Source organism: Leptosomus discolor, chromosome 17 (genome assembly GCF_034619465.1).
Source record: "Leptosomus discolor isolate bLepDis1 chromosome 17, bLepDis1.hap2, whole genome shotgun sequence".
NCBI lineage: Eukaryota > Metazoa > Chordata > Aves > Leptosomiformes > Leptosomidae > Leptosomus > Leptosomus discolor.
In genome coordinates, this window is record NC_141407.1 from 10,746,142 (window position 1) to 10,890,320 (window position 144,179).

General features: G+C 40.3%; 1 protein-coding gene across 1 annotated transcript; it reads left to right on the plus strand.

Moving 5' to 3' along the window:
* The first annotated feature begins 21,991 nt into the window (after positions 1 to 21,991).
* TSHZ2 (teashirt zinc finger homeobox 2) lies at positions 21,992 to 85,586 on the plus strand. The gene is made up of 2 exons (XM_086474955.1): positions 21,992 to 22,160; positions 82,516 to 85,586. Exons 1-2 carry the CDS (start codon positions 21,992 to 21,994, stop codon positions 85,584 to 85,586), a joined length of 3,240 nt encoding a protein of 1,079 aa, XP_086331081.1.
* The last annotated feature ends 58,593 nt before the right edge of the window (positions 85,587 to 144,179 follow it).

The window sequence follows — 144,179 nt, forward strand, 5'->3', positions numbered from 1 at the left end:
TTTAAGAAAGTGTGTTTCAGACAGTGCATTGTTCCAGTTTATGGACTACAACGATAAAGCACAGAAAACACAATTTATAATGGAGAAACGCAGATCTTCCAGGCCCTATCCCAGCCCCTGCCTCTCATGAAGTGGCATGTTTGTTTCTTAAACAGGGAGGCAGAATTTTTAGAAATAACTGGCCATACAGCATTTGCCACATAAGAGGCTCAGGAGTGAGTGAATTTCAGGCAGGATTAGCCAGCATTTAGTGAACAAAATGAAGTGGGAAGTTTTTCAGATGTGCTTTCCTGGGGTCCCACCTCCAGGGAACAGGAGGAGTTTGGGAGTTTCTTCTGAAAATCTGCCTTTTTCATGTAGGTGTTGGATTGGAAGCTGAAGCTTTGAAAATCTGGCCTCGGAGGCCTATTTTTAAAATACGGTTTCTGCTTTTTCAGACACAATTTTGTGATCCCAGCTAATTAGGAGAACAGCCATGTGGTTAGACATCTGAGTGCTAGTCTTATTGCTTGTAACAATGACCATGTTAGAAAATCTGGTCCGATGTGGTTTTGTTGTTATTTTGTTTTTTTGCTTTCAGAATAGACTGGAATCTAGTTTTCAGGCTGTGTTGGACTCCATTTCTGATGTTATAACAAATAAAGTTGCTATTCAGTAAGACTGCTGCTGATGAACTCGAATAAAATTTCAATTGAAGTGACATGTTTTATTTTCAAATGTCAGTTTCTCCCTCCTGTATTCTACATGCACTTTCAGACCACTGTTACAGAACTGCTGCATGACTCTTCTTCAATTTACCATTCAGTCATCTGAAGTCAGAAATACAAGAGAGCTTTAAGTACCAATTGAAATTAAAATCTAGGTTTCAAAAGGAGTGTTAGTCAACTCTCCAGATTGAAAGCTTACTTGCAGTTGAGTATATCATGCTAATAATATTTTAGGTTTGTATTACAAAGTGACTTTAAGACACCCAAAGTAGGAGAGTGAAATTGAGAACGTTATGAGAAATTGTGTCCTCAGCTGACCTCTTTGCAACAGGAAAAAAGTAATCAAGGGCAAAATTTATTCTGTTTTGTAGAATTTGGCTAGCAATTTGAAGGAGAAATTACTCCGTCTAACTAGCTGATAGTTGCGTCAAGTACTGCATGCAGATCTTGACTGCCAAACACAGATACATCTGATACGCGTGTGTAGGTTTCGTGATGGTTATTCAGAGAATTAGAGTCAACACCACATTCAGGAGAGTATAGGCATAAAATATCTCAAAACATAGCTGCAAAACCTGCATGACAAAATTAATAAGGAAATATTACAGCTTTTCTGCAGTGCTGGTTTCTCACAGAAAGCCACTGATTATAAGCACAGAGCAACTATGCAGTTTTTTTGCTTAGCTCTTACTAATTGTTGATGATCTCCCAAGATATTAGAGCCTGAACCTGTTTATGTCACAAGCCTGCTTGTCCCCCAGGTACAACTGTAAAAACAAAATATAACCCAAGAGGTTTGTGTAAGGATTACAGGAAAAGTGAATAACATTCCCTAGTAGGAGGTAAGTCTTCTATTTCAACAGCTGCTGTTATATTGCCATGTTATTATTTCTGTACTACACCCTTGCTAAAAATGTCAAGAGCAGTTCCTCTGTACCATCACTGTGCTGCAATTTCCTCCCTATCGTAGTTATTACTTGCGATATAACAGCATTCAGTTGGGATTAAGACCTCATTGTGCTAGGCACAGTATAAATACATAACAAGATACAGTCTCTGTCACGAAGAGTTTACAGATTGTCACCAGCCCTGAACAGGAGCAGATTCCTCACTTGAGTCAAAGGCACTCTGTGTGGGCATAACAGCCTGTCTTCATTTTAAATAATGCAGGATAGCAAGAAGCAGAAAGAGAGAGTAACCGACAACCGAAGGCAAGAAGCAGCAATGGGCAGATGTGTTGTAGTTTTAGGAACCAATCAGCCGTTACTGAAAATAAAATACCTGGTGATTTCATGGTAGGAGAAGCCTAAACTGAGTAATCCTGCATGAGGGTAGTTGGTATCAGGATGTTTAAATGAATGCAGTATAACACAGGAGAGCTCGACAAGGCCTGTTGTTGGCTCCTTTTGGGTGGCAGTTCCTCCTGGAAATCATTGTTAGATGGGCTAGGGAAGGTTAGGAAGGTTTATGTGAATGTGCCTGTGGGGAGGATGGAGAAGGGAAACAAATCCTTCTGGTGGCTGATGGGATATGGATGTGGAGGCTACTGTTACTGCTGATTTCTATTTGAGGTAATTTCTATTTAGGATATTGCTAATATGCTGTTTCATGGGAAGAGAGTTGATTCACTGAAGACCTGCACTGTGTAAAGCATATAATGCTGGCGAAAATGAATTTTCGCTTGGTTACGTAGATTCTTGTTTTGACACACTTAGCAGTCTTCCATCCTCACTGAAATCAGTAAAAAATTTTCCCTTCATTGTGTGCCAAAAAGCCAAGGATCTGATTCAGAGCACTTGAAAGTAAGTGGGAAACTTGGTTTATATTCTGGGACTCATTTAAGATTAATTACAAGCATAGCCCATCTGCATTCAGCCCCGTTCCTTGTGTCCCCTCGCACTGACAAGGCAAAAGTTGTTCTCACCCTTTCCAGTGCACACTTCCTCCGACCGCTTGGTGTTTAATTCCAAGGATTTCACTAGAGTTGGCTTTTATATAATAAAGCACCAAAAAGTGAAACAAGCAGATGTTTTCTGAGTTGTCTAGTCCATATCTAGAGTCACTGTAATGATTCTTGCCATATTCGTCTGCCTGGACCCATTCATCTCGATGCCATTCTCACTCCAGCTTTGCAAGCATCCATGCTGACAACCCGGCTTGAACATCTGTATCAAGAATGTCAGGAAAACAGGTGTTAAAATTTTTTTAAAAAACAAATATTCAGTCCACTGTGGATTCTCCAGACTTCCTGGAGTAGAGCAGACCTGTGGTGCTTTGCATCTTTGTTTTCCGTAACATAACGATGGCTCCCTGCTGGAAATCTGGATATTAACCCGTAAAAGAGAGCAAGAGGTGCAACAGGTCAGATTTCTTCCTCTGCTTTCCGCTGGGGACCCTTCAGGGTGGGAATGTGTAAAGGGTGTGTTATTTTTTTCTTGCCTGTACTTTTGCTGTGGTGACATTGACTTATGTTAACTCAAATCAAAGAGCTATTGAAGTAGGCACTAAATACACAGGCAATAAACCAGGCACTCCCAATTATAAAAGAGTATATGATCTAAAAACACTAAAAAAAATTAAGGATGACACCCATTTTGCAGATTAGGCAACTTGCTTAAAGTCTCACAGAGAATAAATATACTACGTCAGGCCAGAGAAAAGAATCATAGTGTTTCGGCCCTCAGTATCACTTTTCCGCTGTGTGTTTCCCCCCAGCATATTGCCTTATACCAAAACCTTCGTCTTTTTTGAGCACCAGAGTCCTATCTGTGTACTTCGGATTCCAGCGTGTTATAGATGTCTTTTCTCACAACTCAGGATCGCGTTTAAAATAAAAAATGAAGCCTTCAAGATTAAATCCAGCACAGGATTTAGGTGCTTAAAGTAGGATTTAAGCAGTATTTTGATACTTAAATGCAAAGTTGAGACCAGTGAGATGCTGCCAAGATACTGCATGATCCCTGGAAGTGCCTGCACTTGTTTAGTTACTCGGTTTATGATATGAAAATGTCTTAGGATGCTGAAATATTTATTTCAAAACATTTAGTGAATGATTTGCTTGACAGGATTGAGTATTTCTGTCCCAACTACCTTAATAACCATGGGTGGGATTCACAAACTGACATGTGTCTTTATCTCGTCAGCATTCCCAGGACATGATATATACCCTGGCATGACTGGGCTCATCGCAAAATCCAGCAGAATGACCTTTCCTTTAAAGCTTGGCAGCCATAAGAAATGGTTATGATACCATTTCATCCCCTCCCAGGGTCCAGGATATCAGAGTTTCAGTGTTACAAACTCATGTTTTCTGCTTTTGAGAAAGGCACCCTAACCAGCAAGTTTTCAGCCTCTTGGAGGCCTGGGAGAAGATACTCTCTAGAAGCTGAAGCTATGCAGCTAGGAAGAAAATATTGAGATTAATTGATGCAGTAGAAGAGGGAGAAAGAAGGAAGATGGCTTTATCACCCAGTGGTGACAATTTACTGATGAGGATGAATTATGGATGCTGACCTGGCTTCCAACACTGTTCCTAAATTTTATCTTACAACTTCAAAAAAGGATCCTCTAATGTTCTGAGAGCAGAGACTAGAAGCAGGACTGTTCCCCTTCTGTGTCCATCAGGTCCAATTAATTTTGAATTATTCTGTGTGCAGCAAAACAGCTTTCACAGGAAAGTCCCCCCCCCTCTTTCAAACCCAAAGCACCTGACAGAGCTGTTTGGGACATCTGTAGCAGATGAGAGTTTAACTCCCTGAAGTATAGAGAGGAATGAAGAGGCCTGAGTCTCCCGTGTCCTGGGCGAATGTGCTAACTGCAAGGCTGCTACCAGAAAGTTAATGTTGCTGTCCCACCAGCTGCAATTTTAAGAGCAGTGAGCCTTTCTCTGAAAGAGCGAAAAGTTACTCCTTTCAGGAGCAGCTTCCAGACTGGATGCTGGCTGGGGGTAGACACCACCCTGCAGCCCAAAGTGAGGTGCCTGGAAGACAAGACTAAAGAGTCAGCGCTGGCCTGGACCCTTTTCGAGGGGTTGTCCTAGGCAGCTGCTTGCAGCGCGTTTGACTCCAGCCTGCCGTCCGGGCAGCGCGCCTTAACTGATTTGGACACTGCTCTGATGGACTCTCCTCGCACGGCGCATGGGGGGCCTCAGCTTCACTGGCAGATGTCTAGATCCCACTTCAGGAGTGGGAGGGTCCTCCACCAAAGCGGGCTGCCGGCGTCTCGCAGTCCACCAGCACATCCCCCCGCAGGCACCGTCCATGGGCCGGGAGGTGTCAGAGAGTTGTAGTTAAAGGAGTGGAAGCAGAGGTACATCTCTCTTCCTGCCTTGTTTTCAGTACTTTGACGTAATGTGAAGCAGTTTGCCAGTTGCGGTTTTCTGAGAACAGATTGGTAAACTCTGACTTGTTGCATCAGCCTGACAGCTGACTTCCCACACAGTTCAGCGTCTGCAGCGCTCCGCTGGGGCCAAAGCTGAGCAGTGATTCATCCGCTCAAACAGGTCCAGCACACCAACAGTCTATTAGTTGTTGTAATAATGCTGAGGATGGGTGGGAGGTAGTTTAACGCCCTTTGGACTCACTTTAAAATATCTCTTTGTCCTCTCTGTTGCTGGGAAGTCAAAAGAATATGCTTTGTTTGAAATTTTCCAGGAAAAAAAAAAAGTTTCAGAATACCAAAGCCTCAAATAGAAGCTGATGGCTCCAGTCTGGGCACAGACAATTGAGTTTGAGGGAATTTATAGCAAGCTTATCCTTAATGTGTCCCAGGAACAACTTGATTTGCTTGTTCTATTCCCTAGCAGAAGAAACTGTGGGGATACAAATTTAATACAGTCTAGGAGCTTGTGTTACAGTTTACTGTGTCCTTGGACAGCTGTAAATCCTCCTCTGATGTATTTGCTTAATATTTAGGCTTAACATGTTTTAACCACAAATCAGGATATAATAATGAACCTGGAATCCATCCAACCCTTATCCCAGAGTCCCCACAAACAGCTCCAGTCCCAGAGGTGGAATGATGGTGATCTACCTGTGAATATCCTGAATCCCCCCTCATTTTGTTACATGTGCTGAAAATAACAAGACACGATAAATCAGGAGCCTGATCCTCAGCTAAGACAAAGATTTACAATCTCCTGCGCTGACTTACACCAGTGGAGGAGCTGATTCCACCATGAACAAATATAGTGTTTTAATCTACCAATCGATCCACAGCTCAGCTGATGAAACTTTGCAGCCCTTAAAATATCCTGGCTCCAACTTGAATGTCTCCTGCATCTGGGTTTTCTCTCATCAGCACTTTAGGGCTGGTACTGCATTAAAAACTGCACACACGACTACAGTTAAGCTTTTCAATAATGAAGTCACTTTATTTATTGAGAAATTTCATCACAGGATACATGATTCTTGGCAGGGCAACTCCTGAGCAGGAAGCCTGCAGTTACAAAGGTATGCATAAACGTGTATAAGGGCATATTGTTTGCCTTCTTTTTATTACAGGAAGGATATGGTTTGGTTGTGTTTTTGATGAGTTTTATTTAATTGTACACTGGGATTTTCCTAGACTTTAAGCTAAAACTTGATGAATATTTTTACCCCTCCTGTTACGTAGATGTGGGGAGAAGCTTGCTCTGTGTGTTTTGCACTGGTGCTTTGCAGAATCTACACACAGGTCTTTGTCCCTTGGGCATACCTTCCCGGCCAGCAGAGTTGGCATAGACATTGTGTAGGCATGAAGACTTCAGATAATTGCTGGGGTTAGTAGACACTGGTCTAAGATGTGCATAAGAACGATTCTGGTGAATCGATAATCCTTTTTAAATTTTAGTCTATAATCTTGGGGTTGTATTCTTTAAAAAGCCAAAAACAACCTTACAAATAAATCCACTGACAAAATGAACTAGCTGAAGACATTGATGATTTCTGCTTCCTATGGCTATTTGATTGCCTAATTACAGTCATTCTGAACTGATTGCATGCTCTTTTAATTTATTTCACAGCATTGGGCTGTAAGTAAGGACCTAATGCAGAGTATTTCTTACAAAGGGGAATAAGTCTTTCTGGAAATAAATGTTCAGTCTTTTCTAATTGAGGACCTCTGCTTAGAAGACAGGAATGGACTTAAAGCGAAAGCTTGTTTTATCTGTCAGGTAGAAAACTGAAGGTTTTGAGTAAAATAAAGTTTGGAAGCCTCTCTTGTTGGGCTCAGCACTTACCCGAGCCTTGGCTAAGCATCTCAACTGTTGTTATCTCTGGCTCCTGGGTTAGAAACTGCGATGAGTTCTTGCTCCAGAGAGTACCAGTCTCCCCATGCCAGCTCTCTGTTTCTACTCCAACCTGTGATTAAGTCAAGAAATATAGAAATGTGATTAAAAAGAAGAAAGTTGAACCTCAAGAAATGTTTATTCCAGCTCCGCTTTGAATTGGGGGTCAGGGCTGCATGTAGTTGTTTTAGGCAAGCCAGCTCTTTCCTTGTTCTTCATATGGTTGTTTCTCTGGGGCGCTGTTAAAAGCCAGACTCCTCCTTCTGAAGTGTCATTTGCAAGTATATCTACTGACTTCCTCAGTGGCCTTAATTGCTTTCTACTGAATCATCTTTGTTAATCCACTGTTACATGATACAAAAATGGAACCCAAATGTTTGTCATCAATTTTCTTTTGGGACATAAAATTTCAGATCGTTTTACCATTGACTTCTCTGCATTATAGATCTCAATGTTTTGGGCCACCAGGGCAAAACACTGGTTCTGTAACAGAGAAACAAAATGTGTAAACATTGTGTATTCTGACAAAAATGCTGCTATCAATCCAAAATACAATTAGAATTACTTTACCAGGTTATGTCAGGTTGTGAAAACAGTATCAGTAAAGGAAAAGAAAAATAAATAAGTCTGCTGTGTTTTGCTAACTCTCTGTTTCTGGGCATTTAGTCTGGCTGGATTGATGGGGAAGGCTACAGTTTGTTATTGGTAGTTTCAGTGATGCTTGTGAATGGTGCCTCTTATTGCTAGACTAGCAGTTAAGATGATTCAAATGCAATCTCAGGGGAGAGCAAAATGTACACAAAATAACTGCCACAAACAAGTCAGCCAATACCAAGAGTTACAATTCAGAAAGTTGACTCCACATATATTTTCAAGGTGTTTAAGTGCTTATTTTGACTGCATAGTTACCACAAACTTTTCAGACAAATCCTTGCAAAGTCTTTCAGATGCACGAGGAAAGCTGTGATTAGATATGTAGTCATTATTGCAGAATTTGTGGCAGATGTCTGTAATGTTGTTTTTAAGATCCATATTATTGTGACTCCTGGGGCTGCAATTCTGCTGAGGGCTGTGCTGTGCTGGGTGTTGTACAAACATGAACAAAAGCAGTGCCCGTGTCTCCTCAAGCTTACAACCAAATAGGCAGTAGTTATTGAACCCTGCGAATACCAATACAGCAGTAATTTCACTTACAAATGGTCCAGCTGTTAATGTCACACAAATGCTTGCTCAGTCCTTTCTTTTAAGATGAGTTCTGCCTGAAATGGTTTTGCTAAAAAGAGCACAAAAGTCTTTTTGCTCCAATAAATTAACTATAATGGGGGCTGATTCTGAAAAGCCTTGCACAACGAATAGCTTTGCTGGTAAGAATAGCTTCATTAAGGAAACTACTTTTCCTCCAAGAAATGTTTGCAGAATTGGGCCCGATGATAGCAATAAAAATTGTTTCTGCAGAATTATTTTAAGAGCATTTATATTGTTTACTCTAACAAAGAGACTCTGAAGACAACGACCTTTGAGCTTTGATTTTAGAAGTTATGTGACTAATCTCATTTTTACAGATGGCTTTTTTTTATGTTCATCACAAACTTCAAGGGAATGCCTGAACGAGACAGGATTTGAACCTAAGCTTCCTAAAGTTTCAGCTTTGGCCTTGTACCAGTAATTATATAAAGCAAATTGATTTCATAAGCTGAATCTGTGGTGTTAGCGAAAACTTTGTGCAAGAAGTTTCCATTTTGTTTGGTCTCACCAACAGTGATGGAGCTCACCTGACTCAAAGGAAGTTAATTAAAAAACCTACAAGAATCAACAACAGCAACAAAATCCTGAAACCTTATTGTCCTGACAGGGACTTTCTGAAGTGCAAAAGACCAAGTCCTGCTTTGTAACCCATCTGGACCATGATTAGGGGAACTGTTCTGCAGGGCCATATTTACTAGCCTAAAGCATGTGTTGTTAATTCAGTGTGTCTTAAGTCACAGCTTCGCATCCATAAAGTTTAAGCTCAGCAGGAAAACATGAAAAAGCACTCTTATATTAATCAGCAGTGCCAGAAATAAACCTGGATATCAGGAATTTAAACCTCATACTGCTCAGATGAATGCTGAAGCCTACAATCTACAGCAGGGCTGTATATTTCCTCTCTGTGAAGGATGGAGGTTAAAAAAAAAAGGAAAAGAGTAAAGAAATGCATTTACTTAAAACACTTATCCTTGTAAGAGCACTACATAAAATGTACATAAAAGGTATTTTTCTCCCACAATTTAGGCAAACAGAATTTTTAGTTAGATATTATCACCTGGAGAGAGCCCAATAATAAGTAATTTAGTCTGGAGAAGGGTTTTGTACATTTCTGATTAATATTTACAAAAGGCTTTGTGTATTTTTGCTCTAACACTAACGAGGCAGCAGATCAAGTTTAACAAAAAGGACACTGTAGATTGAAATATGGTATTGTGCCCATCAAAGTCTGCCTCCTCTCTGCTTGGCTTATGATGAATACCGTTCTTTAATAACAGGCTGGTGTTCGTGAAAAACTTATTACAGAGACTAAGAGAGAAGCCAAGAATGAAGGAATGCCTGACTGGCAGCAATCAATCACTCCCTTTTAAAGATGAACTGATCCTTCTTTTTTTAAAGTAACACTTCATAAAAAGGTCTCAAACATAAATATGCAAAGCATTAGAGCAATTACATTCTGCGTGATCCCTGCAGTATTTCTGGTACATGGCTTGACTTTAGTGTGGTGTATATAATGAATGCAGTAAAATGGCAAATCTCTCTAAAAGAAGACTGATATTTAGAGGAAAGTTCTTGCTGAAGAGTGTTAATTATCTGGAGCAGTAAAGTGAGATTATTTAGATTACTTTTAACAACATGTCTCTGCATAGGCTTTATTTCATTGAAGCCTATTTTTCTTTTTTGATAAATTGATATATTAAAAAAAAAAAAAAGCAATACATGTAACGTATATACAGATACCAAAAGTGGACAAGGGACTGATATGTTTAATGGCCATCACATACAAATGTGCTCATCTTTACGTGCCTAATTTGCATATGCACTTTCTGCAACTGTACCTACAATCACAACCATTTCACATGCAAACATACACAGCTTTAAAAGAAGTTGAGTTCTGTACATACAGTACAGGAATATCGATCTTCTTTTAACACGTATTTCTTTGATTGTGACTCCCCAACTAGCAAGTTGCAGACCTTCGTTCAGTATTTAACAACCAAATCCCCAGAACACAACGAACCACTTTTAATGCAATATGGGAGGGTTGGAAAGAGAAGCTGATGTAGAAGAAAAAATTTTTTTTTTCCAATCATCACCACGAAAACTTTGCTCTACACAGCAAAAGCACGGAGTTAATTTAAGAGGTGCAGCCTGGATATTGCATCCAAGTACTAGGAATTTTTAATGACTTGAGTTTTTTACCCTGTTTAGAGAATACACTTTCTGTTCCTAAATGTCTGTTACTCTCTTTAAAAACAATGCTAAGAATGGCTGGACAGTTGCTGTCAAATGTAATGGAGGGTAAACTACAAAAATATTAATGAACTATAACTATAGAATCTAATACTAGATGCAAACAGTGTTGTTTAATATGGCACAGTTGAAAAGCATGAGCATCAAACCAGCGAAATGTCAGTAGTGAAATACCTGGTGGGTATTTGAGACCTCCAGTGGGTTTAGACTGTGTGTAAACACTGTCAGGAGGGGAGAATCAGCTCAGGTTTGTGGAGTTCAGTGAAAGTCAGAAATATTTTCTTCCTTTCAGAATAGGAAAATGACATTTGGTGAAAACGGAGGTTCTTTCCCCTAGCAGAGACAGTGTGGGTTACTCATAAAAGCATAATGGCTTTCATTCAGAGGTGCCATATGGCTGCTTATAAGATTTCTGCACAGCACTTGCTGTAGCAGTAACTAAACAAATGGCACTATAGTACAATATAATACCTGTCAAGAGCAGTGATAAAGAATGTTTTATTTCTCTGCTCTCTGTCCTCTTTTCTCCCTTCTTCTTTGGAAGCGGCTGCCTGTGTGAGGCAGCACCCACTAGATGGTACTGCCAGGCTTCTCCGAGCTGTCGCTTCTCCTCAGCCTCCCCGGCCTGTCAGGCACCGCCGAGCGCCCCGGGGCACCGGTCCCCATCACCTCCCCAAAGGAGGGGTTGCGATGGGCAGAGACAGCTGGACAGATGTGGCAGGCATGTTCTTCTCACAGCACCGGCTCCTGCGCCAGCAGTGGGGGAGTCAGCAGGACAAAGTGCTCATCATTTGCACTCTCTTAAGGCTTAAGATAAAGCCCAGATCTCCAAGTGGTGCTCAGCACCGTGGTGACATTTATGGAGAGACATCCACATGGCCCTGAGCCCAGACTGTGGGAGAAGAGCCTTTAGTCCAGCCTACCTGAGCTACTGGGAGCCCTATCACCGTACGGGGAGCAGAGGGAATTCAGCACCTCTGAAAAGCAGGTGCAGACATCTCAAGGTCTCTCATCTGCTCTCTGGAAAATATTTATTATATTTCATTTTGAGGTTAAAATAATAAATGTGTGTGTCACTTGCTAAGTTTCTTCAGTAAGGTGCATCTATAAAATACTGGCAAACAAATATGTTTAACTTGCATTAACCGCTGTCTCCTCAAGCTCTCTGAGCTGCGTAGCAATGGGCCTTGTTGGAATGTCTTTTAATTTCGGTAAAAGGTGGCTCCACCTGCTTCATGTGAGCAGAGGGATGGAAAATACTACAATCTCTGATCACCAGATAGCCTTCATACGTTGTTTACAAAATAACACATCTTCTTTCTGCCTGTGATTTTTGCTATGGGATCAATACAGGCTTATACTAGCTCTGAAATATACTGGCTCCCTGATCGGCACCCTAACACATTCGCTCTATCATCTTCTCCCTAGGAATCACACTCTAGGGAAATTCCATTTAAACCTTTCCTTATTAAAAGCCAGCAATGACCACATATGTAATAAATGTGGGGGTTTTGTATGTGCTTGTCTCATTTCTTAGAGTACTTCCTTCATGCAGTCTAAATTCAAGATTTTGCATGACGTATTCCTCAGTCCTTCTGTCCATATGTCCGGATAGGCAGCTTGTTTGATGAGTTAACCGTTCTGAATGTTTTAATATTTATGTGACTCTTGTGCAGCTCAGCAGTTGCTTTATGTGGGATTGCATATTTGATAAGATCACAGATTCACTCTGTGCCAAAGCTGAAGTCCTACCGAGGTCTGACTGTACTTCAGATGTCAAAAAAATATGAATAGGTGGTCTTAATGTTCTCCTCTGGTGTTATGTCTGTCTATAGAGAATATAGCTTAAAACAGATTAGAAGCAATAGAGGACTTGACATACACTGAGAGAGCAGTAAGAATGATGCTTGTTGACATTATCGGAGAAACCTGTAGGGGAATTTTCTTTTTTTCTTTTATTCTTTCTTCCTCTCTTTCTTTCTTTCTGTGAAATTTGCTTATTTGTTCCCGTATGCCTTGCTCTATCTACATCAAGTTCCACTTTCTCTATCTAAAATAAGTTTTGTCAATCCAGGCATTTTCAACACACCTATCTATACTAAAGTCCTTGCTTGGTGCTCATTGCTGTTCTACCCAAGTGGCTCACAGGGCTGCCTGTCTCTCTGTTGTTTAAAGAATATTTATTTGCAAACAGCCTGTGTAACTCTAATTCATGCTTATTCTGCCTAGTTAGGAATTCATTGAACTAGGCTGCCCGTATTTCCGTGCACCAATACATTGTGGTCCCTCTGCACTTCGGACTTCGTGTGTAAAAAGGTTTGCAGCAAATGCAGTTATGTACTGCATCGATTTGTACTTATGTCCGCTTCACACTGCTTTGGGGATGCACCCAAATGTGTAAGCAGCCTGTGATCCTATGCAAATGCATTTGGCATGAAATGATGAATTCATCTCTTAAGCAAAAGAAAAAAAGTCCTGATTTTCGGTCTTCTATAGTAGTGCCACAAATAAAGCAATCCTCATAAAAGATGGATTACTGTTGAATGAGTCATGGAAATTCCTACCAAAGTTTTGTGAAATCTGAATATGAAGTGGACTGGGGGAGAAGGAGAGGATATTTCTGCTGACATGTGATGTCTTGATCCTATCTCATTCTTGTTGTTAGGAACAATTTCTGTGGTTAGATGCTCAAAACAGAGCTTGCAAACATGTGGATTTCATAACTTCCATTGGGAAATTGCATACTAGCATCAGGATATGGCTCTCCATAGCACACACCAACCCGAGTGTTGAGAATGTCACCTGGGTCCTGTTAACACCAGTTTATAAATGTTGCTTTCAGAGTCTGGCTCCAGAGATGGTATTATAAATGTGCAGCGGATGGAATATTACTGCCTTGAAGTTTTAGATTTAAAAAATACAGCATGAGACATACTAAAACCTGGAACGAAACCTGCTCATTGTGCTGGTGCATTCAGTACGATTTACATCAGTAGGTATCAACGATCCATTTTGGATGGTACTTCTATACTGTCCCTAATTCATGGAGTGTTAAATACGAAGTGGATTTGTTATTTGGGCTCGCAGGCACAGGCAAGCCCTCTGGTTCCTTGTGGTATGGTCTGGTTCTTAGCTCTGCCCCTCAGGGTCTCTGTAAGAACTGACTCTAAGCTGGTTGTGAAAGAGATGCAGGCTACACCGCGTTGACATTGGACTCACACTGAACTGTACCTAGTGCTGTATGTCCTGGCTGGAGTTCAACACTGTATGTTGTTGGAATTCATGGGCAACACACCAAGATGATGTGAGGACCCAGAAGACAGAATTTGCCAATACACAATCACAGGACATAGATGCTGCTTTGTTTTGGTACAGTATGAATCCATATTCAATGCTCCCCCAACTGTTAGTATACAAGAGTGACCAAAAGGCTGATTTTCCACTGTGGAGGCTTTAACTAGATTTGAAAAGCAAGGACCATAATACAGGGCTACAGGGTTTCTGGTTTTCTGAACCTTGAATGTCAATAGGGCACTGGACAAGAAAATTTGGGACAGTTTCAAAGATGGCACTCTGAAGTAGATGGCAGATGTGGAATTTTGTGCCATTTCAGCTTGTGCACGATATAGCACAGGCTGGAAAACAGGAAATACAAATATGAGGGCATATTTGATGTGCCATCATCTCAAAGGATTGTTCCTTTATCTGAAGAGGGAACTGTAATCCTGTGGAAGTGCTAAAGGAAATCTAAATTGTGAAGAGTTATTGGCATTCTGTAAAGTAGGAGTATGCCTAACATGCCATAACAAGAAAAGGTAATGCAGAACTGTAATTAACACAATGTTATTTTTAATTCACAAAAATACTGTTTATAGAGCTGCAGTGAAAGAATCTGACTGTTAATGAAGATTGATTGCAAGTCAGACTTTGCCTTCCCTTCTGCAGATTTTTGTTCACTACAAGAAGGAAGCTAGGAGTGAGATCATTTGTTTGTAGCCCAGAGTCCCTTGAGTATCCTCTCCTCTTTCATCACAGCCAGGGGGACTTTTGCCTCAGACAGGTGAGGCACAAAGGGATCATGAGGTTTTCTTCCTTTTCTCCTTGCATACAACCTGCTCCTCCCCACCTCTCAGAAGTTTCTACTCCAAATAACAGAAGCCCTGTTTACTGTAGTGCAGTAGGTAATATAATTTCCATCAGACTGCTGCCCCAAATCAGCTTGATTGAGCTCCAGTTATGAGGTCTTCTGCATAGAGTAGCATAGATCAATCAGTCTCAACAGGTTAGTCTTGCTGAATAGAGCACAGGTTTTTTTGCTCAGAACATTTCCAAAGCACTACACAGACTCTAGGGACAAATGGAGAGGCTCCCAAATTTCTGCCAGGTCACTCAATCCACGTCATCGTATTCAAGTCTATACCAGGCTACAGACTTCGCAGTGCTTTGTGTGCTGCGCTCTTTGCTACAGGTTACACAAACGTATTTCACAGAGCTGAGAGCAGGGGCCAGTGTGGGAAAAGTGAGCCTGCAGAGCATTTTGTAGACAGCACATCACCAGGACTCCTCGTAGGCCCCCTTTCACCCTTGCCAAATGGATCTGTCAGGCTGCTGGATGGAGCAGTCCTGACTCACGGCATTACAGCCTTCCTCCCGTGGGCAGCATCTTTGCTGACCACCACAGTGATAAGAAGTAGTCTCACAGAGCCACTCCTCAGCTGCTCCAAGTCCACTCTGCTTCCCCAGCCTGTTTTGACTACAAGCTAATGAGGGATCATACAGTCAACTCAGCAGATATTGTACAGGTGTGCCCTTGCAGGAGCAACTTAGGGAAGAAACTCATTGAAGCAGGAAGATGTCTTGCTCAGTTAAGCAGTAAGAGAAAAAACACATTTTACCATAAAAGGTATGCAACACAAAAGTTAAGCTACCCTTCATGTGTCAGACAAAGAAACTGAATATATTCCTGTCAATTCTTGTTTGAAGTATTTCCAACAAAGTCCTGACACCCTTGTACTGCCATAAATGAATGTAGAAATACCATCCATTATATGAAGTACCATGCAAGAGTCCCTTCCCAGGTTTTGTAAAGCCATGTTCTAATCACACCACAACAGAGTTTTCATTTCACTTTACTGCTAATTAAAACTGCAATATTGTGTAGCAGTAAATTTTACTCATGATCAAAACTGTGTGTATCTTGTCACATAACCTATGCATTCCCAGGAAATGAGAGAGCTTGATTCTGCCTTCAGACAAGACCAAATTTGAAGGAAACTTGAATATCAAATGACACAAGTTAAAAAATGTGAGACAAGATTCAGAAGGAAAGAAGTTTTCAGATCAGCAGTTGAAAGTAGAGCTAGATGAAACTATTGTATCAAACATTTCTTCAAATCTAGGCAAAGTTTTGACTGAAGCTTGTCTGTACAAGAAGTAAATTGGAGCAGAATTATGACTTCATGTGGAAAGCGAATCTGGGTTGAAGTGACGCTTGAGACCCAGAATCTGCTTTGCACTTTGAAACAGGACCAATCTGAGCAGTTTTTTCCCACCCCTACAAAGGGCCACCTCACAGCTCTGACCTCCTCTGAACTTTCAGGGTGTTTGAAGAGCGGGGCTCTGATCTCAGCATTATATATCCGCTCACCTCTACTGAAAAACACGTCAAGGGAAATGCAAAAGGGGTGCAAAAACCAAGTGAATGGAAACAATCAAACAACAGAATATTTTTTTTTTTTTCCCCATGAAGCCCCATAAACTGAAACTGCTGAAGTCTGCACGGGAGTAATTAAAATGCTATATACCATGTGTTTCAAAGACTATCTGTATTTTCCACTCTGCTGCTAGTATCTAGTAAAATCAATCCCTAAATGCTGACTGCCATTCAATTTTGAGGCAGAGAAGCTTTGAATTAATATCCTGATTTGATTTTGGGGTTGTCTGGGGAGTTAAAAATCTGGGCCTTTTTCTGATGTGCAGGTCTGTTGTTCCTTGTCAGGTTATCATTGCTCCCTTTACTTTCTTCAGGGTTTATCCAGTTTGCACATACATGAAAGGTGAATTTATCCCACTTTCAGCAACTCTTTCAGTTTTTATCTCCAGAAATTGTGTGTTCTCATGCTGCATTTTTTTTCACTGTGTATATTTAAAAAAAAAATGTGCAATTTTGGCAGGGTTGTAAGCTACCCTCTTAAAAGCAAGGAAGAAATTTTGAATTAAGAGTAAGTCAGTATGGTGTGACACTGTCCTCAGCTCACCCCATTATTCCTGTGTGTTGTGGCACATATGGCATTAGTACAGTGTGTGAGATTCCCTGCAAAGCTAAGGAGAGGTAGGTTGATTTAAGGACATGGTTTCCAGCCAGATTTTCAGCTTTAACTTTAAATTTCCTTTGTGTTTGGGGAAGGGAATTTTAAAGTGGATCTTAAATGTTACTTCAAAGAGGGGTATTTTTTTCTAAAAGCTTTAAGTGACACTGCCTACTGGACTTTTTAGCTGCAATTATTTTAGAAAAGAGGCATACAATGAAACTGAAAGTGTGAGATGTCGTGCTCTTTAGGAATCTCAAGATATTTGTTTGTCTTGTTGACAGTGTCAGTCTTCTTCTAAACGCTATCCCTTCTTGACAGGAACAGGAGTGTCTGTGAGCAGAGCGCTATTAGCAGGACAAAATACCGGTTTTGAGTCCCCTGGTAATACTCATATGTTGAATACAGTTTTGTCCAAAAAGACCATCAATTATTCTGATCTTCAGGAGCTTTCTGTTGGATTGCCAATAATGTGCTCTTTTAAAATTAAAATTACAGCATTTAGCTCAAAAAAACTTTAAATGCAGAATAAGAGGTCCTGACACTTGGAATGTGGTTTGAAAGGTTGCCCTTCTCTGAGAGCAAAAAAAAAATCATAAGTATCTGTGTTTGAAATATTTAAGATATGTAACAAACTGCTCAAAAGTAAACTAATGTATCCATAGTAATCATCTGGTGAATACTTTCAACAGATTATTTATTTATAAATATGAGAATATTTAAGAAAATGAAGTATTTTCAGACAGAATAAACAAACCATTTTCAACTAATAAATTTATTCCGAATGATCCTCCCAGCTCTAACCCAAAGGAACTGTATATTGTTGTAGGAGTCTTCCATTTCAAATCAATCTTTTAAGCAGGTAAGAGTTTTATGCCATGAAATACCACCTAATGATGTGTTTAGGATACAAAAGCTAATATAAGAGTAGCAATAGCAGCTTTAATTTGTCAACATCTTCCCCCATGAGAGTTTCAAGGGGGTTGCAAATACCCTAGTCGTTTAAATGCCTTATTTACAACTTCATTAGGCACTTGTATACACATTCTCGTAAAAATACTGCTGCCTATTTTCATTCACGATTGTTCATTGGGATTGCAATTCTTAGGAATTTTGTTTCCTAGTTCTATGGTGCTTTTGTAAATCCCAACTTTTTAGGCTTCTTAAGTACTCCTTAGTTTCCTGGGATTTTTTGGTATAAGTTTACAGTTACGTGAAAAGGAAATGGAATATTAAAAGAGAATGTATAGCTTCCTGCCTTATTTGGCATAGGGCCAGACCCACAAAGGTCCCAGGAAGTTGTAATTTGATGCCAGAAAGATAAGAATAACAGATATGGAAAAATGAAAGCTCCCCTGGACTCCAGACAAAGTTATGCAAAGCAATAAAAGATGCAGGTGACAGTTTTTTAGGACCTGACAATAACATTGTCCATTATTGCTGAAAAGTCATGTGTAGGGTGAAAAAGGCAACTATTCAACAGAGCACAGCAACATTACACAAGAGTCAATGCCAAAAGGAATACAGTGGTGTGTCAAACTGAAATTTTTAGGGGAATGCAGGGAATTACCCACATTAAAATTTGGCTGTGAACTATGAGGCTAACACCTCTTCTCATATGCAATATGAATTGAGCCTTTTAACAACTGCAGATGGTCAGAACCTGTATTTCTCTTGTCTGAGCCTGTATTTCTACTATACATTGCAATTAATCTTTTTCATTTCCTCCCCACCCCCACCCCACAGTAGCTTTTTCACATAAGGGGTACACAGAGTGCAAAATGGGTGTCTGGTCATGTTTGCTGTGTCCAACAGCAATGCTCATGTCCCAGTGACAGCATCATGACTCGAATCGCACACAAACCTAAAAAACCTCCAAATCATTGGATACCAGTAGAAGCACCGCATGCTCCTCTTTGCCAGGTTACATGGTCTGCATTGGCCCCATTCTCCACACTGACTCCGTCTTCTCCTCCAGTGGGGCAGCAAGTAGGGTCATGGGCAGGGGCTGGGGCTCCCTGGGTCTCCCAAATTCAGCTCATCTTGTTTGCAGTGTGAGGGGAATCACAGGGGTTTGGGGGTCCTGGGAAAAGAGCAGATAGAAGATGGGGTACAAGATGAGGGGTAGATTTTCTTGCCACACTGAGGTAGAGGAGGGAAGAGGACATAGAGATATGCCAAGGATCACCTTACTGTGAGGTGGTCCCAAGCCCTCCAGCAAGAGCAGAGCCCCTGAAGAGGAGTGGATGGGGGGGACCAAGAGGGAGAAACCCTCATCCCTTCTCATGGTTCCCCTGGATCCTTGACTCAAAAGATTTCCTAGGAAGGAGTCAGCTTTTGAGCAATTCCTGTTACTTTTTTTGGTCTGATGGTCATGAAGGACTCAAATGGTAATAGAAATGGTTAGGAAGAAATAGAGAGGCACAGTAAATATGATCCAGATTTTGTGGATTAAACTTTTCATTGGGTGACATGTTGAAACATAATTTATTTGAATAGAAAGGTTTGGTTAGAGAAATATAATTTTGAAAGTTTTAAAGAGGCATCCTGTCAAAATAGTGTGTTTTCACATTGCTTAAGTAGAAACAGCTCTTGGTTTCAAAATTCAAGCTAATTGGAAGAAAAACTCCTATAAAACAAATAAATGAACATGTGAAAATATCAGCACTGGGAGAAAAAGTCATTTGAAATGATCAAAACTAAACCCATCATAATATGATCTTTTTTTTTTTTTTTTAATTAGCTGATGACATAAACTTTTCTTCATGACTTGGGAGAAGGAAAATTTTAAAATTTTGAAAGTTCTCACAGGATAAGAAATTAATTTCCCACCTTGTGCTAAGACATAGCTATACAGGTCTTTCTTATATTTATCTTCCCATCCTTCTATGCAGGATAAGCAGGAATATAAATCTATAAGTGAAGAGCCAGGTTAATATAAATGGTTTGAGTGACTCTTCTCTGATCATTTTTTCCTTCCCTTGCTTGATGTCACTGTATGAAAAATCTCACAGCAACAACAAAATGTATGGTAATAGTTCAAAACAAAATTGAAAAATTTCTAAAAGTTGAACTGGAAGCATTTTTGTCAGAGTTTGTTGGGAGTATTTTGTATTTTTAAAAGTTTAGAAAACTTTTATGACAAGTAGATAAATTATGAAACTCCATGAATGTGGAATTAAATGGAATCTGAAAAGTGACAAACAGGGAAAAGAGAGAGCATATAATTTTAGAACACAAAAAGGTAACTAAATTTGAAAAAATTGCATTAATACATCATTTTCAGTATGTAAGCCATTAGAGAAAAAGTGTAAATTACACCCTGTAACAAAGTAAAAATGTTTTCAATGTTTAAAGGTAATTTTGTATTACTGCTACTATTACTTAAACTCTTAGCTCTTATAAATATCTAAAGACAGGACCCCTGGTGATATTACCTGTGTCTTAGGCAAAGAGCAACAATTTCAATTCCATTCAACTACATTTGTATTTTGCCAAGTGCTATCAAGCACTGAGTTGCATAATTTGCTATCTAAGTGAAATAGATATTTTTTGTGCTGCACATTTATCACTCTCCTGTGGGCCTCGTTACTGACAATCAAATCATAAAAGATGTTCAAAATTGTCATGATGCACTTATTTTCTCATGATATTTGATACAAATAGTTTCTTCTACAAAAATGGCCTTTTTTTACCATAGCATTTTAGAGTACTTCTTAAAGAGACAGCATGCTGTTGTTTTTTGGCAGATTCTACATAGGCATTTGAAAAAAAAAAAACCCAGCTTTTTGATAGCTGATCCTATTTCTAAATATATCACTTGAGTCTCATTTCTAGGAAAGGAGGAATTTATACTAAGTGTAAGCTGATAACATAGCAAAATAAAAATATAGGAGACATTCTATTTGTACCTGTAAGACTTGCATTTATTTTTTTCTTTTCTGTCTTTTAACATGAATTCAGACATTGTAAAAGGTAATTTTTACTCTATAGAACAGTAGCAGTACAGGAAGCTATAATACCACATCATCCATACTACCACCCAATATACTATGGGATTTTGGGGAGAATCATCACAAGATCATTAATTCCCCAGGCCCATTGAATCCTCGCTGCTGTGACTGATAAGACAGCACTAAGACTTTCTCCTAACCTAGAGTAGGAAGTAGATTGAGAACATTAAATTCATGTCATATGAAGCCACTGAGCCTCCAGGAAAAATGTTTGCGTCAGTCATGGAGGGGATATCTGGATATGTTGTCTGGAAAGTACCTTAAGCTGACCACTCCCAAAGTTCAGAGTCAGCTGTGGTTTTAAAAGAGCATGTGCAGCTCCACCCCCAACTCAAGGTAACAATTCACCCCAAGTAACTTGTGAAGCAGCCTTGAAGTCTTTTATCATATTGTGCAGCAGACCCAACATATCTCTCCTTGAGCAGGCAGTCTCCTTAAAAAAGCAACGGAGGAGGCAGGATGGCAGGAGGATGCCTGCCTGCTCTGTGAGTTTTCACTGCATTTTAAGCAAGAGACATCTTGAGGTTTGTGCTTACCCAAATACTTATGCTTGCAAAAGCAAAGCCCATAAACATTTGTTTAAGGCTGCCCTGACATACAGAGTATTTAAACTTTTCACTGCTGCTGCTTGTGAGACATATCAAAATGTACGTATTTTTTCCAAGATTTTATTCCCTGCACCCTTCTCTATGATTTGATGTGCCAGTTAAAAACTGATAGTCTCTGAGGCTATGATGGAGATAGGTGATTCGTGGTAGAAATATGGCACTGCTGACCTCATGCAAAGGAACAGCTGATGTTACAGTAAGAAGATGCTGGATATTTATTTGTCGGTATAGGGGAGAAATATATTTGTTAGTGAAATGGAACTTGCTGCAGAGTGCATAAAGGTGAATTATTTGTCAGAAGAGTGAAGGAGGTTTATGCAATATAGTATTATTGAGCCGGGCTATTAGCAGAGTGAATTGCTATTGTGACATGCCATTAAATTGTTTTTAGTGTCCACAAAGGTATCATTCTGGAGCAGGCTTGGTTAGTAACAAAGTTATATATTTACTGGACAGCAGCAGATCTCAGAGTAAAAATAGTCTATCTGACCATAAAGTAAAATAAGAGAGAGGAGGGTCCTGTGCTGGAAAATTTGACCTTTTGCACCACTTCCAAGCACTACTGAAGTAACCATGAGCAATTTTCTCCAACATGCGCAACCTGCAAAACGAGGACTTTGGTCCTGTGGCATTACGTGCAGAAAGGAGTGCCAGTGAAATAGCCTGTGAGCAGACAAGGGCTCAGAGCAACGCAGAGGATCGGCTTCGCCTTGCTGCTGGCTGCCACTTTGTTTATATGCATGATGCCTTCCAGCATTTACGTATGGCATCTAAACTTCACGACCCTTGTCACACCATCTTATGACGATGCCTCCAGTCCCGTCCAGTCTTCTCTCTGTTTTACGCAGGAGGATTGGGAGTTCCTGTGGATTTCTCCAAATCTCAGGCAAGGCTTTGTTTGAGCCCAGGAGGGCTGCGGGGGCTCCTCTTACTGACAGTCAGCGTTGCTGTCTGAATCAGCTTGGAGTCACCCGAGCCTTCTTCTTCCCTTGGTCATTTTAGGACCAGAGTTCATATACTATGTCTTTTGGATGTTGCAAAAGATGTTAATAATCTTTCCTGTGTCCTCACACAAAAGCAGGTTACAAGCAGATGAAATTGCTAGTAGAGAATGAGGTTAGAGATAGCACAGGCACAGACAGAAACATTAGGACTGATTATGACATTCTATCTTTAACTTTGGAGAGTTAAATTTCCAAATGTAATGTATGTATGTACATGCAAAATACATGTAATGTACACACAAAAATATAGCATTACAGCATTCGATCAAATGCCTTGAATTTAATCATATTTATATTCCGATTGGAAAGTGAAGAAAACTTTGCCAGGATTAACGCATTAATTTAACAATGCAAAAAGAAAGAAAGAACTCTTAACTTGAGACTTGTTTAGGAAAAAAAAAAAGAGAATTAAGTATATGTATATATGTATATATAGTTATACATATTAGATTAAATGTTTTAGAACATAAATCAGTGAAAGAAAAGTAATAAATAATGCATGGTGAAAATGTGATAATGTTTATTAAGAAGCAACAGCCTTGTCATCTTCATTTTCCTCTTCAGTGATTCTCCCCTCAAAGGGTTCACTCATTTGGGACTCCCTGCAATTTAGCCTGAGGCCACTCTCTCTAATTCTTGGTTGGAAATATACCTGCTTTGCAAAAATAAGTTAAAAGCAGAACCACTGTGCACACTGAAGGTCTCCCCATTAAGCTCCTTAAAGGCCAGATAGTGAATTTTATGCTCTTGTTGCTGTGGAAATCTGGAGACAGGCAATAGCAATCCAGAGAGAGAAGGGGAAGGAGAAGGGGAAGAAAATGTGTGAGAGAGGAGACCTGAGCCAAGGCTGCTGGGCTTGAAACCTCTTCCTTCCACTTACTGCTCTTCTGGCCTGAGACATGACATATTCCTCACTACACCTTTCTTTCCTGACCTGTAGAAAAAGCTTTCTGAACCTATATCAATGAGCACAGCCTGTGCTGTGCCAAACAGCCCTTCCTGGCTGGTGGAGCTCAGTTTATCACCACCGAAAAGCCTGCTCCTCCACAGGTGGGAACTGGCTCTGCTGGAGCTACCTGAAGCCTGAGGATTTGCATTACTTGAGAAGTGAAGGTCTGGGAAACAGCACAGAAATGCAGAATATTATCATTCGTTAAAGCATTGTTTGTAATCAGGCACCTTTGCCCTTCTTCGTTCTTTGTCTAATCTTTTGTCACTAGCCAGAATAATGAGGAAATTTAGACTACTTTAGTACTGATAATTTGCAGTAGCTAAAACAATATGTTGACGTTAGTATGCTGTGACATATAAGCTGCTTAATTAGAGTTGCCATTTAATCTGTTTCTGTTCATTCATTTGTACTTGACTAATATAGGAAGGAAAGTATACCCACCTAGGTTTAACAAACACGAGTGAATCTTCATAGTGTGGAAACTAGAATGTAATGATGATGTGTGCACAGAGCAGGCTCTAAATTTGTACCTTCAATCACGTATGTGAATGCAAAGAGAGATCCACCACTGAACGTATGTTATTGTGCACAGGTGTAGGTTTCATTTCTAAATGTCTCCCACAGTGGATAACATTAGCTTGCCAGTATATCTATGCTTTTATTATTTACTGAAGCTTTCCATGGGACATAATTTTAAATTATCCTTCCATCCTTCTATCCTGGTTTATTAGAGTCTATGGGATTTTACTCATCAGCCCAGCAAGGCATTAGCAAAAATAAAAAATATTCATGGTGCTCGTTGTGGCGTAAATAGACCAAGAAGATACATTTAGATATGGACTTTAGATAGAGGGTAGACATATGTTACAGAAGTAAAACACAACCAGTAAGAGCTCTTTATACTACAGAGTAATGTAAAGAAGCCCTGAGAGGGTGAAATTACATTTACACTCCCTCTAAGGCCCTTTTGTTGCCCACGCAGAATTCACATCTCTTTTTCTTAATAAATGAGATAACATTCATAGTAAAACTTACTTTACTTTCTACTTTACTTGATATATACGATAAGGGAAACGTTCAAAGCCTAGAGTAATGGAAGAGCTGAGTGAAACACATGTATGTACAGACATCTGTGCACCTGCTCTGCTCCCCAAGTCATTAATGCAACTGCTTCTCTGCAAAACAACAGTGCTAGCTGTTGGTGATGAAGTGAGAGTCAAAAGTAAGCAAGTTTTTTCTTGAGCGTATATGTGAAGCTAGAGAAGGATTAATATTGTTGTGCTACAGAAGAAGGAGCAGAAGTACATCAGAAAAAGAGAAGGCAGCACAGAAGCAATTTTCAAGATGGAATTCTGATTGCAGCCTTGGGATCTGGGGTGGGGAGAACATCCATGCATCTGTCTTGGACACAAACTTTGTCCATTCCCAGTGAAGCAACCCAGTGAGTGGCCCTGCTTCTGACATTTTTACTCGGGAAAGATAATATGTAATTGTCTTTACTTCTGGTTTTCAGTAAATGACAGAAGCAGAAGTACCTAAAGTGCTACAGGAGATCATGTTCTCAGCCTAATCAGAAGTGGGAGTGCTTGAAATCTCCAACTACTAATTTTAGCCCACCTTGCAATATCAGGGAGATAGTTTAGATGAGTACATGTGAACTCCAGCCCTAGAATTTTTGAAGTTTCATCTACAACAAACGACAAAAGGCATCTCAGAAACGCAGGAGAAGATGGTCTGATATTCATCACCCCACCACTAAAACCTTCCAAGGCCAGAAAACGCAGATAGCATAAGAGGAAAACTCAGAGTGAGAAATACAAGATAAAGAATAGTGCAGTATTCTTCAAATGATAGATTCATTTTTCAGCATAGCTAAAATTGCTATAACTTCAGTTTCATGAGTCAGCAAGTCTGGTAACATTAATATATAGTAAAAAAAAAAAAAAGTACAGTAACGTCTGGTTTTTTTATTCAAGTAAGCTAAATTTGAATATAAAACCAGACCTGTTTTTCATAATTAGAAATTTGGTTCACCTACCATGAACCAGGTGTGTGTTTAAATGAAAAGATCTGAACCCCACAGGGATTAAGGGCACCTTTACACCACCATAATAGTTAAAGAGTGCTTAAAATGATAAAACCTATATTTACTCAATTTAAAACTCCTTGATAATAACAATACAGTACAAAGCATGAATGCAAATCAATATAAAAATCTCTTTCTATACTTGAGATAAAGTTACTGTTAAAGCTTACTTTCTTTCCATATTTATGCAAATATCCTTAGCTAAAAATGGTGTCAATTTTATTCCATTAAAAAGGTCAAGAAAGAAAAAGAAAGCTTCATTTTATTTTCCATTCAGAACTCATTGCCTGAGATCTTGGTGAAATAAATGAAGTTGTTTTCTTAATTATTGATATGAAAATTGTTGAATCCGTACCTAAAACAAAGGATTAAGATCTGCAGTTTACAGAAGAATCTGTAACAGGAAATTTCTCTTCCATTATGTATATTAGCATCCACAGCTGGGTCAGCAGATGGATGTGTGCTTAGAAGCTTGTAGGCGTTTTTCCCCATAAAACATTTGTTGAACAAAAAAATGTTTAAAGCCGGGTGGGCCTTACTGGAACAGATCAAAATAGACACTCTTCCTTATTGCTTTTTAAAATACAGCTTTACCTATGCATCCTGCATTCAGCCAACAGCTACCACAGGCAAGTACAGCTCCAATACATCTTGCCATTCCTAAGCCTAGTAGCCTTTAAAGATGTTCTTGAAATCCTTTGGTTTGCATCACTAATACAAATGGACCTTTCCCTGCAGTGGAGTTTTCCTTGCATAAGGATTTAGGATTGCTACTTAAAGTGAAAACTTTCCCTGCTGCAAAAGGGTAGTTATTGGTTTCTAATCTTGCTGATAGAAGTCAATCAATAAGTTCAAACTTCTGTAGCTGTGGTAAACTAAGGTAGTCAGACTTTATGTGACACTTGTCCACAAGCAAGCCAAAACATGTCTATCACTACACACCATCCTATCTAATGTAGCATGTGGAATTATGTAAAAATGCAAGTCTACTCTATTCTGTCAAGATGCGGTGCCCCCAGACTGACAGAGAAAAGTCCATGCAACTACTGTAGTCTCACTGGGGCTGTCTAATAGTCTTATACACCATGTAAGACCAAAATGATTGTTTTCAGAAGAAACCATGAGTCCGTAATTGGGGAGTTCACTTTCATCCTCATACAGGTCAGGCGGCTTGTCTGATTAAACAGCTGGATGCTCCTTAGAGGTGCCTGGCTTTGGAGAAGTTGACAGCATAATTATCAGGGATGAGCAAACAGGTTTTGCCTAATTTTGAACCTACTCAAATGACCTAATTTTGAAATTTAGCCTTGAATTTACAACTTACTGAATTTACAGTGGCTGTGTAATTACACTGTAATTATGCATTTCCATGCTTGCCATAACATCACAAGGATTAATTAGATTGGGTGGAATTTCTATCCTGACTTGCACTGACTAGTAGTTAAATACATTGATCCTATTGGTTGATTCAGTGTTAATGAAAGTACTGGAAACCAGCCCATCTGAATGTAGCCTGAGTTACAGAGAATAATATAGATGAAAAAATGACTCACTGGATATAGCTTATAGCATTTGCCCATTATTTATTTCAGGTATTTGTAGCTGTTGTTGTTTTAATGAAAGGCTCAGTTCTGAACCGTTTGTACACAGGTTATTTACTTCCTTGGTTTGCATTAGATTTCCAGTATTGGGAGGAAATTGGGCTAGAGTGTGAGTGTTCATGTAATTGCTGAATGCTCTGAAATGTATTTGTCTTTACTGTGTTTTACTGGAAAAGTTAGTTTGTCTTTTTATGAGTTAATTCTGTTGTAGAAGTACTGTCTATTAAATACAAGTTATTAACAATTACTGTTTATGGACAAACTCATTTGAAAAGCTGCATGTTTAAAGGTTTTAACTGCAATATTCCTTTTGAATGAGTTTTTTAACTGACTAGTAACTTGTTAGTATGTGCTACTACTCATTAATAGAATGTCTTTCTCCTAATGTGCACTTTGGTTATGTTCATTCGATTTCTTCTGCAGACAAAAGTCTCAGAAAGAGATGTATTTCTACAGCACCAATAGCGTGTAAAAACATCCATTATAGAAAAAAATGTAACTACATTATAGTTTAAGTGCCAATGTGCTATAGACCCAAAGAAATAATTCTTATTGGTAGAAATAGTTTTTTTATGTCCCAGTAATCATTTTGGTCCTTGTGCTACAGAGGGTCACAGCAAGGGGAAGATTCCCATCTTGGTAGAAAAGAGAGCAATCTAAAAGACTTTTTTTTTCTTTTCCATCAGCAAACAGATTTGTTGACAGTAAGGCTCAAAAATGTGTCATTTCTGACCAAGATGTCATCAGGAAAATTGTGTCAGCTTCTGGTCACAAGCACACAGAAAGGAAGGGGAGGGGGGCATAGAGAAGCCAGAAATGTGATGGAGGTGCAGTCATCAGGAATGTAATAGGATCAACATCAAGTCCATGTTCTGAATTCAGAAGAACAGGAATTCACACTCAGGTATCCCACATCCCTAGTGAATTCCCTAACTATTGGGCTATTGAGCCCATCCATGGTCTCAAATTGTGGAATTTCTGCACTTTGTATACACGATCAGACATTTATCAAATGAGAAAATATAACAGTAAGCCCTTGGATTAATGTCTGTGTATGTCATAGGTTGGCCCTATTAGAGGCATAGTTTTGCACACGCGTGTTTCTGTGTGTAAACAGAAAAACACAGCTCATACTGAAGGTCACAGACACAGCTGGGTTCTCAGCAAGCACAAATCCTCTGAACGAGGGGTTCCCATGTACCATGAGGCAAGTGTAAACTCCATCAAACTTACACAGGAGACTAAGCTCCACTTTTTCCACAGCAGAGAAGGGGACCATCTGAGTGCCTTATTCTCTAAAATGGGCTGAATGTTGAGAAGAGCCACTGCCTCCACTTTCAAAGAAGGAGGAGTTGTGGTGAGAAGTGGGCCACCTCCTTTGCTATGTGTGGCCCTCTGTGAAGCTTGCTACCAAGGTTGCAAGGGATCTATTTGTTGATGGCGTAAACGGTAGCTCTGGGGAACCAGAGCCACCTACGATCCTCCAGTGGTTATTACAGACCTTTTCCTCCTTCCTTGGAAAGGCTGAGAGCTGAGGTCCTGCCCCCACAGTCCATGCCATTGCTCAGGTGGGGACAGTAAGAGAAATCTAGTCCTTCAACCCCATTTTTCAATATAGAAGCTCATAATCACTTGCAAGTTCTTTTCCATATGAAAATTACTATTTCACCTGCAGGGCACTGCACATCTACCTGGTATAACCCACACAACTTCCACTGCCCCACAGCAGCATCGGGAACTTGCACAGGACTTGCCCATTCTCTTTGTTACTCAGAGCTTCGTGCAATTTGGAGGACAGGGCTCATGATGATGTCTTCGCTGGTCCACCAGTGAGCACTCAGGGTCCATGTGCAGCTGGTGTGTTTACAGCAACACAGGGTGGGACGTTCTCTGAAAACCTCTCTACTGTACCATAGGCCTTCGGACATGGCAAACTGAAACTCTGTATTGCACGCTTCTCTTTCACTGCTGAATGAAAGAAGCCTGAGGGATCATTAGTATCCTTCCATCACTTCCTCATTAGTTCTTAGATAGTGTTTTAATGACAGCTTGAGAGGCTCAGCATCCTGCCCTCTTACTATTTATGATCCCCACAGTGCTAATGTGCACTTAATGAGAAATTCTTGTCTTGCTTGTAAATCCTGTAGCCGGCATTCAATTTATTGACAGATGTTTGCTTGGGCCTCTTTAAAATTACTTCATAAATCTTCCAGGATAAAAGGCCTCAAGTTTGGTTATTAAGACAGGCCCTTGTTGACAGTTTCATATTTAACTGTTTGGAACTGGACTGTCAGGGCTGTAATGGAGTGCATGGCGGAGGGTTTGCATTCTTCGGGCTCATTTACCATGTTTTCTACACCTATCAGGTTTTTTCTTTTTGAAGTGTGTTGACTGTCCCTTATAATCCCTTTAGTTAACTTCTCTGTGACCTCTTTGTGCACCGCACTTACTCATTTAGCATATCAGCGTGTCAGCTGTGATGAAGTGTTTATGCTGATATGAGCTGAGGGCTGAGCAAGCGCTACATGCCAGAACCTACTGGGTGTAATGCTGATACGAACTGAGGGCTGAGCTAGCACTTCGTGCTGGAGCCTACTGGACATTTCATAGAAAGCCAGAAGTTTGCCGCCTCTTTCTTCCACCCTCACATTTTATTATTTTCTCCTGCTAAGTCTGGGCCATGTCTTGTAAAACCTGGCAGAGGGCTGTTCCCAGCAGGTCAGGGCAACTGGGATTTGGAAAGAAATCCCCGTGGCCCTTGAAACACATCCTGAAATGATTTCTTTTGCAATGTGATCTCCAGCACTCCGAGTGCTGTAATCACATCTGTAGGTATCGCTGCAGTGTGTCTCTAATCCCTCAAACCTGCTTTAAGCTAAGGAGATGTTGGTGCATCTGTGTAGCAGTTTGCCACAGGTTACTCCGAGGAACAAGGACTAGGCGATAGTTTTCCACTTGTGACTGTTCAAAATCTCACAAACCTTTAAAAATTGTGCCATTGAGTAACGTATATTAGAGAGGTCTGGCCCAAATGCTGTAGCATTTAGTGTGCAATGACAGCATTTTAGGCCATTATTTTAGAAGAGAGACTTTTTTTGTCCTCATACTGAACAGAAAAGATTAAAAATTTAGTGAACTGCTAGAAGACTGGGATAATTCAAATAGCTATTAAATCCATGACATCAGCCGAATTCACTCCACTTAAGTCCGTCAAAAAACATTCAGATCAGACATTGGACGGTAATGAGCATCTCAGCTAAAAATAAAATGTTTGGGCTTTTTTTTGCTTACTTGGTGGTGCCATGTTATATTACATTGCTTGAGTACTGTCACATCACATCGTGTTACTCATGCGGGATCCTCTGCTGACGTGACATAATGCTTTTTATACTTACAAAATATTTTTGATCAGATACTTGCCATCCAATTGCTTTTGTTTCGCTATTAGGTTAATAAAATTCATAAATACATGTATTCATTCGACTGAACAAGGAGCTGAGGTAGTTAGCTATCTACAATTGGAACATAAGGAGACTGGGCTTTACCAAGCTTAAAAAGGCTACTAAGGTCCAGCTAGTGTTCACCTGATGAACTCACTGTGGTACGAACGATCCCATTAAGATCCTTGCTTAGATGAACAGAACAAGTCTGTGTTCTTTTTCCTGAACAGGAGCCAGAAAAGCTTCTCTGATAGAAGTCAGACCCCACAGTATGTTTCTGCATTCTCATCTTGCAATTAAGATGAATTTAAAACCATATTAAGCAGGAAGGCCTCAAGGAAAGGATACCAAAGGCAGGAGGTCCGGAGATAAGGCATTAAAGAGAAAGGGAGGGGGGGGAAAAAACCAACTAAAGTTATTTTTTAGCAATTTTGCTAGTACATTGAACATCAGTGAATGCTAAAAGGCCCGGCAGGCACTGACTAGATTGTGAATACAGCCAACATAAGAGGTTAGATGCTGCTTCAAATTTAAAACAGCACTATTTGTGTGAGTTGCTCTGTCCTCCTGAGACATCTAGGAGGAACAGAAATGTAAGATCCTAATGCCAGCAGTTCTGTATGGGCATTTATGCATTCTGTAAGTGAATGAAAACAGGATGACACTGAGATAAGGAGGAGCCTGAAAGCCCATGCAGCTGCCACCATCATCTTCAGTCTGATGAAACTTGGAGTTATGACCATCATAATCCACAGCAGCTAAAAGTACTGAGATTGAAGGGGAAGGAAGAGGAGAGAAGCACAATTATTTGGGATAAAGAGGTCTGGGAACAACAGAAGGAGCAACCAGGCACCCCACGTTCACGCCGTTTGTCATCTATTTTGATAGCTAATGTCACATACTGGCAGGTGTAATGGATGACAGCAAACACATTTCACTAAATGTCTTTGTCCCAACATGCTGCAAGGGACATGTGAAGAAATGACTATTTTGCAAAATTTTGATGTATGTGAAGTCTCCTTATTAATAGCTTGCTACTGCTCCCAGCTGGATTCAGTGGTATAATCCCTGTTGGGCTGGAGAGGAACAGGATTGCACCCTGAAGGATTTGTGCTTAGCTGTTACTTCAAGAACAGATTTGCCAAAGAAATGCTCAGAGGAGAGAACAGAGTGTTCCAGCACACACAGGTAGAAGCTGGTATTTCAAACTGAGCACACTGGGCAATCTTTGCTCATGATTCATCAGTCAAAACACGTCAATTTTATCCCAGAACAGCTAAAAAAAAATCTGCAACTACTTGACAAGTACATTTTTGGTGCAGGTCCCAGTTCTTTCCCAGTTGGCCCATTGGCTTGTCTGTCAGCATCTCTAGCACATTGTGGAAGATTAACCCTGCAGCATGTTCAGTTTTCTGTTGTCCTGTTTTTCTTGAGTGACTCCATTACTTGAGATTCTCAAAGGTAAAAAGAGCAATCTGGCACCAAATTCTCACTGAAAGTCAATGGCAAGTGGGCATCTAAATTTCCCAAGTGCTTCTAAAAAATCTCTTCACAACCAGAATTGCCTTTTGATTTTGTTTCACATTGTTTTAAGGCTCCACCTGATCATGTTTCTTGCTTGGTTTGGTGAATTTTACTGCTGGCTCAGGATCTCTGTTTGGTTTTTGATCTCTCCAGAATGTAATATTTTTTAATTGTCATTATAAATTTTAGACTTTTGCTACATGGGGTTATAATTCTGCCTCAACAGATTCACAGTTTTGATCAAAGCTTAAAATATACTTGGCTAGATCTATCCTGATGCGACAATATTGACATTACAGAATGTTTTTTTCTTGGCATTATCCTAGTTATTCTTTTTTTTCTAATGTACAGTGTTCTGTTCTAGTACGTTTTCAGGATATTCTTCAGTGCTTGCAGGAACCCCTTGTTAAATTTACAGAACTGTTATGTATTCCCTCCTGAAGGATATTTTAATTTTCTCTCCTAATGGAGAAGGATAGCAGCGGAAATTCTACTTGTAAGTTATCTTTCTTAGTGAAAAACTGCATCTGTTTCAAACTGAGAAGTGACTGTGGAAGCCAGAAAGTCACACTCAGCTGTATCCTCAGGAAACAGAATAAGAAAAGAAACTTTGCCCCAGGTGCTCCCATTCAGTCTAAGTCCAAGTTTCACTATGAAGTCATGTTTCTTCTCCTGAACTGAAGTGAGCAGACTGCGGAGTGTGGCTGGACTGAAGTATGAACAATAGATGGACCCGTGTAGAGTGTCAGTTTGGACACTCTGAATGTCCTGCAGTTTACTGTCATTCGAATCTGGGGTTCCAGTTCATTTGTTGTCATGGTATAAAATGGATTTGAGGTTAACTGATTGCAGGTTAAGATCGAAGGGCGCACAAGCTGGCACTAGCCTTTGTCACTGTTGGTTTGCTGAGAGGTTGCATCGTTGGTGCTAAAAGTGTTTGGACCTGCACTGTACAGGCATGTTCTCTCCTCCATCTCACCTTTTATCTGGGGGCTTGTGTTGCTGCTCCATTTGTCATGGCAGAGAGAGATAAAAACATGTTTTCAAACGAAGACAGAGCTTGATCTTTATTTAAATTTGACAGTGACCTATTGGGCCCCCAGCATACACTTCCCTTCATTTCCTTTGATTGGAATAGCACATATCTGTTGGCCAAGTAGATTCACTACATCGCATCTTAAATTGCTACTCTTTGGTATGATCGTTTCTTCTCCTATATCCTTAGAAGAGTTGCATTTCAAATCATAGGTGGACTTGATAGGTTGAGCTGCCTGATGGTTACTACCTTTCTGCTTTCCATAAGAATCCTATTCTTAATTTATAGAAAGACAAAAATCTGTCCATGCAATGAAAATTTTCCTTGATCTATGTGGGCTACCATTGATGGATGATGAAAGGCTTGATATTAATGCCTCGAATATGTATAATCCTGAGCTGTCCATGTTCTAGGGTTAGAAATTATTCAGTTCATTTTATACATTTCATCACATTGACTTAATATAGAGCATGAAACCATACTGGAGCACTTATAGTAGCCTAGATAGTGTTGGAAAATCTGAGGAATTTGCTCCAAAGTTCTCCCTAGGCTATTGCTGCTGATAATCAGCATCTAAAATGTGATGAAATTTCTTTTGTTAACTTTGCCTGCATACTTAGTTGTATTTCACGTCACTTTGGACTCCTGATTAGTTTTTTGTACACACAACTGTACGCATCAAATTCAATAAATGTGCAGGAAAGGCAGCATTATCACCCAGCTCCTTTTGAAAATGCAGCCTCAAGGGATATATTTTCATTGCAGCATGTGGAGATTTTGTCACATGACATTCGTTAATCTTTTCAGAAACCCTACAGCTGAATCACGGGGAGCGCTCTATAAATGTATCCCTGCATTTCCAGCACGGGCAGAAAGACAAGCCAAAATTTTTCTTTGGGTCTAATTTTGCTACCTTTATTCCATGGAGCTGTGTTTACCCGTGAGAGATGATTTTGTAAATAAGGACAAGTTCTGTGACTAAGGGCGGAAGAATGGTTCATTTGCTTTATCTGTGTCTCAGGAGACGATGGCATTGTGTTTGCTCTGTAACAAAATCCGGAAAAGGCTTTGTAATATAGTCACACAGAAGGGGAGCGTCCAAGGGTTGGCTGTGGAGAGCAAGAATGGATTTTACACTCACAGTAGTGGTAGCAAGTTATTTGTAAAAATGTCCCCACTTAGGGATTAGAAATGACTGTCATTCTGTCTGTGTGCACAGTCCTGCTTTCTTTACTCCATGTGCAAGCCCAGGGAGACTGGCCTTTCTCGTGACTGCTAAATATTCTTTAATTACTCATTGACCACTTGGGCTCCCTTTTCCTCTCCAGCTGCTCTGTAAGACAAGAGTGGCAGGACTTAATTCTCTTATCAAGAAGGGCATCGTAGGGTAGAAAGTTCTGCACAGTTTTTGTCAGAGCTCTGAGCTTATTGTCTGCCTGCTTGGCAGTGAAAAAGTGGCTGCATGTCTCAGGCAGCCTAAGTGATTTGCCTGCAAAAAAAATTCCTTGTGAAAACATGAGTGATTTTAAAAGAAGCTTAAGAAAGACCTGCCTGACAGAAAATGGGTTCAGAATTAAATTTCCCCATTTCTCAAGCATTCTTAAAGGCAGGATTTTGGTTCAGTTCCATCACTGAGAGAAATTAAATCAAATGTAATTGTGGATATGTCTAATCCAAACTCCGAACACAGCTCGTGCAAAGTTGTCCAAGCTGATTTCCCAGGCCAGCCGGGTGCCAGGGCAGCTGCCGGCGTGGCTCTGGAGCCCAGGCAGCCATCTGAAGCCGGTGCTGCTGGAGGTAGATTGCTAGTGTGACATTAGTGCAGGTATGTCTGAAGAGTTGCAATTGCACCTTCGGGTTGCTGTTTAGACATACTTTGAGTCTTAAATTGCAAAGCCATTGAGACAGCAGCAGTCCTTAGTCTTTAAACTGCAGCTTGCTACTTAAAAACTACTAGTTCCCCTGTGCCTGCCTCCCTTCCTCCTCCAGGCAAGGCCCCCTGGAACAGCCTCATGACAATGTCCTGGTCAGCTCTTTTCTGTTTAAAAAAAAAAACCCAACCAAAAAACCAACAAACTTGATTTCCTGTTCTGGTGAGCCATATATCACTGACGCTCCCATCTGTGCCGTTTGTCTGTGACAGAATGACAGGTGTCATTTATCATTGGAGCTTGAGGAAGCTGTGGGAAGAGGGATTGAAATTTTTTCTGGAAGCAGTCAGTGTCTACAGACTGCCAGATCATTAAAAAGGGGGCTTTCCAAAGAAAGCTGTGTGTAATGTGATTGCACTTACTGTCAATGACAGGCTGAGAGAAAGAAGAAACATCAAAAAAAGAGAGAGAGAGGGGAAAGGACTGAAAGGGAGAAAGGGAGAGAAATGAAGTTTCTGCCAGGGGCATTTAAAGCTACAGCACAACAAATGCAGGAATCTTTTTTTGGTTTGGTTTCAATATCTGCATACTAAGTAAGGCCTTTGGAGATTTTAGCTCAGCTTGGAGTGCCAATAAGGAAACCAAAACAGGAAACTCCTTTAGCAGCACTTATTCGCATCACATATTATTTAGGGCACTGTAACAGAGTTTGTACTTCAAGGAGCGTGTCTTAAAGCACAATGACTTAAGACTGGAATAGGAGCTCGCAGAGACAGGAAAACCTATTTGGTCTGCAGCTGAAGCTCCTAATAAATCAAAGGGCAGAACTAAGACCAGATACAGGGCCCTTTTTCAAAAAAAAAAAGAGACATTTACAACGTCCTGTTTGCATAAGGACATTCAGGAAAAGCAGCATAATATCTTTATTTCAGCACCACCTAGGTAGGCACCGTTTGGGGATTTGAATCTTTTGGGGGGAGAGCTGAATCCTTTTTTCTTATTATGGTAAAGAATGCTTCTCATGCTGCCTATTACAGCAAATTGTCCTCCTACTTGAGGTACACAAAACCAAAAATAAGACTGTGTGTTTATTGGGACAAAAAAATGCAAGAGATATAAAACAAATGTTTTAACAACAAAAAGAAACTGAGATAGAGAAAATAGTGTTTCTTTTTCTCTATTGTTTTTTGGTTTTGTGGTCTCCGTAGGTTAGCTGTGAATGCTTATACCACACACACTACTTAGCATGCTTCTTTCCACAGGAACTATATCATACAGCCAAGTTACAATTTGCATAACGCAGAGAGGCTGGGGATTGCAAGGATATTGCGCAGAACTTGGTCACATGTGTTAAAGCGTAGTGCTGGCTAGCCTGGAATAAGTCATTCCAGTCCTTACTTCTGTGAGAACCTATGGCTGTACAAAATCCCAATGTGAGGCTCAGTGAGCTTCAAAACTGAGGGACAACTAAGTAGACAAATCTGGCTGTATTAATAATCAAGGGATTCAATGTCAAATGTGTGAGGGTGGTGTGAATCTGGTATAGTGAGATGACCCAGGGCATGAACTTTCTCCTCTGGGCTCTCTTTAGACTGATGGCTTTTCCTGCAGGCCTTTGGGAAAGACAATACAGAAAAAAAAAACAGATAGCAGAATTTTCACAATCCCTTTCACAGGGTTTGTAAGGAAAGGGGGAAATCATCTCCCACTCTTCTGCTATCAAGCGTGTCCATGTAGACAAGGAGAATCCAGTTCTGCTGGATAAAAGCAGGATCCGTATTATAATTGAAGTCCTCCAGGGAATGCCTGCTCAGTTCCCAGCTGTACCATAGGATCTGTGAGTGACCTTTGGAATGTCATCTGGTTTCTCCATGTTTTCAGTTTCTGCTCTTTAATATCTCATATTCAGATTTTGAGCTCTTTAAGGTAGGAGCGATCTTGTAACACCTTGAATGCATCATATCTTGCATAGGATGTCATGCTCTTAGCTTATATTTCTTCCTGCATCTGCGATACAAAGACTGTAATTGCTGTGGTTATGAAAAATTACTGCTCTGCCTTATGCTTAACAGTTTAATTAATTTATAGCAGTTGCATGTATTTACATAGGTATGTATTGATTTATACCAACACATGTTTTCCTCTATGGAGAGCTTCCCCTGAAATCAGTGAGAGCAGAACAATCAAATAGAGACCTAGTGACTTAACATGTGTAAGTGATAATACTGTACAATTGGATAATAAAGTTGTTACGTATGTTCCCGGGTAAGTTTGCCATTATATCATTCTTATCATCACCAAACTCAGTATCATTCTTTTCTGGCGTTGGAATTGCATAGCATGTATGCATGTGGATATACATATGTCTGTGTATACATACACACACACATATAAACATATTTACACAGCAGATTCTAAAACATTTTTACTAGGTTAAGACAAATAATTTTTGCCTGACATTTTGTTGTTGAAATGTTGCACTGTAGTTATACGTGCTTTCCTATGTGAAGGAGATTGGGTCAAAAATGCTTTAAATGTCATATCACTGGTGCAAAACAGATATCCCTGTTTTCAGCAGCTACATGAAGGAAGCAGAATATAAAATCAGGCCTCAAAGTCATGTATATGGTTCTGTTGACATTTCTTTCTGTGGGGTGACAGAGGCTGTCCCTGTCATTCTAGGCAGACTACACCTGTACTACTTCTGTAACACTCAGGTTTGTCTGTGGTTGAAAGCTTACCTGGAAACATTTCCTGTGGGTCCATTGGCAGATAAGAAAAACGGATGACACGCCATAGACACACATGTCTCAGGGGAAACTACAGGTGGCAACAGATATCAGCTTCGTATTTTAGGATATTTGCAGTAAAGTTTGTATCCAAGACTTTCAGTTCAAAAAAAAGAGTTAAATTATTGCTCGTGTGGTTTTGCTTTGAAAAAGGAATTGCTGTTCACAGAGATAAGATTTTGCCTTCTAGCCAAGTGGTTATAATAGTGAGATCTGGTTAAATACCTCATTTCAGCACAGCTATTTTTTAAGACTAAACACTGTAGTCTTTAGTCAGCCAATCCTACTGCTAGTTTTACTTATTCAAGGAACAGTTAGGGATCACAAAATGTAGACCAATGTGCACAGCAAAGGCTTCATTATGCTAATGGGGAATTAAACAAGACAAAGGTATAATTTACTCTTGGGAAAAGTGGGGAGATAGAGACTGAAATGAAAAGGGAATTCAACCCCAGATTGAAGTTTGTGGGGCTGGAACCACTCTGCCTCAGTCAGCCTCGGCAGCTCACCAGCCACCCTCACCAGACGGTGTCACAGCCAAAGCCTGGCTCAGCTCCAGCCTCTTTCACAAACCCTCGGGAAGTCCATACTAGTGTGCAAATGCCTTTCGGAAAGGTGCAGTGGGGAAATGTGGTTAGGGAGATACTATTTGTATAGGCTGGCTTGCGAGTCAAACATATGTTTCTGAACCACTGTGGCCCATGTAGCAGCTTGATCAGAGATATTTTCATGTCTCATAACCTGATTGGCTTTTAAAATCCATTGCTTTTATTGAATTTTCTATGTAGAAAAATATGTCTCTGCAATCATCCTGCTGGTGGTACCTGGAGGTTTATTTAGGCTGTCAGCAGTTACCCCCAGTTACAGACTTCTTAAATAAAATGTGTGCCCAACATTGCCTGAACAAACCTGTGTCTAATATTTATACAGCCTTAAAAATAGTTGGAACACAATCCTGCAGGTAAATATCCCATGTTTGGAACTGCATATTTTTCTGTTTGGCTAGTAATACGTTGGTGTTACAAGGATGTTTGTTTCATAGCAGATTTCTCAAGAATTACACAAACTTAGGCAATAGAAATCTTACTTTATTGGTAAGGTTCTGGACTACTTGTATCAATAAAATTACCAATTTTTTAAAAATCAGTGAAATTTGGGATCTGTAATATAAGAAGTTGCATCCAAATGAGCTACATGCACATATATGCAGTGTTTTGATCTGGTGCTGAATGCCGTTTTCCGAGGCTGGTTCTTCAAAATTAGGAGGAATTCTACTATAATGTGTGATAGTCTTCTGGCTTTTGGTCTTTATTAAATTTCTGTCAACTAGGGAAAATGATTTAAACTGTAAAAGTGTAAGAGGGGAATCCATCAGTATGTGCGTTTTTTTCTCCAGAGATTAAATAAAAGTTTGTGCATGTATTTACATTTTTTCTTCCGTAGTGTATACTGTACAGTTATATTTGGAATTGGTCTTCAGAAAAGCTACAGAGGAGTTAATGAGAATAGGATGTTTGTACAGTTCTGTAAATATTTTTTATATTTCTGGGAGCAGCAATCATATATCTTGATTCTTTCTTTCTAAGTGAGCCGACTCATTTGGACTCACATTTAGGTTAAACCTTTGGCAAGTGTTCAAGGAGCAGGGAAACCAGCTGAGGATCTGGTCCAGTGGGCGAGATCCAAGAAAGCTCTTAGATGCCGAATATGCAGCTGACATGGATTTTAGGAGCCTGAGCCCAAGAGTGAGGGAGAAGAGGGAGAGTTGTGCTGCTGTGCATGCCCAGAGCTACCAGCAGCTGAAGCTTTAGCCAGTATGTCCTTCCTAAGCCCATATAGGGCTCATATATGGGCCTCACTGTGTTCCCCAAGAACAAGACATATTCACCCATGGCACAGCTAATGCACAGGGAAATCAGAGTTCAGCATAAAGCCAGTTTGTATCTTGGATATTTAGGAAACTCTCTTTCCAAGACACTCCCCGTCTCTGAGAGAGACCATCTGAGATGATATTTCTCTCTCATTCACTCTCTCATTCTCTCTTTTTGCTTAAACTCTGTAGGGCAGATATAAAGGTCAAGTCAATTGATTTGTCTGGGTAGCAGGGCACTCTCAGTGGAGATGCAATTCACAGTTTCATAAAGTCTGTTGGTATTGGCTTGACTCAAGGTTTCTGAGGAGAATCTACAGTTAGGGAGACTTCCATCATTGTTTAGAGCCTCTCTGTTATTTGTCTTGAAATGATTATATTTCAAGTTCCTTGCTAAAACAAGTTAGAAATGCTGATAGGTATATTGGGAAAAAAAGACACTAAATATATAATCCATGTTCCCTCTCTATATAACTATGAAATGCATCTTGTTCGCTTTTATCTTTGTCACAAAGTGATTGACATATAATATCTCAGCTTGACACCTTGATATTGGTGATCAGATTAATTTGTTTCAACCTGCATGCTAAACCCTCAAGGTTAGATATTCCTAAAATATAAACATAAAGGATGGGTTACTGCTATCACTTCCTAGTTAATAATCTATTTCTACCAGCTAAGTGCTAGTATTCCATGTTAAAATAGCTGATTTCTTGCTATAAGTAATTTCAGTGTCTGTTTTAGCTGTACATTTCTCTTACTCTTTAATTGTAACACTGAGTTATTCCTAGATTGTTCATAAATATACTGAGGTCCTTGAAGTAAACTAGCTATATCCATGAACTCCTGTGTGCTTCATGATGTACAATATGGAATGGGGTACTGGTTTGGCAGAAGACAAATCATGTTGTCAAATTTATGAGAACGGCATCGGTGCTCCTTTTCTATTTTGTTGCAGCACATTGTTTCTTTATTCTTCATCTTTATACATTGCAAAATATACCTGAATGAATCATTTTGATACTTGAAAAATAATATATAACATCCTCCTTTATTGACTGGCCTTTATAATTTATTTAGTGACATGTTTGGTCTGTTTCCAGCACTGTCATGAAGCTTTAGAAGGTATGAATGAGGTTGGAGGAGGGTTTATAAAGCTGACGTCCTGCTGCACACAGCCTCTCTCCCACAAACACACCCACACACAGCCTCAGCACCTGGGCACCGAGGTCCAGACCAGACCTTGCCAGCTGCCGTGGAGATCAGCTTCACGTTCTCCTGTTGAGCTTCTCAGTGGCGTTATCTGACACTGACAAACCTTCTGCATCTCAGTCTGTAAAAGCTTTTACTATTTTCCTTGTTTATGTATATCCTAGTTAATACCAAAGCCTGCTTTTAATCAAAGTCACTGGACTGAGACGGATCAGCTCTGAGGGTGCTGCTGCCATAACCATTTCACCAGAGTGACGCTATCTGTGTTGGTCAGGATTAGGGGCAAACTGGGACTCTAGTGGGGGAACCCATGGAAATGTTACCCTGTGTATCTGAGGCTCTGCAGAGGGTCCCATCCCTAATTCTGGGATAGACATAATTTATGGCCAGCTTCTCCCTTTGTGGTGTTTCCCTGCTGTTAAAATTAGAAAACTCTACCTTCTCCTTGGGAAGGAGGACTAGACTTGTCAAATAAAAGGTAGTTTGTAAGTGTCACAGTATTATTCACAATGATATTTTCAGCAGTTTTGTGGTGCTTTTTCAGATTTGAGCCAAGAGTTCTTTGAGTACCCTTTTCCTTTCCTGCAGGTACACAAGCACACACCTTCCCACACTCCAAATGAGGAAAGAGAGGTTTTCTACTGGTGTCCTCAGCCAAAATTTCCTTGCTCTCTTACAGCCCTGCAGCATGAGTCTTGGGGTTAACCCATGGTGGAGAAAAAAAAAATAAGGGGTTTGGGGCTTATTTGGCTTTTGTTTGAGTAAAGACAGATTCATCTTTGATGATTTAATATAATTTATCACTGAAGTCCAGATAATTGGAATCTGTTTAGGAGAGTGTGCGGCTCGTATGCATATATGCAAATATACATAAGAACCCCTAATTTGGGGCCCTGGTTTTAGGCTGATACTGCCATTAGCTATTGCTTTATATATTGTTTATTTATATGTTCCAGCTTCTTTTTATCTATGCCTATCCTCTCTTAACCTCACTTCTTTTACCCATGGTAGCTAATATAAATGAGGTACACATAGAGGTCAGAAGCTTCTTTCCCCATGCAGGTACTTTACTTATTCTGTGATATATAAGCAAAATAACGCTGCAAACTTTGTTTGCACCATCTACCCATCACAGCATTTCACTAGTGGTTAGCAGAATGCTCCAAGATCCTCCAGAATTGAAGGTGCTATTTAAATGTAAATTATTATTTACAATATCTTATGCTTGATATAAGTTTTTGGGAAGTTTCATCTTTACATTTGTTTGCAGCAGCAAATCCTTTCATAGCTATAATTTGTATGCAAAGGTTTTCCCTGTCCTACCACACATTTTCCAATATGTTTTGATGAAGTCTGAATAGTTCAAATTGAGCTCTAGCATTGTGCATTTTATTTTTTTCATATCTTATTTGTATTAAGTTTTGTCATAGGTTAGGGCTTGCTTTTATATTCCAGTGAGAGAAGATATAGAGTATGTGATTATGCAAGGTCTTTGTTATTTATATATACTGCATCCTGTGTGTGTGCTGCTGTGGTGTTCAAGTGAAATCCAGGATTCTATTTTAATTCTCATGACTGTATATGATCATTAACAGCTACTGCACACAGTAAAAAATAAAAATGCAATTCAAAGACATGTGCATATAAATAAATATGTGAGCACATAAAAGAACGAATGAGATAAATTGGTTCTTTTCAAATATCTAACTTATCTTCAGTTTAAGGGAGGCATCCTCTGTGCTGTCTCTGCTCCAAATGGTACTTAAAAAAAAAAAACCACAATTAAACATAACAATAAAAAAGAATTCATTGCTTTTAATAACATTTTCAGCCATGTGGTGAGGATGTGCTTCCTTTTTTATTTTTTTCCCTAAGATTGCAATTTTCAAAATAGCAGGAAAGGTCATAATGTATTGAACATTGCCTTGCCATTTCTTCAGCACTTCTGAATTTCAGTCAGTTTTGGTTTATGTCTTTGCTGAAGCATTGAAACATTCAGCATGTTCCTTATTCCCTTTCCAGTCAGCAGTTGTAAGGATAACCCTCGCCCCCTTCCGTCCAGACACTTGTCTAGGGCTTATTTTCCATTGTTCTGTTCAGCATCTGCTCACCATCCTGCCTGGGAAGAGAAGCAAGGTCTTATCTCAGAAATTTTATCCATCAGCTCACTGGCAGCTGTCACTGCAGTATCTAAATGCCATACGCAAGACGAAAGTTTATGCTTTTGTTTCCCTGTAAAATAGGAAGTTCATGTTCCTCCCAATTTTAAACTGATTTCTCAAGCTATGTAGATCAGCATTGGTCATTTTACCAGGAGAAAAATTGCTGAACTGTCATTACACTCTACTACATTGATTTACAACCAAAACCAATAATAACATCAAGATATTTTGATGAAAACCAGATGACTGTCAATCCTATTCAACTTGGAGAAGCTCTGAACTCTAGAGGCTGCTCCACATTTGTCCAAGCAGTTCTCACTCTTCCCTTCCCTCTCCCTCCCTACACTCCTCTTCTTGCGACCTGGGAAAGCGGTGAGCTCAGCCGTCCTAGCCCATCTACCCTTTCCTTTCCCTCAGTCCTGCCTTTGATGCTCAGTAAGAGTGCGGTGCACTGAGGCACCCTGGTGCTTTTCTGTGGTTAGAATAGAATATATGTAAATATACTAGTGAAATAAACTGGTGAAGTCTACTTTTCTCTGGGGACAACAGAACTGAGATGAGTTGCCTTCTTTTACACACGCACAAACTAATTTTCTGTGTTTCTGTGGCACATAGACATATATATATATATATGTATTTACTGTTAATGAGGTTAGAGAAAAAGCAAGTAAAAACTCAACAAATTCAGTGAGAAGATGGATGAACATTTGGACTCGCTGATGTGCTGTATCTGAACTAAAAGCGGAGTCAAAAAGAGAGCTGTGAAACAGGGAGGCCAGCCTTTACAAATGCATGCACCAGCGAGTGCGTTACAGTAGCAGGAGAGCTTTACATCATCTGAGCAAAGAAGGAGGGAGTCCTGACTGAGGAGGTGGCAGAAAGATCAGTCTTATTAATCCCCATTTTGATAATTAGAAATTATTATGTATTACTTCAGATTCAGCCTGAATTTCAAGGGAACTTTCATGTTATTAAAGGTCTTGTACTGTGCTGCTCAAGCCAATTTTAATTATACATTACAGGGCAATTTATCTCTCCTTCTCGAAAAACTGGGCTCTTCTACCTGTGTTACACTTTGGTAGGTTTCCATGTTTAGGTTTCACAGTATCGTTTCAGTATATGCATTTGTTAATGCAGAGAGGAAAGATGGCCTAGTGGTTAGATATGAGCTTCACGCTTCCGAATACTGCACGTGTGCAAAATACTGTGTTCTTCCTGCATGACAGTGGACATGCCACTCAGCCTTCCCTATGTCTTTCTTTCCTCTCTGTAAAACAGGAACAATAGATCTTCCATACCTGCCCAGGCTTGTTAGGAGGAGAAATGCATTGAAATTGGGGGTACCTGGCAGGACAATAACAGAGCCGTGTAAGGGCAGCGGTGGATGTGTTGTACCTTTCTAAATGAAAGGTGCAGAGTCACTTGCCACCATTCCTGTTACCTACCACAGAGTAATTCTACAGAACCTCTTGGCAAAATAAAATAAAATTCTTATAACAAGGCAATAGAAACATCTTCTCTAATACAGCCTCTTGGGACTCAAATGTTTTTCAAATAAGGTAACTACTGCCAAAACAAACAAACAAACAAAACCCCCCAAAAACCCCAAACAAACAAAAAACCCCAAACCCTGAGCCTAAAAGTTATTCATCTTCTAGTTTAACTGCAATTTTTGCTCCACCAAAACACAATGAACTTCAGTGCTTGTGAGCAGCTAGTCATTTTTGACAGCGCAGGGCTTCTGCTGTATATAGTACAGTATTTATAATGTTTCTGCAAGTGTCTCTTTGATTGCATTATTCCTTTGTCTGACCTATACTTTCAGATAAAAGTGTTTTGCTTAGAAACTATGCAATAAATCACCTGTAGGAAACAGACACGTTCCTTTTCTATCAGGGACTAAATGTGAAAAATGGTTTAAAAGAAGCTAAGTGTAAATGATGGAGTTCTGTTACCAGTTTTGGCTTTGCTGAAACAAAGTAAAGGTAATGTACAGGAGGCATATCTCAGGGTCACTGCAGTCATATGTCAAATGCTAGAGTAGTACTTTATTTGGCAAAGAGATCAAAGAAAAGCCTTTTGTTATTTTTCTTCTGTATGTTGAGAAATGGAATAGGTTTTCTCCCTTTTTGTAGTTAATATAACTATGCTATAGTTTCACTGATCCTTGATGAGAACACCCACTCCAGAATATTATTACATTTCAGTAGTTTAAAAAAATTACATAAGTACTAAGCATGATTTGACCTACCTTTCCTGTGTCAGACTGCTGAAATTATTTTACATTTATATAAATCCTAGCTGCTTTGCACCTTTTTGTAGCTAAAAGAAATGCTATCTTGGGAGCCAAGGGTCTCATGGTGGACAACTTACTGCATGTTAAATGTGTCACAGTAAATCTGCAAGAGGTTTTAAGCCGAAAAGAGAAAAAATCTTTTTTTCTTTTAGAAAGCTAGAGGAAAGTAAGTTAATTTCCAAAGTAGAGGAACCAGAAAAATTCCTTTTCATATTCTCTTCTCTGCAAGCACCGTGCGAAAAAAAGAGAAAAGTAAACCAAGTTTTAAGTGAAAAAGCCAGTTATTGAAACACTTGTAGAGACAAATCCTGAAGTTATATAGGCTGCAGTGGTTATATTTTTCAAGCCATGCTTTGGAAGATGTCATGATATACTATAGTTGTCTTTAATGCTACAGTTATCATATATTAAATAAATGCTACTGTATTCTTCCTCTGTATGTGCATGTTACACTTAGAGACTTATTCCCCTAGTAGGTATGAGGTTCAAGTCTCACCAGTGGCAGATTAATTTCTTGGGAAGAATTGTTATTAAAGGAGCAAGTGCGTTTCATAATGGGGGAATGAAGCTGCAACGTTCCTCAGTGCCCTCTAAGCTGTTTGGGAAGGACAACCTTGTGTCCCTCAGAGGACAAGGACTCAAAATATGCCACATCTCCTTTCAAAAGAATACGTACCACAGTTGCTGTGTTTGTGAGTTTATTTACCATAAGTTAGGCTAAGGAAAGGAGCATCCCTTAAGAATTATTCACAATGCTACACATAGTTCCTATCTTACATCTTTTTTAAAAAAGCTGATGAAATTAATGAGAAGTGACAAAAGAAAAGGAAATCAACTAACGATGTGGCTGAGGTCAAGCTTGAGGAATGAGCACAGTGGGTTAAAACACCAACACAGTAATGTAGGTGTGAGCAAATGAACCGTCTAATAAATAATTAACAATTAATTTTCTTCTGTCTTTTATCTTTACCTCTTTTTTTCTCTACTTTTCTACCCTGTGTTTCTGTTTTGCATTTTCCATGTTCCTGCAATTAATTAAAAAACAAAATCAAAGCGCAGGGTTACAAAGTTCCAGTTCTGAAATCCTGCTGGAATGAAAAGTTCTGCTTCTCCGATCCTATTAGTTCGTGCTGATGTTGAGGGCTGGATGTGCATATTTTATAGAGTGTGTGCACGGTTCAGAAACGGCTGCTCCTCCTAGGCAAGCGGTTCACAATACAGCCCTTCTACTTCTGAGCAAAGGAAGCTTTGTTTTATAAATCTCCAATGCAATGTACATGCAGTTTTGTGTCATGTTATATTGTCATATGACAAGACATGAACCAATGTAAGCCATCGTAATGCAGCACAATGCATTGTATGAGTTACACCTTGTCAGGTTTTTTGGCTTCAGAAAGGAGCTTTTTTCCCAAAGGTAGTAAGTGATGCTAGAAAAGAATCCCTGTGTTACCTAGAAACTGACAGGTGCCCCTATTTTCTGACTATCCAAATTAAATTTAATCTGAATGTGTTTCCACACCGCAAATCTAAATGTTGCTTTACTTTTTGTCACTTCTCAGTTTGAATGTTAGTGGTCTGCTAATGTGATTAACTGTTTGCCTCAGGCAGTTAAGACTGTGCTTTGTCCAACTGGACAACTGATGAGCTCAGCAAAGTTTAAAGCTCCCTGGCTAAGAAGGGATCAGCATCTGAAACCTAGATACTGGCCTGAGGAAGGCTCTAGCCTTGCAGATAGTGAACATGAGACTTCATTATGCTGTCATTAAGCTAAGGAGATATGCATACAGATCGTCTGCTGTTAGCTTATCATATACTGCCTTATCACAAAAGCAACAGTGCATCATTACCTGCATTGTATACAGGTGAGCTTTACATGGCAGAGACCACTGTAAAGGAAATAAATGTTAAATTTTTATGGGTAATAAGTATGTACTTTCTGTATTTCATGCAATTCTGAACGGTTGTCTTGTGCCAGCTCACCATACTCCTTTATTGTCCAATGCCTTAGACAATAGTTAAAAACCTGACAATGAATTCTTTATTGCACAGAATACCAAATTACAAAGGCACCATATGCATACCATTTCAGATAACTCTCCATATAGCATTAACACTCCTGTTTGGGGCAGGGGGGGTGGGGGGGGTGGGGGTGTTAAATGTTATAAAACAAATTGTATCTGTTTCTTTGAGCAATCACAGAGTAAAATGTTACCCTCAAGTTCAAAAGTTACCTCCAAGTGTGATACTCATCTTTCAGCATTATTTCACACTCAGGCTAAGTTTTCTAACCCTTAGGAAATACTGTACAGCTATTGCCTTCAAAACTAATCACAGTTTTTTATACTGTATATATAGTGCTGTCCAAGCACTGTAGCAGAGCTAGTGAGAAAGATTACATAGAAGAACTTCAAGGTTTCACAATAATTTTTAAAGGAGAAATACCTGGTTAACTTAGGGATCCTGCACATGCATTTTCTTCTGACTCTCACTGCCTTTTAATAGGCAGCAGTAGTACTAGAGGTATATTCCTATACCAAATAACTTCCTTCCTGGGTGAATTTTTCCCCCGGGCAGCAGGAGTTACATGTTGTGTGTTACCAATTAAACTCTATTCCTTCCTAGGTCAAGGTCTTAAACAGGGTGAAAGTAGAGCAGATAACCTAGTGTATCTCACAGTGAGTACTATCAGCAATTACATCGTTATTTTTCCAGCACACTTTTTTGTCAAATCGGAGTTAGACCAGCACCATTTAATGAACTGAAAGGTTCAGAACTTCTTTCTTTTCAGCTGGTGCCATGTAAATGACTTGTTCTTCCACATCAGAGTTAAATCCAAACCTCATCTACCCGAGCACTGGATTTATCAAAATTTGTTGTAAGAGCTTACAGATAGAGCCATATTTTGTATCTGGGTTAGGTGAAAGAAGAAATTGCCCTTTAAGATTGAAAGTAAATGGCAAAAAGAAGCATCCATGCAGAAAATTTCTATCATGTTCTGGAACCCTTTCTCCATCAGCTCCTAAACTTTTCTCTATTTTCAGTCTGTGTGATCTTCCCAATTTATAATACACCCGTCACAATTAGTATCTGGGCACCTACTAGTAATTCACTTAGCAATGAGAGTAATCAATAGTGATTTCTGAAAATCTTTCATTCCTGAATTAGGCCCCTGACATGCGAACTGTGTGGAAAACCTTCAGGTGATGCATGTGGTGGTGATTTATACTCACTGAGGATCTGCCCTACGAAGTAGTATCTAATAGTCCCTGGGTGAACATAACCCCCCAAAGGTGCTATGTCTTAACTCACCATGTGGTACCCCTAGAGCATGGTTCAAACTCCTGGTTGTTTTCCCCATGAGGAGAAATCTTTCATGGTTTTGGGAGCCTCTTATGTCTTCTCTTTGTGTGAGATAAAGAGAAAGTTTGTGAAAAGTGAAGAATTAGTGGCACAAAAGGCTAAAATCGTCAGTATTTATCAAAAAGCAGTAGTGCAGCACCAAGGAAAACCAGAACAGTGATATTCTGTTGAGGGTCCACTGGCCTGAGAGGTGACCACCCTTACGGGAGAGCAGATTTGTATCTGTACAGTAGATACCTATTTATCAGATACCTTTTTCTGTTCATTACATACACTGGAAATGTAGTGCCTCTCCAACTCTCCCCCAGCAAACGCAATTTTAAAACAATGCAGAACAAAGAAAAATGTGTTCCTGATATCATTATGCCTTCTGCAACTTAAATTTTAGACACTTAGTTTCATCTCTTACTTAAATGTATCTGTGTATTTTAATAGGAACATTCAGCTATGCTTTTATTAATGCAAAAACATTAAAGCACTATCCCTGAATACTAAAGCCTTAAAGGGCCATTTCAAACAGAACCTGTCATAAAATGTGCTCTCAAGCGTGTCCCCTTTAAGAGATTCAAGAATTAAATGTTCCCGTATGTGAATTTTATTTTGTACAGCACATTTGCTTTATGGCTACAATTAAGTTAGATGTGCCGATAACAATGTCTGCTTTCCATTTTAAATCGCACATTTCAGACAGTGTGCATTGTTTTATTATCTAATCCACATGCTTTTAATTGCAATTATGGTCCCTTATGAGTCCCCTGGGAGGGCATGATTGCAATTAAAAATGTAATTTAAATGTTAATTAATTACATTCATTTTCTAAACTGGGAAAATTTCATTTATTATTTTCATGTGTTGTGCACTTATCCTAAATGTGTTACCTTCTAAATGTTTTTTTTTTCAAATTAAGTGTTATGTTTATAAAACAGGGTGTTTAATACCCTTTAAAATTTTGTTAGGATGTTTATACAAATTATTACTTTAAATTAATTGTTTCCGAGCTTTATGCACAATTTATATGTGTCATGCAAGCCAGAATAGTTGTTTTTTATATTCTGCTGAAATTACATTAACATGAGAACCGAAAAAGTTGATCAGAAATAGACACTGTTACTGTATGTACCCTTAGACACTTTTTGCTGGACAGAAGATTTACTGGGGGCCAATGGTCAGTGCCTTTGTTGATTTTCCTACTGGTGGTTCACTTAAGACACAACCGGCTAAAGAGGATGAGTGCCCTCATCGGCAGGAGCAGGATGAAGTCTAACATCAGGTTTTGCAACAAGTGTAACAGGCAGCAGGCACAGAGAAAGAGCTTGTTAAAAATAGAAGGCAGAGAATCATGAATCTAGTTTCTTGGAAATGATAACATTAAAACCATGCCATTTCTATCGTCTTCCGTTTTTTTAATATTAACTTGCAGTCATGGTGGCCAGAAAAATTATCTATTACACATGAAAGCTGAGATTTGAACAGAAACTCGTGACCTTAATAGCCAAGGATTGACGAAAAATTATCAAATATCTTCCAAATGGTGAGCACCCAGTGTTGCTGTGTCAATGAGCTTGCAGAGCCACATGCATCAGTGTGGAAGCCTGACACTGCAGACTGGCTTCCTGATGGTTTTTGCAAGCAGTATTTAAAGTCCAGTATTTGGAATAAGAAGACTCCTTGAAATCTTCCCTGCGCTGGCTGGCTTTGGGCACTGGCCACCCTGCCGATGTGAGCCTGGAGGAGGGAGCCGCAGAGCAGGGCAGGAGTCTTTCCGAGCAGGCACTAAGTCAGGTACTAAAGGTTTTGAGTCACTGGGTTCTGTAATTAAAAACTGATTAAAGATATCGTGATCCATCCTATTATCTTTACAAAAGATATTTTTATTACAAATTTGTGGTCAGTTTATTAAAAAAAAAGAAACTGTAATTTATTTTCTCAGAAACCGTCACAGAAAAAACTAATTGAGTCAGGAAAATTTGGAATTATGATATTCTGATATACTAGCGGCTGCTCTGAAGAACAAGATGAAACTAAAGGGTGCAACTGAAGATTTTTATTTTAAACTACTGCTGCCAGTTATAGCTGTATGGACAGTCTTTTGGAAGAGTTTGAGCATTAAAAAAAAAAAAGTCAAGTTAAACTACACTGAAATATATCTATTTTTTCAGTGAGGCAGGGCTGTGCACACAGCCTTTTTGATTGATTTAACTAATTGCTTAAAAAGTAAAGATGATAAAATAGTTTAGGTTGGATCAGTGCTGAGGGCTGTATGGCTTCCTTACAGAGGAATTCATGGAGAGCAAGTACATACACAGGCCACAGCAGGGCAAGTGGGGCATGGACCTGATAAACGAAGGTTTTGCTAAGCAGTTACCAGCCAGGTGCTTACAGGAATTTCCCCCAGATCTGGGACAACCCTTGATTCCTGCGGTGCTCCGTGTGTCCCCTCGGCAATTCCATCTGAGCTTCCCTGTTTGTGCTGTCTGTGCCTCTCACGTTTTCTTTGCCTTTACTGATCCTGTCAGTGGAAAAGACTGTGAAGGCAGTGGAGGTAGCTCTGCAGTCTGGGTTTTGTGTTCTCAACTGTAGCATTAAACCAGCAAAATAAAGGGAAGAAAAGAGCAAGAGCTTTGTAGACTTTTTCATTTGTACCATTAATGAGAAGGAAAAGATTAATTAGTTCGTAACTAGGAGGGAAAGTCTAAGCTTGGTTTGGGTGAATTAGCCTCTTTGTATAGAATTTATGTTTTTCCATTTTACACACACCCACACACACCCACACACCCCCCCAAAATCACACATAGTTCTAAAGTGATAAAATCCTCTGATTTTTTTCTTCTCATTAATCCTGGAAGGCCCCAAAAACATTGCCCTCCCAGTAGTCCCAGTGACATACATGCTGCCATCAAATGCCAGGGAACCCACACGTTCATTACATGTAGCTTCCAGGCATTGATCCCCACTTCAGTCAAATCTTTACCTCTGATCCGGGGGGCCTCCTCATAGATGCACAACTCTGGAAGTTCCTCCATCAGTTTGGGATGCTGCAGTTCATTTTGTGATGAGGAGATCAAAACAGTTACATGACTCCTGATAATCCTCATTGACTATCTATTGAAAAAATCAGGTTCTAAATAAATTACTATTGTACTTTTAAAGCTGTGCGTGACATGTCCTACTTACTGGGTGACCTAGATAATTTCCATAAATTAACCTCTTTTACCTTCCATTTCCTCTGCCGTCCTGCTGTTACCTTCCCACAACTGCTCCATCACCACGTAACTCATCCAGTGGATGGAGAAGACAGTGATGCTGTGCTGAGTCTTAAAGTGACATTAAGAACTTACCTGCCTAAGTGTTCATTTGCATCTTGCTCACTAGACTTGTCATATAGCTGGGGAGATAATATATTATGAGATGTGTACTGAATTAGCTGTCAATTGTAGTGAAGCTTTCCCTTAACTATGTGAGGAGAAAGCTCTTGAATGAGCCTCAATCCTGCCTTTTTTTTTCAGCTGAGATGTTTCATTTTAGTCACCCAACCCCAGCCAATTTTATTAAGTCTGCTGTCAGCTGTGACCCCTGCTGAGGACTGGCAGGGCTGAAATAGTTATGCTGCCTGATGTCAGTTGTGGCAGCTACAGATCCCACTCCTGCTCAGGCACCGAGGGCTCGTTCCTGCAGCAGCAGCCACCGCAGTCATAGTACCAGGCAAAATGAAAAGGCTTGGCATAAAAAGTCATGTTGCCTTCTCCAGCTCTGTGCTAGCTGAACCACCAGGAGAAGCTGCGGGCAGGTGGGCATGGTGTTTCATTGGAAAGGTTTGAATAGTACGTGCTGCGCTCTGGGAGCAGCCAGAAAGAACGGAGACAACCTTGGTGCGTCGGGGAAGCCGAGAGGGCGTCACACCGCCGGCCTCGTCTGGGCAACAAGTCGGTGCTTGCTCCAGATGTGGAGTCAGTACTTCTCCCACGCCCACGGCAGCATCACCCTGAGGTGGTGTTTCCACTGATTAGCTTGTTTGGGGAATTCCTTTCCTGTGCTTGACAAGCAAAAAGAGCAAGTCTCGTGGTCTTCCTCGGGTGCAACCCCTGCACATGAGTGGGAACCGCTCTGCCGCTGGTACAGGGCAGAGCACCAAAACAAAACTGCAGCCCAGCTTGTGGCCAGTTGCTTTGCTGGGGTGACTGTGGAGCTGGCTTGGGCCACCCTTTTTTCAGCAGTAGAAATGCTTTAGGTACAGCTAATCCTGTACAGACCTTCTTTACATGAGTCTGTGATCAAAGCCAAGGTTAAGGGACCAGGACCTTTTAAACACCAAATTTATATTCTATCCGTATCAGTTTCTTTACCTGGAAGGCAGGCAAAACTTTCAAAATTTGGTTCACTTCAATGATTGCAACTTAACTAGTATTATTTTAATTAATAAAGATATCCTCAAAGCTCAGTGGGGGGACAGCTCCATCCTCTTCTTTTTTAATGCATATATGCATAACCACTGTCCCTTGAGTAGCCTGCCTGGTGATAGTGATGTTGAACTTGGTGCCCCATGTGCCTTAGCTACATGGGATGCCTTCACACCCTGCAAGGAAGAGTAATGTGAAAAGAGAGAAGATAGACCTAAAACTTAGAAAATCCAATTGTAGCTGCCTGAGATCACAGCATATTATATTCTTTAAACGCCAAAGAAAGTTTAAATCCTGGAAGAGTGATACTTTATCGTCAAGGTAACCAGAATAGGTTCACCAACAATTTACTGGCTCTTAAGTCTATTTACATGCTTGTTTACTTGGCTTTTCTCTAAAAGGAAAAAAAGTAGTTACCTTAGCAACTGCCTTATCACATGGTGCTGAGGCTTCCTTTGCTATCAAGTATCTTCTGCAAGGAGCTCACAGACCCATTTTGTAGGCACATCTGCTTTACCCAGTGGAGTCTGGGGATAGTCTATGCATTAGTTTGTGGCGTGTTTGTTTTAAGGGCTAAATATTGCGTCCCAGATGAGCAGTGAGATGCATTGAGCCTCCTTGGCTTTGGGGAAACTGCGAGGACAATGCCAAGGCAGAAATGAGAGAGCAGTGCAAGCCAGGAGGTCATAGGGATGCGGCCGCACTGTCTTGTAAGGGAGGAGAGGTTAGCTCTGCTGCACCACAGAGAGCGTGTTGGCCCGTTTTATTTACTACATACCACCATCAAGGATCATTGCTCCAGTAGTCAACCCACCTCTCCTTTGAGATCCTACCTTCCTTGGCAGAAAAAGTTTAAACAAAAAATATGAATCCTAGGATGGTGGGATTTAGATACATACTGGGGTAAGGAGTCATTAGGCTCTGCTTGCAAATTATGCGTGCACGAGTTTGCTGCTTCTGTCCCGTAATCTGTTTCTGGAGTTTTGTACTTAATCAGCTTCTGCTCTGATCAGCAACACGTGTAGGGGTAAATGAGGTGCCAGTCATACTTTTTCCTTCCTTACTTTTCTTTCCGCAGAAGATTTTGACCTGAACTCTGAGAGAGCATACTGCTGTCTGGGCAAACTCCCAAAAGTTCAGCAAACTAAGTCACCAACTCAGACTGTGTTTGTGTCTTTGTTTTAGCAGTGTTTATGAGAGAGCTGCTTCATCAAATACCCTCATTTTATTTGCTTTCCTTGCTCATTTTATTTTAATTTGATAACTGCATAGAGACTTCAGACTGACTGCAAGAAAAGTCTTATTCTAGAAAATAATTCAATTTCCTTGAATGATCAGGGCCAGATTTTTTAGGATAGTTACACATCTTGAGATGAAATCCTAGTAGGATTTTCAAAAGAACCTCAGCAAATTAAAACCTTGATTTGTTTTTAACCTGCTTAAGCACTTGTAAAAATGCTGTTAAAACTCTACCTGCACTTCAACTTTCCTAAATACCTTTGAAAACTTAGCCCTTTTCTGTATCTACATTCCCCCAGTTACTCCATTTCTCAATTCCATTTCCACCCCTTTTTCCAAAATCCTGATATGATATTCATCTCCACTCTTGCTGTGCACTTTCATAATGACCTGCATTATTTTAATCTCTTTTAACCTTCTATTCATTATATTACTGCTCTACACTCTTCCAATTTAGCTTGCACTTTCTTTGTAGCACAAACCTAATATGCTGTTGTAAGCCCAGTTACTAGAAAACAAGTCTATTGCGGTATGCATAATGCAATATTGCAATGACTGTACTATTGAATAATAACAATAATAATTGCTTTATACTGCTTTTTATCACAGAGATATTTTCCTCCTCTTAAATACACAGGGCCTGAGTCTGAGGCAGCCTAATGGCCTGATTTCTATAGCAAAAGACTCATGGACCTGGAGTTTCCAGACCATTTTTCAGCCTCCCTCCAGAGGGTGACAGGTATCCTTTACTTCTGGGGAAAGCCTCCCTTCCAGCCTGGCACCACCACGATCCACCATGTCACAGTGCTCAACTGCTCCATTAATTCCCCTTGCTATTGACAGAGCTGCAGGGCTGTGGGAAGAGGAGCTCACTCCAGCAGTGCCACCGTGCAGGGAGCTAACAGGGTGACATGCAGCATTCCCTTCACAGATAAATATCGATTAGACAGCTGAGGAGTTGGGTGTCCTGAATAGAGAACTCCAGCAAATTTGCTGACTTCTCCACATTTTGGGGTTAACGGATTATTCTGTTTTGGCCTAATCTGTCCAGCAATGCTAAATCAATATTAAACTTGGCCTGTCACTGTGCCTTCCTTCTGCTGTGAGCACATTCTCAAGACCACACTAGCACTCGGAAAGTGCTCAGATTCAGTAGTACAGCTCTCGCCTCGGATCTGGCACTGGCATCTGGTGTCTTTCCACAAGGAAACACCCGGAGCTGTGGGGACATGTGCAGAGCATCCTGTGCCTCCTACCCTCCTTGTCATGTTCTTCATCCAAGGCAACTCATTCATCGAAGCAGAGAGCAGCCTAATCCCAGCACAGACTGAAATATTTCAGAAATGATCACTGCAAAATAAAACAGCCACCAGCACTGCATGCAAGAATAAAACACTGGAGATAGATAGCAGCGGGTCTTTTTCCTGAAATCATATAGCAGGTTCTCTCCTGTTTCATGTTGTCTCCAAAACGGGGGGTGGGTGTATTTGCTTATTTACACACTAATGACAACCAATAACAAATACCATTTCCCACCCAAAAACTTCAAAGTCTTAGACAAAGCAGATCAGCTATTTAAAAACTTGCTTTGACTTTTTAGGATGGCAGGGAGGTGAAGCAAGTAGCCCCAAAGCAGGTCTATGGGTTTGCTCCTGTGCCCTGACTCCTGAACTGCCAAGCCCCAGAGCCCCACTCACTTCCTTTTTCACTCTTTTTAACACCTTACTATGAAAAGGGTAAGCATCCCTCAGTCCTGAGTTGTGTCCCACTCACTCAGCAATGTGTGGCACTTTTTCGGGTATCCTTCAGGAACACTTGGCTGATCTCCAGCTGCTCGGTTGACTTTGTTGCTTTGTTCACACTTTCTCTGAATCATTTTTTCTTTGACGTTTTTAAAGCACTGGTGAACAAAATGTAGACACTTTGCTAGATTTTTCCTGTTGCAAGGTGTAGCAGGCAATTTGGCACAAAGCGACTGACCCAGCAAGCTGCATATCAGCTGGTGAGACAAGTGTAGTTCAGCTGCTGGAGCCTCTTTGTGGCTGTGTTTTGGCCCCCCAGCTCCCTGCAACAGCCCCACAGCTCTGGCAGCCTGGAGCTGCCTGGGTGCTTCGAGGCAGTCAGTGCTGGATGTGGCCTGGGCATTGTTTTCAAGAGAGTTTGCTGCACATTTCGTTTGTGGGCAGACTTGATGTGGGAAATTTGCTTTTCTGTCTCAGTTTCCCCTGTTTTAATAGTTTTCTCTGTCAGCCTTTCCCCTCTTTACGATAATTCTTCAGGGAAGAGACTATTTCTTAAGCTATTTTTGAAATGAATGTCATGGGCCCGTTTATACAGTGCAACAGGAAATGCACCTTCCACTGGAGACGTGCACAATCATATAACCCATTTTCTCTGTATTACAAAGGTTTGAAACCCTTTCCCTCTGCTGTGGGTCATCTCTTGGCTAAGGGCCATGCAGAGGGTATGCCGTTGTACACCTTGCCCTGCTGCATCCTGGAGCCGGCCCCATGGGTAACATCAGCCATGAGGTTCTCCCGCCTTGGTGCAGCCTGGCACTATGGTTAGGGAAAACCCTGCCCTGCACTTAGTGCACAATATATTCCCTCTTCCCTGCTGTCTTGAGGCAGCCATAACATCTGTACAGTGTCCTGTTTCCCCACCCCATCGTCACTGCATCAGTGTTTGCCATGGTTACAGACCCAAAATGTCATGCCAATGCAAGCTGCCTCTCACCCAAAATAGGGTGACACCACGTAACACAAACCCTTGCTTATATACTGTCCTTCAGCCGTGGCCTTTTATATTCCTATGATGCTCTCAAGGCAATCAGTAACCGCAAAACCTCTCTCTGATATGTATATTTCCTTATATGCTTTCCTTTCACTGAGGCTATAAAGAAAGCCAGGGATGGCTACTTAAGTCTAGAAAAAGCTGAAAAGTCATTATCCTCTTTCTAGTGCTGTAGAGGCCTCTGGGGATCAGTTCTTCCGTGCTTCCTTGGTACCAACACCAGTCCTTTCTTTTATACTTTCTTGGTTGTACCCTTAGTGTGGCGATAACTGCTGTGTGACTAACTCCCTTCACAAGTCACCTTCATCTCATCGGCCCTTGCGTTTTTCTGGCCAAATGCTGTGGCAGCGGAAGAGTGATCTGTGATTAAACAATGGCTGAGGAGACTAAGTTTCTGTTGCCAGCTGTTTCAACACCCTGCATGACCTTCACCAAGCCATTCAACTTGGCTCTGTCTCAGTTTCCCCATCTGTAAGGGGATATGAACATTTGCAGAGCACTTTGGATTGTTATTAATTCTTCATAGAGTATCTGAAATGTGGTGAACACTTTAAGACGCTATAAAAGTACAAAGTATTATTATTAAACTCAGGAGGAGGAAGTAGCTGGCCCACAAGGTGCTTCCTTCATCAGTCCTTCAGAGGAAGGTCCTTATCTTTATGACCTAAACACAGGACTTTTATTCTGCTCTTGTAGAGGGTTAATGGGTATATTTTAAATAAAGCTCTTCTGACCCAAGTTGGAGGAGCACCATCAAAATGAATGAAGCTGATGACATCTTAAATTTTTCTTATGCATCTCAGTCTAAAACAGAAAGCAGAACTGCTTTGCACGCAGCGCAGTGGTTTCTAAACTTCAGTGGAAGGCTCTGCTGAAGTCACTTGCCATTGGCCCTTGTCTCTTACCCTCCAATAAACAGTAGACACGGGGCGACCATAATGGCTTGCCAATAGTTTCACACCCGGGGATTTTGCTGCTCTCATGAGAAAAAAAATAAAAAGAGTGTCATGGACAAATGAATGTTGACAGTGGCCATACCAAACAATTCAAGAAAAAATTGCAGTTTTATATGTATTCCTGCTCCCTTTGTCAATACTTTAAAGATGGTTCTTATTTCAGAGCAGGTATTGATTGTGTATAGGTTAGGCCCCCGGTTCCATTTGTCATTTCTGATACTATAGCGTGTTATCGTTTAAAGCTGTAATGGGAGAGGTGGCTGAGCTTAAAGCAAGCTGGTTGTCTGAAGCTTTGATAAATGGCTAGATGGTCTTTGTTTCTGCAGCAGTGAGCAGTTGGCTGCTATTTGCTTTACCTTTTATCCAAGAATAACTGTGTGATGGGTTCTGGAAGTGAACAGTATCATTTTGTCAGATGTGGTTCAGAACTAGCCGGGTGGTCCTAGCAAAGCAGCTGAGGGATTTTTAACACCCGACAGGATGTGAGCAAAGGCCCTGTATAAAACTGAAACAATTCTGGCTCCACATGGCTGCTTTGGTCGAAAAGTTCTCAGAGTTGTTTTTAAAGGTGAGAGGACAGGAAATGCTGGGGGGTGGGGTGGGGAGGGGTGCTGCTTTTAAAAGAGATTCTATTCATATGGAAGGATCTTATGAGAAAGATCAGAAGACAATAGGTGGATTAGATTTCTTTGATGAACTAACAAACTTGCAAATTTTTTGCAGATCTAAATAAAAGGTCTGCTTTTCAGATGCAGTGAACAGCCCCACCCCAGCCGCTGAAAATCAGGCCAGTACAATGTTTGTGCCTGGGAGTCCACAGGATTGTGGAGAGAGGGAGGTAGCACACTCTTTGCATTCTTTTCCTCTGCATCACTTACATTTCTCAAGGTTTTGGTATTGCTTTCATGAAAACACATCTGTTTGTCAAACTCAAAATGCAGGGTTGCTTTGTATCTCAATTCCACTCCATTTGAATCGCCGGGAGTTTGGAAACGGTAAGTGGTCCTTTTCCCAGTAACAGACACGTGTAATGTCTTGGCTTTGCAGAACCTCTTCTGTCGAATTTCGGGTTCACAAAACTAAGATGACACCTGTGGATTTTTCATGTCCTGATTTCTTTGAGTCAGGCAGGTTCAATTTATCATTTGAGTTTAGCCCAATGCAGTACCAAGGTCTGCCTCAAACTAAGTTGAAGCCTGTCCCAAGCCAATGTTTATAAGCAAGTGTAGGCAGGGGAATTGGTAATACACTGAAATTAGATCTCACTGGTTTGACAACTCAAGTGTGATAACTCCATACTCATTCACAGCTCGCTTGTATGGGGAGAGTCTTCAGTGTGGCTTTGGAGCACTCCTCTGCATTGCTTCTAAATCAGTAGCAAGGTGTCTTAACAGGCTGGTTCTTGAGCCTGCAGGTACCTACACTTTGTTAACTTGATAATCTATGAGTGAGTGTTCAGACTACTTACTGTTCTGCCTGTAGTAGATTGAAACGGTAGCTCTTAATCCTATCACTGAAGCTGAATTGCCCGGACAAGTAGCAGCAGATTGATTCCACCAGTTCTTTTACAGAAAACACAAAAGGCTGCTCAACAACCAAAATAGTTCAGACTTCAGTGCAGCTCACAGCATGATGGCAGGGGAGCTCTGCTTTTGTGTCTGTAGGAGAAAAGAAGTTACCTTTCCTGACATGGAAATAGAAACAAACAGAAAGGTTAGCAGTCAATTCTGCAGTTCTTAGCCCTACAAGGAACACTAAGGTTCACTAAGTCGTTGTTTTTCGTGAAATTCCCGTTAGCTCTTAGCTTGTGATAAGCTATGTATACTGCAGAAAAAGTTGATGGCACACAAACATGCACTTGTAGAACTGACAAGATAACAAGGATAGCAAGCAAATAGGAAAGAAACCAATGAGATGTCAAACCTATGCAGAAGATGTTTGGTCTCTGTAAAGTAGGAACCACACTGAAGCTCCCCCATCCCTCACACTCCTGGTGATTCAGTCCAAATCCAGGCTTCTGTGGCTGTTTGAGAAGGTTTAGTCAACCTTTGTACCTCTCTTTGATCGTGCCTCTCTGCTGTTTCACAGAAGTATTGCAAGAAGGATATTTCTGACTGCGCAATGCAGCCCAACACAAATAGGCATAACACGATCACAGGAGACCTGGCTATCCCTTTTCTAGCCCAAACTGAAGATCAAATAGTAGACAGTCGTGATGTTTTGGGTAACACCTCACACCTCCTGTTGGTTTGCGTGTGCATTAAAGGTCACTTTGCACTCTTTGCAAAATCAGACTGGTTGTGTCCTTGGCCAAAACATCCCTGTTCACAAAGCTGTGCCTCTCTGGCCCCCAAAGATGACTGAATTTCAATGAGGCTTTATTCTTCAAAATGAAAGGTGCTGTCTAACAGTAAAATATTGTTCTATTAAAGTCAGCCCATGGCAGATCCACTACTGAGGGCTATTGAGGCAAATAAGAGCAGGGTGATGGCAGTGTGTGGTCATAAAGTTGCAGTATTCAAAAATGTAGAAAAAGCAGGTTGTCAGATTTCAATAAAGCAGTGGAAATGAATAGATACATCTCAGAGCTGGTTGCTTCCTAGTGGGATGGAATTTGAATAATAATATCACACTTGAACCAACATCAGGCTGGATTAATGGCTAGCACCGGCAGAGCACTAGTATGGTGAAGCTACGGCGGCAGCAGCACCACTGTAGGTGTTACTAATGATACAGAGCAATGCTTCTGCTTGTTTGCACAGAGAATGAAAAAAATAGGGGAGGAGGAATCTGGGAATTATTGCTTTAAGCTGCAATTTTCAACAAAGAAGTCTTGCCATTCCAAACTGTCTAGACCTTTAAAAATAAAAGATGTGCAGTATTTACAATGCTCTTCAGTATTCATGAGGCTTTGCTGCTTGTTGTAAGGCGAGATGAAAACAATACTCAGTAGATTTTCATAAGTGACACGCAACTGTAAGATTGATAGATGATGTGGATTTAATGTATGTGGAGTTCAGCACCAACATAAAAGCTGTGATGTACCCAAACACTGGGTTTATTAAATCCCTGTTTCCTTAAATGATCATCCAAAGCCTTTCACCACTTTCTTCTACCAGAAAATAAAGGAAAGAAGGTAGGACGAAAGAGAGGAAGGAGGGAAAAAAACCCCAGCCAGCAGATTCCCCTTAGTTTTGGTAGAGAATTACAATATCAGAACTGAAAGAGACAAATATTTAGACACTCTCTCTGCGTAGAGATTAATGTGAGAGTTAGAAATACATGGAATCCACTTAAATTGACGTGATTTAGTTATGAATGGTTAAACATAAGTATTCTCTGTCAAATGCCAAAACCTATCATATTAACTCTTTCCTCTCCCCAAGCCTCCTGTATAGCCTCCTGAATCTACCAAATTCTTCTTAGAGCCCAGGGATCCTCTCCCCCACCTCTCTGTGCGGTGGGGCCAGAGTACAGCACCAAATCCCTAAGTTTGCTCCAGGAAAGGGCTTGATGATACATCAGGTGGGTGCATGGCAGCTCCTGCCTTGAACCGCCTGGGGCAGACCTGCTCAAAGTGGGAGAGCTGCGCGGGGGGAGCAAGGGCACAGCACGCTACCCTCCTTCGAAACATCAGCTGGGGAAACTGAGGACAGAGTTGCTGACTTGCCCAGAGCTAGCCTTTGCTACACACACCCTCCAGTCTCGTTTGGACCTGTAAGTCAGCTGCCTTAACTGTTGGCCTCATGAGGCATTTCCCATGCACCTTTGCTAATTTGAAACAGCACTTCACCCTTAGTCTGACATCGAGTGGATTATTTTCTCTTTCATTCCAACTTCACCCATCAGGCTGCATTCTTACGAATTAGGATTGACTTACGCAGTGTCCCAAATCCTTTTTAAAACGATTTCTGAGTTGCTTAATTTCCACTGTCTCTAGGGGTGCAACACACACACAGTCCTTGATAACAGCAGTGAGTAACATTTTCTGCTGTGCATTTACAGCACTTTTTAACAAAGGTGTATTTGCTTCTTAGTGGAACATTTCACTTAGTTTCAGGGTCATTTCCTGTGACAGCTGAATGTCTGTCTTCTTTATCACCTCAAGATTTAGTGAAATGATATAATTAGTACAGTTGTGCTCCTTAACCCAGCCAGCTGCGCTGGAAATCAGGCCATTTTAGCTCAGTTGAAAGGAGCAAATAGCATGCTAACTGAAATCAGGCTTTCTGCTCTGGACCAAATTTGACTTTTTTAGAAACTACTAGTGTTACCATTGTATTTATCGCTTGGTGTGAACCATTTACTCTGGACTGGTTAGCAAGCAACCATTTAGATACTGATTTCCCTTGGTGCTCAGCGGTATAGAAAGGCAGGCTGTTTGTGCTGTGTCGTGGGAGATGTGACCAGGAAACCTGGACTATGGCAGAGACTGAAGCTGAATACACCTGAATTCAGTTTGTATCAGCTCTTCTCCCTGTGCTTCTGAAACACTTCTTTTTCAAGTACTCTTCTGTTTCCAAACAAAAATTTAATTTCAGTTCTTCTCTGCCCTACTTCTTCCCTTCCTTAAAAAAAGAAAAAGGCTAGTTTTCCCAAGGATAAGGTTGACAACTTTTTTCACTTCAGCAATATTTTCTACTAATAATGCTTCCTCATGAGCTGCTGGCATTTTTTAATTTTTTTTTTTTTTTTTTTGTAATACAGAGGAAGAATTTAAACCAAAAATTGAGGGATAGGAGAGAGAAATGGAAGGGGTGGATGCATATCCTTTTGAATTTAAACAAATTAAAATAGGTGACTGTGTTCTCTCCCCTTTAGTTGCTGGTAAGTATCTGAGGAAATTGTTTGTAATAGGGATGTTTATTGTAAAATGTAAAATAAACTTCAGCAAATACTGAAATATGGAAAACAAATGGCAAATCCAATCAATCCAGTATGACAACACACTTGCTTTAGGGATTTGAAACCAAGGTATATATTCATGCAATCAAGGGCAAAGAAACTTCTGTGCATCAAAATGCAAAAAAAAATCACAATTAAAAAAACACATGGAAAAAAAGTTTTCCAATATTTTCTTTAAACTGTGAGGATTAAATAAATGCTTGACAAATTGGAAAGGTTCAGGAAAGGCACAAACTTGGAAAAGTTGAGAGTTCAGTCACCCTTGCTTTCAGATGACATGAGCACATGAACTTGTCAAATTTGTGGTTTTCTTTTTAAAGAATTAAGCACAGTGGGGAAGCATTAACATGCATACCTAGTCCTTCCTCTCTCTGCTTCTGTTAGTATATTCTTTCCTTTACCCCTCTTTTCTCTCCTCATCTTTTTGTTATTATTATTTTCTCATTTAGGTTACTCCTTTTTTAAGTAGCCAAGCGCTCCCATCTCAGGCTGTTTGGGTTTTTGCACCATGCTCATCTGCACGCTTTCAGATGGGTGTTTAAGGTGTTTGTGTGCCTCACTCAGAAAGTCACTCCAGTTGTGTATTGCTTTGGTGCATTTACAGACACAAAACGGGTGCTCTCCACAACTGCTTTGCATGTATTCCTTTATCAGTCTGCCAGTCTTCCTTGTGCAGGAGGATGGGACTACCCAGTGCTATTACAGGCGGTGCTACCAGTTCTCCCAAATAAGTCTTAACTTGTCCTTTAACTTCGTCACTATAGAGCTGGCCGTTCATTCAGACTCTTGGAAGCTGATATTTGGGGGTTTCTCCCATTTCTTGTGCAATATTAAATATATCACAAAAGTGTCCTGTGCCAGTTTTGAAAGGCAAAGGTGATAACTATACTTTAGGGAAGTAAATAATAAAGGTGCCACTGCTGTGTTTGCAGACGGTAGGTCATGCATCTGTAGCCTTCATGTGAGCGTGCGCGAGTGGCACCTGAGATTAAGCAATGGTTTCCTCTACCATAAATTTGGAAACATTAGATGGATGGAGTTCCCTACCAGTTCCAGCACCTTACTGTCACAGGCATATCAAGATACACAAACATGTGCCCCTTTCATAAACTCATCAAGCCCAGATTTCCACATGGTCCCTGCGCAACTCTTTCTTGGTGCTTCAGTTCTCAGCAAGGCAGAGATGATAGCCCTTTCTTTGTTTTGCCTCTGAAGACTGGCATCTCCGCATAATACATCCAGTGCCTAAAACAACAAGGGTCTCACCTTGCCTGGGTGTTCTGCTCTAACAATAATAAGATGAAATTAAGAACAGGCACAAAAACCAGAAAGCTAGATGCTAAATAATGAGGAGGTTAAGACCGGTGTTTATCAAGTTTACTTTCCAGTGCAGGTCTGTGGCAAGTGCGCATCTGAGTACTCTTCCTGGGGAGGTAACCTGTCATGGATGTGGCTTGAACTTTTATTTGTGATTTTTCATGAGCCTTCCAAAGCAGTGCGTTGCCTACACTGAGGTGACTACTTTGAGTTCGCTTTTTTAATTAAGGTTCTGTATTGTAACTAGTCAATGTACATTATTGGGAGAATGAATGTCAATGCCAGTGCTTTTTCTTTCTCTCCTTTATCTTTGTCAATGATTCAAAGACATGATTTATGGTTAGTCTCCGTCTTTCAGGATCATCCATCAAGCGCTGGTTTCACTACAGGGCTCGAAGTTGTAAATCATGCAGAAAGGCTGTCACTCATCTCATTTAACCCTTTAAACACAGGGATGGAAGAAGAGAGCTGTTCTTCGCAGAGCTGTAAGAAATAGCAATAAAATGGCCATAAAATTGATGAAGTTAAACTAATCTGCACAATTAATTGTTCCTTGTAACGCAATAATTATTATGAGGGACAATTGAAAAAACAGGGCATGACTCCACCCTTCAAGTTCATTCTGAGAATCTGGAGGACTTCAGGGCTCCATAAAATATGTCACTTTTTTGTTTTCTCTTTTGAGCTCCTTTCAGATTTTTTAATGTCCATTACAGACATGAAGAGCTGAGCTTCACTTTGGAATCAATCACAGGCTACTTCTGATCATGACCTTGCAGTGACTAAAGGAGGAGTGCAAAAGCCCATTAGCAGCTGCTATTTTCAACTCTGTAAATTAACAGTTCTTTTCCTTCTCTCTCCTTTTTCCCACTCCACCCCTCCCATTTTTCTTTTTTTTTTTTTTTTTTTTTCCCCTTTCTTTCTTTTTTTTGGACAGCAAGACAGTAAAAAATGAAATGTGTAAGTGGCATGGGAGCTTCCACACTTAGCCTTGTCTTGCAGGCTTGAGTACTGGTGACAGCTTTGGCCAAGTGGCTGATTGCTTCTCCGTCTCCTCCCCTGCCAGCCTGGGCCGCCGCTCCCAGGTCACATTAAGCACTAACTTTTCAGACAATGCCTCCACCTGCTCTGAGTGCAAAGGCAGGGAGACTGGCATTAAATAATGAGGTGTCTTTCTTTTTTATCTTGCTATTTTATTTATTTATTTTTGGTTCAATGTGTCGGAACTTGGTAATGGAGGGTTATTAATGAAAAATATATGTTTAGGGTCTATTTGTTTAGATTCTGCACTGACTTGATGGCAATTTTATCCCTGAATTATGTATGGCTCTGTTTTGCCTAGGCAAGCTGATACAAACAACAAATATAGTTAGAAAAAGATATATCAGTAAATAAACTGAAAGGTTGTAAAATATGAATGTTTATCATCCAGACGGTGCCGCTTCTTTTTTACATGAACTCTACTTGAGACGGTATTTAGGAGCTTGGGACTTCTTCTGTTCCAGCAATCTCTGCAGCTTGTCACAAAAACAAATGACACCAGAGGGAACCTTGTCTTACACTGTATTCTTTTGCATGAACCTCAGTCTTTTTCAGGTGCTCATAATTTAAATTTATATCTTGATTTATTGGAAGATGAGGTCCTACCCTTCTTTGCTTACAGACTCACGTTCCTTTTAACCCAGGCTCCCTTCCTTTTCCACTTTAGTATTTAGCATCTGCTCACCTAACTCCAGGGGAACGAGAAATGCAGAGCACCAGGCGAAGGTGTGCATTCAGGATGATGGATCCTGTTTTACCGCGCTGAGGGCAGACAGAGTGCCCCGCTGGCGGGGCATAACAAGCTGCAGCCTTCCCCATTCCCTGCGTTAGCCCTCTGTGTACAGAGCTAATTCCTGCTATAAAGAATAACACCTGCCACTGCTTTGTGAGCCTTGTCAACGATCTGAATTTGTAAACAGGTCTTTTTCTGCATCTTACAGATTGTTCGGGTTGTGAACTGAAAGTAACTTTGGGGGGAACAAAGAATAAGGTGTTTAATTGTCTGTTGGGATTAAAAGAAGCTTTTAATCCTCCATCTAGGAGAGAAAGTATATTTTTTAAAATATCATCCGTTGCAAGCATCATGATAAATTAGCACTTGTTTTATTCTGGACTAAAGTCTCATCCCACAGGGATCTCCAAGAATTTCTGCTGCTAAAATAAAGTATAGAGGAAATTACAATTTTAGCTTCTCTCTGCAGTCTTAATTAAGACTGTTCTTCTGATATAAAGCTGTGGTGTCTAATTACCAGAAAACTGTCAGAAAGTAACTTTCAAAAAACCTGTGTCAAAAAAGAGTTGGGAAGACTAGAAATATTTATTCAATTACAAATTTATGGTGCTAGCAGATTTTTTTAAGTCTAGCAGTCAACATTACTTCTAATTCCTCTTTCAATATTCCACCTTACAAGAGAAATTCTGGTTCCAGCACCTCTTCACCAAACAGTTGCTTTTTGTCCAGAAAGCATCTGGTAGGTTCGTTGAACAAATATGGGAATGTTTCCTGCCATTTTTTACCTCTCACATTCACAAAGTACTTCAAGTTTTCGATTTCAATGTATTCCACATCTTAAAGCCAAAATCTGCTCTTTTATTTGCCAGGAAGTCAGCAGAGCCTGTGTTTGCTCATTTCAGGTCTGACTTGGAAAGCTCATGAACCTCAGCTGGGTTTTGATGACCATCTCCCTAGTCATGAGACCATGATTGAGCCGAGGGTTTTGATTTTGTTACTAGCCTATTTTGTAGCTCTACCTGCTGAAAGTCCCTTTCCTGAGATTTGCATAAGGTAAAAAAAAAAGAGAGGTAATATGATGAATGCTGACAGGTACATTTGCTACAATTGATTAAACGCTTTTGCCATCCTTACGATTTTCTTTCACCCGCCTCATGTCTTGCCAGAAAGAGAGGTGTGAGTGACTTTGTCATTGACATTAAACAGTTGTATATACTTCTAGCTGCAAAATGCTATCCCCAGAGTTTGTTTACTCGATCTGTATTTCCAATCAGTGCAGAAGGTTTACTAAAGCAGTTCATTACTGATTTATTTATGATGTATTTAGATAGCAAATATGGTTCTGTCAGCAGTTGCTGGCTAAACAGTGTTGACAGACATTAATAGCATATGGTATAGGAATGGAATTATGATCTTTAAGAGTCTTTGTGTCTCAACATACATTTACAGTTTGCATTTTTCCTAGGTAGAGAGACAGAGAACTTCCAAACAAGAAATCAGTGTTTCTTTTTCTTTTCGTAACCTTTGGGGTTTGTTGGTGGTGACATTAAAATCTTCTGTGCCTGTTTAGCTGTTCAATTTAATGGAAGACAAATTCTCCCAAAGGTTTAATTTACTCTCACAAACTGAAATCACTGCATTCTCACCATGGGAAATGGCCTTAATTTTCCCAGCCTTCAGTATACATCAAGCATATAATTCATTTCTCCCCTCTCAATACTTTCCTCATTAGAAAACAAAGTTTTTGATATTTAAATGTTACATAGTTTAAGTTGAGAAACAGATCTTCTCAGCCCTGTAAAGTGCATTTACAGACATGATTGCTTCTCTCTGGCAGCAATAGATTTATACAGGGTGGAACAGAAAAACACTTGAATTTTTGACCTTCAATTGTCTGCTTCCGCTAACACTAGCATTTCTACCAGTGTCAAGGAGAAAAGGCAAAAAACGTGGCTGCTCAAAGAGGAAGGAAGAACAGGTAGTGGTGATATAGTTGATTCTATATCATTGGCTGGGGAGACTAAGTTGTGTTGGGAAAGGACTAGGGAGGAAGGCGAATTTCATGTGAGAGATTGCCTCTCAATCGCATGAGGACAAACAAATTGGGAAATAATATGGGAAATCACCTCATCCTTCATTTTAGATTAATGATAACCGAGGAAGTGAAAATACAGTGTTTAATTTCCAAAGCAATGGGCAACATTTTGTTTTCCATAAAATTGAATTAATCCCCAAATATTCAATTGCATTTCCGTGGGATTGGCTGGCCTCAGAACTGTGCTTGTCAGCCCCTTCTAACAAACACCCAAAGTTATCAGGTGAAAGAAGAGAAAGAAGGGATCTTCTGCAGAAATGCTCAAGTCATACAGAACACCACTAGTGAATGTAGGTGTGCTATTTGCCAGGAGTGTGAGGGCTTTGGAGTAACAGCTACATGAATGATTTTTTTTTTACTGCTATTTTTAATACATTGGTAGAGAGTTTAGGATATAGACACTTCCTACTTCCACTGCTATTGGCAGCAAAAAATGAATATATATACATACATGTATACACCCATCAGACAAAAAGAAACAACGCTAGTAATAAGAAAAGGTTCTGTACAGAGAGCGCCAAGAAAAATAAAACATTGAGCCAATTCTTCCTCTGCCTAAATCCATTTGCTTCAAAAGAATTACACCAGTAAGAAATTTAGCTTAGTGTACATGGAAAAGTTAATATGCTATTAACATCTGAAAAATTATTAGAAATGAAACCCAAGTATGGGCAAAACACACTTCAGGTGAGAGTCAGGCTTATCCCATCAGTACATGAAGCAACAAGACCCCAAGAGCTGGTTGAAATGAGCTGACCCTGTAGGTAACCACTTTGAGAAGTTTACCTTTCTGCATCTTACAGGTTCGCTACCCCTGCAGTATCATAGTTCTACTAGACAGTGGCCACAGTGACGTCTGATGGCATGTGGCTGTTGACAGCTCTGGCACATGCCAGCTGAGGCCTCCTGAACAGGGTCTTTGGAGGAGTTTTCTGTTTGAACAAATGCTTTGGGGAAGGACCGTTGATGTGGAGCACTGCTGCCTTGTCTGGGAGTGCTGATGCTGCCACTGGGTTATGCTTATGGACCAAAGACATTAGACAGTAAGTGAGTTGCCAAGAGATCTATCTTCTTTAAACTGAACTTCTCTGAGGCGGCAGCAAAGGTGGCCAGCTTTGCTGGTTCTTCTCCCAGTGAGTGTTTAAAGGCTCTTGTTTATAAGGGGCAGAGTATTAAAACATAGTGAATTCTTAAATAATGAGTTAAAAGCAGTTTGTCTTTCTGAATCTTCTTGTTTTAAACATATTTTTCTCTGTTTGTGCAACAGATTTCCAATCAGTATAAAGGAACTGACTGCACAGAAGGAGGAATGAACTGGCAGTACGATACATGTTGAAAAATTCAAAAATTCAAATACAGACTAGTCAAATTCCAGCTGTGCATTGGTGGATACATACAGTAATTAGCCCATATAGACAAGTCAAATTGGTAGTCGTTCAAGACAAACCTTGTGCAGGTACTAGCTAGATCTGTGACGTGCTTTGCCTTCATTTAAATTATAGCACAGATTGATAAGCACATTAAAAATTATTCTTTTTTTTAGGTGTTATTCCTGGTAGAAAAAGAATCAGGCAGAAATATTTTAAAAGGAAAGAATTGTTTGGATTTGATCATAGTGGATAAACTGAAAGCATTTAGACAGTCTATAATGAAGTGTTGTTGGCCTCTGGTCTGTAATAAATGCTTCAATTTTATAGCTCCAAATCAACTTTACCCATAAAATCTCAAAGGACTTTCTCTACTTAGCAAATCAACTAAGACTTAGTGTCCATAGCCACTGTATCCTCATGTATTATCAAAAAGCTGTGCAGATCTAAGCTTATTATACTTATCCCACTGAAATCAAAACAATTTTTTAAAGTTTTACTTTTATGTGGCCAGTAGTTAGTCCAAAATCTGTGTTAGATAACATGCAAAAGGTTTTTTATCATGAATAACTGGATCTTGATAGCAAAAGGATTTTACTGGTGAGAAGTCAAATCCTCAATAAAATTATTTGGTGAGTTTCCACTCAAGAAGTGGTCAAGTTAATATGCAAGTCATTCCTTTTATTAAAAATTTCTTGTTGAACATTTCTCCATTTTTACTATCTTTGTGCACTTGCCATTCTTTATTTCTATATGATTTCAGCCACTGCTTTGGGGTTTTAATCAAAATATACATGCAGATCCTGTAACACACTCTAACAGTATAAACACAGCTGGAGCATGGGTGTAAATGTAATGTGCAAAAACCCTTGTAAAGCTTAATTTTCTAAATATTCTCTGCATCCATTTCCGCCGCAACTTCAAGAAAGTAGACTGGTTTTTATTACCAGTTCTTTCTGAATGCCCTGATAATAATTCTACTCTGTTCATCCTCCTGATTCCCAGCAGAATTTTGAGGGAAAATCGTTATACATGGATTCACCTGTTGACACAGAGGTTAAAGCCCTGTTCACATTTAAAGAAACCATCTTGGACTGATCTCTGTTCTGTACTTGTTCCGTTTGATGTATCTTCTGTTGTTTGTAGTTTCACTGATCACTTTCTTAGTACTTTTACTCTTCCATCCGTTTCAGTTTTGTACTCCTTTTTGAGCCATTTCTTATACTGCCCCTGCCACCTGCTCCCAGCTGATGAATTGTCTTCTCGAACTGTTGATCTTGACCTGGCATGGTCTCTTCCACAGAAAATAAATGATGCTACACAGACATATAATGATTCCTTAATAAACATCCCAGGTACATTTGCTCCTCTGCAGAAATGCAGAGCTCAAAAGGTGGTGTCCCAATTGCGTGCTGATGCCTGGGAGGCAGTGAAATGGAAGAGGTAGGAGTTAAAACAAAAACGGAGAAGATTTGGTCTTTGTGTGTATTTATCCAGACTTGAAAATTCCCTGGACCTTTTTTCCAAGCTCTTGTCTGCACTTACACTTGTGCTTACTAGAAAGAGCAATAAATATATTTTAATTCTCTAAACATTTTAATTTTTTTTTTTTTTTCTAATGGCTCTTTTATATTTGGGCTTGCCTGCAACAGCAATTCATTTTTCAGAAAGTCAGAATTATGAGTAATTTGGTAGAGGTCAGATGCCCTCTGTTGCTTTTCCTTCCAAGTCTGAGCGAGGCCCTGAAATAAAAATGCAGAGAAGTTTATAAAGTTTTTTTATTCTGGTACATAGTTGGATAGTAGAGACAGTTAATCCACTCTTTCAGCTCTTTCAGGAGTCTGGATTTTTGATCCACTAGACTGCTTTGCGAATTCCTGCAGGCCTTAAATCCTGTTATGATAGATATAATATATAGCTTTTTTGTGCCCAGTGAGGTCCCTCATTTCAACAACGGTTACATCATGATACCTGTGCTGAAGAAGTCGTTCCTGTCAGTAAGTGACCTTTCTGATTATTGGATTTTTTTACCATAACTCATAGTTGTTATTTCTTGCTGAGATTCGGGAAAAGCTGATCCTGTGCAGCTGCAGCCTCCTGTTGTTGCTGCCTGGGTTTTTTTATGCTTCGTCCCATATGATAAATTTCAGTTATCACTTAGGACAGAGCAGGAATGCAACACTGAGATGCTGGTGGTTATGATCTGTAGATCTGTGTACTGGCCCTGGATCTAAGCCCTTCCTTGAATCATTTGAGACACAATTTAAAAGAATACAGCTTAATATATGTGTTTCAATAATTTTTATTTTTCTTTCTTTGAAATTTCCATTATTTTAATAGTCTTGATAGATACTTGGAAACTATATTTATTTTCCATATCAGTTGGAAGCTTTTCCTTTTGACATAGATTGATTTGTTTTGCACAAGTTTCTTGCAGAATGGAACCAACTGTACTAATTTTAATGCTTTAATAATTATTAGTATTCTTACAATTAATAGGTCTTCATATCTGCAAGGAAACAGTAGAGCAGCATCCCACATTCTGTGGAAAGAGAAAGGAAAGCACTGGAGCTTTTTGGGGCAGGAAGAATTTTGTTTCATGTTGGTAAAAGAATTTTGTAGGGCAGTATTGGTGTTGGGGGCAGTACGCTAATAAAATTACAGCGATAATAATAAAGAGACAGTGTATTTGCATGATCTATTAAAAGAGTAATAATATATGATTCCCCCAAAACTTCAGGTAAAAATGATTACAAGTTCATGCTACCAGAGCCAGCACCAGCACACCGGCAGTCATGCCTCTTGCAGAGGGAGTATTTCAGGCAGGACCTTAAAAGAAGTTATTTCCACCTTTGAAATGGATTTCAAAGGATCGCAGATTGATTCTTATCACAGTTGCTGCAGCCTCCTCGCCATTGCCTGCAATGAGAAGTGAAAAGCAGGATCAGGCTCTCTGTGTGTCCCCTGACTTGGGGAGAAGGACATCCAAACATTATGTAGGTGGATGCACACATATTGTGTATATTAACTACTCTTGTGGGTGGCTTCTTTAGGTGTCCCTCATTCTGACAAGAGGGTAAGGGATAAAAAAGAAACCTGTGGACTAGAATTAGTAGGTGATCCCACTCTGACCTGGACTATGTCGGTGCCAGAAGGAGGAAAGCCTTCTCGCTAATGAAATTTTGTTACCTACAGACTGTTCTTTTCCACAGCATGGATTGTATTTTGGCTGTTGTATGTGACTCAGGAATGGTGTTGTGCATGTACAGACTGTATGTTTAAAGGAGATCTTTTGACCTTTCTCATCTCTGACTGGTGTTGCAAAGATGAAGTGATGTAGAACAGAGATTTTGTGACAGAGTAATAATAAGAAAGAATCTGACTGCCAGTTGCTCATTACTGACTCTCTTTTAAATGCCAGAATCTTCTATGTTTGCCTTCAAACAACACTGAGCACCTAAATCACTATAGTAAACAGATATAGAAAGAGACAGAAAGGTTAAAAGTGTACTCATAATCTCTTGCTTTTCCTCCTAAACATGTTTGATAGCAATATTGTTTCTTAAAAACAATATGACCTCATTTGTAAAGCAATATTCATGCTAAACTAGTCAGCTGTTAAATATACCCGGCACTGTGCATTATGATGAAGCTAAACCAGAATTTCAATTATTTTCTGGACACATTTAAAATTATAATACTTTACTGGGTTAGTGTTATAGTTCATCCAAATTACTCACAAAGTATCATATCAATCTCTTGCAACTGCTTATTGCTTACATATCTGAGAAGTTAGTCGAAGTAAGATGCCGTCTGGGGTAATGACCTTCATGCTGGCTTAGTGCCTTGATGGTTATGTGGCTATAAGTGCAGGAATGTCTAATGGTCAAAAGTCAATGTTTGTTGGTCATAACATTTGTCACAAAAGAATCAGAGTATTCATTTGGACCAACATTTGCAAAAGTATGTTCCTGAAAGGAAAATAAAGGGGGAAATAAAACACTTGATGATCTGTGTATTCTTCACTAGTGTTCCTCTTACGCTAAATTCCCAGTAAGTGAAAATTCACACTTCAAAATTATTTGCAGGTTTTTATTGCCTGGAACACAAGATCAAAACAAAGCAAGAAGATGAGGAAGATATATTTCATTATCTAAATGATGTTAAGAGAGAAATGATGCTGCAGCCATGGTTTTAACCAGCTATGAGTAACCAGCACAGATTTATTAATATTACTGGCAAATATGGCATAAAGCAGATCTCGTTGGAGCTGCAATATGGCTGTGTATCCAAAGGGAAAATCAAAAAGCTCACTGCTCTTTAGATGAATGTTATAATAATAATGTACTTTTAAAGCCACATTAATATTTTTTATTATATTATATATAATTTTTTTGGTCCTAGTCAACAAGTTATTGCAAGAAGCTTGCATTTTATGCAGCATCTTCAGCTGCACATGAATTCTACACTTTAATAAAAACATGTAAGAAGTGCTGTTGGCTTCATCTCTACCCATCACTGGATCGTGAAGCTGAGTACTCAATGAGTAGCTCTAGATTTTCTGTTCACCATACAAGCACGATACATTTCGCAGTGTGCTCCTGCAGAACATGTGCAAGAAGCAATATTTCGCAGCTCAACAGGCAGGGAGGCTGGGATTTTGAAGAAAAAATGGCTGTTCATGGAGGTTATCCGTAAAAACATCTGAGCTTTGAACTGACCCTGTGTGACTTGCAAGAGGCCACCTCAGCAATCAGTGGTAGATGCCAGAGTTATGACAGTTGAGCCTTGCTCCTTGCTCTAGCAAATTTTCTGTCAAGGTTGACTCATTTAATCCTTAGTCACATTACCGAAATCAGGCTGCTATTGTTTACATATTAACAATTGATTATGAGTAATTATGGCAGTGAAGCATCATCACGCCGTAGCCTCGCTTTATGGCAGATAAGCCTATCTGCTCTTACTGCAAATGGGACAAACCTTATGTGTTTATGTGCTTTCTTGAATTGAGGCTTAAATTCTTCTGCATGAGACTGGGTGCTCCATTGTATTTAGCCAAGCTGGTCTGTTTTGAATTAGAGAGACCAAGAAATAAGCAGCCTTTCAAAAATAATAATCAAATAATTTGTTTCTCACATCGTGGTATTCAATGCACTGAACAAGTATCAGTTATTAACAGAAGTAGTAATTTCCCACAGTAGCAGACCATACCTAAACACTCAAAAACAACTGTGTGAAGGGCTGGTACTTCAAGATTTTTACATGTTGAACGTAGTAATGAAAAAGAATGATTATGTGGATCTATTTTTAGAATACACATTGTGCTTTCATACTCTGAATTCTTCACTCTCATCAAGAGCTTTTCAAGGGAAAGCGTTGATCTTTCACTAGTTTATTACACGTAATATGTCCATATTCAAGGGTGCCCCACATGCATTCAAAGCCAGGGCCCAACACTTTTCAAGGGGAAAGTGTTGTGAAAAAACGCTGCCCATGAGATAAGCCATGGACTTGATAGAAATGAGTCAAAGATTTTTTTTTTTTTAGGATAAAAAGCAAGTGTCCATAAACATAATCCTCATCATCTTTCTGTTTATAATTGTATTTAATATAAATGTACTTCATTACTGGAAAGCAGTCTTCACGGCTGTACAATAGCAAACAAATTCTTCAGAAGCATCTTTAATTATTCATTTGGCTGTACTATATTTTATGCTACTTTTCATAAATGTTAATCTTTATTATTGCCCTACCAGGAAAAAAAAAAGAAAGAAGGAAAGAAATACCTGTTATTAAATGACCTATCAGACTGACATGGATAAATGTTGGTAGCTATTTAATTGTTTCCCATCTGCAGTTTTATACAGTTTCTATCAAACTGAAGGGTAATTTTTTTAGTAGCTGCTTATTTTAAATGTACAAAACCCTTGTGTGTAATTCCATTAGCTGCCCTACAGCATTGCAATCTACAGTTTCCCTGAGGCTGTTGTGAAATATTGATGAAATCCTTGCTTTTGTGGCTTCCTCTGATACACTAAACATTTGTCTGATGTTAGTTGAACTTGAATGGATCTGTTCAGAGTTATATCAGTAGTGACTTCAAAGGCTGTAAGGCTGTTACAGTTTTTTTTTACAAACTGAAGTTTCAAAGCCTTACCATGTGGTACTTTAAAAAAACAAAGTTCATATCAAATGAACCAAAGTGCTAGCAATACACTGGTAAGACTCATTACAATTTCAATTTATATAGATATATATTTTTTTGTGATTCTGATCGGTAGCTCATGCCGTTTAGAGAAATTTAGATCGGTATTTACGGGAACCTAGAATAATGAAAGAGTGAAAACATAATTTGAAGCTTGGATTTTACATGAGGTGATCTATAAATTTACAAAGCCACTATGCTGTTTTCCACAACAATAAATAGGACAAGAAAACAGAAGAGAGGCAAAGAGAGACAAAAGTTTCAGACTTATGTTTTCATCAGTAAAGCGATTTACACTGGTGCAATTAAAATTACTAACGAGGAAAATGTATTTTCTGCTACTGTATTCCTTTAGTTGTTCAGGACCAAACTGCATTTTGGAAAGCACCCTATGTGTCCGTACTAGCGGTTAAATGCAATGCGTACTGAAGTTGTGGTGATGTGATCACTGCCTGATACCTGCGTAAAACTTTGCCCGACGAGGACAGGGCGAGGATTTTGGGGCAAGGGACAGGCAGGCAGGGCAGACGGGGCAGAGGCAGGGGTCTGCTGCTCGTGTGCAGCAAAGGGCTGTGAAGGTCGCGTTCTTTGCATTCAAGTGATGCAACGATTCATAGCTTTCATTAGAAGCATATTTGTTGAAAGTACAGTTTGGAGAATATCAAACAGCTTCACCTGGTTGAAACAATGAAATTGTAAGATTCAGGGGTTTGTAGAAAATAACAAACATAAATGTTTTTAACCAAGGGCAAACTATTCGCTTACACTATAAGCTCTCTTGTAAGAAACTTGAACTGTTGGCTCTGAACGTGGTTAAACCCATTTCTGCAACAGCTAGCACCTGGCAATTCAGCCATTCAAACCGACTGAATCCAGAGCAAGGCAAATATGACTGCGGGGTTTTTTTGCAGTGCAATAACTGATGATGTAAACAACATCATCCTTAAGGAAAACTGATCAAGAAAACATTCCATAATAATTCCATCTCTGCTATGGACTCAGCTCAGAAGAGCACATCAGCTCACTTCTCTTTTTTCAGTCTTCCTTTTGTTTGTTTTTTTTTTTCTCTGTTTTATTATTGGTTTTGCTTTGAGTTTATGGGTCACTCACAAGACAGTTCCCTGCACATATGCTTTCAGCCACTGATCGTTTTCACTTGACTCATAACTGTGTAGGATGCAATATACAAAAGACATAATCTGTTCTCCTGTGCGCTGCTAAGAGTCCCACTGAAACTAGTGGGTATTTTGCCGCCTTAACCAGTAGGAAATTGGACATTTATAGAAAACTTTATAATACAACTCTAATTAGAGTGCAACAAAATGAAAGCCAAAAATTGCTTCATTTCAGCATCATATGTAAGTAATAGTTATGGCTCAATGGAATTGCCTTTGCGTGATAAAATTCCATTATGGCAGAAGCCACTCCAAGTTTCCTTGTTCCTAAGCTGCAGTGGCTTGCAAGCTTGACACCACAGATGTTGCTTCTACCCTCCAGCAGGGGATGTTTCTTTTCCTACTCTGCAAGAGGTAGAAATTCATGCCCTAATATCAGCTGCTACAACTATTTGAAAAAAAAAATAAGGCAAAGGAATATTGGGAAAAATCTGTCCTTTGAGATGACAAGTTGTTTTGGACACAAAATTACATCACTAGGGTGGTGACTGAAACTTTCATAGTGAGCCAATGCATACTGAATTTGGATGTGATGGTAAACAGTAATAGTAGCAAAAGGTGCAAGTGATTTCCCAGTATCCAAAATAATCAACTGGCCTTCCAGAAAAGAGGTAATTGAGCATATTCAGCCTTTTCTGATGTTTTGAGGACATCTAAAACCTATCTCAGGCTGCACGTGGCTTTAGAAATAAACCTTACAGTACCAGGACGTTTAGACCAGATGACAGAGATGTTCCTTTGTCTCTGACACCCATGGTTCAGAGCCAGAGCTCTCTGCTCCCTCTGTGGTGAGAATGCTAACCTTTCCCTGTGTTTTCTTTCCATCTTGCAGAACTTAACAGGGAGTTATTTCTCTAGTACAGAAATTTTTAACATAGCCTAAAAAGCTCTGAAATTGTATCATTCACTCTTGTATTCAAATTTCATATTTTGGGAGTTCTTTCCATGAAACTCTATTGCATTTCCAGAGTGTTGCATTGGTTTTAATCTTTTTAAGTTCCAAAATTACTTTGATATAAGAGTTATGCAACAGAGTAGGGATTTTTTTTCCTCAGCTGTCAATTTAATATCTTCAGTTGATTTTCAAACTGGGATGAATCTATAGCAATGAACTTCTACAAAGAGCTAGGTTAAGATTTGTCTTTGGGTAGCTAAAGTAGTTAGACATTTTTGAGAAAAAGGAATGAGAAGTGGTCATTATCCATTATCTGCATGAAATATTTCAGAGAAAGAAACAGTTTCTGCCAAACACAAAATGATGTTTGAGCTGAAGCCAGACAAGAAGGAAACAAGATCACCTCATAGCACTGTGAGATTGCTCTACTAATGATGTTATTTCAAGTAAAATTGGAATATATATATATGAAGAAGTGCAGATGGTGGATGGGTTTTACATGGATTAGCAGTGTTGTTCTGGACAATGATTTACTGTCCCTTTTCTTGGCAGAAAATAAATTTTCCAGTCTTGGAAAGAAACATGTATATGTATATTTTAAGAAATGTTTCTCTATGTGGAAAAAGAGCAAATTTGAGTGAAAATAGCATCCACTAGTGGAAAAGTTAACAGTCAGAATGAATACTTCTTTAAAAAAAAAAGATGTATTCACACTCCACAATTCAAGGTCAGAAGTGATGTATAACGCGGTGCAAATTACAGGTTAGTTGGGGATGCAAGGGCCTGAAAGTCAATACTGGATTCAGCATCACTAGGAGCTTGGCTCAGTGCTGCCTGCAGCGTGGGGTCAAGGCTTCAAACCGTGGATGTTTTTAGACCCATAATGCAAAGAACAGTTTTTGCAGGTGTATTAACTGGACGTTCTTTCTTTTAGTTAATCTGTAGAAATATGCCAGAAGTATCTAAGAAAATGTTATCTTTTGAAGAATAAAGAATCAGCTGTTTATTGCAACCCTTGTCCTAGAGAAGCAGGTTTCTTAAGTTACCATGAATCCAATCACAAAGGCACAGAGAAAAATTTTTGAAGAATTTGAAACATTTTAGAATTGTATTTATGATTACTATCCATATGATAATATTGTCCTTACTGATGTCATGATTTTGACATACGCTATCTTGGGATCAGTCAACACTAAAACGAAATCCTGTATTTCCATTTAGGAAGCCAAAAATTTCTTCCATTCAAAGCTCTGAAGCTTCTGGGTTTTGCCCAGTCTTCAAGATTATAGTGAAATTTCAGTCCCCCACTTCTTCAGGACTGCACATTGCCCATCTTATATCTCTGCCTGGGCCTGTTTAATTTCAGTGGGAAAAAATCTCATCTGGGAAAAGGAGGAACCATTCATCTCATTGCTGAGTTTGGATTTCTTCGATTTTATTTTTTTCCTATAAGACTTCTACATAGGAGCATCTCAGGGGTTTGGAATGTCAGAATAAGCCTAGTGGAGAACTAGAGGGAAGGGAACAATGATTTATTATATGGACATCAGTATGATGTGCAAAATTTATTCTGCTTAGTACAGACACTGCATTTAAAGCATGTGGGTGTACAGGCTTAAGACACCCTTCACTTATAAAATAAATAACGCAAAGTCCACTTAAATTAATGTTATTTCTGTTAAATAGCTACATCAGTTCATATCAAACTTCATGTCCAATGAAATCTTACTAAAAACCACTGTTGGAAGGACACATGCATTTCTTGTATCCTAAGTTGTCCACACAGAAGAGGTCTCCACTGTCCTTAAAATGCCCACAGCAATTTAAATCATTTACATAAACAGAAAGGGTTTTACAAGTAGGATACTAAAATATGTTTTCAAAGCTGCCCGGAACCCTTAACCATTAAAATGGACCTGAAATGATTTTGTGAAATTTTCATGGTGCTTTCTAATAAGTAACTTTTGTCACTTCCATAAGATTGTGCCTCTATCTTATACAGACACAAAAAAGAGGATTTCTCAGCACGAGTTACTCTTCTGTAAAGGTTATAGTAAACATGTCAATGCCTAATTAAGCAGAAAATTTTATCTGTATTGTGGGGGATGTGCAGCTGTCTGGTATTTCTGCTTTTCCTAGTAAATCCTTTTAGAAGGACAAAGGATATTGGGACAGAGAAACTACTGTACGTATCTTCCAAAGGAAAAAATTGCCTCCTGGTGAAAAATGGGTTAATAGTATTCAAAGAATTGGTGCTGAAATGGAGAATCAAATTTGCACCGACCCAAAATTGTGTGAGTGCTATTTGTTGTCTGTTTTGTCTGATTCCTTCATTGGATTCCCTCCTTATTTTTGTTTTGCTCGGTGTAATATGCTTGGCACTGCGATACATCCTGGCAAGGGGCCAGCATCGCTACCTACGCTGTACAGTATCTCTAACACCGCGAGAACCATGTCAGTCCTGCTCATCAGTTCGTGCTGCTTGTTTAACAAGGTTACTACTCATGACGTGTAGGAGCTTTTGCCGCCTCCATATCCCTCCGTTCTCCTTGTCCTCCTGAAAAACATACCAGCTCAGAAGGGGGTACATGGAAAGTATTATTCTGGTTGTTGGGGAAAAGGGCTAGGGAGGAGAAAAAAATATTTTGTTCTTATTGTTGTCATTGCTGCCTGCCTCAGTCTGATCATCTGTAAATGGGGCTACTGATATTTGCTGCACCCCAGCACACTACCAAAAGGCTTGGTTTTTACTATTTAACACTTAAAGTTTAATATCTCGCTTCTGTGCTGAAAGGATCTGCTGAAGAGCATAGTGTTCCTACTGCTATATAATTTTTATTTTATCAAGCTAAAATGATGTCCAGGTCATTTGCTCATAGCCACTGCTGTTATCTTTGCCTCTGGTTGTGAAGCTGCTTGGTATCACCCCTGGAGTAGGCCAAGTCCAGCTCTAAGCTGATGTCATCTGTGCAGGTCCTAAGACCGCGGGAAGGGCGAAGGAAAGATCACTCACGTGGGTTTCTTAGCCCATCCGCAGCAAGAGCCATCATTTCCCACTTCTTATGCTGCAGCTTCATCCAGGAAACAGTTCCTCTAGTTCTGGATCTTCTCCTTGGCTTGATGGTGAATGTGCTGGAAGGGTGAAGTACACATGCAAATAGACTGAAAAATTGAAACACATCTGAAAAAACTGGAAGGCTTTGTCCATATGTTAATCAAAATGCTTCTACCTTTTCTGCCCATCCCTTTTGATTTGCTAAAAGGATATCAGTTTTGCAGAAGTACCAAATTCAAGGGAGCAAAATGAGCCAGGTTCTTCAAAAGCCATAAAATGGCTTTTCTCAGAAGGAGGGAAAGAATTGGATTTGAAACAAATAACACTTTTAAGCTCATTTACCTTGTGCTTCCTGAGCTTTTAGGATTACCTCACAATTACGAGTACTAGAATTTTATTTTATGTTTGCTTAGATATTTTTAAGGCTGGCTTTGATTTGAGGGTTTTGGTATATTGTTTTTACATACTTACTTGATACAAAAAGCTAGATGTTAAGGAAACACAACAAAGTACTCCTGAGACGGCACTGCAGTCACTAGGGTTAGCAGCACTGTGTTTGCACCTAACTGGAAGAGCTCATCAACATACCTCCTGCGAAGATCTATGCTTCTGAAATCAACATTTAGTGTTGATGAGTAGCTGCTAATAACAGTGAATTGTTTTGATGTCTGCTTGCACTGTGGGGAAACCTTTGCAGTGGCTTTTAAAAAAATTACACTGGAGTTTTGTGAAAACACCTGAACGACTCATTCTGCTCCATCCCCTCTTGGGGGAGTCTGGGGGTGAATTGCTGGCTGTGTGGAGTCATTGTGAATTTACCACTGACTGCAAAAGAGCCAGTTCACCCTTAAAAATCCTCTTTAATTCTTTAGTCTGTTTTTAACCAGGTTATCTCCTGGTTAGGCAGGATTACTGCTAAGGCCAGGAAAAAAAAAAAACAACCCTGAATTCCTTAATTAATTTTAAAATTTACATCTCTCGAGTATCAAGTTCATTTTATTAATTAAACTGTTAATTTATCAAAGAAAATCTTTCTGGATTTGTTCTACTTTTCCAGTTTTACAATTGTCTACCTCTGTCACATCCTAATATTCTCTGTAACTTCCAAGGGTTCTTGCCCTGAAATTTATGGAATTGTTTTTACTGAGGCACAATTTGCTTTTATGGTACACAGTACATTACTTTTATAAACAGAAGAGTTCCACTTATGCCTATTAGCGCTTTCAGATGTTGTATTTTGACATATAAATTATTTGTGTACATTTTAAAGTGCATTTTTAGGTGATCAAATGGCAAAAGGTTACTGTACCTACATGATGCTATGAACCAGGAAGATTATGGCAGTTATTTTCCCTCTGTTCCTTGCCAATTCTATCCTTTCTTTCACTGAGGCTAAAATCAATTTGATAGAATTGAAGCTTTTAGTATAAATTTTAAATTCTTACATATGAATTTTCCAACTGCCCCATACAGGACAGTTAGAATTATACTCCTATGACAGGAAAATTATTAACTCAGAATCTCTGGCAGTTGTAAAGAATTATGATCATCTGCCAATAAAATGCAGCAACCTTCACAAAGAGAGACATCATTTGGCTTTTTTCACTTCCAGAACTAACAGGCAATAAAGTTGTAGATTAAAATGAAGTCTGGTAAAGAAAACACATAGTAAAACTAGAAAGCTTGAACTGTAGTATTTTCCTTTAACAAGTTATTTCATATATTGACATTACATTTCAGGTTATGTCCAAGAGGAAGATTTAAAGGAAGAGGAAGATATAAAGGAAGAGGAAGAAGATGATGACGACAACAATTCAACTGCTCAGCTGCAGGGCAGCAATGACACTGGCACGGATGAGGAACACGAAGTGGGTCCTGAGCAGAAAGGGAACTTTAGTTACCAGAATTCCCCTGTCAGTCATCTATCTAACCAGGATGCAGAAAATGAATCACTACTAAGTGATGGTAGTGACCATGTGGCAGATATTAAAAGCATTTGCTCTAGAGAGCCACAGGACCCAAAAACCAGCGCCCATCCCAAAGCCCAGAATGAAGCACACGATTGCATGGATAAAATGACAGCAGTCTATGCCAACATACTGTCAGACTCTTATTGGACAGGCTTAGGGCTGGGTTTCAAGTTGTCTAACTCTGAAAAGAGGAGTTGTGACAACAGAAATGGAGGGAACAAAGCAGATTTTGACTGGCACCAAGACGCACTGTCAAAAAGCTTGCAGCAGAATTTACCTTCCAGACCTGTCTCGAAACCCAACCTGTTCAGCTCGGTCCAGCTCTACAGGCAGAGCAGCAAAATGTGCGGAACTGTGTTCACGGGCGCCAGCCGGTTTCGATGCCGGCAGTGCAGTGCTGCCTATGACACGTTGGTAGAACTAACGGTTCATATGAATGAGACAGGTCACTACCAAGATGACAACCATAAAAAGGACAAGCACAGACCTACCAGCTACTCAAAGCCCCGAAAAAGGGCTTTCCAGGACATGGACAAGGAAGATGCACAAAAAGTTCTCAAATGTATGTTCTGTGGTGACTCTTTTGATTCCCTTCAAGATCTGAGCGTTCATATGATAAAAACAAAACATTACCAAAAAGTGCCTTTGAAGGAGCCGGTACCAACCATTTCTTCAAAAATGGTCACTCCAGCAAAGAAACGTGTGTTTGATGTTAACAGGCCTTGTTCCCCTGATTCCACGACGGGGTCTTTCTCAGATACTTTTTCTCCTCAGAAGAATGCAAACCTGCAGTTATCATCTAACAACCGCTATGGCTACCAGAATGGAGCCAGCTATACATGGCAGTTTGAGGCCTGCAAATCCCAGATTTTGAAGTGTATGGAATGTGGAAGTTCCCATGACACCTTGCAGCAGCTCACAACCCATATGATGGTCACTGGCCATTTCTTGAAAGTCACAAGTTCAGCCTCAAAGAAAGGAAAGCAACTTGTTCTGGATCCTTTAGCTGTGGAAAAAATGCAATCACTGTCTGAAGCACCAGCCAATGACAGCCCAGTTTCAAAATCAACCAGTAAATCAGCTTCAGAGTGCATAGCTCCCACCTCTGAACTAAAAAAAGAAAGCAAAAAAGATAAAGCTGATGATGCAAACAAAGATGAGAAAGCAGTAAAATCTGAAGAGTATGAAGATACTCTTCAGAAACCACTGGATCCCACAATGAAATATCAGTACCTCAGAGAAGAAGATTTAGAAGATGGTTCAAAGGGTGGTGGGGACATTTTAAAGTCCTTGGAGAACACCGTCACAACAGCCATCAATAAAGCTCAAAATGGAGCGCCCAGCTGGAGTGCATATCCCAGCATCCACGCAGCTTATCAGCTCTCAGAAGGATCTAAGCCGTCTTTGCCTGTGGGTTCCCAGGTACTGCAAATCAGGCCAACAATCACAAACAAATTGAGGCCTATAGCTCCAAAGTGGAAGGTCATGCCTCTGGTCCCTATCTCAGCAAATGTGGCCCAGTGCACTCAAGTGAAGAAGGAAACTGATGACAAGGAGGAGGTGCAGAAGGACTACACTAAAGAGGGCATCCAAGCTGAGCCTGCCTCACTCAACCAGAGTGAGAGAGAACCTATCCTCAAATCTGAAGCATCTGTGGAGCCAAAAAAGACAGAACCGTGTCCCTTGAAAGAAGAAGACAAAATTAAAGAGGACAGCGGAAAAGAAAAACCAGTCCTCAAGGAACCAACAGCAGCTTCTCTTAGTAATGGTTGTGCTGCTGCCAACCATTTGTCTGAACTGCCTTGTGTCAACCCGCTCAGTGCACTGCAGTCAGTACTGAATAATCACTTGGGCAAAGCCACTGAGGCTTTACAGCCTCAATCCAACTCCAGCCCTAGCTCTAGCACAATTTCTATGTTCCACAAACCTAATTTAAATATGATGGAGAAGCCAGTATTACCTCCTACTCCAACCACACCTAAGCCTGCAAGTGTATCCAGGCACTATTTGTTTGAAAACAATGATCAGCCTATTGACCTGACCAAATCCAAAGGCAAGAAAGCTGAGTCAGCTCAAGCACAATCTTGTACTTCTCCACCTCAAAAACATGCTCTGTCTGACATCGCTGACATGGTCAAAGTTCTTCCCAAAGCTACTACACCAAAACCTGCTGCATCTTCAAGGATCCCATCTATGAAATTGGAAATAGATGTCCGACGCTTTGAGGATGTCTCAACAGAAGTCTCCACTCTGCATAAGAGGAAGGGCAGACAGTCAAACTGGAACCCTCAGCATCTTCTCATTTTGCAAGCTCAGTTTGCTTCCAGCCTCTTCCAGACATCTGAAGGTAAATATTTATTATCAGATCTAGGCCCACAAGAGCGCATGCAGATTTCAAAATTTACTGGACTGTCAATGACCACCATCAGCCATTGGTTGGCAAATGTCAAGTATCAACTTAGGAAAACTGGAGGAACAAAGTTTTTGAAAAACATGGACAAAGGACATCCAGTCTTTTATTGCAGCGACTGTGCATCTCAGTTTCGAACGCCATCTACTTACATTAGCCACTTAGAATCTCATCTAGGTTTCCAAATGAAAGACATGAACAGGCTGGCTGTGGAGCAGCAAACCAAGGTAGAGCAAGAAATCTCCAGAGTTTCAGTTCAAAGATCTCCTGAAACAATAGCTGGAGAAGAGGACACAGACTCTAAGTTCAAATGTAAGTTGTGCTGTCGGACATTTGCGAGCAAACATGCAGTAAAACTTCATCTAAGCAAAACACACAGCAAGTCACCAGAACACCATTCACAATTTGTAGCAGAAGTGGATGAAGAATAACTCTTAAGGTATGCATGCTCTATAGAGAGTTTTAATTTCATCATTTTAAGGAGGCTTCATAAGACATTCGTACTTTCTTAAATGTAGGAAAACAGTATAAAATGCATAATGTACTCCTACTTCGTAAATCTAATTGCATGTACATATCCATTTTATAATGTTTTCAAGAAGAGATCTTGGTAAATACATAACCACACTGCCCTATGTAAGAAAGTTGCTTCTTATTAATATTTTCAAAATAGCTTTTCCCAGTTCTCACTCCCTTTTTTGTTTCTAAGAATTAATCGTTTCACATCCTATGCACTTCAATGTGGAATGCAACAATGAAATGCTACTCTTCGCAATGAGAATGGAAAAAAAAAAAAAAAGAAAAAACACCAGAAAAAAAAGCACTGAAAACCAAAAGATTATTACCTCTTTCAGTGCTTACACAACAGTAAATCTGATTTTGATGGGGGAAAAGAAGACAATTCTATTGTCAAATTAGCAAAATCTTAATTATTCCAAGTTTCTCATAATCTCAAACCCAGCCTCAAGGATCTGCAAATAACTCTGAAAAGTTTATATCCAGAAGTTCAGTTATTCTTTTGATGATATTTGAATATTCAGTTTTGTAAAATATTTTAATATTTTACACTTACTTAAACACTTACTGTTGTGAGTGGCCTTTTTTGTTGCATCATTTTAACCTATGTCTCCACCATTCCTTTTTTAATCTTCAAGATGTTTGATTATATTTTGTTTCATGTTGGTGGGACTGCTAGTCAATCCATAAACATCACTGGCTTCAGTGCAACTTTTCACGTAACCTGGGGGGGTTAATGCTTAATTGAGAAAGCAGCTAGATTTTTTACAAGCTTAATATTTCAAAGACCTGTTAGTAGGATATTTCTACATTAGCGTTGCTATTTTTTGCTGAAAGATACACCAACGGAAGTACTGCCACAACCAATGTTTATAACGTGTAATGTAATATTCAGATGACACACAATTTTTGCATTTTTAATTTTACTTGATTCACAAACTTGAATATTCTTGATTTAAATAAATATGCAGAACATCAACTACAAGTCCAAATAGATGTTTTTTGTTCTAACGACTTTATTTCCAGAAAGGCTCTGTTAATCATTCCCAACAATTTCTCCAGCAGACTCAGGCTCTGCTTCTGTTCACAGAATAATCATGTGCACATTCAGATTTTCTCCAACGTGTTCTTTACTTGAATAACATTCGGAAAATGAATTCGTCAGACAGTCAAAATTAAAGATGTGTTGTGAGTTGTCACTTACGCCACCTGCTATTGTGGCTATTCTCCGGCTAATTGAGGGTGCAGGCACTTTGAGGATGAATACCCGTTTGTGTGAAGATTTCACATTTGTTTGCTGCAAATATTCATGAAGCTTTAAGAAACACTTTCTGTGTACAGAGCCAGCACAAGGACTATGCATCACTTAAGCTCCATTAAAAAGGCTACTTTTGAATAATTTAAACCACTAATCAAAGGGTTACTTGGGGATGGGTAACAGAAGCTATTACTATAGAGTATAACGTCAGTATTCAAGTGCAATAAGATTTAAGTTTTGCATACATCTTGTACGTGCTGTCTGCATTTGACTAGATTTATGCTTTCTCCATATTTTAGCCAGCAGAATTCTAACTCAAAAAGAGTTTGTTCTCTAGATAGGGCTAATACCCTTAAGTTTCTATTTTGGCAGTTTTAACTCGACATTAGAAGTCGACAAATAAATGTTCCTTGTTTATCTGACCATTCAAACATACCTGACAAAATATGAGAAAACTACAAGAGACTGGTTAGGGAAAAAATACCGTACTCTGTTTCCTTCCCCAGCAGTTAGTGATTATTAAGATTCTGACATTCATAGTGTTCACACAAGATATTAGAGTAAACCAATAATTTGGGTACTATCAAACAAAAGCTATCTGCCAAATATATTAATATAACAGTTATTTTGGCACATTCTTGGCTTAATACGTGACAAATGTTTCAGATTTGGTCTTAAAAGCACTGTGTTATTACTAAGAGGCAAACCAAACACCCACCTTTATAAACGTGTTACTATTTCTGAGGATTTGGGGAACAAATACAAAGAAAAAAAATCTCCAAGGGAAAAAAAAAAAAAAGTGGCTTCAGCATTGTAATAACCTGCACAGACACATCACGGGTATTATTCAGGTGATATGTAACTACACAAATAAGGTACTGTCCTTCCTGCCTTTGGGTACCGAGAAATTGCTGTCCTCTTAATACTCATCCATTTCTAGTTTATATCAAGATGCAGGTTGTATCTTACCTTTGAAAAAATATATTTAAATTGCAATGACAGAGTGATAGCACTGTTATCTGGAACTATAATTTTAGTTGGTATGCATGATAGCACAAATTGTGTGAAATGATGGGGTATTTTGGATAGCATTGTAAAGATTTTATTACGGTTTTGGAGCCGTAAGCCTACCGAAGTTCTGACTATGTTAGAAGTGGGGAGGCCAGGGGTTATTCATATGATTTCTTCCTCATATCTGCAAGGAGACTAAATCAAATAACAGGGATTTTCAGAGTTTACTTATTCTTACCATGTTATTTTTAAGATTCAGTATACCTTTGAATAATAACATAGAGGAGAGCACAGTACTTAGAAACAAGAAATATAAAGCATACTGAGATTCTTAAAATGTGCACATTTGCGTTTACTTCTTCTAGGCAATGTTGTAGTGAAATAGAAATAAAAATAGAGAAAATAATATGGAAATAAAACAGTGGAAAGAGTACTCGAAGTATAGAAACACATAAAATACTTTCTATGTTTCAATGAAATTTTCTATTAAAGGTTATATTTTAAACCATTAGCTATCATTAAAAATATAAATGAATAATCTGGGTTAATACTGTAGAAAAATGTGTTATGTATATGGATTTATTTTTAAGACCTCTGTGAAGCTCTCTATGAGAAATTTGCTATAAATTCTTCTTAAATGTAAAGACGTATATATCTGTTTTATATTCGTCTTTGGTGTTTTCTTGAATTCTTCGAACTGATATGGGTTTAGTAATATAATGTAAAACTACGTGTGCTATACAACGATCAGATGTCTCGGTTCTCTTTCGTTTAACCTGCTTCAAATTTGTTTTTATTGCTATTCTTCAAAGAAAACCCATGAACATTAGGGAACATGGCTTTAATTAGAAGTAATTTGTATGTTGACTTATACCTTTGAAGAACATTTGTTCATTTTTTCAACTAAATTAGAAATTTTATGTTGTCCTGAGAAAAAAGACAAGGCAGAATTGTATTTCTCACTTTAAAGTCAGGTGAGATTGGCTATAAAGCGGCCAGTAACCAAGGCTTTCTGTGGTCTTATCTATAACTTTTTATAGAAATAGGTCTCTATAGAGTCAAATTTACCAACTTGATTGGGGAGATTTCTTTTTCAAAAGACCCTGATAAGTAAACAAGCAGCTACCTGAGATGAACTAATTTGAAAGTAAGACTGCTGGAAAACAAAAAAAATGAGTCATAATGATAAACAGTTTTTCTCTCTGTTTCCTCCTTTGTCTTTTTTTAACCATCAAGTTTAAAGCTTCTACAGTGCTTTTTTTCTACTTTATAGGAGACAACTGACATTCTGTGGTAAATGGAAGAAAGAGCAGAGCAGAACTGAAAATCCTCTAATGCACTGACACTAACTTGCCCTCTATTGTTGAAAATGAGCAGGCAATCATGATTGTTCATCAAATGGCTCCTAATGCAGTTAAAGCATTCAGCTATAATTTCTCCTTGCATTTATAATTACTGTCATAGACTGCACACCTCAGTGAGCAGATTAAAGCTATAAACTATTTAGCCGTAGCTTTAAGATGAGGAACTTGATTTGTCTGGCAGCAGTTATTTGTTAGAGAGCTTGACACTTCACATAAAAATGACTCAACTTGATGAAGAACAATGCAGTTTAAGCAATGCAGTGATTTTAAATCAGTCATTATACCACGCCCTGTAAGAATTGCAAAGCAATTTGTTAAATGATATATAGGACACGTAGATAACTGTATGTGTTAAGTGTACCAAAATAGAAGATTTTTTCCTTCTGTGAGTTTTATTTTCTCATCCCTCTGAAACAGTAGGAGCTGTTCTGAATGTAATGTTCCACTGTTAGCCAGTATTGATGCTACATGGGCAAGGGCAATTGTGTGAATTAGTAGTCCAGAACTGTATTTTAGAGAACTTAGCTTGCTCTCCACCTTTCATTTCTTCTTAGCAACAAACATTAAAAACTTCAGACCCTTTCAGAATCAGACATGCTGGGACGTAGCTGCCTGCAGCTGTGTTGGCCATGATTTTGTAAGCAGAATTTACCAACAAAACTGAGGGTTCTGCTCCCATCATCTGACAGAAAGAGAGGGTTCATTGCAATGAAAGCCTTGATTATTCCGTTTGAATGGGACTTTTCTGACAAAATCGTGTTGGAAAATGATGACTTATCGATGGTAAAAAAACTGTGCAGAAGTCACATTTTCAAACAGACTTTTGTTGGGATAAACTGGGTAAAATTACTGAACACCACAAAGGAGAGAAGAAACAGGGGAACAGGAAGAGGAATAGATTGGCTTTTCTGCCATGCTGGAGAAGAGACATAGAACCCATCCTCAGCAAGGAACTACCTTCAGCCCATCACTCCTCCCTCAAAATAGTTCTGTTCCAGTGAAGCCTCAGTTCCCCTAATCCTTTGAGATTTGTCACTGTTTCCCCAAAGTGGTAGATTGGGATATTTTTTTAATTTAGCATTTTTTGAATCTTCAAAATTTTCCTGGATAACATTTTTTCAATCTAACAATAGTCCTTGTAAAACTAGTAATAGTGTGTTCTTGGCTTCCCTGAGAGCACGGTCAGGCCAGATGATACATCAGAGTGTGTCAGTGGAGATATATCAGTGCGGATTTACTTGCTTTTTATGAATACTACAGGTTGATATTAAGATCAGTATTATTTAACATTGCATTAGCGCATCCAACCCACTAGGTCAAACCATATTGTTTCTAGGCTCTGTATAAGCATACTGTCTATGACAGTTCCTGCCCCTAAAAGGCAGGAACTCTTCTACTTGCAAAAACCAGCAACTTTTAAGTATTTTGACCAGATTTTAACTGACCTTGAATAATACCTACCTCCTCAAGCATTCGGTATTCATACAGATATCAAAATCTTGCCTTCTCCTTGCTGCGTCTGATATTATTACATGCTATAGCCTTCATAAGCTATAACAGAACAGTTTTACCCACTGAGATTTCAAAGGAAGGGTATCTGAGACTTATTTATACATTTTACACCTCAGCAATCAAATCACAAAGATCAATAACAAAAGGAAAAGACATGAGCGGCATCCGGCCCTCAAAAGCACCTTTCAATAAAAATAATGTAATTTAGCAGGATGATCACTCAGTGAAAATATGATGGAGCACAGATGGAAAATGAGGAAAATTATAGATATGGCTTTATGGGAGGAGGAAGAGATTTTTCACCATTTATTGGGATAATGAACAGATAATTCATGATTATTAAGCTGTAGTCTTCAGGGCTCATTCTGCCATCTCTTCCCATCTCCTTGGTTCAGAACTGGGTCTGGTTTTGCATCTAGGCAGGGTCCGTTGGCTGGGGAAGGATCAGACCTTTACACTAGTTGTCACAGTGTCATGCACGTTTTACACCAGTGCAGCTCCGACTCAGGACCCTGCCTGCAAGAAGAGGAATGAGGTAGAACAAGCAACACGCAGCCCAGAGCTTATGTCTTAAATGTGATGCTGTTTCTTTTTCAAGAGCACGTCACCTTCAGGAAAGGGGCAGCAGACCCTGGGTTTCCAACCTGTGATAATATTAAGGCACCACACCAGGTAGCTAAATCAGAGCCCCTGAGAGAGCCAAGGGGACTGATACTCATCCTGCCGCCTCTCTTTATCTGGAGAATCGCGTTTTCCCGAGAGCACGAGCTGGCCAAGGCCTTGAAGGTGTGAGGTGACAGGAAAGGTTTCCTACACTCAAGTTTGCAAGAGGGATCGTGCTGCGGGGTGCAGCACTAGCTCTGTCATCTCTCCTCCTGGGTAGATGGACTGATGGGACAGCCGGGCAGCCACTAGGAGAGCTCATCGGGGGTCGGGGGCAGGTAACGGCAGCAGCTTGCTGGAGTGGAGGGAAGGAGGGAGACATGGGGCCAGGAGGGGATTTGTTCATTGTAGTAAATTTACACAATCCTTTTATTAAAACAAAACAGCTCCTCCTCCCCTCCAAAATCCCTCCCTGCCAGCACTCAGCGCCAGCTCTTCTGCCAGGGGTCAGCACATGCAGGAGTGGGGGAAGGAAGGGTGGGGGAGTGGAGGAGGTTGTCATGTCTAATGAATACCCTGAATGTATCGAGATATATATTTTTTTCATTTCAGAAAAGGTTCCATTAAGAGGGAGACAGCCCTAACATGTGCTTTGGCCCCTCATCAGATTTATGAGTATTTGCTCTGCTCTTTAATAGGAAAGTCTGCAGCAACTGCCACCTTGCCTGCTCTCCCTGAGATACACAGTGGCTTCTCGGGGAAATGCACTTCATTATTAATGTGAATTTGTACGTTTTTATGACACTGCTTGGGGGAAGGGGCAGGCAGAGATTTCCTAGTGATATATGCTCATTTCTAACCATTTATTGTCCCAGACAATTGAAGAACAATGATAAACATTGTTATAAAAAGTGGAGGGTGCCGCAGTGACATTTTTGAAGGGAAAGGAGAGGTGGCTAGCATGGCTTTGATGTGGTTGTTCCCTCCACTCCATCTCCTCCGGCTGCTGCGTCAGATCAAGCGACAGAATGGTCTGTGCAGTGGCCATCACTGCCTCCACTCGCCTGCCTTTTCTGGGGCCAGCCAAGACCATTTGATTGTTGCTTTGCTACAGCAGAGCGGGTACAGATGAACGAGAAGGAGTTCGTCCTTTGGGAAGCCTGCACTGCAGAGGCTCACAGGCCTCAGAATGAACGGATGCTCAGTCCCCATGCCCCTGTACCCCAGAAGTCTCTTTTCGATTTTGTTATCAAGTGACCTGAACGGAAACGCAGCACACAGCAGCAGCTGCAAGGCAAAACAGGTCAGGAAGAGAAAAGCAAGGGCATGGGGACATGGTTTACCAGGGCGTTCTCAGCATCCTCCAGTTTCCCTTTCTACTGCCTCGCTCATCCATGATTAACACAACTGCGCAAGAGCTCCAGCAGGTGATGAAAACGGTGGGTTTGGGCTGTATTGGAGAACCAAAAGAGTTCAGCCTTCAAGCTCACCCAAAATAGAGAGATCATGAGGGCCATGACCTCCATATGCTCTTTTGTTCCCCTCTTCTCCTGCCTTTCCCAGTAGTGCTTTGCACCGTCTGGTGAAGGTCAAGGTTATGTTACATTGCCTGTGCCTTGCAGTCCCTCAAGCTTCAAAAGCCCCAGTGCTTGAGGGAGCTTCCATGGTCCCCATTGGGATATTCATTCTCTGCATCACTGCCAGGCTGAGCTTTCTCAGTGCCATGGAGCTGGTAGCCTCCAGCTATAAGTGAACGATTGCCATGTTTTGTGTTCATATTCTATTCCCTAGCCCGAAGTATGCAAAATCCTTTGTAAAAGGAAATGTGCCCGACAGCTGAACACTGCTAAGACTTTCTTTATGACATTTTTCTGCTCTTCTCTTAAAGCTTAATAGTAGTGAGGTAAGAACATCAGAATAGCCATACAGGGCTAGGTCAAAGGTCCATATGTTCATCCTATCTCTGACCATGACCAGTATGAGTTTAAGAACAGGACAGACATCTGGTGCCATTCCCAGAGCACTCTCACAGCCTCCAGATTTACAGTTCGGGGACTTCTTCAGCTGGAGCAGATTAATTCTCCCCTGCACCCAGAGCTGCAGAAAACATGCAAGAGGCCTTCCCGATAGCTGCAGAAACTTGGGCACAACTGTGAGGCCTCTTGCAGGGAGCAGAGGATGTACAAATGAGCCCATGGCAGTCAGACCAGTGCTGAGCCTTCACACTTACTCTTTGCACATGGCTAAGGAAGGAATCACACCCAGAGTGCAGACATGATCTTAAACCCTCAGATGTAAGGCATCACACTTTAGTCCATTCTGTTTGAGATTCCCTTGGAGTTTCCCATGATGCAATAAAAATGCCACCATCAAAAGATTTCTCTCTCAACTGTATGCAGAGCAGGACTTGCAGTCTTACCGCAGAGCTTACACAAGCATGGACCAATAATTCACAGGAGGCAAAGCTGCTTGTTCTGTTGCACATGGATAATACTAATTTGATCCTTTCTGGGTTTGCTTTCAGCTCTTCTAAACCTCCAAAGCACTCTGTGTGCACACAAAGCGTTTTTCCCCTCTCCTCTTGGAGAACTCTCTTGTTGAAATCTCAAATGTGAAAATGAAGACTCACAAACACTCCCTGTTTCTGAAAACCCCCAAGTTTATACCATGAGCCACACAAATTGCCTGAAATTATCTGTCTCAACACATGTAACAGATATCCCGGTGTAGTGCACAGCTGCCAGTAGATATCTCCATCACACAACTGCACCTCTCCACTTCTCTCTTATTGCAAGCCAAGGTTTAGAAGAACCTTTCTGTCCAGTCCCTGTCTCTGCCTTCTGCCGCTCTTCATGTGGTATCTGTACAGTCTCCCCATAGCCACATGTGCGTTGGGTGCTCCAAGCACAACAGTGGCTACACTGCACCAACTGTGTTGCTGGGGAGCAAGACAAGCTGTTGGCACTGATCACTGTTGGGACTCCGTCCTCATGGCTACCAACCTTCTTTACAGGACCATTAAAAAGACTTTGCCTTTTACCCACCTCTTGATCTACATCCCAAGGGACATCACAGAAGAAGAGTCCCTCTGGGACGTGACAACGCTGTGGCCTGTTTCTGCCTACGTTCATGTGAGGTGAACACACCACTCTTCCACTGGAGAAGGGCTAACTTAATACTTCCTTCATGCTCGCTCGGCTGTGTGTGGATCAGACTTCAGTGAAGCTCACCCTACACTAGACATACACAGACAGATAGGCTGTGGGTGGGCTTCCAGTTCAGTAATTCACTTCCCTCCATAATCCTATGGAGCCCTAATCTGTTGGCCTTGGTTTTTTTATGGTGCAAGACCCAGGTTTGTCATCCAGGGGGAAAACGATGGGGGGAGGCAATTCTGTTTATTTGATCAGTGTTTTTTTAAAACATTGTCTGTGCTCCCGGGAGTTATGTAGTGGCCTTCTTCTATAAATCACAAATGCACAAAAAAATAACTCTCAGTATTTTTCCAGAGAGATTAGGGTGAAAGTTCCTACACTCATATTTCATGTCTGGAAAAAAATATCAGCAAGAGTGATAAGTACAGACAAAATGAGTGTAAAAGCACACCCTGTCATTTGTTTTCCATGTGCCATATGCTTTCTGAATCCTGCACCTCCCACATACAAATTGCATGCAATGATGTGGGGTGCACACATTACTCAGGATTATTTAGTTAAGCCCTGCCTATATGGAGGGAATTAACTTAGATAAAGTCAAGCCACTGTGCTTTGTTTTGGTTTTTTGCTTATTCTGGATTCATAGAGTAGAAAATTAAAGATCCCACTGTGCCAAGCTTCATGTCATTTGGTTTTAATTTAATTCATCTCTTCAATTCTCCCTGTTTCTCCTTCTCTTTGAGTATCATCGGTAGGTGGTCCAAGCATCAACTAGAAGATTTACTGGCAAGACTAAATGTATGAACACTATGAACACATTGTTTTTCCGATATGATTTAATGACCTTTTTGGCATTCCCATGGCTGTTAAAATCTTCCCTTTGGCAGCCAAAGCTCCTGTTGATCAGGTAAAAGCTGATGCAAATGTCAAATGTCAATGAATTTGTAACCATAAATGTAATACTTGGTGCTGGAGTGAGACAGCATTAACCAGAGTGCAGCAGGAGACACGTAGGATATGAGCTACATCTTATTGCGAACAGACAACAGACGAGAAAGGAATGCCTCCTCCAAACCTCTCCATAGCCAAGCTCTTTTCCTTTTCCATACTCCCGGTTCTCCCTGCATGGTTTCTAAATTGCTGAGCTTTGCCGAAAGAGGGGTTTGTGGCTTGCATTTAGCAGGGCAAGTCTGGTGATGCAGGTTCTGTCCCTTGTTCTGCCTTTGACTCATCGTGTGAGGTTGGGATTTAACGTCTCTGTTTCTAAAGGAGCTTTTTACAGTTCAGAGGCTTCAGAGGCTTCAGAGTTTGATCCTGGAACTGATTAGTTATGCAAGATATTCCAGTAAATTAAGAAGACCACTTATATAACTTAGGTGTTGCAAGAATGACTCATTTATAGTTTTAAGATGCTTGGAAAGGGCAAGCCATGTATGAAGCCTGATTTTATATACAATAAAGGCATAAGAACAATCACATAATTTCCCAGGAGGTTTTCTTAAGGGCCCGCCACTTTGACCTTTGGCTCTGAAAAGCTCCGGTTTGTTTGACATTGAAAAAAAGCAAATGTGTGAATACAGTGCCACAAGCATTTGCACTTTGAACATGCTGGGGCTGAACACAGCTGAACTGGAAAAAGCTGCAACAGCTAATGTACTGGGAAAATATAACAGAGGCATTTACTTAATAACTCAACTAATTCCTTTAGCTCACCTTGTAGAGATTTAACCTTTGAATGAGAGAGTCCCTAGTTCAAAATCCCATGTCTCCTATGTCCTCATGTTAATTTTTAAATTATATATCATTGTTGAGAGGCCCTTGTGTTGAGCATTACAGGCTATTTTTCATGTCTAAAATGGGGAATTATAACTGAACATTAGCTGCTGGTTATAAATCACACAGAACCAAGTGGCATCTGCATCTACTCAGTAACAAGAATAGGAGAAGTGTAACTTACTTGAAACAAGACAGGAAAGAGGACACAAACGCAGCAGCAGAGATAATTGTGACTTGAGAAAACTAATGGTTCTTCCAACCATGTGATGTTCTGGACTCTCATTCTCTGGAGCTCTCCACAACCAGCGTTGGAAGCGCGTGGTCACCGTAGGAGCTCAGACAATCTGGAGGGCAAATGTGGAACTGGAAGCTATTTCATACACCCCTGCAATGCCACCTGGCATGCTGCAGTTGTGCTGTGCCAGGGTTGGGGTAGTGGAGAGCCTTTTCGTAGCCTGGGAATAGCACTTGTCTCTTTTGCTATCACCATCCTCCGTCAGCAGGCATGAGTGAGAGTGACCACAATTCCCTCTCCCTGGGATATGTTTTTATTCCTAATTGTAGTTAAAGCCCAGGTAAGGAGGAGGCAGCACAAGGCTGTTAACAGAGCACTTACCGAGGCTGCTGAGTACGGGCTGACCAGCTCCTTCTCTGCTGCTCAGCTCGCAGGGCAAGAAACCCCATTGCTCCTTGCCTTTCTGAATAGCCCACTGATGATACCATGTTATCTCGAAAGACAACAAAATAAGCTGAACGTGGTCTCATTCTGACACTTGTCTCTGCTGGCCCTTCTTCTTTTTTTTTTTTTTCTTTTTTTTAGTTCCTTCACTTTTGAGAAAGCTTCCAAGATCTCTTGTGTCGTCATTGTGGTAAGCAAAATCTACCTGTTCCCCTGTGTCACTGGAAATTATTTGATTCCTTTCTAAGAGAGAGGCCATCTTGAACTCAGTATAGCACCTTGCACAGTGTGGTCTTGTGTCTGCTGTTGGTTTTGAACCCTAATGCATCAATAGCTTAAATTTTAAAAAAGCTAACTATACGTTTCAGCCTGAGATGCAAGGAGTCTCCCAGGATGTTTATTGCTGCCTGTCTGTTCAGATATTCCTCGTTTTGGGGGTCATACACCTTCACCTGTATAGCACCAGCCCCTGGGGCTGCTTAACAAAAACTACCTGAAAAAAATCTAGCCGGGGACTTAGGATTACTTCTCTCTGCATTGCAGGTCTCTCTTTAAGAAGAGCACAGACCTCCACAAAGATATTTTACTGGAATTAAAGCTTTAGGTTTCTTTCATAATAGACAATAAAGAAACCAGTTTTTACAGTTAGGCCAGGTCAGCACCCTGGCAGGAGACATTTGCTCAGGAGCTGCCACCAGGCCAGAGGTACCAGGAATCCTGGTGCTGTCCAGTGAAGGCGACCTGTGGATTGATGCAAGGCCCTTTTCTGCTCCCTTACTCAGTGTCCCAATCTGGCAAGTGGGTGCAATGTTTCCAGGATTAAGTTCAGTAGCTGATCCTTTATGTCCCTCACAGCTTCCTAGTAAACCCTGGCCTCACTCCAGCACTCCATCCCTACGCAGTGGGCTCAGACACAGTGGTCCCCAAGCAGCAGGGTTTTGTTCTGTTTGTGCAGTGCCAAGCACGATGGGTTTCTGGTCCAGGACCAGTCTCTAGTAACAGTAATTGTAATAGGTGCTTTGCTGATTAGAGGCAAACTTAAGAACATTCTTAAAAGCTTTGCAGAACAGAGGCTATGTGCTATATATTTATTAGGCTGTTCAGCAGTAATTCAGACAGCTGAAAATTGTTGAGGACCAGGTCTATCTAATTGCATGTCTAAATCATAGTTTCACCGTGATTCAGAGGTGCTAACATTATAGTCTACACAGAATAGCTTAGGTTATATGGTCAGATTCCTGCAGATGGTCAGTTTGTATCATAAAATTTAAAATTACAACTTGCACCATAAAGCTACTGCCTCAAATTCATTATATATTGCAGCACAACAAGCAAATTAATACTAGATGCAGTATATGCCTAGACATTAATGTGAGCAGAGGATGAAATATTCTCCTCCCAGCTCATTGGTACATGTTCCCTTCAGAGCGGAATCGCATTGCCCAGAATCACCAAAGAAGAGGAAGTCACCAGGAGTGCAGTCCCGCGCGGTGCTGGGCTCCTTGGCTCTGGGGACACGGGAAGGACATCCCATACCTTGCGGCACGAGGCCCCAGGGCTTCTGAACTTGCAGTTCTGCTCTGTGCATCATGCATGCAAGAGCTGAGCTCTCAGCAAAATCTTTTTATTATTCGTCATAAAGAATCACAGCTGTGAAAATCAAACTAGGGAAGGAGGGTAGGAACAGACAGGCACTCTCCCTTGAACTGATGTAAATCAGGAGTAACTCCACTGCAAGTCCGCTGAATTATGTAGTTGTCACTTGGAGATCAGACCAGAATCAACCCCTTTACCTGCAATAGATGAGTGAAATATCTTACAATTGTGTGTCCAGGAGCCGGCTAAGCTTCTTGCAGAGTTGCTGTCAGTATGCCCAGGGCAGAAGCATATTTTTTTCCTTACTGTTGTACATAAGGGCTCTGCTGCAGCCGACAACATGAAATGTGTTAGTTCGGTTTGTTCAAAATGGAGTGTGTTTGTTAAGTGTTGCCTCTTTGATGTTGCGCTGCCATCTCCATCTTTGTCATCATTGCCCATCTTTTTCAATCTAATGAACTCAAACCATCAGTGCAACTTAAGTTCGGCTGTCTGTTCTTGCATAGTTAATATTAAAAATGTACTAACAGTGTGGCTGCGAAATCAAATTATGCACATAAATATGCTGGCATAGCAGAGGAGGCGGCAGAAGCTGAAGTTAGCAACATTGATGCCAGTTCACATTTGCAAATCAACCGTCAATCTGTCATTAAACATGTTATCAAATGATGATAAGTGTATGCTTCTTGCTTGCATTGGCGCGCTTATTCCCGATGTTGATGTGCATTAATGGGATAATGTGCATTAACATAGTCTTGCTTGGATGAACACAAAACATTTTTTATCCGTCTCAGTTTGTTTCCCCCTGTGGCCCCCAAGTAAGTGTTTTGTGTTATCAAATTGCCAAAAAATGGGAAAACACATTACTTTTAATTAGCAAAAATTTTGAGTCATTATTTTTTTTTAATTTTTATCCAGACTATCTCCTGTGTGTTGTCACTCGGGAGGGGGGGGACACCCATGACACAAAAAAAACATTCCGCTGCTGCCTTTAAGTAAATCGGCTAATGTCAGAAACTCAGAGACTGACAATTATGTGCTGTCTTAATGCACTGGCCTTTCATCTGCAGTCCTTGCTTTTGACACGAGTGATGGTTTCAGTTCAGCGATATGAAAGGCAGGAAAGGAAACAATCTCAGGCATTCCCAGCCCCTTGTATGGCGCCGCGCTCAGACATGGCAAGCAGTCCTTGAGCTGGCTTCGTGTAGCAGTTTGGCATACGAGCCAGCAAGGCTGTACCTAGAGATGAAACAAAAAGCTGAAGAAGAGCACGGCTGCTCTAGGAGGGAATGGAGTTTGTAAAGGAACTTCCCACGTGTTTGCCCGACTCCATTATCCCCTCCTGCAGGGCGCTGCCTAGTCAGGGCTCCACTCATGGTACATGCTGCTGGTAAACTTCCAGGGAAACAAAAAAAAATCCTCATTGGAAAGAACAAAAAGTGACTGAAGGCATAAAGCCGTTAAAAGAACCTGGTTATCACGCCACGATAGACCAAGTGCACGCCTGCCTCACAGGCTTTGCCAGAGCAGCACCCAGGAAGTGAGGGCTCGGCTCATCAGCTGCCCAGGGAAGGCTCCATTGCCCTGGGAATGAGCTGGACAAAAATAAATAATAGTATTTTTGACTTTGCTTCTACTTGAAATCGAATTGTTTACCCAGGCTTTTGGCAAAAGTTGAGGTGGAACTCCACCAGAGCAGGAGAAACATCTTTCACACTTATGGGACTTGAAAGTTTTCAAACTCTTTTTAAAAAGCAGAAGAAACAAGGCCCTTTCCACCCCCTGGAGAACAGCCGTCCTTTTAAACACTTTCGTGTTTATGCAACACAGGCAAAATTGTGATGATCTACCCAGATTTTTACAGTAGAACAGTAATATAATGAAATATTTAATAATAGAAAGTGATATGGATAATGCCTAGTCCCATTCAAAACACCAGAATTCTTTCAGTAGTTGTAACAGGACTTTACCAGTAGTGCTATCAAATAAGGCTCAAGAGTTGCCTTAAAGAAAAGTCAATCACTTAAAGTGTTTTATTTTTAGGTTATGAGCTGGAAAATAAAACTTCTAAAACTTTTATGAAAGACACCGTATTATTGACGTGTTTCTAAAGTAGTATCTTTTTGTCATATAATAGAAAACATTAGAAATAAACAATAGAAAACATACATAGACCCTTAGTCTCTATTTATGACCACATCTAACATCCAAACATGGCTTAAAATTTGTCTTGAATTTTAAAAATAGTAGAATAGCAAGCTTCTACAAACTATGAACTTTTTGGTAAATGGGTCAAACTTTTGATCACTCTTTCTTTTTTCTCAAGTTAATAATGCCATTAACTTTAGGCGTCCTATTCAGGTCTCTGATTTCTATTATTGTGTGATTTAAAGGAAAAATAAAAAGGAATAATTATTGATTTTTTTAAATTGTCTTGATTTTTTAAAAGTCATCCACTGCATTTCCTATTATTTCTAAATCGTGGATATATCAGCACGAGTTCCATAATCATAAAACTCTAATAGCAGTAATTGTATTCCTGTTAACCCTAGCTTTAGCGAGTCCTTATGATTTCTACTTCTAAAGCAAAGAGCTTGTCTTCTAATACAAAGAGCTTGAATTTTAAATATATTTTCTGTTACACATCCATTACTGGCAGAATTTATCCAGCAACATTTTTTTTTTTCAGAGTTGTGTAGCACTACATTGCTTCTACTCCATGAGCTACCTTGAAATTAACTTGTCAAATGTTCATCCCACTACTTAGGGAAGATTCCTAATCAGATGAGTGGACCAATTTGTCATGACTTGGAGGAGAGGTGTTGGAAATCCGATGGCACTAAAAAGGTTCACTGTGAAGGCTGTGTACAAGGGACTCTTGTACGACAGCTCAGGCTAGGCTCCTGTAAGGGTCTATTTGTATCAGGGGTGGCACTTGGAAAACTAGAGAGAGACGTGTGTCTTGGTGTCTCATTTTCCACATTGACTTTGACTCCTTTAATATATCTTCCTTAAAGTGCTTCATCACCAGGGCCCAGCTTTTGGGGCACTTGCCAAACACCAGAACAAGGTGCAAAACTGCAGATCTGAACCCAGACCCGAATTATTGGCCTATCACGCTACTATCTGGGAGAAGTCTGGATCTCAATTTTCTCTTTCCTACTTCAGTCAGTCTCTACTTTGAACAGAAGTATTAATGAGGTGCGTTAATTTATCAATTTTCATTAAGCAGTTTGAAATGGTGAGATGCTGTGTTGTTCCTCAGTATGCATATATCAAAGCAAATGTTGAATAAGGGATTAGCAGTAACAGAGTTATGCCATTCTTCCTCTCTATTCTCCCAGTCTTTATTCTTCTTACTGTATCTTGTTCTATTATCTTAGGCCTGACTTTGGAGTGTTTTCAGTTTTTGAAAATGGCAAGTAATTAGTCAATATGTTTTCACCATATGTATCAAGCTCAGTAAAGAGGCAACCATTGGCCTTTGTCATGGCACAGTAAGCGTTCGTTTTCTCAGCACTTCAAGTTACGCTGAGCGTGTGGTGAGCGCCAAAGAATTTAATGAGGAATTTTACAATGAAACATTTGACATAATAATTCACAGTTCAGCGCAGTTCACAAATTTGGGGTGAGTCCCCTTTTACGATTGCCTCTGTGCTGTTCACACAAGAGATCTTGCACGAGCTGCTTCTCCCCTGCCTGGTGCCCTGTATGAGCAAAGGGGCTGTGCAAAGGGTGGATAAATTGTTATGACTCAAAATTGTGCCGTTTTATATCTTCTTGGCACAGATGCTGTGTACAACAAGGGAGAATTCTTGAAACCCTTTTTCCCTTCCAGACTGGCTTTTTACTTACCCCAAGCTAGTTAATGCATACTTTCCAGATAGAAATTTTTGCTTTAAGGCTTCCACTGTTGCTGACTGTTAACAATCTTAAAAAAAGGTCAGAATCTGATCTTAACACTGCTAATATGAAGTGGCATTTGCCCAAATTTTGCCATTTCCTGAGCAAAAATATGTCCAGTGTTTTCTAGAGAGAGATGGGATAGACAGCAGCCTTGCCTGGGCCGTTTTCCCCTCTTGGGAATACTGTATTTCGGTTATCTGTGGAACAGGTTTCTGCATTCCCCAATGGGTTTCTTTAGATTTGCAGTTAAAGTATTTGAGCTCAGACCCAGTTCAGCGAGTTACAGGTATTTTGTTTAACATTTTGGGATACGTACAACAAATAATCATGAATAAGAATGATGACATAATGTTTTACTGCAGACATGATTTAAATTTATGTGGCATTGCTATTGAAGTCAATAGGACTTTTTCCTGAGTATGTTTTGCAGGGTACAGTATCATTAAAATATGACAGTTAATAGTCTTGTTTATGTTATTATATTTAATGAATAAATATATCAGTCTGCACATCAAACTCAGTTTTGTTTATACTCTTTAATTGTAGTCTTATCTCCCCTAGAAGCATGTTATATCTTTTAATTTTATAATTATCCACTTTATTCATGTGTGACACTACAGAACTGCTGCTTATATCCTAGCAGACATCCAAATACAAACAGATGAAAGACAGGCAACCACTAGGAAATTCAGATCTGGATCTGAATCCAGCTCCATATTTTCAAAACACTCCACAATTTCAGATCCAAGGTCTTGGTTTGGGCTGTTGTATAAAGGAGCAAGGGTTGCAGAATATGAGACTAATTTATATAGTACCTCTGAACATGAACCGTCAATAGGGAATCTACATGATCCTTCAACACCTAAATGTTGTTCTCTGTCTCTTGAAAGAGACTTGGGCTTTAAAGGTGAAGAGGGAGAACTTCTCACGTTGCCCTTTCTGAAGTTTTTCAAAGGACTTCAAGATTTATTGGGCTGGGGAGAGGGAACAGAAATATAAGCATAACTTTTTAGCCTAGTGGTTACAACACTTGGCTGGAAAGAGTAAATACCAGTCCATGCTCCAAGGACTGTTTTATTTGAACTAAAGCCACGAGGCAAAACGCATTCAGAGTCCTTGGGAGTAAAACCTCAGGGTCTACCTCCCCCAGGTAAGCAGCCCTCACTAGGCAGCAGTTGTGTCCATGCTCACGCCCATGCCCGTTTCTTCTCTCTCGGTTTGAGATTTGTTTTTGTGAAACTTCCAAAGACCAGAGGTTGGAAAATGTAGGTTTGAGTCCCGTACACCCTGGCTGAGTGCTCTAAACCAAAGAAGTCCATAAGACAAAGCAAAAATGTTTTAGAAGAGTAAATTCTAATAGGGTTTTTAAAGAAAGTCTACAGATCCACCTTCTTAAAAATCTCCTTGACTATGAACCCTGAAAGGAATAACTATTTTAATGGAGTAGAAATAACTGAGTAGCTATATTTCAGCTGTAACTGAGTAGATTCCCAAAACCCCAGAGAGATATACCCTACAATAAGGGATCAACCTGCTCTCAACATCTTTCTATTTTCCAGGTCTGGCCATAAGCAAACCCTCTCAGAGCTTGACAAATTTTATAGATTCCCTTCTGACGCATCCAACTTCTCCTAAGCCTGAAAGTTAACTCTCTGCTCAAAACATGCTCTTTCCCAAAACTTAGCTATCCAGCCCCTGTGTCCTTCTTTACAGCCAAGTAAGGGTGATTCTGTGCTTTTCATCAGTACAAATTCCCTGGGGTGACACTAATTACAAATCAACAAATGGTTTGGCAGATGGGTCTCTTCTAGACCTGAGTTAGATGAGTAAACCCATCAGCTGGGGAGCAGTCAGAAAACTCTCATACCTTGCCAGTAAACAAGGCTATTAGAGGAGAAGAACTTCTCTTCACTCACAGATTGCATCCAATGCCAAGCTTTCTTGTTTGGGATCTTTTGCCAAAACAGTTACAGGAGAAAAAGCCAGAATTAAAAGTCTAAAGGTGCGATACTTATACTGTAAAAGGTATGTTATCTAATTACTTGAATTATAGTAATGAAAAGTTTAGCAAAACACCCTGGGTGTTATACGTACTCATAGGAAGACAGCTTTCACATAATTCTGCATTTTCTCCTTTAGAATTTTTCTTTTTGTCTGTTGATGTAACACAACAAATATTTACTGTGCGATGCTGTTTCCCAAGGTAGTACCTTCTTTTGGATCCAGTAGTCAAAGCATGTGCAAGAGCAGGCTGGAAAAGGGAACACCCATGTATAAAACCACAGTCCAGAACAAGTTGCTGAGCTTACAAGAGAGCAGCTGGCCGGAAGAGACATGTGCAGCCGGGTAATAACAGTAAAAAGTTAAAAAAAGGTTAAGTTTCCCCAGGTAAATAAGTAGTTTATGAAAGCAACATCTTTATTTAGTATATTTTTTTTCTTCTTCTTAACTGGGCAATATTTTAACCTTTTTGATTTTGAAAAACCTCACTCATCTATTTTGTGTTTGAACAGAACATCTAGTAAGTACCCTCACAAAAGTCACCTCTAAAGTCTCTTCATGTAAGGAAGGGAAAATCTGCTTAAGAGACTGACACAGCCAAAATGAATACTTTCCCCAGTTAGCACTTGAAGAGGAAAATATCATAATATTTAAACCAGTTTTGAAAACTTTCCATGAAAATAGGGGAAGGGGAAAAAAAAACATAAAACACTAGTTGAATACAGAGAGAGGCCAAAGAGAGTTCAGTTACCATAGAGATTATTACTGGCAATTGGTACTCAACAGCAGATTGGGATCTGTTACAATATTTTTATTAATCTTTTCTCTTAATTGGTTATTTATATATTTTGGATCCATCTTTGTGCTGGGTCCAGATTTTGTGCTTTACCTGTCACTCTTTTTGACGTGAAGCAGTAATGACTGTGGTAGATATCAGGCATTTCCTCGATTTATAATCATTAGCAGGGGTCACGAGTACATAAAATACCACGTGGACAAGTCACTGTGCTTGGCTTTGGCTGGCAGAGGAGGGGTAAGCATCACAAATGCACTCAGTCTCTGCGAGGTTTCATCACAAGCACTCTTCCATGCAAACCCTTATTGCCACTATAATTGCGGGGATTTTTTTGTAGGTACAGCAGTGAGGAGGCAGAACGCCTTTTCCCCTTTCAATTTTCCCTCATGTATATGCAGGTCTGGTCATTTAACACATGAGCATTCCAGTGCATAAACTGGTAATTTAAGAAATTTACCCCGTTGTAAAGCCTTTCCCTCTCCTCCTTGTCTTCCCTTCCTAAAGATTCATCCTGTTGCCTGTGTGTGTTGCAGCAACCGAAAACTCCCAGCCTTTTTATAGCCACTTCAGTGGAAGTACACTTAAGGGTCAATGTTAAGGGACTTTTTAAATCAGTCAGCTTCTAAAAATTCAAGTCTTAGTTGCTATAAGAACACCCAGTCCTGTATATACCTGATGTTAAATGCATATTAAAATGCTGCTGAGTGCTTGGCTTTTTCTTCTGCCACACCATTTGCCTTTAGGGAGATATTTTTTCAGGATGCCTGAGATCAGCCAGAGCCAGCTGGGTTTTCATCTCCTTTCCCCCTCTCATCCCCAGCCTTTTGCTCCCTGCCTACATCTGCTGCATTTTGGGTGCAGGGGCACAGTGAAGCCCAGTTGCAGGGAGATGCTGAGTGGAGAATCTGGCTACAGGGAATGCTCTCAACTGCACAGTGTGAACAAAGTGTATACGAAAAAAAAAAGAGAGGGAGAAACATGTTTTTTCACCTCTAATCTCCTTTAGTTATCATGATCTCAAGGGTTATTTGTAATGATAGTAGGCACTGCATTTCAGATGGAAATGTGATTTTCCACGCTGACGGTGTCACTTTAAGTAAACAAAGTTAATTCTGCTTCCTGCTATGCAAGGCCTAATCTCATTACCCAAACCACAAGTAGCATAACAGAAAATATTCCCATCTGTCAAAAGAACTTAAAATAAAGGTGGAAATTGTTTTTATGTTTCATCCCTCTTCTTCCCCTCAGATCCCTCAATGGACATTAATTATCACATCACATCTATTTAAACCTGTTCAGATCCCCCGGCCTCTGCCTGTGGTTCCCTTCTGTTCGATGTGCCTATAGAAGAGCGATGTTTATGCTGCGTCTTAGAGCAAATGCTCAGTTTTGATGAACTGTAGCTACGAGGCGGATGGCTGATCCATTTGTCTTGCTGCATTCTGCTCTAAGGAGGCAGAAACCAGGTGACATCAGGACGGCTCGAGGCTCTCCCAGAGGTGATCGAGATTATGCTCAGCCCCTTTCACACCTAAAAAGAAAGAAAAGCTCTGAGCTAGAGACAGTCCAACGCAGAGTGAGGGGGTTAAGCCAGGGTGTGCTGATGCTGACCCTGTGCCTGTAGCTCCAGGGGATTCACTGACCTGTAGCCTGTGATTGGGGAGGTCCTGGCCTCACCGAAGCTGTGTGAAATGGCAGAGCCAGGCAAGCCCCCACTGCCACATTACTGACACCACACGGGGCCAGGTGGCAGGCACACTGCTGCCTTGAGTTTGTCCAGCCTCAGCGTGCTGCCAGGCTTCTCCCGGGCAATGGCCAGGACTGCTGCTGGTGCGCAGAGCAGCGGGAGCCAGGGTCGTGCAGAAGGGAGCTCAGCCATCTCGCCGTCCCAGGCGTAAAACAGCAGATCCAGACCAGCATGAGACTGGCCCACGGCAGTGCAGCACTGGTGAAAGCAGGGGGAGCTCTAGAAGAGGGGGCAAGTCCTGTGGTGCTGATGTGCACTTTCCAGCACTCATGGAGGAGGGATCTGCACTCATTCCCTTGTCATTTCCGCGGGTGTAAATCCAGAACCACTTCCCCGGGTTTAACGCAGTGTAAGTTCATTGTGGTTTGCACGGGGAGGAGAATCAAGGAATCAGTGTTGCAGACTCCAGCGGGAGCTCTGCCAGCACAAGGAGCAGACCCCAACGTTCCCAGGTCTGACTTTAAGCAGAAGAAAATCCAAACATACTGTCTAGTAATTCTCAGCTCGTTTCAAACCAGCAGCCACCAGTCATAAGAGGATCATTCATAAAACTCTCCAACAACAGTGTTTTTCATCCCCTCCTCATTTAAAATGACCTTTATGTGATGATAACGTCTGCCTTGCTGAGCCTTAATTGCTTAATTAGAGAAGCAGGCTCTCTATTAGACAAACATTTTTTTAAATCTTGTATTTTTTTCTTGCAAGTATGATGTTTTATTTTAAGCTCATCAGCAGTATTTTTAAAGCTTTAAAAAGACACTTTCAAATGGTTATAGTTTGTTGGTTTATTTTTTTTATTTATTAGCAGTTCGAAGGTTTTGTTTTCCACTCTCTTCCTGAGAGGTACTTACAGCAGGAATCTCTCCCATTAGGAATTTCTCTGCCTTTCACCACCACACTTGCAAAGCACTTTGCAAAAAATGCTGGTTTTCACTGAACAGCTGTTATAGGTTCTGGGTGTGCTTGGGAATTTGTTTATCATGGGCAAGTTCTTAGGGCTGGGCAAAATATCCTGCACCTGCTTCACAGATGGAGAGCAGAGTTTGTGCCCTCGCTGAGTGCTCTGGTAAGCCTTGCTCTGAGTTCTGACTGCCGTGTTCTCCTTGAGCTGGCCTTTTGCAGCAGGTTCAGTTTTACTTTCTTTCTTATATGGGACCTTTGGGCAGTATTAGCCTTTGTTTTGTAGTGGTGTTTTTAAGATCTAGCCAATCAATCTGTTACTGCAGGGTTGCTTCTGACTGCATGATTGTTGATAGTTTTAAAGAAGCTGGTTGACTCCTTTGTTCTGAAAAGCCAAATAGTTTTGCCTTAGTTTGGGGACAGCTTTATTGTACTGAAAGCAGAAGGTTCTGGAGGTGGTGCTGGTGCTGACCGCAGAGATAAGTTACACCAAAACAGTATTTCTGATGTAAGGCTTGGGGCTGGAGTGGCTACATTCGTGCAAAAGCCTCTGCCGTAGCCAAGGCAGCAAGAACAGCATTCCAGGTGCTGCAAGCAGCCATACAACAGAAACAAGAAGGAACACCTGAGATACCCCAGCCCTGAGAAGCAGCCATAGGTATTTCACCCCAGAAACAAATGTCCCCTTGCTGTGTTCTTTCTGAAATAACACCTTGCTGAAAATGGAGAATATCACCATAAAAACTAAAAAAGTGTGTGATAAATTACTAAGATGGGAAAAATGGACCAGAATTGACTTTAGGCAAAGTTGGCAATTAAATTACTTAGACCACCTGCAGTGGTAAAGTGTGAAAGCTTGGATTCTGTTCATAAAAGGACCTTAGACTTATTTTTTTGATGTTTTCGGTTCTGAAAGGAATTTCAAAGGCAACTTGACTGCCTCTTCACTTTTTGTTCCTGCTTCAATAACTTAACACCTTGAGACTCCGGTTGTGATTGTGTCCTCATTACTTTTAGCACAGTACAGGTGAGCAAGGAGAAACACTCCTCTCTGCTAAAACTAGCAGCCCATGTGGCTGGGAGGAAGGAAGCACTGTTATCCTCACCCGGGGGATACACAAGCAAAAGAAAATTTAGTGGCCACATTGGGTGGTAAAACCTGACGAGTAAAAGGATGCCCATAGTTATTTGATGAAATAGGGTATGCAGGGGGTCCACTAGGCAGTGTCCTTCTCTGACACCAACAACTTGTTTTCAGGACTTTGGAAGTATTTAAGAACCTTTCTTGCATTCATTTCAGCCTAGGTGATTTTCAGGCTCTCAGCCATTCTGCCCAGACTATTCATCTCTCTGCTAATGAAAATTCAGAGCATGGCAGGAGTTAATTGCAAAAGGTGATATGGCTTCTCCTTGGATAGTTCTGCACGATATTTTGGGCAGGCTTTCTCTGCTCAAGCTCCAAGCCAACAAAAAGCCAGGTGGCTGCGTTGGCATGGTGCTGAGCCCTACGCAATACATCTGATGGAAAGCAAGGTTTATTAGCTTGGCACCGCACTCCCTGAATTTCAAGGGTTTTGGATAAGTTCTGGCTGACATCCCATTGGGTCAGACTTACCCCTTCTTATATGTGCCTAAGGTAACAAGGGAGTATACAATCCTGGTCTTGCTGATTTGCAAAATTCATGTGACCTAATACCTGTGTAGCTTGCAATGTTACACTTGAGCGTTTTTTGAAAGCTTGTGTCACTTAAGTATAGGGAAAAAAGTTGAGAGTACATTTTGAGGTGGAGAGGGATGTTTGTGTGTGTGGCCGGAAAAAGTACTTGCAAATGGCAAAAATTGATGTTTTCCTAGCAAAGGCCAAAAACGCTAAGAAATGATCTATGTCTAATATATTTGTTGTACCCTGAGGTCATAGAGGGATGTGACTTTCAGGAAAAAAAAAAAGGGTAAAACTTGCAGTTTTGAAAATATGTATTTTACTTTAGGGCATTTTCAAAGGCTTTTTTATTGTGTCTATATCCACTATTTCACTTATAGTTTTCAATTCCCATATATTATTCATGATGCCTATTTTAATAAGTTTTGGGTCAAGCCATTGCTCTCTATTAATAGTTTGTTACAAACAACATTGCTTGGAAGCAGTGTTGGAGCCTCTCTAAAATGACACCCTGTGATTATTAAGGTGCAATTCAAGTAACAGGCAGACTGAACTCCTTTCGTGAGGTTCAAATTTCTTCCTCCATTTCAGAGTTTCTCTTTTTTTTACCTAATTCCACTCAAATCCTCGGTAACAGTTATGTCGTGTAGCTGCGCCATCACAGTTCCTTGTGAGGAAGGTTCAGAAGCAAGATAAAAGAGTTGCAAAGCAGAGCTAAAGGAGCCAAAATATCTGGATTCAGTTTCTGCCCACGCTATTAAGGCAAATAAATATAAATCAGGGAGAGATGCATCTGCAAACACACACAAAGGCACACGCCATGTGTGGGATGGAGAAGAAATTGGTGCTTGCACTGCCAGAAGGAATTCTTATCTGCAACAGGTCTCCATAAAAGCATTTTTTTGAGTAGCCATATAAAACCGGGGCCCTGCATAACATTCAACATGTGGCTAGGGTCTATCATGTTTATTGAATTGCTAATTTCCTTAAAATTTAGCACAGTCTGATTTACTTTGTTAAATCCTTACCTTCCTTCTGTAATTTGGATCTCCAAAATCACATCCCCCACCCCCCCACCCCCAATACAAGAGGAGCTTCTGTCAGGGAGCTGAACAGCACAGCTCAGCGTGCAGCTGGGTGCCCTCCTTCCTCTGTGACCCTGACGTGAGCAGGGCATGTCTACATGTTTGAGAGGTATGTGTTTTACAATAAATTGGATGGCATATAAAATGCTTTGCTAAGGCAATGTTGGTGGCTTTATTGTCCTCATTTCTCTCCCTTCCTCTTTGTCTTTAGACCCTGAAACAGATGTAAAAGTTCATGTTCAATTCAGGCCACCTTTGTAATAAATTAATTTCTGAGAAAAATCTGACTGAACTGCGTTACAAAAACTTAGTCTGTGCAACATGTGAGTGTCATTGGGTCACATTGTTATGATCAACTATCATTTTGGTATTTAAACAAAAGAGGAAACATTTTTCTGTAACATAAGGAATGTTTCTGAGACCATAACATCCTATTAAGGCAAAATAGGGCTGGTGACAGTCTGTTTGATTGGATCTGTGATCTGCCAATTTCAGATGAATGGAAAGAGAAAGGCACAAGCAGTAGAGTTGAAAATCAACTAGAATGTTTCCTTCTTTTACTGCTTGTATAAGACTGCTCTCTGTAGCTTTAGCAGTGGCATTCATTGAGAACAGAGATTAGGTTAAAAGAGCTTTTCACTGACAAGACCTTAATCACAACGGAGTGCTTCCACTCAGTCCTTTCAGATTTGAAGGTTTCTGACTATATATAGTGAGTGATAGATTATTATAATAGTTTGTATTACAGTAGTGGCCAAAGGCAACAGAAACATCCATTTTGCTGGATACTTTACATAGGCACAGTAAAAAATAATCTCTGCACAAGATGTCCATATGATTTCATTTCTCTCTGGTGTTCCTTTTTCTTTTTTGAAGAAGAATCTGGTTTATGGTTGCAGTTTTGAAAACTGTTACCTCGTTGAGCAGTTTAGACGAAGCATGAGTCAAAAACAGCCTTTTTTTTTTTTTTATAACTCAATCTTCCAAAATCTGCTATAACTGCAAATAGTGAGGAGAAGCCCCAACGTTAAAATGCTGATACTTGCATAGTATAGAAAGTGCCAGTGTAATATGTGTGAAGCAACTTTATCACAGGCCATTTTGTAAGCTCTCTTCAGAAGTGAAAGTTTTCCCCAAGTAAATATGTGTAAACTGTACACAAAATTGAGACACTTAAAAGAAAAAGGAAAAAGAGCAAAACTAATTACAATTGCAGTTACCGCACTTTTGTTCCTTCCAAGCCTTTTGCTAGACTTCCCTTAGTTGAACAAAGGAACCGAAGTGAAGTGCTTGTCTGTTGACTCTGCATTCTGCAAACCAAAAACAGGTGAGTGCCTGTCAAGAATTTCCTGGGCTCTGCCTGCTAGCCCTTTTAGCAAATACTAGAGTTAGTTGTAAGCTCCAATTAAGGATTTGCTGAGGACTATGGCCCAATCCTTTTCTCATGTCCTTTTGCCATGAAGGAGCTTCTCTGAACTCAGACTATTCACTCCTGGCTATAAGTGAGAGCAGAATTGGGACATATGGCACTATATCAAAAGATCTATTAGATCTCTCAATAAAACAAACACATCTTTTGAAGTTGTTTAGCTGTTTCTAGAGCAAAGCAAGAACTTCAGAGAGAACACTTTGACTATTGGGTGAAAAGGAATCCTTTTTTTGACTCTTCCCCCTGCCCTTCCACCCTCTTCCCCTTCCTTTTTTACCTATTTGACTTTTCTTCTGTTAAAATTTTTCCAAAGGAACCTTTAAAGTCAGGTCTACAGTAAAATCTTTTGCCAGCATAGTAATTTTGGTTAGGGGTGTCATTCTGTTTTTTTTTATTGTATTCCTATATTGACACAAACTTCAGCATAGGTTCAGCTGCACTAAAAAAAAAAAAGTGATTTTGCTGATACAGCTTATTTCATTGAGGGAGCTAGTAAAAACTTAACTGTGAAAAACACTCCTTTGGCAGAACAAGCTGCATCTGTATTAGTGGGCTTTGCTGGTGTAGCTGTAAAATACAGGGTTGGCCAACAACATAACCCTCAAAAGTAGCCTGGTTGAAATGTGCTTTCTTTGAACTTATTTGGCCTCCATATGCTGGAGAAAGGATGGTTGTAGCATACTAAATTCACAAGGCTAAAACAAGCCTTATAGTGATTAAATTCAACTCCCTAAACATAACATAGGCAACTCCCTGGCTTGATTCATGTAATTTAATCTCATCTGTAAAAAGTATAGCTGTACTAAATGGAAAAGTGATGGCTGTGGCTCTGATTCCTTTCCCCTTTCTTTGACGATAATATTATCATGAAGATATTATTCTGTTATACCTCAATTTCCCCATATGTGAAACAAATATCCTACTATCTGTCTCAGTGCTGTAGAGGTTCAGGAGCTTGACTTCAAGGCATTTTGACACATAAGGGGTGTGAACGGTGTTGTTAATACCAGTTTAAGAGGGCTCGCTGGCCAGTTTGTATTTGTTAAATTGTGGCAACCTTACTGGTTTTGCTGGAGAAATTCCAGCCAGCAAACCCAGGCAACATTGTTTATCTTCTGCTGTCATCATAACTGTTTTCTGAGAGCTGGGAAGATGTACTCCTTCCTTACCCTGCTTGCTGTAGCCCAAAGGATCAAAGTTAAGGATTATAATGGTTATGTTCAAGCAGAGGAGTTGTTGATTGGGATTTATCCTTTTAAATACGTGTAAGTCATAGAAAGCTTTGCAGTCAGAAATATTGACTTCATTGATCCATGCCAAGAGCAGAAGAAACCCATGTGGGCTGAAGTGGAAAGGCTGAGCAAGATGCTTATAATAAAGATGTTATCTGATAAATAAGATATTGCTTTATTCCTGACCGAGGAAAATTAGAAATCCAGACTTTAAGTACACCAGTCTAGTTCATGCCAAGTTAACTATGGCAGCATTAGTCTTCCATGATCAATGTTCAGTATTAGGACCTCACATTCCTATTTCTGGTCAAATGAGATAGCTACACAGGTCCCGGTCCTATGTTGTTTATGGGTTTTACAAGGAGAACATCTGAATGAATCAGCTTCAAGAGCATAATGAACTATAAATGCAGAGACCACCTTCATCATTCAGGACAAAGGGAATCTAGTGTAGGTCATGATATTGCCTTTGGAAACAGCTAAAATCCCCTGTCTGATTAGTTGAGATTGCAGAGGCTGACAAGGGAGGCAAGTGGGGTTAAAGGTGTTCAAAGTAAGTGGAGAGTGAACTGTCACAAGTGGGGCCATCCCTTAAGATCAGTTGGAGAGTCTGAAAGTTATCAGTTTGCATGAACAAACAAACACACACAAAATCCTAAAGGAATAACAGAGTCGCTGCTGCAGGCCCAACAGCCGGCTACAAGGCTTCCTGAAAGGTATGCTAACATGTGGACGGCAGGGATGCGATTGCAGAGGGGAGGGTTCTGTTATTGGATCTGGGTCTTTTACCCCATCTGGAGCGATATCAGCTTATCAGCCTGCAAATACAAAGTTGAGGAAGCAGACAACTATCTCAAAAATATGTCTCCTGGTATTGTGGAGACTATCACAGACTCGGAAAGAGGGTCAGTTTACAACCACTCTGGCCAATATCCACTTTCTCCTTCACTGGCAACAAAGCTGTTCTGTCCAGCCCATGTAGGAAAAAACCCACCCCATATTTGTAAACGGTCCTCTCCTTTAAAAACAAAACTTCTGTGTTTTCCACAGCACATCCTCGGTCATCCCCCTGCCTTAAACTTTTGAACCCTGTTAGCAAATGCACCGTGGGCAGAGCAAGGGGGGAGTCCTTACCCCATGGAAAAAAAACCCGATCTGAAGAATTCTCAAGGGGACAATTGAGCACTATCAAACACAACTGCAGTAATACTTTACTGTCTGCTGCAGATATTGAGCCCTCATTGCAGTAATTGTCACGGTGACAGAGCTGGGAACACTTGCTGTAATTAGGACAGTTGTTTTGTCATGTGTAACGATCTGAAGAGAAGCAAGGAAAAGAGGCGAATGAGCACTAATCTGCTATAGTGTAGTGAAGGAGAACCATGCGCGCGCGCACACACAAAATACAGCACGGCTGCTAATGTATTGTAAATTCAGATGAGCAGGCATTTTGAGAAGGTGAAGAAATAAATGTTAAAACAATGCATCTATTCAGGGGAATTTATGCTCTCTCAGGTGTCTGACTGTATCTGGAATAGCAAGTGCAGATGTTTTTCTGTAAGATTTTTTTGAAGGTGATCCTGGTGATAGCTAACAAAAATCCTCAACCAAAACCATGTGTGTATGTGTATAGAGATATATGCGTGTGTGTAGATATATGTATGTGTGTGTATATATATATATATATAAGCAAATTTCAATGGGTGGCATGTATCTTCCTCCAGTTTGCTGCTCTAGCAGTTTGAGAACATACAGTGCAAAATTAAGAAAGCCAGACACTCGAGTGCGTAACATGTTTGAAACTATCATTCAAACTATTTTAATTTCTCCTAAGTACCACTTCAGCCTCCTACATTTTTCTATTTCTTGTATGCAGACTAGTCTTAAAAATAAGCACTATCTTTTTCTGCTATGCTACAAATTACCTATTATGATTCGGTGAGCCTGTAATGGCTGTTATGGTTGAGTTTATCTGATGACAAACACTACCCATGTATGAAAAACTCTTGGGAAACAAGGCTGCAATTCTGGATTTGTAAGACCCAGATCTATAGGGTATCAAATACCTCTTGGGTATTAAGGAAGTAAGCATTAAGCATACAAAACAAGACTGTAGTAATGATTTTACAAAATTAAGATAATTTCGAAGCAAATTGCCTCTTAGTCAGATAAACTTTCTCTACCTCAATGCCTGATCAGGTAACATTCCTGTATCAATTACATAATCTGCTTAACTCAAAGATTACTTGTAAGTAACTCAAAATACTTCTGTAAATTTAAAGTAGGAATCAATTAACTTGAGAATTATGACCCCCGTCCGGTGCAAACCTCTTCTCTACAGATAGCTATTGCTGTATGGGGTACTCTTAGGTAACTGCAAGACTATTTGAACAAGAATTGCACTAACAATGGTTCGAGACGGTAGTATAAATTTTGCTGATTGAAAATTTCCCATGTAAAGCATTTTTCAATGACAAATTTGATTTCCAACTATTTTTTCTGCTTTCCACAAAAAAATTGGCATTTTATTTCACAGCTGGAAAGATCTTGTGGCAAATAACACTTGCCATTTAGTGTTCTTTTTTAGTGTTAAGCTAAATTTAGCATTTGTATTTTCTGTTATTTTTTTAGCTTTCTAGTTTTCACTTTTCAGTGAAATCTTTCCTTTGCTACTGAAGTGAATCAGAGTTTTACCATCTACTTCAGTAGGACCAAGATTTCACTTTTGACGTTTTACTACATGAAATCTTTCTTGTAAGGATCATAAATGTCCCTTAGAGATTATCAAACTGTAACCTGTATTTTAAAAAGGTTTCAGGGATGACTCAGGGAACAACAGACCATTTAGTCTGATCTTGATTCCAAGTAAAACATAATGATTAACCCAGAACTCTATTAACAAAGAATTAGAGGGTAAAATACAATTAATGACAACCAGCAGAGTTTCAAGGAATATAAATCTTGTCAAATAAACATACTGTCTTTTTGACAGGATCACATATCTGCTTGAGAAAAGTAGCTGGGTTGATATAATATACCTGGATTTCTCCAGGGCAATTGACTTAGTCCACCTGATGTTTTGCCTCGTTAGGTATTTAAACATGCATTAGATGTTTTAAATACTGGCTCACCAGTGGATCTCTCGGTGTATTGTCAATAGCAGATACCACTGAAATGCTTCCTCTTTCTAAACTGTATCGGCTATAATATTTGTACCAACAACCCAAGCAAAGATGTAAAATGTATTTGGTGAAGGCTCCAAGGTGACATGGGACTTGATGAATGAATAACGAGGGGAAAAAGTTGCTATGTAGAAGCAAAATGAATCTGCAGGTTGAGGGGTTTCAGTCCAACAGAATTCATTTTAATACAGTCAGATATAAAGAAAACCCTGTGGGAACAAAGCATATAGATTAAAGCTATGGGTTATATCTACTCCAAGACGCTGGCAGATGTATAGATAGGCGCTCACCTCCAGTTCACAGTACAGTGCTATCGGGGAAAAAGCCTGTTCTGTAAAAATAAAACTAATAACAAATTAAATAATTTAAAAAAAAGAAAAAGTTAAACTAAATAAAGCAAATAATGAATTGATTTTATTCTTATACGCAGCTTTAATTGGGTCACAGTGTGAAATGTCCATGTTTCAAGAGTATGTGGAAATACTCTAAAGAAAAGTTAGAGGCCAGCAGAAACGTCCTGAAGGCTGGAAATCCACCCTTCTGCTGTGAAGTTTAAAGAACTTGACATATTCAGCTTATCAAAAATACTGAGAGATGCTTTGATTGCTGCGTGTAGGCATCCCTACATGACAGCCAGCTTCTTAGTCTAGCTGAGAAAGCATATTTAGCTGGATATTGATGTTGACCAAATTTAGCAGTAAAATAATAACATTATATTAAAATGAGACATAGTTCCTAGTTGTGAAGTGATGGAAGCTCACAAGAGTTTCTCAAGTGCACTCCCAAGTGCTTTCTTTTCTTCAAAACGGGATTAATTGCCCTTCTAGAGCATACATATAAAATCAAGCTAGAGTATAGGGGAAATTTTATTGCAAATGCGAGGTATAGAACTGGTGTATTGTGAGTATTTACACATGTGTGCAAGTCTGAAGGGGCGTTCGCAGGTTATGTGTGACAAAGAAATGCAGCTCATTTATGTGAACATTAATTAGTGTGTTTGTGTCACATAAGGATATTAATGGATGAGATTAGGTGGCTTGTTCAACCAAGCAACCAAATAACCCTGTATGTTATCAGTCTGTGTAAAGCCCTTTTCTTGACTTTAAACTAGCTCAGTAAGTGGATATATTTGTATCTACTCTCCTGTCCTGTAGTTGGGTATTTTTCCTACTCTGTATGTTGAGTATTTGTTACATTAATTTGAAAACGGTTTTAATTTCTGTGGTCATTTAAAGAAAAATGCTTTCATTAGAATTTCCAATGAAAACATTTTCTTTCTCAGAGAAACTTTTTTTATTTTCCCCAACACCAGACTTTTGAGATTTGAATGTTTGGGACTGCGAAAGGGGGAAAAAAAGTTTTTGAACACTAAAATAACCAGACAGCTTCAGTGTCCTGCATCAGTATCAGAACCTTGCCAGCACTTCTGTAAGAGAAGGAGTTGACAAAATAATTCATTAACAGGAATGTTCCTCTCACGGAGGGGATTGAATAGCTGCACGAGAAACTTTAAAGCCTCTTTTGTGTATCCAAACAGAAACACGGCTCAAAGAAACAGCACTACAGCGGTTTGGAGTGCTATGAACTCTGGGCTGTTTGTGGATTGGCTTTGAGAGGAGTTGCTCTTGATTTAAGAGAACATACTCATACACCAGCAGCCTGGAGACTGGGAAGACTGGCAAGGGAGAAAATAGTGTGGAGAGTCTGCCTGGCAACAAAGGCAGAGCAATTTGCTCCAGCATTGTCGTGGAAAGAAGATGCTTTTGTGAGTAGAGAGACATGTGATAGGAGTAGCATGAAAGCGCCATGGAAGTAATTGTTCTCCTGAACTCAGCTTTGGTCTGCTCTGACTGGCAGTGGTCAAGGTCTGAAACGAGGAGATCTGTTCCAAGTCTTGCATTTAACAAAGTGACTTAGGAGACTTCCTTCCCTGCAAGTATGTCCTTTGCCTGCATCCACGATTACTGCAATTGCGCCGAGGCCTGAGGAGTTTTCCACTCATGAAGGAAAACGCAGCAGAGAGTGCAGTCTGGCTTTGAACAAGGGCCTGTTTTACGGCTGTTAAGGCAAAGATTTGAGTGAATCCAGTTGGGTGCAACTGATACATGTTGTCCATGGTTCTGTTTGCCAAGTGGATTCAACATCAACATCTGCTCTCAGTATCATGCTACATTTTGGGATATCTTCAGTCATGGTGTCTGTGCCATACTAGAAACCTGTCAGTTGCTTCTGATGCGTTTTTATCAGCTTCCCCTGTGCATTTGAGAGTGACAGTGGGGCCACAGCGTTTATCAGTCACCTGAGGCTGTTCTGATCCTTGCCCAAAAAATGTTTATGCCAACATCCTCACTCGGCCTGTTACTGACTGCCCCCTCGCTGTTTGTCCACCGTGTGCTTTGTCATTACACTGAATTATGAGCTCTTTGGGATAAGAGTTGTCTTCAGGTCACTCACTGAATACCTATTTAGAATTTCCAGGGTGTTTTTGCCGCCAAGTGCAGCAGCAGTGGTGTTTTGCTGTGCCTGCCTTTCCTGCAGGTGCATTTCTAACCTGCCCACTGTGGCAGTGCATAGGATCTGGCAATTGGCAACCCAGGTCTTAAGAAGCAGTGGATTTTCCATAAACTCTGATTAACCAATTATGTTTGTTCTGATTTACATTTTTCTGTCACATGTTTCACCAAAGGACAGAGCAGTTTACTGAATTTAAAGAGGACTGCCACAGTTGTGTAAATGAATGAGATGTTTTCTTAAAATAACTATTTATACATGTAAATCTCTCTGGATCTTCTAAACCCTTCGCATCTCTCCCTCTAACTCATGCAGTGGCATCTCTCTCTGTCATGCATGTCACATATAACCAGATTGTAAAATCCAAAGAGCAGAGGGCATGTCTCTCTTCCTTTTTTACAATATCATGTAGTGGCTGGAAGGATGAGGAAGAGATAATGTTTTCTGCCATGGACACAACAAATTAAAGAGACTTCTCCCTAATAGAAATTAAATTTGAGACACCATGTTTGGTTTGAAACAGCCAAGTTAGTATTTATCTGAAAGTGGTTTAAAAAATTGGGGTTTTGTTTCCTGTTTCAAGGTACAGTTTCAGCCCAAAACAAATATTATCATCATAAAACATCACCGGTTTTCAATTTCTGTTTGGCAGTATGGGTTCAATGTCGTTTTGAAGGAAAAAACCCGGCAGTTGTTAAAATCTCAATGAAATGAAAACTTGTAAGACGAAACAAAACATTAAATTCATGTGGCATTTCCTATGCACTTTTAAATGGCAAATACAAATTCTAGTTGATTTTTTTCAGAGATTAAATAGTGAGTAAGAAAAAATTTTCTATTTGCAACAACTAAATCTTCCAAGTTAATTTCGAAGTTAACTGGAAGAGGTATGAACATTTGGAACTGTAAGGTGGTAAATTCTTCATGCAACAAAACAGCTACTAAGAAGAGCTAATATCCATACCTTTCACTTACCTGTCTTTAATATGAAAAGTATTTTCCATATTGTCTGTCTTCCATACTTATTTTCCTAGGTTGGGAATCAAGTAAGTTAAACTGTACGAAGCACATGCTTTGATGCAGTTTACTGCTACCTACTTAAAGCCTCCAAGTGAGGCACCTGCGGATATATATTTAGCGTTTTGCTTTTCATGGAAATCATTAGATGGGCAAAACGGCCAATCTCTTTCTTGAGGAAACTATCCATTAACATAACATCCTTCACCAGGATAGGTGGCAGGTTTGGGTTTAATTCTGTATTTTCATCAAAAAGAAACTCTGATTCCAGTGTGCATTAAAGGTAGAAAGCTAAGTTTTGAGAGATCATTGTTGAAACTTTCTTTAACTTTATATTTTTTCCTCCTATCATGAAGGAAAGTAGAAATAAATGAGCTTTATTCACCATTTGACTATGTTAATTTATAGCCCTATAGCCCCAGCAGTCATAGTGACATGTAAATGACAAAACAGAGCATATGATCAGATCCCTGTTACTACAAAAGAAGTGTTAAGCCAAGGGTGAGTGAAAATTTTGGAGACCCATAGTGTACAAGTGGGAAAATGCAGTTTGCCTGCAGACCCCAGAAAGTATTCTGTCAAAGTACTTATTTATGATGTCTTCTGGAAGTAACACTGAATTCTCATTTTGAAGAAAAGTTTCTATCTATTTAAAAAAAAAAACCAAACAAACAAACAAACCACCACTGTAATCTAAACCTATATATTTCATTTCAGGACAAACAGGACAATTCCTAGAAATCAAAGTGGATACTGTTTCTTTTCTGTTTTCATGAGCTTAACTTTTTTCTCGTTGAGTCAGCCCAGAATAGATGATAATGATAATAATTTGGACACCGAATGAAACATGTGCATAGCTCTGACTTGATCGTATTTATTTCAGAACTCATATCACTGTCTTCAGTGAAACTGTATCATGACAAGATTTGGCCTGTAATTGTTAAACTGTTAAGCCCAGTTGCATAAAGAAAATTAAGAGAGGATGTTGCCAGGTAGCTGTCATCAGGGGCAGAGTCAATTTTCTATCTCGTGCCATGAATATTCTTTAGGTTCTCAATAAAAATAAAAGTGCTTGAGGCCAAGGGGGAATGTGGCAGGGTCAAGGGAGAGCAGCTGAAGTGCCCTGTGGTTCGGTGAGCTCAGCAAGCAGAGGCATCACCTGGGTGTACAGTAGCAACGTGTATCTTGGGTCACTGGTGATGTAACAAATTCATTACATTGAAGTCATTTCCCGTCGCCATCTCAAACTGGGCATGAGTGCTCAGCCCAGGAGCTGAGGCAGGGCTCTCCCGGGCTCTGCACACACGCTGTTGCCTTCCAAAGGACTAACCCCCCCATCAGTTCCTCTTTAGGCCTCTTGCCTCTAAGCTAGGGAGCAGAACTAACACAATCTTAGAGCTTGTTTGCTCTGGGTCTCAAGTTTTTCCTTCAAATGATAAAAATCTCTTTTTTCTAGCTCCAGTGAAAACAGAGATTTCAGAAAGTTGAAAGGCCAGCCAAGTGTGCTGAAGTAGACTCTGGCTCCTACTCACTTGCTGGCATTTTTTGCCTATATTGGAACCTGTTATATTAAAATGGAGTCCTGAGGGCATTGGAAGCCACAGTATGTGTCTTTGGGGAGGAGCTTTGGCAACTTCGAATTCTCAGGCAGGATTTACAAAAGCTACAATAAACCAAAGAAAAGCTCATTAAAAAGATGCTGAAATTATTCTTGTTCACAAGCAACCCCTTTCTCAGTCCTCTGGTGTTTTAAATACCATCAGTAAACTGAAGTTTGTAGCCAGGGAGAGAAACAAATAGCCAGGGGACAAGTTAGACATGGAAATGTTCACGTACAATGTGTGATTGTTTCTTCAAGTACTCAAGTGTGCACACAGCTGCCTGTTTTGTATCTGTATCGATAAACGTGCACATCCATTTAACCACACATGCCACACACCGTGTGCACAGCATCTTTGTAGAGATAGAACTTATTTCACACAACACACTTTTCTGATGAACAGTATTTTGGGCTGCACACTGCTTTAGACTTGGGGCATTGTTCTTTAACTAGAAATATCACAGCATGGTGATTTCCACCACATCCTTGTACGTAACAAAAAGAAAGGCAAGGGGTGCCAGAAAGTAAATTTACACTTCCAAAGTGAGGGGTTTTTTTAATTTCCAAAAATGGCTTGAAACTAAATTAATCTTAGGTATTGACACACAGCTTGCAGATTTCTTTTGTGCTGGGCAGTTTCTTTTTTTGTCCCTATTGCTATCCATGGCACTAGGGCAACACAAGCTTGCTGGCTTGTGGAGATGAGGTACACCAGAGGACAGTAACTTCTCAGTACCACGTAGCTGATCTTAAACAACTGTCTGAGTGCTGAAGAGCTCTGCAAACTGCCGCCTCTTCCTTTCAGAGCAAACGGGCACAATTTCAAAGCTACTGGCTTTGATATCCTCATTTTAGGCAAAGAAATACAAGTGAGGTGATTGTTAAAAGCTTGACTGTCCGTAACTGTCCCCAACCTGTGGGGCGCAAGAGCACAGGAGGCTCAAACCAATTCACCCCAAGTTGGCAGGTTTTCTCATGTTTCTAAAAAGTATGTAATTTTTCTTAGTCCTCCCTGAACCTAATATCTGATAGTGCATCTAATAAAGCCTATAAGTAGTATTTTATGAAGATACAGTTCCCTCCCAAGCTCACCAGGGATCATTTTTCTCTTTGAAAAACAGCTCATCATTAGGAATCAAAGATGTTTGATATACAAAATAATTTCCCAAATTAGGTTTTTGAAATGTAGGTTTGCAAATCTCTCTGCTTTTTTTTTTTTTTTTTTTCCCCCCCCCTTCTCTCTCTTGCTCTCCCCTTTAGGTTGATCATATCTTGCAACCAGAGGCAAAATAAAATTGTTCCACCCTTTCCCCTCCTTCCATCCCTCCCTCTGCCTTTCCTTATCTTACCCCCTCTTCCCGACAGTAGCTCAGCCACGCGGCACCCCCACCAGAGCTGTACCCGCAGGGCAGCCGCATTATCCTCAGCACCTCCAGCAAAGGCTTCATTAAGTCGCAGCTACCTTTGCAGCACCCACCGGACACTCGCAGCAGTCCCCAGGGCTCCTGGCAGGGCAAGAAAGCTGGTGGCGGAGCCGAGCGAGAGGGGAATGCGGACGGCTCTCCCTCCTCCCAGTGCCAGCAAACAGTTAACGGTTTAATACTTTACAAAAAAGTCAAGACAGACTTGTGATTCTTGATGTTAATGAAGGTGTCACACATTGTCTAGAGAAAGTTGTGCCTGGCAATCTTCCTTTTTTCGGATGCCTACACCACTGACATTTCATCTCGCATTCAAAGAGCACTACCTTAATGAAATGCATAATTAACATATTCTAATTGTGCTGAGCGCTGTGATGATTTTGACAGAACTCACTTTCCATGTCTAATTTGATGCTAATTTAATCTGTTCCTCTCCCGCTGACATGACCTTTCTTGATTGAGTTTCACTGAGGAAATTTTTTGATGGATTGATTTATCAGCATTGCGGAGACAACAAAGGCTCAGGGTGCATGACAGAAAACGGAGCGGGAATGGCCCTCCAACGCCGGCACGCTCTGAACTTTCTGGCTGCAATGTCCTCTTTCCAGAGACTGCTTGTCTGATCTACTGATGGAATTCAAGAAATGTGACATCTGTGTGTGGGTTTGATCTCTGCGATAAATACAGTAAATATCTTATTGTGCTTGTGAATTCCTTGGAAGGAGAACTTCTCCCTTTCCTGCTGCTGTTCTGTAGTAAGTGGCATGGGCCACCGAGTAGCAGAGCAGTGCCAGCAAGGGCAGACTCTCGCTACGCTTCTGCCCTCCAGCAAGCACCTGGGGTTTTTGGACCCGTTTTAATTAACCTGGCCGTTACTGGCTATCAGCAAAATGAAAAGTGCAGTGGAATGGCATTGTAAGATATATCACAAAATGTAACCTACTTATTAGGTTGCTTCATCAACTTTCTTTAATGCTTCCTTATAGATGTGTGTGTTTAATATCCAGTATTTGCATTTCATAACATACACACACATACATGCACACACATCTGCACAGATATATATAAATAATTTATGGATTGTATACGTATGATTATACCCTCATTCAAACATTGTAGAGAAGGTTTAATAATCCTCCCAATGTTGTGAAATACATTAGCTATATTTCACAACGCAGAACACGAGCGTCTGTGTGCCTGTGGGAACACACAGGTGTGCAGCAAATCTCATAGGGAAATATCAAATTTTTCAATTGCTTCACAAAACTCTTCTGTATCAGGTGGCCTGTATCTATTGCTTTGTAACGTGACAGCTTCTTCCTACCCTCATACTATACCTAGCTTATTATATATGTTCTGTTTCAGAAAAAAAAGTCCTTCCTGACCCTCACAGTGATCTCTTTTATACCCTGAAGCATGAGATTTGAGTTATCTTTTCATGTTACACTACAGCTGTTGCTGGTCATAAACTTAGAGTTCCTTGTACGGCATTAGCATGTGCATTTTTGCTGCTTTGGAAAAAGCTAAGATAGCATCTCACTTTAGAGATCATAATAATATTTAATTGACAACATTGTTGAAATGAATATTATAAACACCAGTCACATAAATTCTTAATTTTTTTGTTTTAATGTTTCATCTTGCTGTAGACTTCTCTTAAGGATTTAAGGCACACATGTTCACTTTCTTTAGGAGTTGATGGAATATTTTAGTTTTAAAAAGACCTTGTTGATGAAAGTCCCAGATTGTTTCTCATCAGTGTTTAAGCTACACCGAGCAAACAATAGATGCTTAAGGAGAAGGGAAAAGCAAGTCCAGAAAGCAGAGCGAGCTGGTGATTCTCACAGCTGGGGCTATAACTGTGCGTGTACTGCACTTGCATGTCAACACGTAGCCCTATGGATTTTTGTTTAGTCCGTGATCTGAGATCTGGTTCAAGAAGGGCTCGTGTTCAATACGCTCCGCAGAAAGGCGCAAAGGCTGTTATGAAAAGTACTGCAGCAGCGAGCCTGGGGTGGTGGTTAGAACACAGAGCCGACCCCAAGCGGCTCCCTCGGGAAGCTGGCTGTGCCCACCCACGACCCCGGCGCTTCACTTTCCAGCCTGAGCCCCGCGTTGCGCTTCCCTGCACACGTGCTGAAGGCGAGCATGGAAGAACGAGTGATCCTCATCCCTCTTCTGACGGGCAAATCGAAAGCTGAGCCCTAGCCTGCTCAAACTAGAACTGGATTTATTGGTGCCAGGGAATCACAGCCATCTACACGGGGCCCCAATTTGGTTCTCCAGTGGATGAATTTTTTTTTATTTTTTTTTAGGAGGAAACTCATTTTTCAATAGAGTCTTTCCTGTCTTGATTTCAGTTCTTTGCCAGAGGAAGGGCCGATGCTGATTAACTCACTGATCCCCTGCTCTGCAAAAAAAAAAAAAAAAAAAAAAAGCCCTGAAAGATTTGGCACTTGTGTATACATTCTGGCTAAGTCTGTTGGGCAGCTGCATACCAAAATGTGTAAACCACATTATAACTGTGAAACTATGAGTCATTCAGTGTTATTTACCATTGATACTGGCAGGCAGCCTGATCTGTTACTGTAATTATGTCTCTGTCTCTACCAGTGAGATCAAAAGTACAGAAATTCCAAGTAATAGGACTACAACTATATTAGTAGGGAGAAACTCTGAGCATCTGGATTGGAGAAAAAGATATTGAGTGCACAGTGTTACAAGAGATCAAAGAGGTAACTAAATCTAATAAAACAGTAATAATGGGTAAGCTCACTTCCAACATATGGAACATCAGAATTTGGTATTAAAATGTTATTTTTTAAGAACTTTAAGAAATTGGAGCAGATAGTTTGAGGACATACAAGACTTGTGTGTATTTTGCTTTAGGCTCAGTATTTCTGAAAAGAAATCAGATGCCTTCATCCATATTTAGGAGACTAATCTAAGAACAATTTAAAAAAAAAAAATCAAAAAGAAAAATGCCCACGTTATCCTAAAGAAATCTTATTCTGATATTTTCTTCTGTGGTCACCTGGGTGCTTCTGGTTATTTTACTGATGAAACCAATTGGAAAGAAGGGGAGTGGAATTGAGTTTGCAGCCATGCCTGTTCATCAAATGCTCTTTTTCATTAGAACAGTTCACTTCAATAAAATCCTGGGCACTTTTGATAAGACAGTATTCAAGGAACAAAGCTGTTAGGAAATGACTTGCTCATAAGTTCTAGCAATAATTTTTGGCCTTAGAATATTACTTGGTGTTTTTCATTGTCAGTCGAAAATGAAAATGTAGCATTTCAATTGTAACCCATTAGAAATGTAGCAAGGCACAGTGTTCTGTGCAGTTGATCTACAAATTGCACCAGAATACTTCTGTGAACTTTTGATCTGCCACTACTCATGGGGGAAAAAAACAACATTCCAAGAAAATGCCCATTAATTTGAATGATTGAATATTCAAGGAGAAGGTTTTTCCTTATCAAGGTTTCTACAGAAGGAAAGTGAGAATTAGTAAAATGTGTTCAATATAAATAGAACCTGACTACTGTATGAAGGAAAGATTTTAGCACTGAATGCTTTGCAAAATGGCTGAGGACGGAAGTGTTTGGAACATGGAAAGGAAAAATTTAAGGTATAGATATAGATAGATGCAGTGAGTCATTCTGTTGTACCTGCATCCATATTTTTTTGTCTCCATTGTTCAGATTTGTTTCTGATGGAACTACAAAAGCTGTGATTTATATCTGTGGAAAAGTTGTTTAGTATGTTGGCCTTGCACAATATGGTTTGTGAGAAAATGAGTTTGGAAAGATGTACTGGTAGCTAGATAAAATACTGGTTAAAATAGAAACAGAAACGTGGCATCTTTTTCAATGGACCGTGGTGCTATTTACATTAGTATTTAGTATTGTCTATTTTTTTATGAGCTCTCTGACATCTCAGGAATGGTAGTTATGATGCACATAATCTCAAATCTTGTTCTAAGAGAACATAGTAGGAAATATTTCTATAGCAGCTTTAAGGTATATATGGTATATATAGTTTGTAGATTCACTACAGGAGAGTGGCTTCCCATCAGGTGATGGGTTTATCAAATATTAAAGTACTTTGTGTTCTTCTTTCTTGCCAAATTGAAAAAAACACCTGGGAAAACCATTTTGGCCTTGAAACTGTTCAGGTCTGCCCTTTATTTTGGAGTATTTTGAAGGGTTAACTCACAGCTCTTTATTCATGTCAAAGAAAGAATGTTAGTAAGATAGGATTGTGTGAGCTATGCATTTAGACTTAAATTAAGAATTCAACCCCACATCTATAAAAATGAGCTGTATGTGTACATTCTCCGTAGCCCCTGAACTTCAAAAGCAAAGGGAGCAGCTGTCTGTATCTGTGACTGCTGTCACTATCCCCAACAGTTGCCCCTTTTGAGAAACCCATGACCATATATATATGTGTATATATGATGTAATATATATATTAAATTCCACTCCCAGTTATGGAATCAACAACAAAACAAACAAACAAAAACTTGCAACTCCGAAATATCTGAAGCAAGCCTTTTTTCTGAGGAAATATTATTGAGGTGCTGAACAACATTTGATCACTTGCAACCCTTTCAACTGACGTTCTATTATTCACATGTCTCTTTCATTATGCAACAGATGGTGAGTCCTGTCGCTGATTTTTTTCTTCAGATTCACAAAACTTCAATGGATTGTAATATGACCCTAAAAATGACTAGAAAAAGAAAATGCTTGTTAAGGTTTTATCTTTGATAATAATCCATTGACAGAGAATAACAGCTGACCTCCTATAAACCAAAAAAAAAAAGACACATTTGCCTCATTTTATGAAGAGCATTTGTCTAAAACATTTGACTGAGCTGCAGAATGTGGCCTTCAGCTGAAATGAAAGATGGTCCTTCTGTTGCTACACAAAGCCATATTTGCTGCTGCAAAGTGCAAAAGGATAGGCTGACAAATTGATAGTATGTCAGGAGCGTAACAAACTTGTATTCATCTTCACAAACATCTGCATATTTGTGAAGATTCTGAATGAGAAATATTTCATTTAGCGGCTTCATTTGGCAAATTTAAGATAGCCATCGTGCTGAGGTATAAACGTTGTTAGAAATGTCTTTAAATACGATCTCTCTGTCTGCTTTCTGGTCACTTATTAATAGACCACAGAACTAAAAGACTGGGGGGGAGTCTTAGAGCAATTAAAAGCTATGCTCCATATGCTTTTGATGTTTTTTTATCTCATCCTAGACTAACTAGATCCTGAATTATTATGCCGTGAGTTATTGGATTAGTTAATTTGCAATAGTAAGTAAAATAATAATAACACTTGCATGTTACCCCTCCTACTGATAGATTTTAAAGTTGTTTTCAAACATAGGGCACAGTCTGGCAAACACTTGCATATCTGATTAACTTCAAGCACACAAACATTCATTCTACAGCTGGGCAAGAGGGTCTTTACCTAGTCATGTCATGGGATGTGCTGCCGAAACCTGACCAACTTTGGGATAAAGAACAGCATGGGATTGTTTTGGGGCCAGATGGGAGTCATCCATGCCTTCTAATTTCTAGGAACTTGATCTAAGTCCTTGAATTAGAATCTAGGCACTCTCTGCAATCAGGAGAGCAAGGTATAAAATCATAGAATCATACCGTGGTTTGGATCGCAGGGGACACTGAAGATCATCTAGTTCCCAACCCCTGCCATGTACAGGGACACCTTCCACTAGACCAGGTTGCTCAAAGCCCCATCCAACCTTGAACACTTCCAGGGAGGGGGCATCCACAGCTTCTCTGGGCAACCTGAGCCAGTGTCTCACTACCCTCACAGTGAAGAACTTCTTCCTAATATCTCATCTAAATCTAGCCTCTTTCAGTTTGAAACCATTACCTCCCACCCTGTCACTACACTCCCCAGTAAAAAGTCCCTCCCCACCCATCCTGGAGGCCCCCTTTAGGTACTGGAAGGACGCTATAAGGTCTCCCCAGAGCCTTCTCTTCTCCAGGCTGAACAAGCCCAACTCTTCCAGCCTGTCCTCATAAGTGAGGTGCTCCAGCTCCTTGATCATCTTTGTGGCCCTCCTCTGGACTCGCTCCAACAGGTCCGTGTCTTTCTTGTGCTGGGGGCCCCAGAGCTGAACACAGTACTCCAGATAGGATCTCACCAGAGCAGAGTAGAAGGTAAGAATCACCTCTCTCGACCTGCTGGCTCATATTCAGCTTTTCATCCACAAGCACCCCCCACAGGGCTGCTCTCAATCCCTACATTCCCCAGCCTGCATTTGTGCTCGGGATTGCCCCGACCCAAGTGCAGGACCTTGCACTTGGCCTTGTTGAAATTCATGAGGTTTGCACAAGCCCATCTCTCAAGCCTCAAGGTCCCTCTCGATGGCCTCCCTTCCCTCCAGTGTGTCAACTGTGCCATACAGCTTGGTATTGTCTGCAAACTTGCTGAGGGTGCACTCGATCCCCCTGTCCGTGTCACCAACAAAGATGTTAAACAGCACTGGTCCCAGTACTTACCCCTGAGGAATGCCACTCATCACTGGTCTCCATGTGGACATCGAGCCATTGACCATGACTCTTTTGAGTGCGACCATCCAGCCAACTCCCTGGATGGACTGACTGGTCCATCCATCAAATTCGTGTCTCTCCAATTTAGAGACAAGGATGTCGTGCAGGACAGTGGCAAATGCATTGCACAAGTCCAGATAGATGATGTCAGTTGCTCTTCCCTTAATCACGAATGCTGTAACCCCATCGTAGAAGGCCACCAAATTTGTAATGCACTATTTGCCCTTGGTGAAGCCATGCTGTCACCAATCACCTCCTTATTTTCCATGTAGCCTAGCATAGTTTCCAGGAGGATCTGCTCCATGATCTTGCTGGGAACAGAGGTGAGATTGACTGGCCTGTAGCTCCCTGAGTCTTCCTTTTTTTCCCCTTTTTAAAAATGAGGGTTATGTTTCCCCTCTTCCAGTCATCGGGAGCTTCACCAGACTGATACGACTTCTCAAATATGATGGATAGTGGCTTAACCACTTCATCTGCCAGTTCCCTCAAGACCCATGGATGCAATCTCATCAGGTCCCATGGACTTGTGCACCTTCAGGTTCCTTACATGGTCTTGAACCTGATTTTCTCCTACAGTGGGCAGTTCTTCATTCTGCCAGTCCCTGACTTTACCTTCTGTGACTTGGGCAGTATGGCTGGAGCACTTTCTGGTGAAGACTGAAGCAAAGGAGTTGTTGAGTACCTCAGCCTTCTCCATATCCCAGGAAACCATGTCTCCTGTTTCCTTCTGGAAAAGGCCCACATTTTCACTAGTGTTCTTTTTATCATCAAAGTACCTACAGAAATTTTTCTTGTTGCCATTGATGTCCCTGGTCAGATTCAATTCTATCAGGGCTTTGGCTCTCCTAACTTGATCCCTGGCTATTCAGACAATTTCCCTGTATTCCTCTGAGATTACATGTCCTTGCTTCCACCCTCTGTAAGCTTCCTTTTTTTTTTGTTTGAGTTTAACCAGGAGCATCTTGTTCATCCACGCAGGCCTCCTGGTGTTTTTGCTGGGCTTCCTCTTCATTGAGATGCATTGCTCCTGAGGCTGGAGGACGTGATCCTTGGATATTAACCAGATATCTTGGGCCCTTCTTCCATCCAGGACTGTGTCCCATGGTCCTCTACCAATTAGTTCCCTGAAGAGGCCAAGGTCTGCTTTCCTGAAGTCCAGGCTAGTGAGCTTGCTGTGCACCCTCCTCACTGCCCTGAGGATCTCGAACTCCAGCATTTCATGGTCACTGCAGCCAAGGCTGCCCTTGAGCTCCACATTCCTTACCAGTCCCTTCTTGTTGGTGAGAACAATGTCCAGCATAGCACCTCTCCTTGTTGGCTGCTCTATCACTTGGAGAAGGAGGTATAAAGCTTTAGTGGGGTATTTAGAACACTTCCGTTAAGTACCAACTTTTCTCCTTTAGCTCTAAAGGAAACCTGAACTGCTAAACTAAGTATACTTGGAGCAATACTAGTATTTAGATTCCATCTGCAGAAAAATTTTAATTAAGATTTGATAATTTGGATAGTTACTTTGTTGAATAATGACATTAATGTTGTTAATAATACAGAATAATTTGTCTGTAAATCATTTCTTGTTTTACATCTCATTGTCTATGATGATAAGAGTTGCAGGAGGATTTCAATAACTGTTGAAATTTAGGTTCTTATCCTGTAAAAAAGATGCATGCACATACTCAGATTGAGCTGTTTGTTTGTCTTTTAAATCAAATTCCTGGATGGATCAAGCCAAGCCAAGATATGAACACTTTGGGGTTTTTTTAACTATGTATGCTTGCTTTAAGGCATAATCTAATTGATATCACAATATCATACTTCCGTAGTAAAGAAAAGTTGATAGACCAGATACTCCGCTGCTATAAGACAGCATAAAGCTTTTCCATTTTAACCAGCTAAGAATCTCATTGCATACACATATTTTTGGCAGGACTGGCTCTTTAGAAACTATTACAAGTTGGTCTTTCACATTTTTGCAAAAAGTCTTTCAGGCTCTGTCTCTTTGAGTTCGGCAAGCACTAAGGAATCGACATGAGTCTAACTAAACAAAAAAAATCAGCCCCAGTGCCTGCTTCTTGCCAAGAACAGTGCCCCAGAACTAGAGCACTGCTGTGTTTACTGGCCCTTTCATAACACTGTCAGTATCGAAGAGTTGGTAAATAGAGAACTCATCCAGGAGGCTGTCAAATTCTTCTGCACTGCTGCACACCCCAAGATGATATGCTAACTCCTCTACCATTTTGCCAGTAAGCCTGAGTTTAGAGGCTGGGTCAAGAACGAATGACACTTTTCCAGTAGGCTGTCCTTCAGGGGAAATGATTTTATCTTCTTCTTTTTTCTCAGTACTGACATGAAAAGGGCGCTGTTTGATGCTTTGAATAAAGAACAGTTATGTATTTATTAAGGACCCCTAGGTTTCTTCATATCGTCACCTCCAACCCATTGCTAAATCTCAATCACACTTTAATATTTCTGATTCATACATGCTAAGCAGTTTGCAAACATTCTTGAACCAAGCCAATGCTATTGGTATTACAGTAGCCTTCTAGAAAGCTTGCAAAACAAAGCAGTGCTTGCCCTAATGAGGTTTGAGTCCAAACAGCAAGGCAGACAGAGTGGGCAGCAGCACAGCACGCTGAGTGATTTCCAGGGGCATGCTAGAAATCAGTCGTGGGATGAAGAATAGACCCCAAACCTCTGTTGTTGCAGGTGGACTTTTGCTCCCCAGACCACAGGGCTTCCTTAGCAGCCGGTGCTACTTGTTTTGAAGATTGCTGTGGGACTGCAACTACAATTTCATTTCAAAGATCAAGTGCACAAGAGACATGTTTAAATTTTGTCCTGCAACTTTCGGCAAATTAGATCCAAATGACATGTCAGGTTTTGTCCTCTTGGTCTCTGGGTTGGTGCTTGAATATAATAAATGGAGAATTTTTGTTGTATTACAAGAAAATCTTTCATATCCTTTAATACAAGAATATTAGAATTCTGGTAGGTGTTTTGCTGTGTCCAGGCAGATATTTGATCAGTTGACAATTTTGGGATGTGGTGCCTCATGGTTGGCACTGTCAACCTGCTGGATAGTTCAATAGATTTTGAAATGGATTATGTAGCAAAAAGTGCATAAAGCACTGTTTCAGTTTCCTGCTCCAACTCTGCTCACTGATTCTCTCATTCTACATGTCAGGGAAAGTACATGTACAGCATGAGTGACTGAATCATTTCCACCCATTCTGGGGAAAAAAAAAAAAATGAAAGGAAAAAAAGAGGGACAGGTATTGCAGCAGCCCAGGTGAATATGACATTCCTGCAGATGTACAATAACATAATCTGCTTCTTTCCCCGAGTTCCTCTACTACAGTGGGCTTTGTTGGCGTGATTAGCCTCCTTGGTAGCATCCTCCAGAGGGAATTCTACAGAGATGAAATACAAAAACTGCTTTAAAATGATAAGTCACAAATAGGATCTGCCACAAGGCATTATAAACAAAACTAGACACAAGAGACTAGTAAAAAAATTAAAGTATGAAGTAACAGAGAAAAACCAAAATCTTCCTGACTACAATCTCATTTGCACACCTGATTTGTTTGCACAGCTTCCAGGATACCACAAGCACAAAGGCAGTAAAAAAAGCAGTCAAATGACCAACACAATAACCATTGATTCAGGCATTAATTTAGCACAGTTTTCATACCTGCTAACATGAAGGGTGTATGCAGCTCTGTTTTGCAACATTTGTAGTTTTTCTGCATGTGTGTGCTGCTGAAAATTTGGTCTTAACAGCCCTTGTCACAAAAAGAGAGACACCGGAGGGAGGGAAAATAATTGAGGAAAGCATTTTCTTAAGTTTTAAGGATTACAACTGTCTAACTACTACTATCATCTGGATAAAACTAATCAATGTATTGAATACATTACCAATAGCCCTAAGATATGAGAGTGATACATTTCTCCTGACACATTCATTTCATGATACTGTAAACATAAACTTCTGACCTACAAATATAAAATGATATTTCAGCATATTTTGCTGAAAATTGCTAATTGCAATGAAAATATCAAGATGCAATAGACTCATTTCCATCAATAGGTTTCTTCCAGAGAAACACAACCATAGTGGACAGCATCATATGTCAAAAATTAAGTTCCTGCCATTGCAGTTCAGAGAAAGGCTTGTTATGTTGGTAACAAATACTTAAGGGAAATGTTGTCAATAACATAGTCTGTAAGGTATCTTGAGCCCACTGAGCAAGAACTGCTACTTAAGTATAAATTAAAAAATATTACTTGATATGCTTCATAAAATTATGCATTGGATATATCAGACTAGTTCAGGGACCTATTGTAAAATTTAGGCTTACATAAGTAAATTTGAGAGCTTGGTCTCTAATGAGTGCTCCACAGCAAAGATAAACTTGCTATCTGTTTCTAGTGCCAGCTCATTCTTCTTTTGTGCTCACGGAAATTCTGGTTTTAGACTCAAGGGGTGGCATTGATAGTCTCTGTGTGAGCCTGTGTGGATGTGTGCCTTACGTAAGAACTGCATCGTGGTTTCATTACATCACTAAGATTGGATTCTGACCTTAGCGTGGTTGTCGGACCATATACTGACCTCCATCTTCTAGTCAGTCGAGTATGTTTGGATGTGGTGAATGTGTGGTGGCTACAGCTACTGACAGGAACTGCCAGGCCTTCAGCTGTGTCCAGACAGCTGTATTTCCATCCATAAGTAAACCATCAGAATTTTTTTTTTCTATTTTTTTTGCTGCGTCAGGTTGTTGTATCAAGCACGAGTGTATTTGGTAAAGCACTTTTCTTCTTATCAGTCAGGCATGACTAGAATTGTCTTTTGGAATTATTCTGTAGAGATTGAGGCATTGATTGTCATCTTACAGACAAAAAAATCATTTTCACCTCCTTCCTTAAGGGAAAAGCATTTACTTCTCCATGGCAGAGATATCAGGTCACATAAGATATGTCAATTAGAAGTGGACAGCATCATGGAATATTATTTCCAAGATAACCCCTAAAGTACCGAAATTAATTAGGCCTGGTGTATTAAACAAGTACTGAAACAACTGATAATTTATTCTCAAAACTCCTTCAACATATCAGGAAAGAGAGAAGCACAGAAGAATATACTAGTGTGCCAACTGTGGTTTTATTTGGGGATAACCTGGGCATTTCCTTTTCAAGAATTCATCTAAGGACTGTTAAAGATGTGTCTGATTGAATTTATCACATTGGTTTCTGCTTTTCTTTCCCTCCCCCCAAACACACTTACAGTATCAGTAGATAAATCATTGTGCTAAGACGGTATATTGAGATGTTCGCTACCGGTCCATGAAGTAGCAGAAAAGTGGGAGGGAATATTCTGCAGAGCCTCTGGTCTGTTCCATGACAGTATAAATCTCGTAACACAACTTGCAGTGTTAGGCTGTGAAATGCACATGGAAGATCACAGCAACCACACAGTTCCAAACTCGCATCCCACGATGGTTCTCTACAGTGACCTTCGGAGGCAAAAACTAAGAATAGAATTTTCAGGACCAATTATTGATGGCTTTTTCTTGCTGCAATTCAACTTTTGGGTATTCCCGAGATGCTCTGCAGTTCTAGAGAGAGCAGCAGCTCAGTGCACAGATTATTAGGTATTTACGGTGGAAATAGTGGGTTGGGTAGGTCCAATCCAGTACTTTATTGCCAATAGCAAAGAATTAAATAGAGGGTGGAACTCCAGCAAAGCAGAAGCATACCTCAGACATTGCGTACCCATGGGCAATGTGCCTCCCTACTTGTCTCCACTTCAAACTTGTTCTTGTCATTTGGCAGCCTTAAGTTGGTAGCCGTCACACAAACAATTTTCATTAATGCAGAATCAGGCTCCCCATCCCAGTGAATTCTGGGATGGTTTTGTGTCATTCCATGCTGTGGAGGAATGCAATCTGGTTACAGAAAAAAGGAGCATTCCACTTTATTACTTAGCATTGAGAAAAACGTCTAATTGGCTTCTGCTGTGCTTTAATAACTAAAGAACAACAAAGGCATTTAGTCATTCACATAATTTCCTGTTTTTAAAGGATGTTAAATGCAACTCAGTGATTAACATTAAAAAGTAGCTACTATGCAGACATAAGAACTACTTCATTTTTTAATTATATTTTAACAGGTATAGATTCGATGTTCTTGACATTTATAAGAGGTTCTTCATTTCCAGCAAAGTAACATAATGAAATATCCAGTCCCACGGCTTGATCACCTTCATGTGCATTCCCAGAGTTGCTGTGGCAGACCAGGCATATATTTTTGTTTGCCTATTACACTAGCCCAGTCTGTGGAGTGGGAGTCATCGAAACAGAATTAAAGCAAAATGTTCCTACTTTCCCACACATGAAAAAAAAAAAAAAAAAGTTTTAATTTATTGTTTTTTTTCTGTTCTGTCTTGGTGTTCTGTCTTGGTGTTCTGTTTTGACTGGAAATCCACTGTGTACTCAAGAGCTTTTTCCTCACTGAAAGTTTCCTTCGTTGAACTACACGTTTTTGCAGAAAAGTTTTTGAGTTGATTAACTGATATTTTCTGAACCCAAAAGACATAGTAACAAAACTCTCTTGTTCTGGTTTGGGTGTCTATGACTGATGTACAGAAAACCTCCGCGTTGCCAGCTGGAGGCTGAGCTGGACCAAGAGGCTGGAGTTACCATGTTCCAGTTCCCTCTCAGAAGCATTGGCTGGAGGTGTACCCTTCAGCCCACCCTCAACCTCCCTGCAGTTCAAAGGTGACAATGGCCTGGGTTTGGTCCTGTCTCCTGTTGACTGCATGTTGAAAACACGGAGCTGTTAAAGGCAGGAAAGGCGTGTATGGCCCCAGGGCGCTCAGAGGCTGCGGGGCAGGTGGACAGGAGGCAGTGGGGCCACAGGCAGGAGCTGCTGCTGGGAACAGAGAGGGACCTTGTGGGCAGAGACCAAGGGGCTTCAGAGGAGAGTGAGTAACAAACCCTTGAGGTATACGGATCTGAGCTACCTGTCAATGGACTCCAGACATGTCTCTTGCTGCATCCTCTCCCTCTGTGTCACTCTAGCGTGACCTTAGCAGTGACCATTTGACACAGAGTGAGCAATCAGCCTTTTAGAGTTCTTTCTGTTAAGAAAAGCCCCCACATACAACGTGTGATGGGGGGTGCTACAGGTGAGCATGGCCTCTGAGGCTCAGACACAGAGGAATGCGCATCAGCAGCTGGTGAAAGCAATGCAGGTTTATTTCACAAGTGTCACACAAGCGTAGCTTGCGTGGGTTTTTTTGTTCCCATGTACCATAAGTTTCACTTCAAGATTTTGGTGTGACTGATACTGAAATGCAAAGTCAAACCCATTTGAAATTGCTGAGTATCATCTTCTGTTCCTTGAACTTGGATATTGCAGGGGAAGAAAATCCTACCCTTCTGTTATACTTTGTCAGTTATTTGATTCGGTTTGTCTGGCATGATACATGCCTGCAGGACCCACTACCATGGGTGTGCAGACTGCTGTAATGTCCACAGTAATGTATTAATACATTAAGCAGAAGTCCTGATATGTAGGATTGCTGTTGTTTTTCATCCTTCTCCATGACTGACCCCTGCAGATCTGGGACTCAAAGAGGTATTTCATGACAGAAGGAGCTCACAAATGGTGTAAGATGTGTGTCATGGAAAGGTTGGCCTCATATTTCTTGTGTGTGAAAAGGACAGCAAAAATCACCAAAATGGACTATAATAACTGATTCCATAGAGCTTAAAACTCCCTCAAGGCTGAAACATCTTGGGCCTTTCTGAAAAGAGGCATATATTTCCAAGAGAAAGGGAAGAAAATAAAAAAAAAAACCCTAATCTTCTGCTGATGTGGCCTTGGCAATCGACTGAACTGACAAGGCTGTGTATTTGTAAAACAAGCTGTGCTAAGTATTTTTTCGGCCTCGTGTTTAGAAACACACGGGGGGCGGGGGGGAAGAATAAATATGGAAATCAAATGTAAAAACTTCTTGCGCTCGCAACCGGCTTCCCGGAGGGAATTCCTGCCTCTGTTCTCTGCTCTTCCTCCACTCAGCAAAACGACTGCCAGTCATTAAGCGGAGCTGTACGGCGCTCGCTGTACAGTAATTGAACACCAATGGGCCCACCCTCATTTGCATCCCCCATCTCTTGATTGGCAGCTGTACATGAAATGCCATATCAGTTGAAAGTATGTTGTGAGCTGGCACTAATGATCCAGTGGCTCCGGGGAAACCTGCCATATTGTAATTCGGCTATCAGGCATGAAAGAAATAATTCTAAGTGCCAGCAATGTGAAGCCGAATAAATGTTTCAGTGCTGCAGGTTGCCAAGGGTGACACTTCTGATTTAGTATAAACGAATGCCCCGTTGCCTTTGGGGTTGGGGGAGTTCGCATTGTATCTGAGATGTGTGTATAAAACATTAGTATTAGAAAATGGCTTCGGCACGGGATGGGAAACAGAGGCCTGGTCCCAGGCGGCGCGGGAATGTTTACAACTAATGACTGGATGAAAGGATTTTTCTACCTACTGTAATGACAGGCAAAATAGGATTTGCTTTCCCTGAGATGGAGAATAATGGCTATGTTAACTCTGCCTTTCCTTTTTCTTTCTCTCCCTAAATGAAATGCTCTTTTGTAAAGAAAATCACATCTATTTTCTTCAGTGTAGTGGAGGGAGGTGGCAGATTTAACTCCTTGGGAGCACTGGGGTTTTGGATGGAGGGAGGGGGCGAAGGGGTTAATGGGTGGCCTCTCCGGCCAACCCCTCATCACCTATCATAGGCTTCATGCCAGGAAAAGATTTTTCAGTAGCCTTTATACTCTTGTTTAATGTTAGAATTCTGGTGAGAGATGAAAGAAAATATACCCAATACCTTAAAAATGTAATACAGACAGTTTTTACTTTAATATTTCAGCTCCTGCACATTACTATGTCACAAAAGGAGACTGGAGGGGCAGGTGTCTGCAGACACTTGAAAAAGGGAAGACAACACACATGAAGAAGCTGGTGCTCTCCCATTGTGACTGTACACACACAGCTGCAGTAATTGCCACTGTAGCTAATTAATTGCATCTGCACATGGGATGATGGTGGCTCTGCAGTAACTGCAGATGCAGGTATAAAAACCTGCCAATGATTTATCTTTTTAAGAACAAAACCCTCGGCTGTTTTGGAGAAGGGTGCATGAAAGTGTGTGGACAGTTTGAACCTCTTTTCTTTCCATGTCAGTTCACAGATAAGGTAAATTCTTAATTTTGTTATCCGCACCCAGTCTACCTTGCAAAATGGCAATATCTTCAAACTTGGATCACTTTTATTAACCCTGTCTTTAACTTCAGCAGGATTATCTGAAAACCTGGCTGGCAGAGGAAAAAAGCACAATGATGCAGAAAATTACTCTATTTCTTAAAGTTGCAGCTAAGTAGAAAGTGAAAAAGAAAAATGTGAAAATAGTTCAGCTTGGTAATGGTTAACCTGCTACTTTGCTGAGGTCTCGACCTTTTCTGCTGTCTGTGTTATTTCATTGTTTTTGTGTATTCTTGTTGTGTGCCTTTGTTGGCTCTCATTTTATAGTTTTATAGTAAGTTCTTCTGGAACTGAAGCCATCTCTCTGCTTTGTACAGCACCTAGCATGCTAGCATCTTCCTCATCGCTTGGTGTTTCAAGGTATTAGAGTAACACAGTCAACAGTAACATCGAATAACAAGACACACATGTATCAGTCCTCATGGCTAAACCAGAAACTGGACCCACAACTGGGATCCTCTGGCACCATGTGAGGTGCTGCCTGTGAGATGATGGGTCTTCTCTGCTCCCACATGCATCAGTGAAAATTGAAGGCATTCAGTATCACTCAGGATCAGATCCTGACTATTTTGTTGAGGCTTTTATTGTTGTTATGGTGCCCCGTGATGAGATACCATCTGTAATTTGTGGTCAGTGGGGATGCGGGAAGAAAAATGACAAATTAGAAGCACAAAATGCTTTAAGATGAATGAACTACCTGAGAGAGAATTTGTGTCAGCCTGCAATTTATGAGGATAAAACATCAGAGCTGACAATCTATTATCAGAGATCAGATGAAGCCTAAAATTTTGGATATAGATTTGAATAGCCCCAAACAGAGGCAGCAGATGGATTGGTAGGCTGATATTCAGGGATTTCATTTGGCCCCTCTTGAAATAAAGAAGGATTTCTTTCAAATCGTGGCTCTTGATTTAGTTTCAGATGTCAATCACTTGGCGTCTTCAAAACTGTTTGGAAAAAGTGTTTTGGTTCAGCTGCATCTCGGCATAATAAGCCTTTCAGAAGTGTCTGTTCAGACATTGAATATTATTCCTGTTATTTCTGTGCCGTCCTGCATCATCTGTATCCACACAGATGAGACTGGAGGAGAGTTGTATGTGCATGTGATCTTCTTACAGCCCCAGCGCGTTGATATCCAGTGCAGGTTGCCTCCAGCATTTTTAAGATAACGTAAGGACGGCCGTGCTGGGCCAGACCACCGGCACACCTAGCCTGACACATTGCCCCTGCCAGCAGCTGGAGGGGCACTGTGAGACCGGCTGTGATGGCCTCCCCAGCATGTCACCCTAGCCTGCGGTCCGGGGACTGTCTGTGCCACGGGTCACGTCTGTGCTTCATGGCCCTCCCTCGCCAGAGCCTTCCAGAACCGTGGCTCAGCCCTTCCTGGGCACGTTTATGCTTTTGGCGTCCATGGTGGTAATGAGTCCCACGGTTAATCTGCAGCCGTGAAAAAGTGTTTCCTTCTGCCTCCTGCCAGCCCTTGGCCTGATTCGGTGAGCAGCGCGGTGGGACCGACCGGCAGGATTTCCTGCTGAGGTTCCCAGCGGGTTCTTCCACGGCTGCAAAGCCGGAAGAGTTTGCTGGAAAGGACTGTCGGAAACACGTTCTCCTTTCAGTCATGGTCTCACCAGATGCTGGCACCCAGGTGCAATTGGATGGCCAATTCACCATTATTTTTTAAAGGAATATCCAGTGTTTGAGAAGCAGAAGAGAATACTGTTGTTTTCTTTTTAAACTTTCTCCTTCAATTTTTTTTTAAAAAAAGAACACCTGTTACACTCCTTACTAAGAAGGGCTGGTTCTAGGCAGCTTTGATTTATGCTGTCCATATTCGAACTCTGCATCCCCTGATCATTCATCTATTATTCAAAGGTTTGCAAAATAACCAATATATAAAAGGTGAATTATTGTTTTCTCTTTTAAATATAATGAATGGTAGATTTGTCTTTGTAACACACCAGCTATGTTCCTGATTTTTGTAATAAGTCTCTTTCCTAATATAAATATCCCTGAAGTGAGCAAGATGATTTCAGTAATTTAAGAACGGAATGTATTCCATGAAAGTTAATAATATGGTGCATCCCAGAAGTAAGACAAATATAAAGACATACAAAGCAGATGACGTCATTTTTATTTTTATAGTTGAAATGCTGGGAAAAGCTTCTTTAAATTTCCTGAGTGTAAAAACAAATCCTTTGTAATAAAGACAATAATTTATGCCATACCAAAATTTGTCACATAGTATATTTTGAGTTATTTAAAAAGATTAATTTTGTAGAGAGAGTCTGACAGATCCAAAGTGCCTTTCTGCAGGAATTGCATAAGTTTTTTCCAGAATTGGATCAAAACCACAGTGAAAGTGTGAGTAAAGAGCCAGTCATCTCTCCAGCTGTCTATTTGGGTTAGCTATCCATGTTTGTATTTGCAGTTGCACACAAGTCTTGCAAAGTAGGTGGTCAAATGCACGAGAAATTCTGCTCGGCCAGTATCAGAGGTAATAGATGTGGTAAGGCAGAATAAATATGCAAAATATAGTACTTTAACCTAATAACATGACCACTTGCAAGCTTAAGCATAACGCTGAAAATCACTAATGGAGCACTGTGCAGATTTTCATGATACAAGCAGTCAAGAATCATGCATAATGGAACAGTGCAACAGCTAACAGCAGATTCGCACAAGATAATTTAAACTTGTTTGTATGGAAATGAAGAACTGATCTTTGAAGTGGTCCTTAATGAGATTCTGCTTGATCCTCTCTGTATCCGGAGAAAGTCTTCCGTTTTCCTTTTGCATCCGGCTCATGTTGCTGGGGTGCAGAAAAAGGACTCGTTTAAATTATGAATGCCAATTTGCATCTACATGGTACTAGGTGAGAACTAAGTGCTGCCAGTGACTTCACATATGCTTGCGAAATTGTTATTGAAAGTTATACGTGTTTATAGTCCACTTCTAGACCACGTTACTCAGCTTGTCAGTGTGACAGAGTCTTGACCATACCCACAGCTTAATGCAAATGAATCCAAAGAGACTGTAATAAAGTTTTAATATGGATTAAAAATACAGGAAAGGTATTACCAACTCACATGTGTGTTCTACATCAGAACAAGCACTAGGAATTTTGGGGGTGTTCTATTTTTTTTTTTTTTAATGGACTTTTTCATTCCCATTCATATGCCTGAGCACTGAAATGTGCTGAAAATAGTTCTGCAGTTTATCGTCAAAGCTATAAAACTCCACTCTGAAAGGGCTGGAAAGCAGACGCTGTGCTAGTGCATCCTGGAATATCTTAAACTACCACGAAGATTCTGAGCAAACTCCCCCGTACACCGTCAGAAAATATTGCTGAGTGATCAGCCTTTTCTAAACCTTAGCTCTATCTCTGAAAGCGTCCATCTGGCAAATGAGGCTTTGTTTGTGCTTTTGAAAGGCAGAGAGAAAACATTCAGTTGGTTTTTTCTATCTGTTCGTTTGTTTGCACAGCTCAGAAGATTAAGGGGGACTTATTTGAAGTTAATGATTATGTTCCCATGAGGGGAAAACACCTTTCTGTGAGCTACAGGTTCCCTCATCTATTTTTGTCTTCTGATGGGACACTTCTGCCTTCAAAGAAAGAAACCGCAGTAAATATCTTCAGATGACATTAGGCTCCTAACCTGCTTGCGCGCTTATTTTTCAGACTTCAATTCAGAAACGCAAATAGTTCTCTGTAATGCAACAGGGAGGAGGAACAGAGTTTATTGTGGTTCATTTGTTGGGGTTCACATAAGGCCACAGCAAACTAATACCTCTGGGTTAACTGACTCTGTAAAGAGCACTGTGGAAATCTTCCTGCTTTTAAGAACTGAATGAAACGGTAGGTAGGACTGGCTCGGATGAGCAGGAATAGCTCCTGTAAAAGTTTCCTGCTGGTGGGTATATTCTTTAGCAAGGGTCACCCTGAAAGGCATCCAGCCTCTCTGACGTGCCAGCCAGACTTTTCTCAGCTCTTTATTCTGACCGTGGTTAAGGACTGGTGTGGGGTGAATATACCTAATATCAATCGACTTAAAAGAGGTGTTTGATGGCTAAACATAGAACTCATTGAAAGACACTACTAGAAAGAATATTTGGCTTTCAAAGGAAGACACGTTATGGGACCTAGAGCACCATCGGTTTGTGCCAGGCCCAGCAGGAGCAGCTGGGACGCAGCACCCAGCAGGATCCTTTCCCTGTGTTCACTGGGCCTTAGATTAGCCCTTTCCTCCTGCGCGTTTCATTCCAGATTTCTTCACCCAGGTTTGTCATCACTGGTGCTTTCTCATCAGCAGGATGAGCTGCCGTTGTAAAGCCTCCTGAGGATTTCTGAAACTCTTTTGTCCCTTCTACAAGCAATAGGAACCAACATTTGGTGTTACATGTTTGCTTCACATGGTTGTGTAGTGGGAAGGATGCTGACCCAGAGATCAGCTTAGCCCCATTTTCTAAGGGCATGGAAAATTTTTCTAATGATATTTAACTTTTTCTTACTTAATGCTATTTAATTTTTTTTTTTTTTGCTTTAAATGTAGAAGTAAGAAATTTAGTGTTATGATTTTTTGCAAGACCAAATTAAAAAAATCATGCAGAAATATGGTTTTTTGTAATATACACATTTTAAGTGTTTAATTATATTATCTTCACAAAGTCAGTCAAAGCAGCAGAAATTGTTAAGTCCGTTAAGTTCTGGTGGGTTTATCTTGTTCCTTCAATCCACCATTTTTTAACTACAGTATGTAAAGTTATGCTTTTGATCAGCTTTTTTTTTTTTTTAATTGTTTTTGGACCTGCCACGTTTGCACCCAGTAGATGCAGAAGAGAAGGATCTCCTCTGTGTGCCCCACGTACCAGCCACGCTCAGCAAACACCAAGTGACGTGCTGAGCACCCATGGCTGGGGGGTTCAGGGCTCTCAGCCCTTTGGTGGAAACACCCAGCACCTTCTCGAGCAGTTTAATGAACTTCCAGCTCATACAGAGGTGGGCAGAAATATTAGAGGACCGAGACAAAACTTTAGTTCATTTGTGCACACACCTTGTTTGCTGTAAATGTCACGTCTGTTTTCTTTGCTTTTACTGAAGCCCATTAGGATCTATTCTGCTTTGCTACGTACAGAATTTAC

Coding starts and splice junctions, on each gene's coding strand:
- TSHZ2 (XM_086474955.1), top strand. CDS start 21,992: ATGCGCAACCTGCAAAACGAGGACTTTGGTCCTGTGGCATTACGTGCA. Junction 22,161..82,515: donor TGATGCCTTCCAGCATTTAC/GTATGGCATCTA, acceptor ATTACATTTCAG/GTTATGTCCAAGAGGAAGAT.